The sequence below is a fragment of the Eucalyptus grandis genome, chromosome 1 (assembly GCF_016545825.1).
Source record: "Eucalyptus grandis isolate ANBG69807.140 chromosome 1, ASM1654582v1, whole genome shotgun sequence".
Lineage (NCBI taxonomy): Eukaryota > Viridiplantae > Streptophyta > Magnoliopsida > Myrtales > Myrtaceae > Eucalyptus > Eucalyptus grandis.
In genome coordinates, this window is record NC_052612.1 from 5,219,819 (window position 1) to 5,340,856 (window position 121,038).

Here is a 121,038-nt window from a genome sequence, read left to right on the forward strand (position 1 = left end):
CCCTAGTCCTTCTCATTGTGATCTGCTTATGCAGGTCAAATTCAGCACTTTTTTTGAACATTTTGTATGTGCTACAAGAGAAATGTATTTTTTTTTCTCTTCCGAACTAAAAAGCCTTTGGAAAGGATGCGAAACATGCAAATGCTCATTAGCCGGTCACTATTCCTATACACCAATGAGCTCAAGGAGTCAGTGAGTCAAAGTGATTGAATTCAAGAAGTTAAATTTTGACGTAACTTTGAGAAACCAACGTCACTTTGTGGGCAGATCTAGAGGATATTTTAAAACAAAATCAAATCTGGAGAGACACTTTAAGAAACGATGCCACTTTGGGATGATTGTGTGAATTTTCCCTCCTCTTTTTTTTTTTGGTCGGAAATTCTTCATTGATTACTACTAAGATGGTGGATTACAAGTAGTACTAAAATCTAAACATAAGATAAGATAAAGGTCTTGCGGGGGTTTTGAGACCCAATTACTAGGAAGAGACTCGGCATTATGGGCTTTAGCAATCCAATTTGCGGCTCGGTTCGTTTGACGTGGCTCAAACAGAAGTGGACATTTTCCATCTGGGCCAGCAGCTGTCTACAATCGAGTACATGAGGAAGGGAAGCCCAGGGAACTTCAGTTCAGCTCAAAATGAAATCCATAGCTGAAAGATAGTCACTTGAGATGTACACGGGCAGATCAATTTGTGCAGCAGGGGTTGTACTGCTCAGATCAATTCGAAGCTTCTTCAACCAGACCAACCCCTGTAGAACAACTAGGGTTTTACCTGTGCAAGCTGATTGGGCTCGAATCTTCTGCGCAAAACCTGCAATGCACACCCCGTCAGCTCCTTTGTAGATTCGGCTATCAAGCTCTCCGATCTCCCTCCCTGCCATGAGCAGTCGACGTTTAACTTCAAAGAGCCCGGATTTGGAGGCACCTAGCTATTCTGTTCGAAGGTAATCACATCCTTTCGTGGACACCATTTGTTGTATAGCTGCTGGGAGAGGAAAGCTTTGCTAATTATCTGAGTCTGTTGTGGTTGTCGGCCTTGAAATAGCAGAGAGTTGCGGGCCTTCCATATTAGCCAGAGGAGATGTGCGAAAATCGCCTTTCGATATGTCGAAATCCCAGATTGGAGGTAATCGCTAACCCATTTGTCTGTTCGTGTTATAGACGTTGGGGAGACATCGATGTCAACACTATGATTTGACCATATTGCCTTTGTCCACCTGCACAGCGTGAAGAGGTGTTCGGTTTATTCTGGAAATTGATGGCAAAATGGACATGTAGGCTTAGGTATATTTTTCTCCGGTATAAGTTAGTCTTTGTAGGAAGACCTTCATTGCATAGACTCCACATAAAATGCCTGATTCTGGGGTAAGTCCGTAGATTCCAGATTTCCGTCCATAGACGTTTTGGAGCTTGGTATGAAGAGGATGCCTGGGATTCTGTGGTTGTTGTATTAGCTTCTCGTAGTCTGTGATACCCACTCTTGACTTTGTAATTCCCGAGTTATGCCCTGTCCAAATTAGTCGGTCAGTCCTGGGAAGGATCGAGGGGGTTGCCTGAATTTCCTCTAAAATGTTGTTGTCGAAGAGATCACTGAGGAGTTGAGTGTTCCATGCACACGCATTTGGGTTGATAATGTCTGCCACTAGCTTAGGGTCATTTTGGTTCGCCGGTCCTCCAATCTTGCCTAACATTAGCCAACGATCTTCTCTTAAATTAATAGATTTGACATCCCCTACCTCCCATTTCATATCAGGTTCTAGAACATCTCGGTCTATTAGGATACTTTGCCAACCCCAAGATGGTCTAGCCCCGTCATTGCAATCCATAGGTTACCATGAGGGAAGTAGAGGCCTTTAAAAATTCTGCTCCATAAGGCCTCTGGAGCTTGACTTAATCTCCAAGCTTGTTTCCCCAACGTAGCCTTATTAAATTCTACTAGGTCTTTAAACACCATTCTTCCATGTTCCTTCCTCATCTTTAGGAAATCCCAACTCTTCCAATGGATACATTTTTGTTTTGCATTCTGCTTCCACCAAAAAGCTTAGATTTTTTTCTCATTGCTCTGCATATAGATATAGGGATTTTAAAAATATTCATAGCATATTGGGGTAATGCCTGGACAACCATTTTAATCAGCACCTCTTTATCCGCCTTCGATATTAATGCTCTTTCCATTCCTCCAGCTTTCTGTCGACCTTTGCTATGATCCAAGCAAACATTTGTTTTTTAGTTTTTTTTTTCTTTCAGTATGTACCCTTTGTTCTTCCCCACCGAAGATGGGGGGATGCTTGTCATTTTCACTATATTGTCGTTTCAGCGGTCCACCTCCACCTCCCCCTGATTCCATCTTGCCACCGCACTTCTCTTGATTTGACCCTACATTCTAATGTTCTCTGTCAGATCTTCTTCTGCAAAAATTTCAAGTTGCAAATCTAAGAATAAAGAAACACACAAAATCGTTCCAATTGCCAAGAAATTCACGAGAATGGCAAAAACCCAAAAATGTTAAAATTCAATCTGTGTATCCCCCTCCCCACCCATGTTTGCTTCAAATTGATGATTTTGAGTGATTTCACCAACTTGTATGGACGAAAGACTTTATGGGGCGAGCAATCTCGGCCCTAAAGTGAAAAATTATGTTCATCTTTTTTTTTTCAACATTTGACTCGTAAAATAGTGTAATGATCAAGTACAAAAGGCCTATGTATCTAGAAAAGCACTTGAGGTTGCATAAACGGGGTTATGCTGCAACATGTAACTTCAAGAAGATGCATAATACGATCATCCGAACCCAATTTTTAAGCAAAAAAGATAAAGATGCTTACTTGTTAAATAATCAGTTAAATTTTTTTCTTTTATTATCAACATTATCAACACATCTAATACAACCCTTTAACATTTTCTCAATGCATGCTGATAATGTGGCGCAAGTGATTTCTGTTTTTCTTTGCCATGAGCAATTTTTATTAGGGTTCTTTCCAAGTTAATCAAGTTGGTATCGAGCTTGCATATTCTCTGAAATTAGGAGAGTTGCCTACCGCTTCTAAATACTCTACCCATTAACAATCAAATAAAACGGTCCAAATTGAGCCACATCCCCCCTTTTTAGACGCCACGAAAAATCGAAAAGATAAAAAATTCACAAACATATCCTACCAATCATAATTCCATATGTATGTTTGAATGAACCGAGGAGTGATGGTGAGCACCTGCGAATTGATTGCACCTCAAAGGTCCATCAGTCTTAGGCAACCTTTGATTTGGGTCGTCCGAGACAGATGACTTCAATACAAGTCGAGAGTGGAATTGCTCAACCGCCAATTTCGTCCATCGTGCTAACCAAATCGAGGTGGGGCACATTATGCCGCTCATGCAATGATCACCTCTCCTATCACCATCAAATCAGGGACAAGGCATTGACAATTTCAGGAGATCAATACATGACGCCGAGTTGGGGCTGCAAAACGATTTAAAAGAAAAACAAATGAGAGAGAAGGGGAAGGGGGGTCAGTTCGCTAAGGATGCTGCCCTAAGTAAATGATAAATGTTTATTGAGGCTTCAGTCTTTGAAATCATTCATGCACTATTGAATTGCATGTTGCAAAGTGAATATCATGGGTGCATTCATTTCATGAACTAAAGATTTCACAGCGTGAAAGGCGGTCGTAGCACGTATGTATTGTCAAATAAGTCGTAAGTGTTAAAACTTCAAAACCTAGGCTAGTTACAATAAAAATTTGTAGTGCAAAAGCTAGTTTTGGACAATGAACTAGCTCTCTTTTTCCTTTTTTATTCATTTTTTTTTTTTTATATTCTTCCAGAAGCAAATTAGATTAGAAGGAGCTCGTCCAGGTGAAATGAAATGGCCCTTATTTTTCACTTGGAGGAGAAGAAGATGCCATAGAGTCTGCCGTTAGGACAAAGATGGCTGTTGTCTCGTATAATTTTCAATTCATTCAAGGGTCCATTTTGTGATTATGTGCCTTTGTCTACAGGCTACAGCTATTCTTTTTTTTTTTTTTTGTCGAAAGTACGATTACTATTCATTTACTTAGGCAAGTTTGGAGTAATTACATCAAAAGCGTTGGCACATAGTAAATCAAATAGGATTGTCGAGAGATTAGTTACCCAATTACTAGGAAGGTAATTCTCTCTTTGGGCTTTTGCAAGCCAGTCTGCGGGCCTGTTAGCTTCTCTGCTGCAATGGGCCAAAGAAAGGCCCAGGAAGTCTTTTAGTTTTGCCTTGATCCGATCCACAATTGGCGCCACTTCCCAGCTGAACTCTGTCACAAACAGAACCCCTTGCACGAGCAGCATACAGTTAGAGTGTACTTGTAGGCTTCGATTAGATCTGGTGGAGACTAAGTTTAGGGTTTCCGAGAGAGCGAGTGGCTCCGTACAGGCTACAGCTATTCAGGGTGCTTAAGATGTGCACAGAACAGTTGGATTTTGAAACTATAATTTCCCATGACTTGCAAGAAGACGAGTACAATGAATACCGTCCTTGTTGCATTCGGTAAAACTATCTTTATAAAAATAAGTAGGCAGTTTGTAAATTCGAAGTTGGTCCCGAATTGTACAGCATTGTTTATGAGGAATGTATATTAGTCGCACCAGATTCTTGTGCTTGAGTCTAGTAGAAGCAATTCCTGTCAAGTCTGATTGCCTTGTGGATTCTCGTTCACTCAAAGGGTTGGGTGAAGATTGCCAAAAATAGAAGTAAAGGCATTAAGAAATCAAATCATACAAGACATGGATAAAACATCCAAGCAAGAATATAAGGCAACAGGGCCTACTCGTTATAATATAATCGGTGCTGCACGTCCTCTTTAGGGATTTTGAATCCCTCGGGAGTGGCATGGGTTTTCAAAATCCCCTTTAAATTTGGCTTTATTATGTAATAATCTCTGAACTTGATCATTTTGGCATGACCATCCCCTTGAACTTATAATTTTATCATTGTGCTCGTCACATGCTCGTTTCGCACCTTTGCCAGAGGTGTTTGGGTCCAATAACTATAGTAACCTAAAATCGAAATTAAAAAATCCTCAATTGACTTTAGCTCGTATTTCTCATGCGTAAAGCGCCCAGCTAGGTTTGGTACGATCCACAACACCATATTCTCATTATAGCTCTCCTCCTGCATTATTTCTTTTTTAATGGGTGCAAATAGAATGAGAATGATACGAAGCAAGAGGCTCAGTACAATGAAGCCTTGGATGTTCCGTTTGTTCCATAGATCTGGAATGAAGCTAAATGCCATATTTTTTGCTTAGTTTGAATTTTATCGCTACTCTCTATTATGATTTAGGGGACAACAAAATGCGTAAGAGGAATGGTAGGAAATGCCTAAGATGATTCCTTACTTGTTTATTAGAAGGCATTATTTATTCCAAAACCCAATAGGGCAAAAGAATTGTGAATCAATGGTTGTGCGAATAAACACGAGTAAGATATCTCATGCATTCAATGACAGAAGAAAAGCATCTGATGCACAACAGTGCTTATTGCTTTGTAATAGGTTAATGTTTCATCATCCAATTAATCCTATCTTAATATTATTTGCACATGTTTAAGATACATGTTTAAGATACTTGTTTGTGTTTCATCATCCAATCAAACAAGTATCCCCTGCATTCAGTGGCAAAAGAAAAGTATCTTAAACATGGATGATGCTTATTGCTTTGTGTTAAGTTAATTTTTTTATCATCCAATTGGTCCTATTTCAATGGTGCTTGCACATCCATCTGTAACTACCAGAATTTCGAACTACAAAAAATTTAGTATCCATGATTAGTTTAGTGAAATGTTTGGTAATATCACATCTTGCTTGACACTTGAGATTATCGATTAATAAGGTCCTATCTAACATGTTATGTGAGTTTGCATGTTACAAAGTTAACAGTGTGGACGTATTAAGTTCATAAGCTGAAGTTTTTGCACCATGAAAAAGCGCTCATAGCACTTACATATTATTAATGGGTTGTAACTTCAAACTTTAAACCCTAGACAACATCCATTAAAAAATTTATGGGGCAAAAGATAGTGTGCTACGAGGAATTTTCCTAGTTCTCTTTTTCTTTTTTAGTCAATTATACCTTTTTATGTCCTTCCAGGAGCAAATTAGATGGGGAGGAACTGGTCCACATGAAATGAAATGGGCCCCCATTTTCACTTCCTTTGTCTCCTATGATTTTCAATTCATTCAACTTTGGGGTCATGTACCGTTGTGGACGGGCCACAGCTATTTAAATTTGGGAATACCCAACTTTTGGACCTTGTTTATTGGGGTAATTATACAAATAATCCCTACCTGAATTATTTATATGCTCATTGTGGTATCTGAACTTTGGCTATATATTCAATCCAACTCCTAATTTATTATATCCCTTGATTCAATTTAGTCCCTCAATTATCTATCTAGGACTAAATGGAATATTCATCAAAAGTTCAATAACTACATTAAATAAATTAAAAGTTTATGGACCACATTGTATAGTGGGTTAAAGTTTCGAGACCACATTAAATAAATTAAAAGTTTGGAAACCACATTGCAGATTTGGGCAAAGTTCAGAGACTATTCGTGTCATTTTCTCTTATTTGTTTGATTATCTTGTGAGAAACATGTTTAGGGTGCTTTTGTGTATGGAATAGTCGATTTTCAAAAGATAGTTGCCCGTGTCACTGAAGAAAATAATTGCATTCAACACTATAAATTTTCCTTTTAGGAATCGTTAAGATTATGATAGGCAGTTCAAATTCCGAGTTGGTCCTCGAGATGTAAAGCAATCTTTAGGAGAAATAAATATTAGTAGCACCAGATTCTTGTCCTTGAGTCTAGTAGAAGCAAATTCCAATCAAGTCGATTGGCTTGTGGATTCGAATTCACTCAAAGAGGTGGGCCAACATTGCTTAAAATAAAAATAAAAACATTAAGAAATCAAATCATTCGAGACATCGATGGAACATCCGAGCAAGAACGATGACGCAACTGGGCCTATTTGTCATGATCCAAGCGGTGCTGCACGACCTGTTTAGGGATTTCAAATTTCCCTAAAAGTGGCGTCGTTTGCAAAATTTCGTCCAAATTTGACTTTATTCTTAACTACCCTCCGAGTTTCATCATTTTGACCCAATAACCCCTAAGTTTATTGCGGGTGAAAATAATGGCCGGCCGACCAACCAACATTTGCTCAGCACGTGCTCATTTCTCACTTTTTGGTCCAAGCACCATCGTAATCCCAAAAATGATTGGAAATAAATATTTCTCAATTTGACTTTACCCTGTATTTCTCACATGCAAAAAGTGCCTAATTGGGTTCAATCCAATCCACGACACGGCATTCTCATGGTAGGCCTCCTCTTATATTGGCGGTGATTCATCCATCTCCAATATTTCAATATATGCTTGAGAAACTCAAGTTCTTCTCATTATGGTTTGCATATGCAGGTCAAATTTGGCACCTTTTCTAACATTTTTCACGTGCTTTTGTGTGGCACAAGAGAAATGTAATTTTTTTTTTCTCTTCCGAACTAAAAAGCCTTTGGAAAGGGTGTGAAACATGCAAATGCTCATTGGCCGATCCCCATTCTTGTACACCGATGAGCTCGAGGAGTCGATGAGTCAAAGTGATTAAATTCAAGGGCATTTTGGAACAAAATTAATTTTTCACATAACTTTCAGAAACTGACGCCACTTCATGGGCTTATTTGATTGAACTGATCAATCAGATCTAGAAGATATTTCAAAACAAAATCAAATCCAGGGATGAACTTTAAAAAACGGTGCCGTTTTGAGATAATTTTGGGAAGTTTCCCTCCTCTTGTTTTTTTCTGTATGTACCTTTGTTCTTCTCCCACCAAAAGATGAGGGAGATGCTTGTCATTTTCAATATGCTATCGTTTCATCGGACCACCCCACCTCTCCCTGTTTCCATCCTGCCACCGCACTTACTCTTTGATTTGACCCTACATTCTAATGTCCTCTGTCGGATCTTCTACGGCAAAAATTTCAAAGCTGCCAGTCTAAGGATAAAGAAGCACACAAAAACCGTTTTAATTGCCAAGAAATTCACGGGAATGGCAAAAACCCAAAAAATGTCAAAATTCATGTTTCAAATCGACGATTTTAATTTGCATGGATGAAAGATTTTATGGGGCGAGCAACCCCTTCCCTATAATGAAAATTCAAGTTTATCTCTATTTCTATTTTCGACATTTGGCTCATAAAAGAATGTAATGATTTCACTACAAAAATCTATATATTTTTAGAACCGTTCAAGATTGCCTAAACAAAGTTATGCTGCTAAGTGTAGCTTCAAGAGGATGTAGAATACCAACATTCAAATCCAATTTTTAAGCAAGAAAGATGAACATGCTTGCTTATTAAGTAATCAGCTATATTTTATTTTTTGTCCTTTTATGTGATTATAAGTCCTAGAAAAGTAGTAGTTGTAAACTAAATGTAAGTACAAATAAGTAGGACATTATAAACTGCAAGCAGGGGCCACCTAAGCAGGACAATTATCAACACGTCGAATTCAACCCTTTCACATTTTCGCAATGCATGCTAATAATTTAGTGCAAGTGGTGATTTCTGTTTTTTTTTCCCCATAAGCAATTTTTATTTAAGTTCTTTCCAAGCTTAATCGAGTTGGTATCGAGGTTACAGATCTTCTGGGTTTCCTTACATCTTAAATTTACCACTTCTAAATACTTGGCACATCAAGAATCAAACAAAATGGTCCTAAATGAGCCACATTCCCCTATGTTACGCAAATTTATGAAAAATCAAGAAAAAATATATAAAAATAATCACATACATATCCAACCAATTATCATCCCAAGTATCTCACTCCCTCTAAATGAATCGAGATGTGATAGTGAGCATCAGCGAGTCGATTGCTCATTAAAGGCCAGTCAGTCTTAAGTAACCTACGACCTGAGGTCACCCCAGACTAATAATTTCAATATGGGGCTGCAGCTGCAAGTAAGGCCAAGGCAAAGAGGTACGCCCCGATTAGATGCGGTGAGCGGTCGGAGATGAGAGGACATCACCAATTGGCGGCGGTGGCGGCAACCGAGGTGATGTGCAGAGGAGGAGGAGGAGGAGGTGGAGGAGGAGGAGGTGCTCGGGAGAGAAGGAAAAGAAAAAAAAAAAGAGAGATAAATATGTAAGAGAGAGAGAGAGTGAGTGAGTAAAAAAACTTAACAAAACCCAATAGGTCGACTAATGATATAAAAAAGAGTAGACATATTAACTTGAGAAAATTAAGACTTTAAGGGATATTGTCTCCAACAAAAATGAAAAGAAATCCACACAAGATTCTAGAGAGAGAGAGAGAGAGAGAGAGAGAAAGAAAAAGGATGTGGGGACAGAGACAGAGAAGGGGGGAGTCCAGGGGAGACGAACCTCGGGGTGGGAGAGACAGATGTGTGAATGGTTTTCCAAAACAAGCAACTTTCGTATCAACACCCAAATCCCCCTCCCTCCCCCTCCCCACTTGACTTTCCCGTTCACTGAACCCAACCCCTTCTCTCTCCCCTCTCTCTCTCTCTCTCTCTCTCTCTCTGCTTCTCCTTCTCCCCTGCTTTTTCTATAATTCAATTCCCATTCAATTCACAATAATTACTCTTCCCCCATCGAGCCAATACACTGCACCAAATCTTTATTCGTTCGTTCGTTCGTTCATCCTCATCCGTCCCCTCCCCCTGCCCCTTCCCAGAAATAGCAGGGGAACCCTCCACCGTCCGTTGCCTTTCACCTGCCGCTCCCTCTTTGTCTTTCTTGGCTGAGTTATTGAACGAGCGCACTCGGTCCGCTGCGCCTGCACGTTTCCCGTTTCTGGGTCTTCTTGATTCGGTGGAGTCGAACCGAGAACGAGACGAAAGTTGAAGAAGAATTTGGAACAGAGCGAGGGCGCCCGGAGGCGCTGAGATGCGAAGGAGTCTTCCCTGGCCGAACCCGTCTTCCTTCTGCTCCGCGTTCTTGTCCGGGGTTGAGATCTCCGCATAACCGCTGCCGTCTCATTCAGCATCATAGGTACCCGTCTTGAGCTTGGTTCTCCATCTGTTTGTTTGATGGTGTTGAGGTGTTTTGGGTTATGTGGGCTTGTCTCTTTTTCATAGCCTTTACTTAAAGATTAGATCTTTGGAAGAAAAAAGAAACTTGATATATATATATACAGAGAGAGAGAGAGAGAGAGAGAGAAAGAGAGGTGGGGGAGGGGTTAGATAGATGCTCGGATCCTGTTGTAAGCTCTCTTTGCTTCTCAGTTGGGGATACTGTGTTTTGGGATGGAACGTTATGTGTGGAATTTGGGATGTTGGAGACATTCTTGAATTGACTAGGATAGAATGTGATTGCAAGGGAGGTTTTTTCTCTGCATTGATCTTGTTGCTTCGCCGTCGTATTGCAGCTGGATCATTGGGACTTGCCGTGGCTTTGGATCTGAACTCTAGCGTCTCAGAGTTGTAATTAGCACATGTCAGCCGTGTCTTGCTGTTTAAACAACGTCGGTGAGGATATTGAGATAAGGGAGTTGATCGGATATAAGGGAATTGATCGAGCGTTAGGCACTTTCGTCGCCTGCTCGTCTTCGGTTCATTTGGTTGGCGCTCAGATAAGCATTGGCCCCATCTGCCGTGCCGGGAATTTCGAGCCACTGGAGCATTCGTATTTGTAGATGAATTTCGAACTTGATCGAGCAGATCCAAGGCAGAGGCAAGGAATCATAAATCTGGGTTTCATAATGGATAGGAGAGTGAGAAGAACGGTGGACAGGAACGTAGAATACAGCAGGAAAATGGGGTCGGAACCGGGGCAGTCGGCCGAGGGAAAGTTCCATCGGCAGAAAAGTGCCAAGAGGCTGTTCCCAGCTTCGGGATACTTCAGCCTAGAGTCGCTGTACTTGTTGATATGCCTGACGATGTCGTTGCTGATACTACCGTTGATACTCCCGCCATTGCCGCCTCCGCCGTTCATGTTGCTCTTGCTTCCCATCGTCATTCTGGTCGTCCTGGTGGTACTGGCCTTCATGCCTACCAATGTGAGGGACTTGACGTCTACATACGTGTAAAGAGTGTGTGTTTCATTTTGCGAGTCGATCATACTATTCTTGTAAACCCTGATCTTCCGATGTTCAAGAGGAGCAAAAGAAAGAGGATTTTCGAAATGGTTTGTTCATCGGCGCTTCAATACCTTACTTGAGATGCATTTTAACTTTGAGTTCTCGTACATTGCCGTTGCGTAACATCGGTCAAACTGTGTGCGCGACCGACTATACATGCCATTGTTGTCCTCTGCACATCTGGTAACACTTGTTCCATCAGGAACTTGAAATCAAATCTTTAACTTGGCCAGGACTGTTGTTCAGGCAAAGGGACTGTGACTACAAAAAACAAAAGATTTGGGCTAAAACTTAAGTTGCGGGTGCATTTTTTAACTGAAATTTTCATGATAAAGGGGACCTTTTCACTAGAAGGGAAGTAGTTTTCCTCAATTCTAAACATGTTGTTTGCAGTTCATAAAGAAAATTTTCCATTGATCGATTAGTTTTCCATCATTTATATACCAAAAAAAAAAAAAAATATTAGAAATTGTGGACTTGACTTGGTGCCCCTGAGCATGTTATGGTGGAATTTATCAAGTGACAATTGGCATCACCGATTTGACAATCTAATTGTCCGGTTGAGATTGTCAAGGGCGTAAAATTACTAGTTTTGTGTCATTGGCACTGAGAGAAGTGCCAAATGCCTGGAAGTTTGGTACACTCACCACAAACAATAGCACTAATCGATGTCCTTGAAAGCTACTCAAAATCCCAAAAGGAAGAACGGTAGGCCGCTAAACTATTAAGGGAAACTTCCAGAAAACCCTACAAAAAGTCTTAAATTATTGTGCCACAATTCATTTAATCATAATCCTATCACGTGTGCTAATTTTTTGTTTTTTTGGTCAGAAAAACTAATTTTATATATCATTAGAAGTCCTAGACAAAGCCCAAAGAAGGGGCATCAAAACATAGTAAATCTCGCAGAGGTTGAGGGGGCTGGGCCAATCAAGAAGAAGAAAGAGTGTTCAATCGTTGGGCTTTAGCTAGCCAATTAGCTACTTGATTCACCATTCTTCCACAATGGGCTACGGATTCTTTTGAAATTATCTGGGCTTGGGCTTCTAAGACAAGTATCTCCACCTCCCATGGCACATGACTTTCGTTCGGAAGTGCTTCAACCAAAACAGCATTGCGAGACTCCAATTGCAAGGTCTCCTCTCTTCAAGATTTGCAGTACTGCAAAGCTTCTAATAGAGGGGAGCTTAGGCTTGAATCAGCGAGGAAGTAGGAATTTTTTTAACAAATTCATCAAGTAGAACCCGTGAGGCATTGATCGCTCCTTTCGAACAACCAGCTTCAAAGGACCTGTCGACATTTATCTTGAGGGACTCCTTCTTCGGTGAACACTAATTGGGAGGAAAATCAGCTCAAACTGCTGTCGCGACCTGATCTCGCCGCCCCTCGATCCCTCACCATCACAAGGAAAGAAAATGGGGAAATGTCGAATTTAGGGGTACTTGATCATGAGAGTTTAAACTTTTAGGGTTATATTTGCTATTATTTCTAATCATAGACTTCGCTGATGCAATTAGGGTCACTGGGTTGGGGGGTCTTCGTCGTAATACATGGTCATTTCTGGTCTTCCAAATATACCAGAGGAGGGCTGCAATGTTCTCGAAGGACGGTGAGTTCCCTATCTGTTGTTGGTGATGTTGTAGCCACTCGTCCATTCGTGTGATGTTCTAACTCGAGATCTGCAATTCTATTAGAGGGCCTTCCAAAACCAAGCCAGTCCTGAAGGAGAGCAGTTAATTTCCTCCTCTCGAAGCAAGTTATAAGCTATTTTGACAGAGTATACTACTGTTATTGTGCCCATCCACACTAATCTGTCTTTTTTGAGATGAGTTCTCAAAAGTATAATCAAAATTTCATTGACTAATTGTTCATCAAACAATCTTCTGAGTGTATGCTTGTCCTACCTTCCTTTTTTTTTTTTCTTTTTTTTTGAACATAAACCCTCATCGCATTAAGATGGATAGCACGTACAACCCGCGGCAAGAGCGTCCGCGCAAAGCAAGTTCAAGAGGGCAGGGGGGGATGATGGGCCCAATTACAAGAGAGAGAGTTAAGATTATGGGCCTTACAAGCCCAGTCAGCGACAGAGTTCGCTTGTCTTCGGCAGAACCCTAGAGTTAGATTGGGAAATAGGGTTAGGAGGAAAGCAGCTTCAGCGAAAAGGGGGCGATCCTGCCATGGCGGCTTGGAATGAGAAATCAAGGTTTCGACCATGGAGAGATTGTCAGATTCGACCTCGATCCTTGCTGTCTGAAGGCCTTGATGCAGAAGATGGCGAAGCGATAGAGATAAAGCTTGGATCTCAACCTGAAGAGCAGAGGCTGCCGCAACTCCTACCGAAAACCCATCGGTAAGTCAGCCTTGGTGGTCTCTACAAATACAAGCTATTGTTCCGGTGTTGCTACCTTGATGATAAGAGCCATCGACGTTAGCTTTCAAAATCCCGGGATCTGGAGGACGCCATAGGTGGGATCTATTGGTGACAAAGCTATTCGATGCGGGTTAGAGGGGGAAGAAACCCGATCCGCTGGACGCTTGATCGGTGCTTGGTCTACTACGATGCGGATTAGGAGTTGAGCCGCGGAAGACGAAGGCATTCCGAGCCTTCCCGAGATACGCCACGGGGAGATGATGAGAGTAAGGCCAGCCGAGGTAATCGAGGCTCTGTCTCGATCGTAGAGGCGATCCATGAATCCAGACGATGGATGTGGGTGGGATCAATCGAGACACGAATGCGGGGATGTGTCCAAACTTCCTGAGTCCATGAGCAAAGTAAGAATAAGTGCTCTAAAGACTAGGGGACTGTTTTCACACAAAGAACAGCAAGGACTGTCTAATATGTGTCTTCTGTGCAGATTCTCTCTCGTAGCCAAGGCGTTGTTGCAGATAGACCAAAGGAAGGCGCGGATTTTAGGAGCAGCAGGCATTTTCCATATAGAACGCCATAACCAGGTAGGAATTTGATATGAGGATGATGCGGTTGACCCACCAAGGCGTTGTTGCATATAGAACGCCTACCTTCCTTCTTTAGGGAGTATGAGGTCAGCAACTTTAGTTGGATTGCCGAAGTTAGCTGACCCACCAATAATTCCACATTTAAGCAATTTCTCTTCTTGTACGTTAATTTCCTCTCTAGTGCCCCCGACCACATAACAAATTTCGCAATTATTTCTTTACCCATCAAGATACTTTGTCATTCCCAAGAAGGGCAAGACCCTTTTTTGACTTGCCAGAATGATCCTTCCCACCCTTTTTCGACTTGGCAAGCATGGTTCTATTCATGGCTAGCAAATCTCTAAAACCTATTCCCCCTTTATCTTTTCTAGTTTTGAGTACCTGCCACCTCTTCCAATGAATACCTAATCTTGTTTCACTGTTTTTCCACCAAAATGCAGCTATCCTTCTTTCTATGGATTGGCACATTGGGATCTTGAAGAAAGACATAGCATATTGAGGGAGGGTGTGGACAATAGTTTTAATCAAAATTTCCTTCCTTGCCTCTAATATCACATTCTCTTTCTCCCCCTCTAATTTCATATTGACCCTCGCTAACAATCAAGCAAACATTTCCTTCTTAGACTCTCTCCAATCCGAAGGGATTCCTAAGTGTTTTATGATCTCGTCAATGATAGGAAGCCTGAGTTCATTAGCCATATTCCTGTTCAAAATCAATGGATAGCTTGAACTAAAGAAATGCCAGACTTATTCAAGCTAATGGCTTGCCTTGAGGCAAGGCAATATTGATTTAATACTAACACAAGGTTCTAACATTCTTTTACCTTTTCATCTAAGAAAAATATCAAGTCATCGACCAAAAAAAAGATGAGAAAGGTTGGATAGTACTTGTTTAATTTAACCCCAGTAATAGTCCCGTCATTAATTGCTTTCCTCATCAAGGCCAAGAAAGTATTAGCCACCGGGATGAATAAATATGGGAAGACAATATCACATTGCCGTATTTTTATTGTACAAGAAGTGCTTCATCAATTGAGAGTGCAGAAAAGGAGGAAATTTTTTTGAAGCTACTCTAAAACTTGACATAAAAAAAAAGCATACGATAGAGTGGAATGGGACTTCTTGGAGACTTGCTTAGTAAAAATGGGATTTTGATCATTATGGGTCAAAGAGTTATGAAATGTGTTACTTTAGCATCTGAGTGTTAAATTGAATAGTGAGCCATTGTTCTATCTCCAACCATCAAGAGGCATACATGTGCTAATTCTAAACATTTTGACGATTTGTCAATTTAGTCACAAACCTTATGAAAAGTAGTCAATTTAGTCTTGAATTTTATTTGAATGATTGGCTAGAAGGACTAGGCGCAAACCTTCTGAAAATTAGTCAATTTAGTCCTAAATCTTCTATCTAAATGATTGGCTAGAAGGACTACATTGGTAAATCGTCAAAAGATTTATAATTCAATTGACATGATCGAAAAGTTAAACTAAATCCAGAAATCATCAACAAGTTTAGGATTAAATTGAAGGTTTATAATTGAATTTGCCACTATAAAATAAGGTTGAGACTTTTTGGATAATTTTACTAGAAAATTTCAAATAAAAACTTAAAGTGATGATGTTTCCTCATAAGAGGATATGAAGTGAACTTCATCTCAACCAGGAGCCTGAAGTGACAAGCTCAGGTCTTAAATAAGAGCTCGAAATTGCAAACTTAGTCTCAAATAGGGCCCAAGATTACCACCGACTAGCCAGATCTTAATATGCCCTGGGGCATTTTCGCCCAAAAGCCTTTTTCTTGTGTTTTCTCTCTCTCATTTTTTCCTTTCCTTTTCCTTTTCCTGTTGTTTCCTATCTCCTTTTTCTTTTTCTTAATCTTTTCGCTAAAACCTCGCTGCGCTCGAGGGCATTCCTCTCAATCTTGATGCCCAGCTTCTCCACCACACCGCTCATGCCCTCAATTGATGCTTTGATCGATGTTAAGGCCAAGTATCTTCTTTTTGAATGGTGAATCGAGGGGTTTTAATAACTCATCAATAGCTATTGCTGCTTGTACAAGAACATCCCATTCCTCCTCTCTCTTTTTTTCCAGTTTTATGTCTCTACCTTTCTTTCAATCAATTTTCCCACTGGTTTTTTTTCTAAGGGTGATACATTCCTAGTTCCCGGTTTCCAAAACCAAAACACTAGTCCGGTCTAACTCTAGTCTGATCCAATGAAACCGGTTACTTTTTATTTTCCCACTTTGATGCTTTCTATTATAAATAAATGAAGAAAAAAAGTTAATTATATATATGTATAAAAAAGTATGTGTAGTTGGTTCAGAACTGGACTGTCCAAACACCAATTTTACTTTTAAAAATCGGGAATCCGAGGATTCCCTGTTGGGGGTTTGTTTTGCATGCCCTCACTTTTTTCCGCTGCTTTATATCTTGGCCTAATCTTCTATCGGTGGCCACTCGTTTCTCACCCTATTGCTTAGGTGACATGTTAAATCACGAAGCGATGAAAGCAAGTTGTCTCGTTGTGCTCTCCATCCCACAGTCAAAATTATCCACAGGCAGAGATCGAGGAGGACTCCGTTGACTGAGGCTCAAAGTGACCACCTAGCTGGTAGAATTCCGGCGTCGCGGCGTTGAGGCCAAAGCCGATGATCACCGTAGTCTCGACAACGCGCAGGGTTTCGTTGAGGCAGCCAAGACGAGAAAAGCAAGTAATGAGCACGTCGGAGGCGCTCTTGTGGGGGAAGCCACGGTCGAAGCTGGAGAGGGCGTGGAGGATGACGTCTAGAGCAGAGAGAGAGAGAGGTCTTGGAGGAGAGGATGTGGGTGGAAGAAGAAAGAAAAAGTAAGGGCGTGCATGGAAACACTCCAAAAGTGTTTCCGGTACACTTCTGTACGGAAAGTGTTAAAGAACAAAAAAGAGAAACGCGTTTGGTTGCGTTTACATTGCTTTTTTGTTTTTGTTTTTGACGAAATAGAAAGAAAAAAAAAACAAAAAAGTTGTTTCCCTGAGAAGAAACATACCGGAAGGAACAAAAGAACAAAAATCGCTCTTCTCTCTCTTCTTCTTCTCTTCTTATTTTCTTCTTTTTTTCTTCTTTTTCATTTTGGCCGGTCGCCGGCCTCGGCCATGGCCGGCGGACCGGCGACGACCGGCCGTCGAGGCTCGGCGTCGCCGCGCGGGCGAGCCGAGCCTCGCCTTAGGCAGGGCGAGCTTGGGCTCGCAGGGGGCGCGGCCGCTCGGCCTCGCCCAGCCACGGCCGGGCTCGGCCTCGCCGTGGCGAGGCGGGCTGCCGGCCCCGTCGGCCGGTCGCCGGGAGGCCGGTGACCGGCCGAAGAAAAGAAAAATAAAAAGAAAGGAAAAATAAAAAATAAAAAAAATGTTTAAAAATTAAAAGAAACAAAAAAATAATAAAATTTACCAAACGTGTTTACATTCATTTTTTATTAGGACAAACGTTACCAAACGTGTTCTTTTGTTCAAAAATTGTGTTAGGAGCAATCTTTTTTGTTTGCATTTCCCGGGGAACAAAAAAAAAAAACGAGAAACAAATCCATGCGCACCCTAAATGAAAGAAAAGAAAACATAAATAAATAAAAAATTCAAGAAGAAAGAAAAAAAAAAGTAAAAAAGGCTTTTGGCGTAAATGCCTCTGATCATATTAAGATTTGATTGGTGAGTTTGAGCTTTTATTCAAAATTAAATTTGTCACATCAGACTCTTATTTAAAGTAAAATTCAATATAAGCTCTTTCAAAAAAAAAAATCCCTTAACTTTAGGCCCTTATTTGAAGTTTTTTTTTTTACTTGCAAGTAACCAATCTTGGGTCTTAACATTGCCAAGGTTTCAGACGCACTAACACGCCCGTGATTGGATGGGAGTTAAGTAATCTATAGATTGGACTTATAGGAGTTCGGATTACTGAAAAATGATGTGAGCATATAGGGCCCCGTCCTCGGTTCAATAGTTTTGCATAGACCTTTGCCGAATGTTTAATAAATTCCTCTAACTTATTTTAGCCAATCGAGAACCTAAATCGTCACCTTTTGACTCACACCGGGTCCTCGAAATTAAAGTAGGAGTGACGAATCCCGATGCGAACTGGATTCAAATTGATAACGTGAAATAAAATAAAAAATCCCATTAAAAAAAAGAACCCAAATAAAAATAACCATAAAGGGCGGTCACAAACGCCGTGACGTCGGCAGGGGAATCATCCCTCCCTCGCCGAGTCATGGCGGCGAGTCATACCTCACCACCAATTTTCGCACAAGGTTGGCGGCAACATGCACCCCATTACCGGGGAACAGCGACCCTCCGGACCCCCGGGATAAACCGGACAAAAGCGTGACAACCGCTGCGGCCCGCTGAATGGAAGTGAATGACGTTTGGCTAGAAAAATAAGTCTTCTTTTTCAAGCCGGACGCGTTTGAGCCGACCAAACACAAAAAGATTGAGACGGAAGCATTAACTGGACCGACGTAGCATTACAGCATACAAGTCGCTTTCCACATTTAAGACAATATAAGATCCGTACCTAACCTTCTTTTCCCCCAAGAGAAGCCAACCTGACCCCAAAAAAAAGGGATCTCAGGAAAAGTATGAAGCCGGCCACGAGTATTACAATACGACTATGGAGCTTGCCAACAAAATATGCACATCCAAGGTTGCTCTGTCTTCTTACATATCAAGATCAATACCCATACTCTCCACAAGGCGGCATGAGGATGATGCGGCAGATTTAAGCCGACAGGCGCTACAGCTTTTAGCCAGCAAGGCGACACATCAATGAAAATCTCATCTACCTTCGAAGATTTTTCTCACCTTCAACCCACTTTCATGCAATTATTATCGGCGATTCATAGGAAATATAGAGGGATAGAGAGAAGTAAAAGCATGGAGAAAAAGGATGCCCGCAAGGAAAACTCTTGCTAGGCAACGTTTGGGACGCCGAGCAAAAATCGAGGAAGGTGATGCTCCAAAATAGACAAGAGCTCTCTGCAAGGGCGCACTGGCTCTAAGGCTGCGTTCTCGAGCCTTCTCACAGCCTCAACAAGCTGTCCCCTGAGCCTTTGGGACAGCAAGCAGCCACCTGCGTCAGTGCACTCCCTGTACAATGGCAGATAGGCTATTGCAGCCCTCAGAGGTCCGGGAATATCCATCAAGCATAATGGAGACTCACCGCGCTTCAGTATCCTCATGAAATTCATGTAATGCATTTGGCCCTGCCTCAGCCCATCAAAAAATGCAGCCTCCGACCAGTGCTCTTGAAGAAAAGCCCGCAGTACAGGGTCTATCGACTCATCTTCTGACCTAGCAATGCTGTCAGCGACAGCGTAAGTTGCAACCGGATCACCAAGAAAATCCGATCGCAGAAGAAAAGCTACACCATCCAGAGAACCGCCACTTCGTTCACCGGCGGCTTTAAGAATTTCGACACTGAGAGCGGTGAGGTTGTGTTGAGGAACATGAGGAAGGAGATACGCAGCGACTTCCACTTGGCTGCTAGCTGTTGCAGCAGTTAGGGCAAGGCAAAGCTCCATGTCTCGACAGCCCCTCCTCACAAACCACTGCACAACCTCCAGACAACCCCTCTCAGCTGCCCTCAACAAAGGACCCAGGAAGGCCATTGCATTCCCCTCTTCAACTAGACACTCCATTGTCCGGATCTTGCAATAGTGAGAAGCAAAACCCAAAGCCAAGTCGACATCAACATCCAAGCTGTTCCTCTGAGCAATCTGATAGAACAAACCAAACAATCCATAAATTTATAACGAAAGGAAAAAACTACTCATGCACTATTGTAATGAACAAAGTCACTATTCAACATGAATATTCTAAAAATCCCCATGGCTAGTAGTCAAGAAAGCAGACATAATAAGAGGTCAAGCTCTGAAGCACTTCCAACAAAGCATTAACAAGAGATTTCATATTTTCAGTTACTGGCAACAGCTAGCAACCAACCCTCTACTTCCACATTGTACCTCATCGAAGAACAGTCGAATCATAAAAAGAAATCCAAAGAGACAGTTCATATTTTCAGTTATTTGATTTCCTGTTTACTTCAATTTTCAGCAGAAGGTATGCCACTATCTTATGCATCATTCATTTTACATTGATCTACCATTGGTGGATTCTTCCAAACTTTTATGTTTAATTGAAGGACACTCTTTAAGTTACTTAGACAACATGCTTTGATTCTTGCACTAGGGCATGTAGTTAGCTATCTATATTGTCTTTTCTTATACTTTGGAATCAACTAATTCATCTGAACTAGAATCTAATATTCAAGAACTTGGCAAAAGGAAGGAAAAAGAAATGGTTGCGTGCACAAGCTGACAAATCCATACAATAAATGTAACAAATGCTCATTTGGAGAAAAGATATCAGTAACTGGTTGGCCTTATTTCACATAGGTTTGTCAGCTTCAATCCTCTTTTTAGCCATTGAAGCAAAAGGAACATGTTATGACTATCTGAGTCCACAAAAGTTCAAATGATAAGAATGTCTCCAGGTTTTCTTTGAGTTAAATAAAGGTTCACGCTTTTAACAACACTTATCTTGCTCATCAAAGAAAAGGGAAGAGCTTTCATCTGACTTAGAGCCTGCTCTGCCAGCTTGGGCCTGTTTCGTATTATTTTTGTTCGTGTTGTCAATGTTACTTTGAAACAATGGTCTGTGAATCTCCAGACACTTGGACCAGCAATTTAAAACCAAGAAAATTATCTCAGCCCAAAAAGTCAAACTGAAAGGGACACTGTCATTAAGCCAAAAATTTTATGTGGCAAGCTGGTGTTCCCTGAATAGTCAAGTCACCGTCAACCTTCTAATTGGGATTTTTATGCAAGAAGCCAAACAAATTCTAGTTTGTTGGAGGCATCAGAAGCAGATTTCCAGATTCCACAGCGCACTGAAATACTTTCATATCAAGCAGTACTTAGTGAAGGTAATCAGGACAAGAACCAGGGCACGTTAATATCAGCCACACAAATCATGCCACCGAGATTACATCCATAAGCTTGAGAAGTATGTATCTCGGTTTATATAGAAAATCATCCACCAAGCAATAACTGAAAATCAAACTGAACTAATATACTCCATACAGCACCTTCAACAAAGAAACCCGTACATGAGAAAGATGCATACCTGAACCAAAGGAAATAGAAAACAGAACACAACTGCCATGATGTTCTATGAAAATATTTACACAAAAAGTACAGGCAAAATAAAGCAAAGAATTTTCGGATAATAAACAGGTTAGAAAGATCACCTGTAACAGAATGCGCACGAGTTCTGTACTTCCAAACCGTGAAGCTTCAAGAAAACACTGGTTAACATTGTCAGCACCCCCCTCGACAAGCATGCCCAGCAACCCTTGGATGGCAGTTGCTGCTATACCAGATGCCCAACCAGGATCAAATGTACTAGAGAAAAGAGTAAGAGGAAAGCAAGCTGCGTCAAAAGCCTCCGTGAAGTCCTTCCCTGTAAGATGATTACCAGCAAGATCCAGGAATGTCTTAAATGCAGAAAGCTGGAGTTGAATTTCAACAGCTGAGCTGTGGTTGATCCTATCTCTATTTCCTTGGCACCGGGAATGCAATCCTATACACTTCAATGCCCATTCAGAGAATTTTTGGACCTTCACACCAGCCTCCGCCTTCAAAACCTCATCACCATTACACTCCTGGAGACGCTCGTGCAACCTGACAGAAAGCAATAATGAGATTCTTATAGGGAGGGAAATGTATAAGCTCCATGCACTGATTTTTCCACACAAGTATGGTTGACGCGGCTACATATCATTGCATGCGTTCATTACTTTCTTGGTTAATTGCAAGAAATCCCTCTCAACAAATAGCATGTGTTTTAAGGATTTAGAAAGAGGAACACCAGCTAACTTTTATCGATCTAACACCTTATCTCAATTTTTTGACCTGCAGCTGATCAAATTGACACTAATTCCCGGAGCATGGATCCCCGACAAGACAAGATCTATCAAAAGTCGAAAGCAGTGTACAAATCAGGACGTACATAACATGGGATAGAAATGAGCAAGAACTGCAACAATACTGCCACAGATTGTGCAGGTTAAATAATTAGTACAGCCACAAAAGCAAAACAGATATAGTAAGAACAGATATAGAGATTCATAGCCATCGGTGATCTAAGATCTGCAGATCTATGTCAGCTAAATTGCAGCACGAATAGTTCATGGAACTTTGCCAATCAGACATAATCTATCAGTAGAAAGCTCCAGTTCTTACCTTTGGGCCATCATAGTTACTGTATCTGCCAAACTCATTGTCCGACTTTGGCAAGCCGAGACACAGGAAGCCAGAAACGAAGTCCTAAGAGCCGCTCTCGTGAAGTCATAAGCACCATTAGCAATGATTTTCTTTATTAATCCGGTGATCCCATGCAACTCTTGATGCGTGCTCAAGAACCATATGGAATCCAAAGCAATACATAGAGTATCATTAAGCGTCGGGGATCAGCCAACAGTATCAAACTCTCGGCGAATTCCCAATCGTGCGAGCTCACCGCTCCCTGAAACAGCCTGCACAGCTCGATCCTGTCTTGCCGACTCAATTTCTTGTCCGGCCCATACTTCTCCTTCTTTGAGAGTCCCGAATCCGCCGCGCCGACTCTGGACTTGAGCTTTCTGGAGCTGCAAGGGCAACACGACGATGTCCTCGCATCCTTGCTCACACGGGAACCATCCGTCGAGCAGAGAGAGTTAGGCCCCTCGCTGTCTTCCAGACAGAGATCCCCGCTCCCGTCGACAAAATCTCCATTTCCACTCTCTTCGAGCTTCGGTTCACCCGATTTCCCGAAACGTTCGCGGTCCGTCCGATTCCCGGCCTCCAGGTCATTGCTCCACGCCACAAAGCATTTCTCTCCTTCCATCTCTTCTGAACTACGGAGAACAGAGAGAGAAGCACCCCGATCCCGATCAAGATCACTCAAAAGCTTATTTCTCCCGATTCGAGAAACTCCGTATGCCGAGCCGACTCCGACCTCGAGTCATCAAACGATCGAAGAAAAGCACCTTATATCCTCACCTCGCTCCCTCCTACCGAAAACCGCAGCTACCTTACCTCTCCATAACAGCTCGCCCGGACTGCTCAATCAAGGAAATCAACAGTCTAAGCTCGAATCGGTTCAACACAGCCTGCTGCAACGAGACGGCGGCGGAACACGCAATCCGAGCAACCATCGATTCACTCCGGCACCGGAAAAAGCAGCGAGAAATCGACGAAATCCTCGATCGCCTCCGACGTCACCACATCGGCATCGAACCTCGGCCGCCGCCAAAAGAAAGAAGAGCGCTCCCTCCCTCGACCATCAGCTCGGCGAGCACCCGACGCGTTCCACCATCGGAAGAGAGATCCCGCGACCCGTCCCCGCCGCCGCCGCCGCCGCAGGCGATCGAGAAGGGGCGGACAAATGCTGCGACGAATTCCTCGATCGCGGAGCGGGGGATACGCGGCAAAAACCAGGTGCGGAGAGGAGAGAGAAGCTCTAGAGAGAGAGAGAGAGAGAGGGAGAGGTCTAGAGAGAGAATGGGGGAATCGAATGGATTGGGGAGATGCGGAGGGGAGAGGAGAGGAGAGGAGATGGGGGAGAATCGAACCTCAGGGAGATTTCAGTGATTGGGAAGAGAGAGAGAGAGAGAGAGAGAGAGCAAAAACCCCTCCTCTTTTTTCCTTTTTTTTTTTTTTTAAATTATTTTTTATTTATTTTTCTGGTGGTGCTCTGAGAATTTTGTGGACCGGTAAATGGAGCATGAGAGAGAGAGGGGGAGATCCCTGATATTATTATTATTATTTACTTTTTTTCATTTCATTTTATTCTATTTTATTTTTCATTTATTTATTTGTTTCACGACACTTAGGATGTCACTCGCCACAGTGAATTCTTATGAATTTTAGTATTCACACGGTGTTTAGAATTGGCACTGATAAGACGTCCCGATTCTAAATGCTAACAAATCTTTCGATAGAAACTTCTGGCGGTAGCTCAATAATTTGATGCCTAGTCTGAATGTGTTTTTATTTTAACATGTCGGATTCATGCATCTTGTCTCGTCAATTGAAAAGAAAGTTTCTCATCTCTCGCATTTGAGAATATTCTCGATTTTATGTTTTAAAATTCACAGGAAATGATTTTTTTTTTTTTATGTTCTCGAGAGGAAATACGCGTGCGTGCATGACCCGGGGGTGAGTAATGTAAAATAATTATTTCTTTGAGGAAAATGAACGGCTTGTGTTACTCGATGGAAAAAAAGAAAGAGGAGCGGGTAATTTTCTCGTTGACCAATTACTAAATAGATAAATAAATCGAGGTTTTCTTTTTTTCGCGCGGAGCCTTAAAAGGAGATTCTACCATTTCATCTTTACTATTTTTTCTTATATGGTATGAAGTGCTTGCTCTGGAAATTTGAAAGCCTCTCAGTAAATTCACATAATAAATGAACACCGCATGTGAGATAGTGATAAAAATTTAAGACGATTCAAATAATATCTTCTAATATTATATTTCGATATTACAAAAATCTCCATGAGATGTTGACTACGTTGGTAATTCAAAACACACGTTTAATAGCATCCGGAAAGTTCGTGAACATCACATCATTCTATGAAGAGAAACAATTAGGAAATTGCACAAGTTACATAATTGGTTCTCTTGTAGGATTGCTCATATGGCATCCAGGTGGCGGTCCATGAGGATTTAGCAAAAATAATCTTGCGACAAGAAATCATTTCTAATTATCTAATGTCTCGCGTGCTGAAATCCCTAAATAATATTAAGAGAAGAGCCTGTAATAATATTTTAATATAGATTTCAAAAAGAGAAACGAAATTGAGGTCATATCGAAAGTAATGAAACAAATCAAGGGGTGTAAACAGATTCTCAGGATCACCTCGAGACTTCTCCTTCTATCCCGATGAGTACAGGGTTGGTCTTGCAGTTAGCGTGATCTGTCGAGATTAGTCGAGTGTTCTAAGACGAATGAACCCCGCCACGGAACAATCTTGAAGATTATATGATTGAAGTCGAGAACAATTTTTTTTTAGTTTTTTTTTCAGGAGAGGAGGTGGGGGGGCAAAATTAAAAATTCGACGGGAGAGAAAAGGGAAGGCAAGAAAATAAAGGAGGGAGGTGGGGATGAAAACGAGAGTCACCACGACCACAGAAAGAGGGTCCGTGACGCAAGCAAACGGGTAGGGGAGTGGGTCCCACCGCAATCATTGCGCACGCACCTGTCCAGTCTCCCCTCTCTCTCTTTCTCCCCCCTGCCCCCGACTTTTGCTTATTTGCACTTATGCGCCCCCAAATTCTCCGATATTTGCACAATTTCCCCTCTAAACAATTTTTTTTTTGGACGGACAAAAGAAGGGCATCTTTTTTCTTGTCGCGCTTAATACGAGCTTTTGGCATCGGCTCATAATCGACTAATCCCTCGTCGAGTTTGAACCATCTTCACTCTTAATTTGATTAGATAAATTTGATTAACGAGTGTCTTAAGACACTTTTTAAATAATCAATGTGAGAAAATCTTATAATTTTTGTTCTCGAATTATGCGACGTTAATATTTTGAAAAGTGTATTGTTCTTAATCGAGTGCATTTTTAACGAATATCACCTTAACCGGTGCCTTGAAACATTCATTAATAAGTCCATTTTGTGATATTAGCCAAAGGAAGAGCCTTCTCGATTTTTCTTTTTAAAATTTTGAGCAAATGGTGTCAATTGACAATTAGGCCCTTGTTAAGTGTGCTGATTTCCCCATCTTGGAGGCCCACGTGTTTCGATGCCCAAAGAAAATGCGAGTATAGTGATTCAAGTCCAAATATATGGTAGATTGAGAAATTTAGGTTCTTCTAGAGTTATAATAATTATTATTATAATCGTCTCTTAGATAATGCTTAATAAGATAACATAATTTTCACCTAACGTCACATGACTTAAAATGGCCCAAGCAAGGTGAAGTGCACAAATCCTCTAGCAGCCGAGGGTTAGTGTGACCTCAGTGGCCCTAGGAGAGGTGACGCCAATGGTCACACAATCTCAACAACTCAAATCTTGGAGAACCCATACGTCAGTAAAACCAGTTAGCGCAAACTCAAATCTCGTGAACCCAAATCTAGGCAATTAGCAACCATCGATCCTCAACGATACTTGATCCTTAGTGATAGTTAGTCCTCAACAATCGTCCCCTAACAATAGTCGACTTTGGGCTTGCATTGATTGGAATATGGAGCGATAGATAGTAGATGCATTTGGTCGAGAGAGATTATAAACTATATCAAATGAAAGCAAAATAGGTATCGGAAAATTGTTAGCGAGGGCAAAGTTGGAAGAAAATGATCATTAATCTTTCGAGAACTTTCTGAAAACAGTAAAAGCCAAATTAAAGGTCGAAACAAAACTTGCTCAAAATGGCCTCGGCACCACTCATCCTCTTGAAAAGGTCATTTGCACCCGATATCGGCCCTTGCTCTTCGAATCCTCAGGCAAATTTTGTACCCGAACTTTAGGAAAATTAGAGCATCCTAATTGGGGATTGGCCAATTATTAAGTACAATTATTAGATTTGGAATTACTCTTTTTGGATTTAATCTAAAAATTGTATTTTATTTTAAATCAGGTACAACTTTATAAGTTCCAAAGAGGAATAGAATAGATGAGGTAGTGGTCGGTTGTATTAAATTATTGCATCTCAACCTCTTCCGCAAGTATTTTCTAGGGTACCTACATTTTCCATGTTCTTTTAAATTATCCGTGCAGATTGCCAGATTCGCACTAGGTATAAATAATATTGATACTTCTTTTACTAAAATTAATTTAAGATGAATGAGGTAAAAAATTTTAAATTTCGAGGAGATATAAAAAAGTGTTTTAAGTTATAAAATCCATTGTGCACGGATTGAAAACTAGTGATTATGAACAATAAAGTTTTAGATAGGTGATAATTGATTCACTAAAACTATACTCTCACTTTAGATGGTGGAAATATAAACAATCGTTAATTACTAGAGAAATTACCGGAGATACTAATAGTAGAATTTTAGATTGCGAGCTTTTGGCCATGTTTACACCCATGTACAAGAATTCATAACAAGCTTTAATTACATGTCGTTCAGGGTAAATTCTCACTCGCTTTCAATCATTAATGGACCGAATATGTCTCGATTGTCAATAAAAGCGACCTCACTATATCAAAAACGGCTGGTGTAACTTGGTCCACGACGCATCGAGTTCATCAGAACCTTCTCATCTACATGGCCACACTAAAAATAGAAAAAAAAAAAACAAATTAATTAAATGATATAAATATAAATAAAAGTGAAAAAGGTCGCGGGAAGCAGCCGCAATCCACGAGCTTGTCGTAGGCCCGTCTTCACCGTTAAACGACGAATTTCGAGCGTCGTTTTGCGAAATTTCCCGGGACTTCTTCAACGGCTTTTCAAATATCTGCCGCTCTAGTCTTCGCCTCGCCTCCACCTCCGCCTCCGGACCTCTCCGATCTGCTCTCGGCACACGATCAGCAGCGGCCGCCATGGACGAGGAGTACGACGTCATCGTGCTCGGGACCGGCCTCAAGGAGTGCATCCTCTCCGGCCTCCTCTCTGTCGACGGCCTCAAGGTCCTCTCCTCCCCCCTTCCTCCTCCTCCTTCTGTCGTTTCCTCGCTCGATCAGTTGGTTTGATTCGACTTGATCTCATGTCCTCTGGCTCCGATGTCTGAATCCTGATAAGATTCGCGATACCGAGTAGATATCGCGTGGAATTTAGCTTGCGTCGTTGGATCCGTGGAAGTTGTGTTACGTGCTGACTTCGGTTTTGAGTCGGTGTTGGTATGGATTGGCGAGTCAGTTGATCATGTTCGGATTTGGAGCGGTGGAGATCGGTGCTGAGGAGATCGCGATTGGGACTCGTGAGCATCGTTTTGATGTGATTGATTGCCTCGGACTTTGGCTGCTGGTGTATTTCTCGCGTTCAATTTGTGTTGGGACGGATGAACGAGGCTCTTGAAATAGAGCACCTAGCTTTGCTAACCGGTTTTACTTGAGAATGGTGATACTAATTCCAGCGGAGATAATCCGAGGAACCGGTCTGCAGTTAGATTGAGCTTTGCTGTTGTGGTTTTGAGCTGCTGATGAGTCCTGTCATGTGGTCTTTGATTTCAAATGCAAGGGGCGACTTCACAATAATTGAATCAAGTTAGTCTCGAGTACATTGACTTCATGTGAAGTCATTTTTGAGCATGAGTTAAATTATTTGAATGGCCTAATTGAAGTACTCAATCTCAAGCTTTGAGGACAGTGAAGGCGGAGTAGTAAATTCTCTCGACCGATTGACTTGTCACCATGCCTTCAATGGAGACAGAAGCACTTCTCTTTCATCTTGTTAGATAGATAGGACGCTTGACGGAAAGCTCCTTGAAACTTAGACCGCTGCAGCAGATAGTATGTCAAATCAAGGGAGATCGCCCTTTTCGACGATTGGTTGCTTCCATCAGTCTCATGCCAAAAGTTATAGGTTGCTTAAGTTGCTCTACCAGAAAATAAACCAGACCCTACAGACTTGATAAGAATGTTGTGGCTATACCTATTGGACTTCTTGGTCTCTAAGCTGAGTCTGGTATGTGATCCTGTGATTTCTGTAACATAACGACAATTGCGATAAGAATACCTCCATATGCCGTAGCTCTGCCCTGAGCTATTAGGACAGCAGAATGCTTTGGTCGGTTGGCCACTTTTAAATGATCCACACCCTTCTACCATTCTGGTACTGGCAAGTGGACTAGCAGCCCTCGCTTCCCTCTGCTTTTACAGCTGGCCGAAACACTTTTCGTGGAAAATCACGTTAATGGAAGTGCTGAATGTCATTCAAGGCTAGACTAGAGTTAGCTGTGTTTGCTTCCACATAACATTGATAAGGCTAATTGTTACTTATATGCTATGGGAACTTACTGAAGCAAGTACTGTTCAACGCTATATCCATTCCACGAGTTTATTTATGTACTAACATTTTCTTTTTCAACGTTCATGCTACTTTAGCACTTTCATGTTGCTTGTCATGAAATTATTCCCTATTTTGTCGCTCTCTGTTATTATCTAAGGGCATTTGGATTTTCTCCTTTGAGATTTGTTGCAAAAAATGCGGTGAAATAACTATTCTAGATGTCCCTCCTTATTCTCTTTTTCCCATAACCGAGACTAGAATAACTACCATAGATTGTTGATCTCTGCTCTGTTGCTGACAGAAGAACCTTTTGAACCAGGTTTTGCACATGGATAGGAATGACTATTATGGAGGAGAGTCAACATCACTTAATCTCATTCAGGTCTGCTTTCTTCGTATGTTCCCTGCCATTTGCTGCACTGTGGCCTTATCTTTATTGCTATTGGTGACTTGCAGCTCTGGAAGAAATTTAGGAATAGCGATAAACCTCCTGCGCATTTGGGTTCTAGCAGGGATTATAATGTTGACATGGTCCCAAAGGTGCAATTCTAAACTTTGTTAATTGGCCTACACTTTAAGCTCTGCCAGATTGTTTATCCCTATTTATTCTTTGCTGACTAGTGCCCTTGTGTAGTTTATGATGGCAAATGGTACTCTGGTGCGAGTTCTCATTCATACAGATGTTACCAAGTATCTGTACTTCAAAGCTGTGGATGGCAGCTATGTCTTCAGTAAGGGAAAGGTATGGAGAAGGACCCTATATTAAAACATACATTTGCAGTATTATTGCAATTCTGCCTGGTTTTCCTTTTGTCTTCAACAATATGGTACTGCCAACGACAGGTTCACAAAGTGCCTGCTACTGATATGGAAGCACTTCAAACTCCACTCATGGGCATGTTTCAGAAGCGTCGAGCTCGAAAGTTCTTTATATATGTACAAGATTATGATGAAAATGATCCAAAGACACACGAGGGGATGGATCTGACACTTGTAAGAACGAGGGAACTGATAGCGTATGTATTTAAATGTTTTCATGGGTTGACATGTCAATTCAATTTCTGTATACAACATTAATACTGCACTGCAATTGCAAAGTGTTTTGCCTAGAAGTTCCCATTCTCAGAACTGATCAAATGATAAACTAAATTTGCTAGATATTTACTGTCTTATCCCACTTTATGTGCTGCCTGGAGCAGGAAGTGGGTCCTCCGCATCCCTGTTTTGGATATTCGATTGTAATTGATATTACTTATAAAAAAGAAGAAAATTCTAAAACAAAGTTGGAGTGTCCTTACAGTGCTCTTAGTCAAATATTTCTTTCATTTTCTCTTCTTTTGCATGATTTTTTTCCAGCTATCATAATCGGTAGGATAGTATTAGCTGGTTAAGGTGCAAAACCCTCGGTCATTTTGCTTCCGTTGATTTTTGAACAGAAAATATGGTCTGGATGACAACACCATTGATTTTATTGGCCATGCCATGGCACTCCATAGAGATGATCGATACTTAAATGAGCCTGCCCTGGATACTGTCAGGAGAATGAAGGTGAATGATCGTGTTTCCCAGAACAAACTTTTTTCTTATGCTCGTAAAAAGAAATATTTCCCATATTGTTTGGAGAGCACTGAATTGACATTCCTCTTCTTTCCATCGGCCACTTGATAGCTCTATGCAGAGTCATTTGCTCGTTTTCAAGGAGGATCTCCCTATATTTATCCCTTGTATGGGTTAGGAGAGCTCCCTCAGGTACATTTGGAGTCACAGATGCATGTCCAAGCTGCTGCTGCAGTTTTGATACGCTGGATCAAATCCATTGCTGATGCCTGACCATTTGCTTTGGATTCTGTATGACTTTTTTTCTTTGTAATCCAGGCATTTGCACGGCTTAGTGCAGTATATGGTGGGACTTACATGTTGAACAAACCGGAATGCAAGGTAATTTGGTTCTCGCTTGTATTTTTACTAGTAAATATTTGCTTATTCTCTTCGAATATCATGAAAACGGTGTTTAGTTGCTAAATTTCAAGTTAAATCTGCTACTTATAGGAACAAAATGTTGTTTTATTTCGCTGTTATTGCAGGTCGAGTTCAATGATGAAGGCCAAGTCATTGGTGTCACATCAGAGGGCGAAACTGCCAAATGCAAAAAAGTTGTTTGCGACCCTTCCTACTTGCCTAACAAGGTAATGAATATGATTCTGCCTCATGATCATCACAGTGTATTAGCGAACTTATGTCAGAGTTCAGTTTGTTTGATGTGAGTGGTACTAGCTCGTGTAGTATAACAAGTACATTTGTTTCCGTAAGATGAGACTATTGTTAATTAAACTTTTGTTGAGTTGGTTAAATAGGTGCATATTGGTTCTATCTGTCAGATTCTTTGCATGTGGATCATTGTTGTCGCATCAGTGCATATGGTGGTTGACGTAATAATTTTTGCCACTAAGATATGACTACTTTCTCTGGCTTAAAGGCCCTAAACCTTGCAAAATGTTTTACACCCTATCCTCTCGGTCCTTTTCTTTTAATTTTTTGAAAATGTAGAACCAGTAACAAGCCCCAATAACCATGAAGGCACAAGACATGCACACCTCTTTTCTTTTGCAACGACAATGGATGTCGTACTGAGTGGCAATGTGTGAACTTGCGCAGGTTAGGAAAATTGGGAAGGTTGCGAGGGCAATCTGTATCATGGGCCATCCGATCCCAAATACCAATGATTCTCATTCAGTGCAGGTTATTATCCCACAGAAACAGTTGGGTCGGAAGTCAGATATGTAAGTTCTTGTGTACACTAATTGGAGATTACTAGCTATATTTTCTCATTCTATTTGATGTGAAAGTCCGTTCGAGAAATGAAGGGGGAAAAAGCAAATCTCAATGATTATTGGGAAAAAGGAAATAGCTTCTCACCTATCCATTTAACTGCGATTGTTGTATTTGGGGTGGGAAAGGAGATGAACAAAGGGTAACTAGTAAAATTTCTGGTTGGCCAGCTGGTCGCCTTCTTTTGTTTTTGTCCTTTTTGGTTGTGGCTGTAGTTGTGCAGCTTAACCGTGTTTTGTGCCTTGTTGGCTTCCCTTCTTTTTTCTCTTGGCACCCTTCCACTCATTATGCCTCTGTTCATTATGAGTGTTTGTTTTTGTGCCGTTTTTTATGTAATTATTGGTTTCAGCTTAATATGATCACTTCCACCAAAAAGAAAAACATAAGGGTAACTAGTAAAATTTCTGTCCCATGAGATTAATGATATTTTAATTAACTTTACGTAGACTATCATATTAAGTCAGGATCAGAATCTGCTTGAGCCACCTTTGACTTTTAAATATGATTTGACACTTGCATTTTAGATCTTGAATTGCACAGATGGTTCCCATGTGCCTGCTTAATAGGTTGATCTTGTATTACCGATGGTTAATAAAATATATTTTTATGGCCTTCTGATTATCTAAGCGTTGTTCTTTGTTTATGACTCCTTATTCAACTGTGCCCATGTTTGAGCAGGTATCTTTTCTGCTGTTCATACTCTCACAATGTCGCACCAAAGGGCAAATTCATTGCATTTGTTTCAGCCGAGGCGGAAACTGATCAACCTGAGATAGAACTGAAGCCGGGGGTTGATCTGCTGGGGCCTGTTGATGAGATATTTTATGACACTTATGATAGATATGAACCAGTCAATGAACCTTCTCTTGACAACTGCTTCATATCAACTGTGAGTTTTGTTCCTCTCTCTCTCTCTCTCTCTCTCTCTCTCTCTCTCGGGGTGATGAATATGTGGAGTTCAGGTTCAATTGTATTGATATTATGTTAATCTCTTCTCTTGCTATACCTGCAGAGTTATGATGCCACAACCCACTTCGAGTCGACTGTCATGGATGTGCTTAACATGTATACATTGATCACTGGAAAGGTAAGAAATAAGAATAACTTCTCGGAAATATTCTGCTATCAACTATGAACTTGATGATAAATTCTTTGTTGGCGTGGCGAGCATGAGACAATCTTTGACAGGTTTTCACGTGGGTTGGAAGTTGGAGGACTCTTTGGAAGCTATTAATATTAGAACTGCTCGGGTCTACCCTTCTCGTTAACTATATCTGACTATTATGCACTTTTGTTTGTTTCACTTAGTCTTTAAGTTATGATCTAATGTTTATCTTGACAAGGTTATCATGCGTTTGGACTAGTTACATAAGCCGTGCCATGCCCTTCCGTCTTTTGTGTCCAATTAGTGCAATCTTGATTGGTGTGGTTGGAAGGGTGTCGGCTATTTTCCATGCAGTATGGGTTCTCAACTTTTGGACCTACTTTATTGTCCCGTGAAACCTGCCCAATAATTCCCCCTACTGCACATTTTGTCTTTTGCCTCTGCTAATCAAGTCTATAGTCCCCTTCAATTAATGATCAAAGATGTCCTGAAAATGTAAAATAATGGTATAGCTTATGCATTATATATATATATATATATAGAGAGAGAGAGAGAGAGAGAGAGAGAGAGAGAGAGAGAGAGAAGCTGACAAAATTAAATTCTTCTGGGCAGGTTCTTGACCTCAGTGTGGATTTAAGCGCGGCCAGTGCTGCAGAGGAATGAGAATTGAGAGGTTCGGCGCATGCAGTGCTAATGCCTGGCTTGGAGCTCTCAGACATCGATTTTTATTGTCGATGAATCTCTAGAATGCGTTTCTGGTTATTCTATGTACTATCATCTGTGATAATACATGTAAGAATTTACATGCAAAATGTGCAATGCTTATTTGCGATGCTAGACATTAGTGTCTGCTTGATAGTCTCCTCCGGAGATGAAACGGTCCATGGAGACATTATTGAAATATCACACGGTCAATGTGACTGGATTGATTGCAACCTTTTTCCAATTCAAACGACATGGACTTTCTGTAGACATGGATGACCCAGCTGAAGAAGCCATCTAGCACCAAGCTAATGGGAGCCGAGTGTAGGGGCGTTAATTGATTTGATAAGACTCGTGTGGGACTCGTATGATTAGATAGTCACATGACCCTAGTGCACACGCAGAGAGGCGGCCATTGAAGCTCAGACGAAGCAAAGGCGATATGTAACAATCGTCCTCATGCTCGCTTTCGTCTCTTCAAGAGAGACCCTCTGATCTCTAGCTTTTGCTGACTTCTCCTTTTTCTTGCTCACTGTGAAGCGAGGATTAAGGTTCATCAACTGCGACAGAAGCCGAAGGCGGAACTGCCGAGTCAGCTGAAGGAACTCAATGCCGAGCTCGCACTCCTTCGCGCCGCCAAGGTCACCGGAGGCGCGCCGAACAAGCCCTCCAACATGTAAGTCTATGCCTTCACGTATCCATGTGCCATCGTGTGTCCTACGGCTTTGTTCGAGAATGCGATTGTACTAGTGAAGCGAGAACTAGTTTGAGCCAATTTTGGAGGGCGCTTTCGGTAGCATTGTCTTGGTGGATATTGCCAGTAATGAGTTCCGATGGTCAAAAGGTCATTTGCACCCAATGTCGGCCATCTCACTTCGAATCCTTGGGCGTATTTCTTTTTTCACCTACTTTAGTTCATTTCGAGATTAATGTAGAGAGCAATACACGAATATGCACTCGCACCTTCATATCATATATATTGTATATTCACTAGATTGGGAAGGTTGAGAGCATTTTATAATTGGGTGTTGACAATTAATGATGTACAATTAGTAAATTTGATACAATTAATTTTCTATTTAATCTTAAGACTGTATCTTATCTAATATTTTAATTAAATTCCAATAGGGAACAAGTTTTTTAAGTTCCAAATTGGTTGATTGTGCTAATTACTATTTGCACGTCTCAAGGAGAAAATATTGACTGCACAAGTTATGTCAAGTCGTGTTAGTACAACAAATTAGAAGCCCATCCATTGAGCGGCACATGTCTCTCATGGGTCCACTTGTTAGATATTTCTCCTTTTGCCTCTTCTCTCGTAGACTTGCATCTCCTTTCTCTTATTTTTCTTCTTCGTCATTTCTTCTCCTCCTCCTCCTTCTTCTTCTTTTCTTTTCTTTTCTTTTGCTTTCTTTCTCTTTGGTCTATGGCCGGCCGGTACTCGGCCATGGCCGGCAACTGACCATAGGCCATGGTCTTGCAGCCAGGGCATATTCATGTAGATCCGCACGGGATATAGATACTGTTAATTTTTTGAAGTTAGTCTTTAGAAAAATGAGGCAGAAAATTTTAAGTTCCGAAAGGAAGTTGACCGACATTTTAAGTCATAAAATCTATTATGCACGAGGTTCAAGCTAATGATTAAGGACCGTAAAGATTTACATTTATGACAATTGATGCGCTAATTCCACAATCTCATGTCAAATACAAACAATCATCAATTTCTAGAGAAATTACAGGAGATTTGACCGTAAAATTTAGATGATGAGCTCTAGAACTTGTTTATACACGTGAATAAGAATTTTGTACTCTTTGAGTGCGTTTAGTAATCATTCTGTTCTTGAAAACAATTTTTGTTTAGAAATGATTTTTTCTAATTTTGTTCTCTAAATGAATTTCTGAGCATTTGAAGCGTTTCATAACTATACAAAATTATATTCTTGGAATAGAAATGTGTTGGTACGACCTTAAGATTTTTTTGTAACTCAAAATTTCTTTTAATTTTTAAATAATTTTATTATATTTTTTCCGTTTATTCTTATTCTTATTCTTCTTCTTCCACTTGCCGATCATCGGCCTCAAGGGAGCCTCGTCAACCTAAGCCTCGCCGGGCGATTAATGAGGCTCAATCTCGTCCAAATTTGGTGAGGCACACCCTCATCCAACCACCGCGAGGTCGACCTCGCCACGAGCCTCACCCGGCTAAGGCGAGGCCAAGCCTCGCCTAACCACCACACCGCAAGGTGGTGTCGCTGGCCATGGGGAGGGTGATCTCGCGGGAATGGGCAAGGGTGAGCTTTGCCGGTGGTTGGGCGAGCTCGACCTCCCCAAGATTCGGGTGAGGTTGAGACTCGCTAGATCTTAACGAGGTTTGTGTTCACCTAGCCACCGGCAAGGTTGCCGGTTAGAGGAAGAAGCCGAAAGAAAAAGGAAAAGAAGAAAAAGAAAAGAAAGGAAAAAAAAAGACAATGCTTGATTTTGGAGTCGTTTATGAGAACAAAAACGTAACTTTTTATATTATTATCTCTTGATTGTACACCAAATTTATTCTTGGGAATAAAAAAGTTACCAAACAGAATTCTGTTTTTTTTGTTTTGTTCCAGAGAACAAAATAATGGAATCAGACATTATTTGACATGTTACCAATGAGGTTCTTCCTAACCTCATACAATCTTTAAAGAAAAGTCGTGATTAATTTGAAAAGAAGTCGAGTGATTCTTTAGATGGGTTATTTTATTATTATTATTATTATTATTATTATTGGTAAGGTTCTTTAGATGGGTTATTCATACTAAGGGTGAGCATGAGTCGTGGATAGAACTAGCAACCATACTAGATTGACTCTTAAAATTGGTGCAGTTCTCAATTTCAGAATTCCTCGGTCTAGTTCCAAATATTTTGGAACAATACTATGTGGTTCGATTCGTGATACCTAGGTAGGAATGGAATCAAACTGGATTGGGAATTGTAAAATTGGACTAGAAATCAGATAATCGAACCAAACCAAAATAGGCATAAAACTAGTAGTATATATGGATCTTTTCACCAATTTTTATACCAGTAATATCAAACTTTTAGAATTTGAAACATCATTTCATTACTAATGTTATTCAATATGCTCTCTCCTTACTATAATTACTTTTCAATGCTTTGGTGCATGTGCAAGATATGTACCCATTAGAATCCACCAGCAACATATATGTATACTCATTGTAGAAGAAACCTAGTCTCCTTTGCTCTTTGGAAACCTCAAATTAATTAATCACTACTCTTTTACGTGTGTTTCTAGTTTATTCTTGAATCGACCTCTTTCATTTACTTTACATGGTAACATAATACGACTTCTTTTGTTAGTTTAAATAGATTATTTTACTTATAAATGGTTTTGTTTGTGATGGCAATCTTGCTGATGAAAGCTCTATCTATTTAAAGGGAAACTTTTTTGGTTGCTTGACTAAAAATGTAGCAAAAAATGAAAAATAAAAAGGAATTGATTGGTTTCCAGGTGGACCTTGGAGTTGCAAATTCAATTCCAAAGTTGGTTTCATGGTAGATTCTAAATTCTAAAAATTGATAACTGGCTCTAGAGACTAATGAGAACTTGATAGGATGTCAATGGGATTGTTGAAATTGAATTTCTCAAAATTATCTCTATATTGTTGTTTGGTTCCAAGTGAAATCTAGATCCACTTTAGAATTGCTCACCCCTAATCTATAACAAGCTTATATTGCATGTTGCTTGGGGTAAATTCTCACTTACTCTTGTTCCATAATGAACTGGATGTGTCTTCATTGTCCCCATTTCATCAAAACAGCTTGTGTTGCTAAGTCCATGATGCACCGAGTTCATCAACACTATTGAGAACACCGAGTAGAAATTCAATACATTTCGCCCGGGAAGATTGCTAGAGGTGTCAAAATAGGCTAGGAACCCATTTTCTAACTCATATTTTGTGTTAATGGGTTGCACGTGGGTCATAAATATATAAGGGTCCAATTAAAAAGTGTCCAAAAAGTTTTAAGCTGAATTGTAAAGGTAAAAATGGGTCAGAATGTCTAATTCATTTTCGACATTAAGTGCGTTTGACCCAACCTGCCACACGCCTCCGAGCCACCTCTACCGCTTGCCTCCATAGCGAGCGTGCGGGCGTCCGCGTGTTTGAGCACCTCAAACAGCAGGTCCTCATTGAGGTGGGTGAACTCGGCCGGTGGGGCCGTGCCATCCCCCGCGGGGGGCGGCTCCTCTTCCTCCTGGTCGGGCCAGAGCTTCTTCTTCTTGGCCTCGGCGTCCTCGCCGGCGGCGGGGGGCCGTTTCATCTCGGGCCTCGCTCCCCTGCTAAGACCCAGAAGGGGATTAAAGGTTCGGCGGCCGGCGAAACTCGAGATTGCGGAGGTCAAGAAGGGATGGGAACGGCGGTGGCGGCGGCGGTGATGGTGGCGATGGAGGAGGAGGAGGGGTGGTTAAAGGGGTGAAGAGGAGCACATAATATGACGAGGGGGAAGGGGGCGGGCTTTCGAAGACGACAAGCGAAGAAATGAATGCGCTTCGATTCTTTCTCTTTTGTCCTGGCTTTTCTTCTTTTCTTAATTCATTGTTTTCCCTGCTTTTTTCTTCCTTTTTTCATTTTATTTTTATTTTTATTTTAACTTGTATCATGTGTAACCCATTTATAAATAAAAGAGCTATCCGCATGAAATTGGGCTTACTAAGTCCAAGTCGCAAAATGGTTCATCAGCCCTAAGTTCTTTATAAATATATATTTTATCGATCAAATTCTTTATTGATATTTTAATTTATAGGTTTTTCATATTTTTTATTTAATTTACTATTTTTCCATTAGCATATAGCTTTAAGTGAGTGGAATTTCTCCTCGAATATAAACTTGACCTCACTTAATCATTTGACGGATCAGAGATCGTTAAGAGGAAGTTCAAACCTAAGCTCATTAATATATCTAATTGGATTATATTCACTTAAAAATTTAAATCAATAAGTTACGAACTAATTATGATATTTAACACAATTCACTCACATGTGCATCTTAACAAACACCGTATCATCTACAATGCTAAAAAGCGGAGGGAAAATCAAGTTACTAAATGATAGTAATGGAATTAAAAGTAAAAAGGAGCGGGAAGCAGCTGCCGTCCACAAGTTTGTCATATATCCCTCTCTTCGTAACATCAAGCAACGAATTCTCAGCGTCGTTTTCATTAATATTCCCGCCTTCATTGCAGACGCCACGCCATCACCATATTCGCCCCGCCAACTTCCCCGTTCTTCTTCCGAGTCTTCAAATACCCGCCACTCTCCTCGTACCCTGGTCTAACCTCAAGACCTTCCCGATCTGTTCTAACCACCAATCATCGGCTGCCATGGACGAGAAGTACGATGTCGTCGTGCTCGGGACCGGCCTCAAGGAGTGCATCCTCTCTGGCCTCCTCTCCGTCGATGGCCTCAAGGTCTCTCCTCCTTCATCTCTCCTTCGGTCATTTCCTTGCTCGACCAGTAGGTCGGTTCGGTTCGGTTCGGTTCGGTTCGATCGCATGTCCTCTGATGTCTGAATCCTGACGAGAGTTGCACAACTTTTATTTTTCCAGTGAAATTTAGCTCGTGTAGTTACATTCGTGGATGTTTTGTTTTGGTTAAGGCTGCGGTAAGGATCCATGCACTGACTTCAGTTTCAAGTTGGTGTTCATTTGGATGGAGAGCCGGTCGACACGTTCGAATAAGTGCCTTGGACTTTCGGTTGCTGATGTATTGTCTTACGTTCAATTTGTATCGGGACAGATCGGCGAGACTCCGATTTACATGAGAATAGCAATACTAATTTAAGTGGAGAAAATCTGAAAAACCTGTCTGGAGTTGAATTTGAGCTTTGCTGTAGTAGTTTTAAGCTGCTGATGAGCTCGAGTGAAATTGTGAATTTGTGTCCTGTCATATAGTGATCGGTAGACATCGGACATGGATAACTCCAGTTTTCCTATCTTTGATCTTAAATGCAAGTGGCAACTTCATGATAGTTGAATCGAGTCGGTCTTGAGTATATTGACGACATGCGAAGTCGTTTCCGAGCATAAGTTAAATTATTACTTAGGCTTAAGCTTTGAGGACGGTGAAGGTGGACTCATATATTGTCTCGACCGATCGACTTGTCGCCGTGTCTTATATGGAGAAAGAAGCACTTCTCTTCCATCTTGTTGGATAGAGAGGAGGATTGAGGGAAAGCTCCTTGAAACTTAGACTGCTGCGGCAGGTAGTATGTCAAATCAAGGGAGATTGCCCCTTCAACAATTGGTTGCTTCCGTCAGGTTCATGCCAAAATTCATAGGTTGCGCCCCCTGAAAATTGCTCTTCTTTGTTATTATCTAAGGGCATTTGGGTTTTCTTTTGAGATTTGTTGCAAATTACGCAATGAAATAACTATTCTCGTTGTCTCTCGCTATTCTCTTCTTCCCATAACCAAGACAAAGATAATTACCATAGATTGTGGATCTCTCCTCAGTTGCTGACAGAAGAACCTTTTGAACCAGGTTTTGCACATGGATAGGAATGACTATTATGGAGGAGAGTCAACATCACTTAATCTCATTCAGGTCTGCTTTCTCCGTACATCCCCTGCAATTTGCTGCACTGTTGCATTATCTTTAATGGGTGGTTTGAATAGTTGCTATTGGTGACTTGCAGCTCTGGAAGAAATTTAGGAATAGTGATAAACCTCCTGCACATTTGGGCTCTAGCAGGGACTATAATGTTGACATGGTCCCCAAGGTATAATTCTGAACTTGGTTCATTGACCTACAATTTAGGCTCTTGCAGATTGTTTATATTCTCCTTATCGGTTCTTTGCTGACCAGTGCTTCTGTGTAGTTTATAATGGCAAATGGTGCTCTGGTGCGAGTCCTCATCCATACAGATGTTACCAAGTATATGTACTTCAAAGCAGTGGATGGCAGCTATGTCTTCAATAAGGGAAAGGTATGGAGATAGACCGTATATTGGAACATTTGCAAAATCATTGCAGGTCTGCCTAGTTTTCCTTTCTTCTTCAACAATATGGTACGGCCAATTACAGGTTCACAAAGTGCCTGCTACTGCTATGGAAGCACTTCAAACTCCACTCATGGGCATGTTTGAGAAGTATCGAGCTCGAAAGTTCTTTACATACGTTCATGATTATAATGAAAATGATCCAAGGACGCATGAGGGGATGGATCTGACACGTGTGACAACAAGAAAACTGATAGCGTATGTTTACATGTTTTCCTGGGTTGACATGTCATTTCCATCTCTGTATACAACGTTAATGCTGCACTGCAATTGCAATGTGTTTTGCCTAGAATTTCCCATTCTCACAACTGATCAAATGATAGCTAAGTTTGCTAGATGAGTACGGTCTTATACCACTTTCTGTGCTACTTGTAGCAGGAAGTGGTCCTCTGCATTCCTATTTTGGATATTGTATTGTACATGATATAACTTATCAAAAAGAAGAAAAGTCTAAAAGAAAGTTGGAGAGTCTTTACAGTGCTCTTACTTAAATAACTCTTTCATTTTCTCTTCTTCTGCAAGATTTTGTTCCAGCTATCATAATGAGTAGAATGATAATAGCTGGTGGAACTGTGAGCCCTTGGTCATTTTGCTTCTGTTTTTCGAACAGAAAATATGGTCTTGGTGATGACGCCATTGAATTTATTGGTCATGCCTTGGCGCTCCATAGAGATGATCGATACCTGAATGAGCCTGCCCTGGATACTGTCAAGAGAATGAAGGTGAATGATCCTGTTTCCCAGAGCAAACATCTTTCTTATGCTCGTAAAGAGAAATTTTTCCCATTTTGTTTGGAGATCTTTAAATTGACATTCCTCCTCTCCCTTGGCCACTTGATAGCTCTATGAAGAGTCATTTGCTCGTTTTCAAGGAGGATCTCCCTATATTTACCCCTTGTATGGGTTAGGAGAGCTCCCTCAGGTACATCTAGTGTCATAGATGCATGTCCAAGCCGCTGCTGCAGTTTTGATATACCGGATCAAATTCATTACTGATGCCTGACCGTTCACTTTGGATTATATTTAACTTTTTTCCTTTGTAACCCAGGCATTTGCACGGCTTAGTGCTGTATATGGTGGGATTTACATGCTGAACAAACGGGAATGCAAGGTAATTGGGTCATTTGGTTCTCATTTATATCTGGACTGGTAAATATATATGTATTCTCTGCCAATATCATGAAAATGGTGTTTACTAGTTAAATTTCAAGTTAAATCTGCTACTTATAGGGAAATAAATGTTGTTTTATTTTGCTGTTATTGCAGGTGGAGTTCAACGATGAAGGCCAAGTCATTGGTGTCACATCAGAGGGCAAAACTGCCAAATGCAAAAAAGTTGTTTGCGACCCTTCCTACTTGCCTAACAAGGTAATGAATATGATACTGCATCACAATCATCACAGCGTATAAGCGAACTTATGTCAGAGTTCAGTTTGTTTGATGTAAGTGGTGCTAGCTCAGGCAGTCTAGCAAGTATATTGATTCCGAAAGATCATTAAGGGTGCGTTTGGTTATGTTTCGTTTAAAAATTGTTCTAGGGAATGTAAATAAAAAAGTGTTTTTGTTCCTAGGAACAATTTCTCGAACAAAAAAACGCGTTTGGTAAACTTCTTCCGGAACAAAAATAAATAGAAACACGTTTGGTAAATTTGTATAATTTTTTTATTTCTTTTATTTTTTAAATATTTTTATTTTATTTTTCTATTTTCTTATTTATTTTTCCTTTTTTTTTTTTTTTCTTCTTTGGCCGGTCGCCGGCCTCGGCCATGGCCGGCGGCCTCGGCCATGGCCGGCGACCGGCCGGCGGCCTCGGCCATGGCCGGCGGCCTCGCCCGGCCCACCACGGCGAGGCTCGCCGGCCCCGGCGAGGCCGAGCCGGCCGTGGCCGGGCGAGGCTCGGCCCGCCCGGCCGGGCGAGCTCGAGCTCGCCCGGATCCGGCAAGGCCGAGCTCGCCTGGGCCGCCGAGCTCGCCGGCCCCGGGCGAGCTCGGCCTCGCCCGGCCGGGAGGCCGAGCCGGCCGTGGCCGGGCGAGGCTCGGCCCGCCTCGGGCGGGCGAGCTCGAGCTCGCCCGGCGGCGGCGAGGCTTGGCCTCGCCGGCCACCGCCAGCGACGCCGACTGGCGGTGGCCGGCAAGGCCGAGCCTCGCCGCCGCCGGGCGAGCTCGGCCTCGCCGGCCGTGGCGGCTCGGCCTCGCCGGATCCGGGCGAGCTCGAGCTCGCCCGGCCAAGGCAAGGCCGAGCCTCGCCCGGCCACGGCCAGCTCGGCCTCGCCAGGGGGCCGGCGAGCCTCGCCGTGGCCGGGCGAGGCCGCGGCCCTCGTCACGGTCGCCAGAAGCCATGGCCAAGGCCGGCGACCGACCAAAGAAAAAAAAAAAAAAAAAAGAAGAAAAGAAAAAAAAAAAAAAGAGAAGTATTTCTAGATTTTGTTTTTAAACAAGAAACAACTTTTTGTGTTTCTTGTTTCTTTTCTTTTTTGTTCCCGAGAACAAAAGAACAAAAAAAGAAAACGCACACAAACGCGTTTACTGTTCTGGGAACAGAAATAGGGTGTAAAGCCAAACGCACCCTAAGGTGCGCATGGTTTCATTTCTTTTTTTTTCCCATGAAACGAGAAAAAAAAAAGTGTTTCGTTCGGAACAGTTTCAACAAAAGAACGCGTTTGGTAAGTGTAAAAAAAAACTGTTCTTGGAATAAAAAAGAACAGAAACATGTTTGGTAATCTGCAGTCACTGTTCTTAGAATAGAAAAGAACGTAAACACGTTTGGTAAACGACAAAACAATTTCTGTTTTTTTTTTTTTTAATAAAGTTTAAAATTGATATTAAATTGTCATTCTTATGAAATGCTCATTAATTTTATTTTGTTCATGGTTAGTGAAGACAAACATTTTTAGCATGATCATATGGCATATTTCGTATAAAATTTTGTAATTAAAGTTTGTATCTAGTAAATTCAAGTACAACCACGCCGCACCCCGACTTGGCCTAAATCTCCCCCTTGGTGGTGAAATCGTCCTTCAACGCTCTCGCCACGTGCTTCACCAGCCTGTCCATTCCACATCACCATGAGCAACAAAATAACAATCGAAGGAAACCACATCACCAGCCTATTCATTCAAAATCACCAGCCCCCGTCCACCTCGCTAGAGCGTGCAAGCTAGAAAGCTGACGAGCAGCCGAGCGAAGCCGCCGCTAAAGCGCTGCACGAAAGAACTGAGCCGCAAAGAAGAGCTCGCTCGAGCAGCTCGAGCTGCTGCAGCTAGCTCGCTGCTCGAGCAGCCTCCACTCGCTGAGCCGCAGCTCCAGCATCGCCGCCGAGTACTGAGCCGCAGCTCGAGCCGCCGCAGCTTGCCGGAGTCGAGCCGCCGCCGAGCAGCTCGAGCCGCCGCAGCTCGGCGGAGTCGAGCCGCAGCTCGCCGAGCTACCGCTCCAGCAGCCGCAACCGAGCTCAGCAAAGAGCTCGAGCTCGAGCGAGCGAAGGGGGAGGCAATGACGAGCCGCAGCTCGAGCGAGCGTTGCCCTTCGGCGCGGGAGATCCGGGCGAGCAACGCCGCTCAAGCCTTGAGCGAGCAATGCCGCCAATGCTCGCCCAGATCCGCGGGCAGATCTGGGCCGAGCAACGCCGCTCGAGGGACGGCTCGCCGCGCCGAAGGGGGAGCAAGGCCGACCGGAGAAGGAGCGCCGAAGGGGGAGCGACGCCGACCGGAGGAGGAGGGCCGAACGGAGAGCAACGCGACCGGAAACGTACCGGAGTCGCCGGAGTGAGGAGTCGCCGGAGAGTTAGCCGAGTGGGAGCCGCCGGAGAGATGGAAGACATGCCGGAAACGGAAGAACGAAGCTTCAGCCGAGAGGAGCGACGACGAGCACGCACGAAGAGTTCTTCGCTTTGTTCCGAATTTGTTCTTTTGTTTCTTTCGTTTTTGTTCTTTTGTTCCGTCGAAGAAGTGTTTCTTTTCAAAAGAAACAACTTTTTTTTTATTTCTTTTTTTCTGTTCCTATTTCGTTCCGAAACAAAAAAAAAAAAAAAAAAAGGAACAAAAACGCAACCAAACGCGTTTCTGTTCCTTTTTTGTTCCCGGGCACACTTTCCGTACAAAAATGTGCCGGAAACGTTTCCATGCACGCCCTAAGCGATCTTTCACGAGACTATTGTAGATTAAGAATTTTGTGGAGTTCGTTGAATAGGTGCATATCACTTCTGTCTGTCAGATTCTTTGCATGTAGATCTTGTGTGCGCATGTGCTGCAGACCCTCTTGTTACTGATAAAAAAGATCATTGTTGCTCCATGCATTAGTGCCTATGGTGGCTGACATAAGATTCATTTTGCCACTAAGATATGTCTACTTTCTCTGGCCTAAAGGCCCTAAACCTCGCAAATGTTTTACACCCCACCCTCTCAGTCGTTTTCTTTTACTTTTTAAAGATAGTAAGAACCAGTAACAAGCCCCGATAAACACGAAGGCATGCGGATACCTTTTTTTTTCCCTCTTGCAACAAAAGGGTGGACGTTGTACTCAGTGGTAATATGTAATCTTGTACAGGTTAGGAAAGTTGGGAAGGTTGCCAGGGCAATCTGTATCATGAGCCATCCAATCCCAAATACCAATTATTCTCAGTCAGTGCAGGTTATCATCCCACAGAGACAGTTGGGTCGCAAGTCAGATATGTAAGGCCTCGAGTACACTAATTGGATATTACTAACTATATTTTCTTATTTTTGTTTTATTTGAATGTCTGTTTGAGAAATGAAGGCGGAAAATGCAAATCTAAATGTTTATTGTCCAAGGAGAGATAGCTTCTCACTTTTCCTTTTAACTGCATTTGTTGTATTTGAGGTGGGAAGGGAGATGAATGTGAGCGTAACAAGTTAAGTATCTGTCCCATGAGATCAATGATAACTCTACGTGAACTATCATTTTAAGTCAGGATCAGAATCTGCTTGATACACATTTCACTTCTAAACACTATTTGATACTTGCATTTTAGAACTTGAATTTCACAGATGGTTCCATGCGCCTGCTTAACAGGTTGGCCTTAAATTACCAATGGTTAATGAAATCTGTTTTCACGGCCTTCTGATTATCTAAGCATTATTCCATGGTTTCAACTCTTTGTTCAACTATGCCCCTGTTTGAGCAGGTATCTTTTCTGTTGTTCAAACTCTCACAAAGTCGCACCAAAGGGCAAGTTTATTGCATTTGTTTCGGCGGAGGCTGAAACTGATCGACCTGAGATAGAACTGAAGCCAGGTGTTAATTTGCTGGGGCCCGTTGATGAGATATTTTATGACACTTATGATAGATATGAGCCAGTCAATGAATCTTCTGTTGACAACTGCTTCATATCAAGTGTGAGTTTGTTCTTCTCTCTGTGTGTGATGTATATGTGGAGTTCGGAAGCTTTTAATTGTATTGACATTATGTTAATCTCCTCTTGCTATACCTGCAGAGTTATGATGCCACAACCCACTTCGAGTCAACTGTTAAGGATGTGCTTAACATGTATACGAAGATCACTGGAAAGGTAAGAATTACTTCTTGGAAATGTCCTGCTATCAATTATGATGCGAGCATGAGATAATCTTTGGCAAGTTTTCACGTGGGTTGGAAGCTTTCGAGGACTCTTTGGAAGCCATTAATGTTAGAACTGCTCGGGTCTACCCTTCTTGTTAATTATACCTGATCATTATGCATTTTTGTCTGTTTCCCTCAGCCTTTAAGTTATGATCTAATGTTTTTCTCGACAAGGTTGTCGTGCATTTAGCCTAGTTACATGATAAGCCCTGCCATGCCCTCCCCTTTTTCTTGTGTCCATCGAGTGCAATCTCGACTGGTCTGGTTAGACGGCTGTTGGCTATTTGCTATGCAGTAAAAGTTCTCAACTTTCGGACCTACGTTCTAGCCCCATGAAACCTGCCCAAAAATTCCTCCTGCTGCACATTTATTCGTTTCCCTCTGCTAACCAAGTCTATAGTCCCCTTCAATAAACTATAAAAGATGTCCTGAAAATGTAAAATTACAGCAAAGAAAGCATTATTGACAAGTGTAACATTTTGAATAGGACAGGAAATACCAATTAGAGATAGTACTATGTAATTGTTAGATTCTTTGGCAGAAGTTAATAGGCAAAAGTGTTTGTTAAAAGGCAAAAGTATGACAAACGGCTGATATTGCTTTGAAATGATTGAAGATCATATAGAAGTTATTTTTCAACTCTTAACATTTTCCATAGCAGCAATTCAAGCTTCCTTGCTAAGATATTGAAGGGGAGAGGGGGGGAGGGGGAGATGCTGACAAATTAACATTCTTCTGGGCAGGTTCTCGACCTCAGTGTGGATTTGAGCGCTGCCAGTGCTGCAGAGGAATGAGAAAAAGAGAGGAGGTTCGGCGTATGCATTGCTAGTAGCTACTGCCTGGTTTGGAGCTCTCAGACATCAGTCTTCATTGTCGATGAATCTCTAAAACGTGTATCTGGTTATTCTATATACTGTCAACTGTGATAATACATGTAAGAATTTACATTGTGCAATGCTTATATAAAATGCTAGTCGTCAGTGTCTGCTTGATAGTCTCCTCCAAAGATGAAACGGGTCCATGGCCACATTACTGAAACATTAGGCGATCAATGTGACTGAATGTGACAGACTTGATAGCACCCTTTTTCCAACTCAAACAATATGGACATTGTGTAGACATGGATGACCCAGCTCAAGAAGCCATCTAGGTCTCATTCTCATTATTCCATGCACCGAGCTAATGCGAGCCGAGTGCATGGGTGCTGTTTGATTTGTGCATGCGCAGAGAGGCGGCCATTGAAGCTCGGATGAAGCAGTGGCAATTGGTAACAATCGTCCTCATGCTCGCTTTCGTCGCTTTGAGAGAGACCCTCTGATCTCTAGCTTTCCCTGACTCGTCTTTTTCCCTCTCCAATGTGAAGCAAAGTTTAAGGTTCACGAGCTGCGAAGGGACCTCCAGACCGAGCTTGCCCTCCTTCGCGTCACCCAAGGTCACCGGAGGTGCGCCGAACATGCTCTCCGACATGTAAGTCCAGGTCTGCGTCCCGTATATATGGGCGATCGCGTGTTCTACAGCTTTTGCTCGAGAATGCAATTGCATTAGTGAAATAATAAGTAGTTTGAGCTAATTTGACAGTCTCTTTGGCTCGGCAATGAGTAGATGGTTTTGAGTTCTAAAGAGAAATAGATGAGGTATTAATTGACTGTGTTAATCATCGTATTGCCACCTCCTATGCTAATTTTTGGCTATCTTCCCACTTATCCGAACGTCCAACGATCTTCCACTTTCTTCATGCATCTCCCATTGATATCTTTTCGGTCAATTAAGGCCATTGTACAAATCTGTAATTCCTTTTACTATCAAAATTTCGTCTAATAAATGACATTAATGACATTGTAAATTAGGAATAATATTGATGAATCAGCATAGAGACCGTTTACCGATAACCATTCAATATCCTAATGAAAATTTACTAATATCCGAGCATTGAGATGCGGACTCCTGGAGTGCCATAACTTGGTAGAAAGGGACACTTTAAGTGTTATAACTTTCGAAATGTACATTTAAGTGCCAAAATTGGAGCAAAGTGGATCGCCAAATTGCATACGTGGCATTTTTCTGGCGAAGCGAGTGCAAAATGACGCCATTTTACACGCCGACGTGGCAAAATAATGTAAAAACGACGTCGTTTTGGGTTGACGTGGTAAAAAATAATATAAAAATTAATTAAATTAAATTTAGTTAAATATTTAAAAAATAATAATTTTAATATTTTAAAAGGGGGGGAGAGGGGGGAGAAGGCGGCTAAAGGCGTCACCGGGAAGGGTTGGCAACGGAGGGGGAGGGTTGGCCGGGGGTCGCCGGGCCCGACTAGGGGTTGGCGATCCCGGTGACCGGCGATGAGGGTTGCGGCCCTCACCAGGCGCCCCCGGCGGCAACGGCCCTTGGCCCGGCTAGGCGAGGGCCACCGCCCTCGCCCGATCCGATCGTGGAGGGGGGGAGGGGGAGGAGGAAGAGGGAGGCGGCAGGTGGTGGCGGGGCCGTCGGCCCTGACCCGGGCTCGGTGGCCCGGCCGACCCTCCCCCACCTTTCGGCGACGGCGGGGAGGCGATGGCGATGAGGGCTCGGTCCTCACTTTTGTCTACCGCCTTCCTCCTATGTTTTTTTATTTTATTTAAATAATAATAATAATAATATAAATTATATTATTATTTTTGTTTTAAATTTAATTTAATTTAATTTTATATTATATAAAATTCAAATTATGCCAAAACGACGTCGTTTTGGCTGATTTAAAGCTCTATTTTGGATGACGTCACCCGAAACGACGTCGTTTTTTGGTAAATTAGAGTTGACTTAACTCTCGGCGAGCCACCTAAGTAAGAAATATTAATATTTAATTGCCATGTATGATTTTCGGCTGGCTTCACCAGAAATAGAGCTTAGGTGTCCAACTTTTCTTCAAATGTGGCACATAAGTATACCTTTTGAAAGTTATGGTACTTAAATAACCATTTGTACTTGTAGTGTTGTTATCCCTCCGAGCATTACAGCAGCCGAATCCATTTTGGAATTGGTAATTGCATTGCTTGTGAAGTATGTGTCTGTGTACGTCTTGTAGATCTACCTGGTGTTGATTGCAAATTGTAAATTTTTCAACACTTAATTTTCATTTTTACCAAATAGGCTCGTTAGTCTCTTAATAGGATAACCGAAAGTCGTTTGTTCAGAATTACACAAATTCTTTTATTCTTTTTAATTTATTATTTTCTTTTTCTTACAAATGGATATGTATGAGTGGGTAAAAAAGCATCAGCAATAAAATTCAAATTTTCTGCATGTCTTCTTTAGGTATCTCATTTTTTATTTATAAATCTATTATGCAGGAGATTGAAAACTAGTGATTATGTTATGGATAATAAAGATTTACATTTGTGAAAACTGACATGTGCATTGAAGTGTTCATATGTGTGTGTGTGTATTCGAACATATAAGTGCTTTTTTTTTTTTTTTTTTTTTTTTTTTTTGTGCCGGAGATTGAAATTGGGAGTTGACTCGGGTTTATATCCACCAAGTCATCTTGCATTATCCGGCCCTCCTTCGTGGTTAGTTGGGCTCTTAAGAAGCCCCGAAATCGGGGAAAAGCCCATTGGAAATGGCGAAATCATGAGTTCCTTTTTAGGCCATAAATCAACTATGGCAAACTAAATGAATTGAGCCATAGTTTTAATTTAGGAAAATATCACCAAAATTCAGTACATCCATGTCACATCTAATTCGCAATTTAATTTTTGTGTCACAAAACATCCTGAATTGGTATATCTTTGGCAAATCTATCCTCGTTATTTCGTGGAAATATATGTGGCGAGAAACACGGATGCAACATGAATTCGATGTGGAAATTCCACATAAATAAACGGCATCGTTTTGAGCAAGTTAGATCTGAAAAATAATCAGCTGAGATTGGAAAATCTGCTAATAACCCTAAGAGCTCCTTCACATTTCAAAATATATGATAAAATCCTTAATTTTCTTTAAATTTTCCCTAAAATTGGGAAATCTACTAATTTTGCTCTAAGAGTTTCCTCATGTTTCGAAAATCTGTTAAAATTCTTAATTTTACCTCAATTTCGCCAAGAGATTTTAATAGATTTCTCACGGGCATATTAAATTAAATTGGAGATTTTTTTTTTTTTCAGCTATTAACCCTTTCAATTAAACCTTATTATTACCCAAGTCGTGCACGCTGTACAACTCCCATCAAGAGGTGGTAGAGACTATTTAGTCACGCGTGTTGACTCCCACTAGTGTCGTGGCTAGGATCCAACTTTGTACATCATTATAGTTCAAGCTGAAAAAGTTGTGGAAAGGGAAGCTCGCTTCAAAAATACCATAGAAATAATTACTAAAATGCTTTGAGAAACTTTAGGGTAAATTCGGAAACAATTGAACCGTTAAGATCCCCAAGTAATTTTACCATGTGGTGAGATGAAGAGTGAAGTAAGAAAGGCATGGTACAATTAAGTGTGTAGTTAAGACTACAATTTTATGTTGAACAATCCAAATATATACAATTGTCGATTTAGATGAGTTTCATAACGAGAAATGGCATGATTCTTCCATAAGAATTATTGCCGAAAAGGCTCGGATTATGTTTGGTAAATCTTTATAGGATAACAAAATATCATATAAAGTGATTGATGACATTCTCTAAATAAATTTGGGTTATAGGGTGGGATGAATCTGGCTTGAATATTTTCTTTATTAAATAACTCAATAGTTTTTCTTCAAAAGATGAAGGGATGCATCTGGCTTTGCCGGTCATTGCTCAAGAACCGCCTCCACAACAGACCACCATATAATTGATGTTGCCTCCAATCATCGCCAATTGTCATTGCTAACCGGCCGATCTTGTCCTAATGAATGAGGGTAAAAAGGAGAAGTTATATGTCACATGGTGAATCATCTCTCACCCGATGAAGCCGAATAGGGGTTTAAGGCTTGTAGGTGGAGATGGAAGTGGACTTGGCAAAGGAGACAAATCCAAGGAAATTGAAGAGAATGATGCTGGTGAGGCAGCTTTAGATCTACATATTGCGGAAGATTACATTAAGCAAGTGAAATTTTCGAAAATTTTAATTTTTTAAATTTCTATCTTAAATTACACCAAACATATTATGTAATTTTCCATAATTCGGACAATATTATGAGTTTTTCTAATCTCACTTTATCATATCTTACCCCAATTTGAATCCAAACAGCTTTAACAGTAGAATTTGGACCACAAGTTTTAGGACTTGTTCATGCTATAAACAAGAGTTTGTACTTCTCTCAATTTTCTTTCTTATCGTGTTTTAACAAAACCAAGATTAATTCGAAAAGCAGAAGTGATTCGTTAAATGGGTACTCTTATTATTAATTTTTTTTTTCAAAAGAAGGGAAAATTACTTTGGGGGCGACAACATAAGCTTAAATCACGCATTGCTCAAAGCAAATCCTTCGCTGCCTCGTGGTCCATACTCTATAATGGACCGAATGAATCACCCCAAGAGCGAATAAGCATCTCCGCTTTATTGAAATCAGGTCATATATTCACTCAGTCCCCCAGGCATCGAGTTCACGAAGACCTTTTCACCTACGTCCCAATATTATATTAAAAAAACAAGAAAGAAAGAAAGAAAGAAAGAAGAAGAAGAGAAAATTAAAAAAAAAAAGAAAAATAAATTGCAGAAAAAAAAAAAAAAAAAAAAAAAAGAGAGGAGCAGGAAGCAGCTGAAATCGACAAGCTTTATTATATTGATGCCTCATTGCCTCCCCTACTGCATAATCAAACGGACATAATCAAGCCCAGCATCTCTCTCCCTTCTTTCCTTTTTCTTTATTTATAAATATCCCCGATTCAACCGGTGACAGCACGCAATCATCGTATTCCAACTCCTAACCTTCTCCTGCTCCTGCGGCATCTCCGCTCTTGCTCCCTCCCAGATCTCTCCTCCTCCGCCGCTGCTCGATCCCCGCTCCGCCACCCACCCACCCACCGATCGTCGCCGGCGACGGACCGCCGCCACCATGGATGAGGAGTACGACGTCATCGTGCTCGGGACCGGCCTCAAGGAGTGCATCCTCTCCGGCCTCCTCTCCGTCGACGGCCTCAAGGTCCCTCCTCCTTCTCCCGTCGTTTCCTCGCTCGATCGGTCGGTTGCGATTCGATCCCCTGCCTCCGATGCGCGATTCCTCTCGAGGGTCGCGCGAGATTTCGCCCCGCGTCGTTGGATTTGCGGAAGTTTTTTTTTTTTTTTTTTTGGGGTTGACGATGCGGTGAGGATCTGCGCGCTGACTGCGGGGGGCTTTTTTGAGTCGGTGATCGTTTGGATTGGGGAGTCGGTTGATCATGTTTTCGAATTTAGGAGGCGGTGGAAATCGATGCCGAGGAGATCGCGATTGAGGCTTTTGGGTTGCTTGTGTTCGATTAGTGTTGGGACGGACGAGCGAGGCTCTTGAAACAAGGAAATCTAGCTTTGCTAGCGGGTTTGCGTGAGGATGGCAATGCTAATTTTTGCTTTAGTGGTTTTAAGCTGCCGATGAGCTCGATTGAAATTGTAAAGATTTAATTTTTTTTCATATGGTGATCGGTAGAGATTGGACATGGATGTGTCTAGTTTTCGCTGTGTTTGATCTCAAATTCAGGTGGCAACTTCGTGATGATTGAATCGGGCGAGTCTCGAGTATGTTGATTACATGTAATTATTTGAATGGTCTAAGCTTTGGGGACAGTGGAGGTGGAATGGTACATTGTCTTGTCCGATTGACTTGTCACCATGCCTTTTATGGAGACGGATGCACTTCTCTTTTCATCTTGTTGGATAGAGAGGAGGATTGACAGAAAGTTCCTTGAAACTTAGACCTCTGCACCACATAGTATGTCAAATCAAGGAGATTGTCCCTTCAGCATTTGGCTGTTTCCATGAGCTTCATGCCAAAAATTTTAGGTAGCTCCCTCCGAAAGTTGCTGTAACAGGACATAAGCCAGTCCTTAGACACTTAATAGGCGTTTTGTGGCTATACCTATCAGACTCTTTGGTCTCTAAGTTGAGTCCGATATGTGATCCTGTGAATCCAGTAAGATCTTGAGTCCTGTGGTAAGAATACCTCTGTATGCCATAGCTCTGGCCTGAGCTAATAGGACAGCAGAAAACTTTGGTGGGTTGACCTCAATGGTCGTACACCCTTCTACCATTCTGGTATTGGCAAGTAGACTACATTTGGCAGCTCTCGTCACTCTGCTTTTGCAGCTGGCCGAAAAACTTTTCGTGGAAAATCACATTAATGGAAGTACTGAATGTCATGCTAGACTAGACTAGAGCTAGCTGTGTTTGCTTCCTCATAAAATTATAAGACTAAATGTAACTTATATACAATAGGAACTTACTGAAGCAAGTATTTATTGAACAGTATATCCATTCCACTAGTTTATTTGTGAACAGACACTTTTCTTTTTAAAATTTCGTACTACATTAACCATTTCATGGAGTTTGTCATGTATATTATTCACTCTTCTTTATCTTCTTTGTAATTGTCTAAGGGCATGCGGATTTTCTCTTCTAATAAATGTTGCAAAATATGCAATGAAATAACTATTCTCAGTTTCTCTCCTCATTCTCTTTTTCCCTTATCAAAACAATGGTAATTACCATAGATTGTGCATTCCTGTTCTGTTGCTGATGAAAGAAACTTTTGAACCAGGTTTTGCACATGGATAGGAATGACTATTATGGAGCAGAGTCAACATCACTTAACCTCATTCAGGTCTGCTTTCTTCAAGCGTTCATGGCAATTTTCTGCATTATTGCCTTATCTTTAATTGGTGGTTTCAATGTTTTCTTTTGATGAGAACTGCAGCTCTGGAAGAAATTTAGGAATAGTGATAAACCTCCTCCACATTTGGGTTCTAGCAGGGATTATAATGTTGACATGGTCCCAAAGGTATAATTCTCACACTTTATTAATTGGCCTACAATTTAAGTTGTAGCAGATCATATATATTCTCGTTATTTATTTGTTGCTGACTAGTGCTTCTGTGTAGTTTATGATGGCAAATGGTACTCTTGTGCGAGTCCTCATTCATACAGATGTTACCAAGTATCTGTACTTCAAAGCTGTGGACGGCGGCTACGTCTTCAATAAGGGAAAGGTATGGAGATGGACCCTATATTGGAACACCATTTGCAGGTCTGCCTAATTTTTCCTCTCTCATTCAACGATATAGTAATGCCAATGACAGGTTCACAAAGTGCCTGCTACTGACATGGAAGCACTTAAATCTCCACTCATGGGCATGTTTGAGAAGCGTCGTGCCCGGAAGTTCTTCATATACGTTCAAGATTATGATGAAAATGATCCAAAGACACACGAGGGGATGGATCTGACACGTGTAACAACGAGAGAACTGATAGCGTATGTATTTAAATACTTTCCTAGGTCGCCATGTCATTGTAATCTCTTTAAAAAAATCTATGCTGCACTGCAATTGCAAACTGTTTCGCCTAGAAGTTCCCATTCTGATGACTGATTAAATGATAACTAAATTTTCTAGATGTTTACGGTCTTATACCATTTCATGCACTACTTGTGGCAGGAAGTGTTCTTCTACATTTTCTATTTTGGATATTGGATTGTAAATGATATTACTTATAAAAAAGAAGGAAAGTCTAGAACAAAGTGGAGAGTTCTTACGTCACTCTTACTCATATATTTCTTTCATTTTATCTTCTTCTGCATGAATTTGTTCCAGCTATCATAATGAGTAGAATGATGTTAGCTGGTCGAACAATGGAATCCTTGGTCATTTTGCCTCTGTTGATGTTTGAACAGAAAATATGGTCTGGATGACAACACGATGGATTTTATTGGCCATGCCTTGGCGCTCCATAGAGATGACCGGTTCCTAGATGAGCCTGCCCTGGATACTGTCAAGAGAATGAAGGTGAATGATCCTGTCCCAGAACAAAAATGTTTATCATTTTGTTTAGAGATCTCTGAATTGACGTTCTTCTTCTTTCCATTGGCCCACTTGATAGCTCTATGCAGAGTCACTTGCTCGTTTTCAAGGAGGATCTCCCTATATTTACCCTTTGTATGGGTTGGGAGAGCTCCCTCAGGTACATCTAGCATCACAGATGCATGTCCATTCAGTTGCTCTAGATACAGTGCCTGACCTTTTACTTTAGTTTCTGTTTAACATTTTTCTTTGTAATCCAGGCATTTGCACGGCTTAGTGCTGTATATGGTGGGACTTACATGTTGAACAAACCGGAATGCAAGGTAATCATTTCATTTGGTTCTCATTTATATTTGGGCTAGTAATTATATACTTAGTTTCTGCCAATATCATGGAGTGGTGTTTATTCAAGTTAAATCTGCTACTAATTAAAAAAATGTTGTTTTATGTTGCTGTTATTGCAGGTGGAGTTCAACGAGGAAGGCCAAGTCATTGGTGTCACATCAGAGGGTGAAACTGCTAAATGCAAAAAAGTTGTTTGTGACCCTTCCTACTTGACTAACAAGGTAATATATATGATACTGCATCATGATTATTGCAGGATGTTAGCGATCTTACGTCAGAGTCCAGTTTGCTTGATATAATTGGTATGAGCTTCTAGAGTATAATTTGTGTATTGATTCTGAAGATCAGATAGTAATCTTCCACGAGACTATTGTAGCTTAAATTGGTTTGAAAAATTTTGTGGAGCTTGGTTAAATAGGTGCATATTGGTTCTATCCGTCAGATTCTTTGCATGGAGATCTTGTGTGCTTGCAGCATCCCCTTGATACCAGTAAAAGGATAATTGTGCTGCATTGGTGCTGATGGTTGTTGAATATAAGCTTTATTTTGCCACTAACATATGACTACTTACTTGGCCCTGAAGGCCATGAACCTCGCAAAATGTTTTACACCCCATCCTTTCTAACAAAGTAAGAACCAGTAACAAGTCCTGATGACCACGAAGGCGCATAAATTTCAGATGCGCCTTTTTTCTTTTTAATTTTGCAATGACATTGGACATCATACTCAGAAGGGAATATGTGAACTTTTACAGGTTAGGAAAATTGGGAAGGTCTCCAGAGCAATCTGTATCATGAGCCATCCAATCCCAAACACCAATGATTCTCACTCAGTGCAGGTTATTATCCCACAGAAACAGTTGGGTCGCAAGTCAGATATGTAAGTTATTGTATACACTAATTGGAGATTATTAGCTACAGCTTCTTATTATATTTGATGTCAAAGTTTGTTTGAGAAATGAACAGGGAAAAAGCAAATCTAAATGTTTATTGTCCCAACAAAAAAAGCTTCTCACTATCCATTTAACTGCATTTGTTGTATTTGAGGTGGGAAATCAGATGAATGTAAGTGTAACAAGTTAATTATCTGGTCCCATGAGATCAATGATATTTTATTAAGTTTACGTAATCAATCATTTTGGTCACGATTAGAATCTGCCATATCATTTTCTAAACGGTATTTGATACCTGCGTTTGGATCTTAAATTTCATAGATAGTTTCATGTGCCGCTTGATGGGTGGGCTTTGGATTGCCGATGGTTTAAATTTATTTCATGTCCTGATAATCTAAGTATTGTTCCTTGATTTTGACTTATTGTTTAACTGTGCCTATTTTTGAGCAGGTATCTTTTCTGTTGTTCATACTCTCACAATGTTGCGCCAAAGGGCAAATTCATTGCATTTGTTTCGGCAGAGGCTGAAACTGATCAACCTGAGATAGAACTGAAGCCAGGGGTTGATCTGCTGGGACCTGTTGATGAGATCTTTTATGACTCTTATGATAGATACGAACCAGTCAATGAACCTTCTCTTGACAACTGCTTCATATCAACTGTGAGTTTTGTCCCTCCCTCCCTCCCTCCCCTCTCTCTCTCTCTCTCTCTCTCTCTCTCTCTCTGTGATATATATGTGGAGTTTAGGAGCTTTCAATTATATTGATATCATGTTAATATCTTGCTAAAACTGCAGAGTTATGATGCTACAACCCACTTCGAGTCGACTGTTATGGATGTGCTTAACATGTATACCATGATCACTGGAAAGGTAAGAATTACTTCTCGGAAATGTCTTCTGCTATTTAACTGTGATCTTGATGATGAATTCTTCGTTGGTGTGGTGAGCATGAGATAATCTTTGGCAAGTTGTCTTGTGCATTTGGAAGTGTTTTTGAGGAAGACTTTGGAAGCTATTAATACTAGAATTGCTGGTGTTCTACTCTTCTCGTTAACTATACCTGATGATCATGCATCTGTCCGTTTCCTAAGTCAACTCAGCCTTTAAGTCATTATTTGAATGTTTGACTAGTTAAATGATAGAGCCGTGCCATGCCCTCCTGTTCTTCTCATTTCCAATTAGTGCAATGGAGGTGATTGGATTGGTTAGAAGGGTGTTGGCTATTTACCATGCAGTATCAGTTCTCAACTTTTAGACCTACTTTCTAGCCCCTGCCGACAAATTTCACTTTACTGCACTCTCTCTTTTCTTTCTGCTAATCAAGCCTACAGTCCCCTTCAATTAACGACCAAAGGGGTCCTGAAAATATTAAAAAAATAAAAGCTTATGCATTATTGAGATGTGTAACAGTTTGAATTGGACAGATAATACTAACTAAATTTAAAGTGCCTCGGTTTGTCAAAGTAGTTGTTAAGTTCATTGGCAGAAGTCAGAAGGCGAAAGTATAAAAACTGGATGACGGTGCTTTGAAATGATTAAAGATCATAAAGATGCTATTTTTCCAACTCTCCATAGCAGCAATTCAAGCTTTCTTGATAAGACATTGAAGGGTAAAGAGATAGGGAGATAGAGATGCTGACCAAATTACATTCTTCTGGCAGGCTCTTGACCTCAGCGTGGATCTAAGCGCTGCCAGTGCTGCGGAGGAATGAGTAAAGAGAGGTTCGGCGCATGCATTGCCAGTGCCTGGTTTAGACATCCGCTTTTATTGTCGACGAACCTCTAGAACGTGATTTCTGGTTACTCTATGTACTACCAACCGTGGTCAAGTCGTGTTTGATTTTTCTTTTTTTAACCTGAATTTCTATGCGAAATGTGCAAGGCTTATTTAAAATGCTGGCCTTTAGCGTCGGCTTGACATTCTCCTCCGGAGATGAAACGGTCCGTGGAGACACCACTGAAATATTACGGAACAACACGGACTTTCTGTAAACATGGATAAAGCAGCTGAAGAAGCCATGTAGGTCTCATTCTGATTATTACATGCACCAAGCTATATGCGGTTCGAGTGCATGGGTGCCGTCTGATTTGGTGAGACTTACGTCGGACTCGTTTGGTCTGAAGGTTCACATGAAGCTAGTGCACGTGAGAATTCCAACTCGGGTTAAAAGAACCGGTTCAGTTACCAATCTTTGAGCCTTTTTCTGCTTCAATGTCTTCTGGCCCGATTCTTCCTTGTTGGCCCATGTTCTGTCATCTCTTCCATGCGCCGCCTCCGAACCAACAGCGCCTTACATTACAGCTGCTTCTCTTGAACTCCTCTTTCTTTTCGCTCCTCCAGCAATACATTCATGAACCAAGAAAAGCGAAAAGAATGCGTTTTCGTCAGTCCCATATATTTAGCTCTGACATCGCATCGTGCATGACAGTCGTAGCCTGAACAAATTTTCTATCCAGAGCAAATGCACAGGTAAAGTGCGGGGCTTCAAAGATTGGTCCTGTATGCGAATAAGGATCGAATAGATGCAAATCATGCTCGCGTATAACATGTTCTTGCGATGATATGACTGACCTTCCCCATGGAGCCAGAGCTGAAATTACCTGAACTGGAGTGCGACCGGAAGCATTTGTTTGGCATGTGACCAATACAAAGAATAAGTAGGCCATTCGAAAGAGGATTGGAAGTGCGATGTGAAGCAAGCTCTGTGCCGTTACACGTCCCGGCTGGGTGCCAACAGCGAGCAAAAGCTGCATAAGAGCAAGATTCATTGTTCTTTTCAACCAGATTTCTTTTGGACTCTAATGACGGGAACTGACTTATTCCGGGGAACAGGGTCTCACCTTCTTTGATCTTTTGCAAGGCATCAAGGAGAGGCTTCTGCTGTTTCTCGCAGTTTCTGCGATATTTGACAAACTGCAGAGTCATTTTTTTTACCGTGAACGGGGTCTTTTGCGACAGAGTACAACACCACGTTGGAGATGTCAAGGAACAAGATGCATTTAGCGGGCCGGCCCAATGAAGGAACCTTTCACAAGAAAAGAGATCACTGCTATGATGCAACAAACTACGGCCACCACCCCAGTCCGTCCGAACTCTAACGTCGTCCCATCGACTCCTGGCTCGGCCACTCTCTCTCTCTCTCTCTCCCTCCCTCTCCCTCTCTTGGCTACTCGGTGTGTGCAAACCCCTCGATTCTTAACTGATGATGAAGGTGGATCTTGAGAGAAGATGGAATATATAGAAGTGGCAAGTTGGCATCCCGCGTTACAAAAGATAATCTCATTATTGCCTTAAACTCACAAGCAGATGGGAGTCATTTTTTAATTGACATGGTGAAAGGCAAAAGGAGATGTTCACACTCTGTAGATTCACTGGTCAAACGAATTTGCACTTAAAAGACACTTCCTCATAATTTCTAAAGTTTCATTAGAAACTTAAAATTTGGAAAATTTTTTTCGAAAAATGATTTCTGTGTTGTTGACAAAAATGAATGAATGCAGAATATTTAATCACCAATGGAAATAATTAAGCATAAATGGTTGTTGATAATGAAAACATTTTCTGTTGAATAATTTCTCTAAGAGATATAATCAATCATTTTTCAGAAAATATTTTCCATATTTAGAATTTTCTGTGAAATATGTACTTTAATTATATTGCGTGAATCTAGCAAGAGCCTTCGTTTTCCTCAACTTTTGTATTATTATTAATAAGCTTTCTTTATCTCTTGATGTAAAAGATAATGTATTTTAAGTAATGTGAAGGGAAGTGAAAGATGATGCGGCTCTACCAACTTTCTTATGCCTCATAGATAGGCCAAACCTTAGAAAAATTACCTACGCAAGAGTTTGGTAATCTTAACGAAGTTCTGGTTCTGATTTACTAAACCCTTTCCAGCGACACCAACCAAGCCCTAGCGGGTTCATTTATATACACGACTTCTTCAAGTGTCCGGCGATCGGTTCCAGGAGTATGGCCGGCCGTGAAACCCTAATTAATGACAAGAGTAATTCAAAGTTCGATGACTTGACAGAAGAATCAGCCAAGACTACGGAGGGACCCAAAAGAGAAGCAAAACTTATTCGACTAAACCCATCGCTGCTCTCCTGGTTTTCATGTACTTTCAGGCTTGCTTCCATCTTGTGCTTCAATGTCTGCTTTCTCCTCTGGCTCAATTTCACCAGCTTTTGTCTGCTCATTTGTCACTAGTCCTTTCTCGAACCCCCTTGGGTTGATCCATTTTCAGTTGCCTTCTTCCTTTCATCCCACTTGTCAATGCGGTCCCAAATGTAAGTCACAATCTTCATTTCTTTCTCTTTTTTCGATCTACTGTGCTTCAATAGCATCTTCATAGTTTCATCAAGACACAAACATAAGAAATATTGCACCTTCAGTCCCATATTTGAATTTAATTAAATAGGTGACTAGTACATATGTCAGTAATAGATGTAGTAACTCAACTTATTTACCTGTTTTTTTATAATGGCATATAGTGGCAGTGTTCTATAACTGCACATGATCTGAACAAACACTCTAAACAACACAATTAGACCAGTTAGCGATTATAGGACTTGATTGTCGATCTTATATGACATTCAGGTTGAAGATAGAATTATCATTCTTACCCTATGACAAGTCTCGGGATGACATAGCCAACCTTTCCCATAATGCATGAGTGAAAATCATATTCGAACTGTAAGAAAAGACGCGGGCATTAGTCCCATTTTCTACCCTTTACCCCGTTTCCCAAGGAGGTATGGTATGTTAGGAACCGATTTTCTCCCAACCAATATAAACAGAAGTTTGGGAAATCAATACTCACCAATATAAAGAAGAAAAAAGCAAGTTCGAAAGAGTTTTGGAAGAGTATGATGTGAATCAAGTCGAGGACAAGGTGAGGCTTTTGGAACCAGAAATCTTTATCTGAAAATTGAATAGCGGTAACTTTTGATTTTGAGGCCCCTGCACTTGAACGATACTCCACGATGATCTTGTCAGTCCGCTGTTTTACTATGTGCTCCAGTTTCGTGCCGACAGCCAGTAGAAGCTGCGAAAAGGGAACACAAAAACTTATTGATTCCACCAAGTAAGACTCAACATGATCTTTTATGGATTCCTCTACAAGCAAAATTTGTTCTTTTAGTGCAAGCAAGAGGTTACATGGTTTAATTCCTATGCATGTCTTGAACATAATTTGTCATTAGGACAAGGCCGTGCCAATCCTCCTCCTACTAATTAGTAGCTATCCTTTTATCAATTTTGTCCAAAAGGCAATGAAATTACATTTACTGCACGTTCGGCCATAGTTTGAACATCCCAAGATACGGTAGAGATTGAAAAGTCAATGGACGACTTTACTACTGCAAAATGCAACAACTCAAAAAGGACGACCATTCATCATTACACTTACAGTCAAGGGAAGGAAGGATATCCAAAAGTAGGCATTCCATCCTGCAAGGAAATATCATCCAAGACAATTCATATGATGTCTTTCTTTGAAATAACTTATGGTCTCACTTTAAAGCAAAAAGGAGAGAAATGCTAATGCTAAGCAATCACTAAGGCTGGTTTACAAAATTGTTCTACTACGTGACGTGGCAGATTGTTAGTAGTGTTGAAAGTGACCCATTTATTTAAATGCTACACTTGCTCTAAAAAATTCAATTTTGCAGATCGGTCTTAATACACATTACATTGCCTGAAAAAAAAAGAGAGGTACTTGAACTTCGTGCAACACTTCTGATTTTGGATATCTTGAACTTTAATAGCAGCAACACAATGGAGAATGTAATACATTTCGTGCCCAAATCACTCACCAGCAACATTCAGGAGCAAGAAAAGCACCACGAACAGCCACAGATACCAACTGCATTGATAAGAACAAGAAAGTCAGTATACCGGAAGAATCCGCAGAATATTTTTTGGAGATATTGTTAGTCATGAAACACTGTCAATTGCAGAAGATACTAGCAGTTCTTCATGAAGGTAACATTTTTTCTAGACACAAAGCAGTATCGTTCACCTGATTCCAACGACTTTGTCAAAATCCTTTTGCACACCATGGATTACGTACTTCTGAAAATGATCTTCGGGATTTTCCATATCACGGGCCTGTAAAGATGGTGGAAGAAAGAAGCCAATTAAATTTAAGGAAAAATAGAGAAGCACAGCCAGAATTTCCTACCTTGATGCAATTCAGACGGATCGCAATGTACTCCAACTCAGTCAAGGACGGAAAAAAGTGCTTGCCAATCGTATGCTGCAGAAGAGGAAGAACTCTTCAGAGACAATCTCATCATGTCTTCTAGAAAGCTTCATTCCACGAAAAGGAGCTTCTACGTGTTGCTTTCTACACTGACTAGGGTATTGAAGAAGATGGAACAAGTTTTTTTGTTGTTGGTAAAAGTACGAATTAGATGGAACAAGTTTGAGTGTGCTATATATACTAAACAGGGAAAAAGTGCCAAAAAAGTCATAAACCTTTTAGGTTTGTGTCGATTTAGTCATAAACTTTTTTTTTATGCCGATTTAGTCCTAAACTTTTTTACGTTGTGAGGCCAATTCGGAGAATTTCGGCTAATTTTTGGCTGGATTTTCACCCGACGGACGCCGGTCGGCTGATGTGTACAATTTTTAATAATATTTTAATATTTTTGAATATTTTTATTTATTTTTTCTTTTTATTTTTATTTTTATTCTTTCTTTTTTTCTTTTTCTTTTTTTCTTTTTCTTTTTTCTTCTCATCTTCTTCCTCGGAGAATGGAGCCGGGAGGAGTCGGCGATCGGCCTTGAGGCCGACGGTTGGGTGAGGTCGACCTCGCCATGGGCCACCTCACCCGTGGTCGCAAGGGCGGCCTCGCCACCCGGCGGGCGAGGCTCGCCCTCGCTAGATTTGGGAGGTCAAGCCTCGCCGGGGGTGTGAGGCCACCCTTGTGGCCACCGGTGAGGTGGCCGGCGAGGTTGACCTCGCCGGTCGTCGTCGCCTCGGCGGTCGCCGAGCTCCGTGACCAGCTGGAGGAAGAAGATGAGAAGAAAAAGAAAAAGAAAAAAAAAAAAAAAAAAGAAAGAATAAAAATAAAAATAAAAAGAGAAAAATAAAATAAAAAATAAAAATATTCAAAAATATTAAAAATTGTACACGTACATCAACGCCGATCAGGTCACGTCAGCTAACTGGCGTCTAGTTAGCAAAATCCAGCCAAAATTGGCCGGAAAGGACTGAATTTGCACAACGTAAAAAGGTTTAGGACTAAATCGGCACAAAAAAAAGGTTTAGGACTAAATCGGCACAAAGCCAAAAGGTTTAGGACTTTTTTGGCACTTTTCCCTACTAAACAGCATATGGAAATGAAATCTAGTGACACCCATTAGGTTTGAAGGCTCCAATGAATTGGAGTACATACGACACACAAACAAAATATTTTCTGCATATCAAGTCTCTGCATATATGGAATGGCATGTGTGTTTTCACATATGCGTATATCAGCCCGTCATCTACAAGGTCTTACTTAAAAAACCTAAGTGGTGAAATTTTGGGAAAATGACACTGGAAAAGCCATAATTTTCCAATGACGCTAACTTTGGTGCAAAAATTTTCGTTGGATCACCGTCAAATTGATGAAAAAAAGATCATTAAGGTGTCTCCAATGATAAATTCTGGCAATTTGTCCCCTATGTTTTTTTTTTCATAGGAAATTTTAATATCTATGTAACTTTCTTATAAAAAATGAAGTCCAAAGTGGATGATGACCTGGCTTAAAGCTCTCTCCCCCCTCTCTCATCCAAGAACAGAGATCGCTTGGCTTGAAGCTCTTTCCCCCCTCTCTCTCATCCAAGAACAGAGATCGCTTGGCTTGAAGCTCAAGCTCTCAAAAGGTATACCAAAAATGGTTTCCATACCTCCTACTCCACCTTCTACGGCAAGCGCAACCCATTCCCCTCTTCCCCGACCTCTCTCTCGACATCACCCCCTTCATTTCCTCTTATGTGCATTTGCGGCTCCTCGGCCTTCATTTTTACCTCCACGTCTCCACGTCCCCTTTCGCAAGCTCTGGCACTCCATCAACTCCCTCATCTCCATCTCCTTGCTCAAAATCCCATGGTAAAAATTGGAATTCCGGTGAGACAAAACACACAAATGAAGTAGCAGACCTCTATTGCAAATTTCAGTTACTATTTTGTCTCAAATCCATGATTGTGAGGTTAGGGTTCGAGATGAGGCTGAATTTGTTCTCAAATCATCTATTGTGAGATCAAGGCTTGAAGAAAGGTTGAATTTGGGGCAATCATGTGTTAAATGGCGTCATTTAGGGCTATTATTGTTGACTGGACACAACAATGAGTCACGTCAATTAGAAGAAATGTTAGGACATTGGCATGTTGGATTTTCAGCATCCGAAATTGAGTTGACACTTAAGTGATCATATTTTTAGTTAGAAAAGTGGCACTTAAGTAATTCGACAAAAAAATTTGACACTAAATTGAACGTTGGAAATAATTGCATTTCTAGTATTATTTTCCTGTGGAAATTCTTATAGTGAGCTGATAAGTAGTAATTCCTGACCAATTCCTTAATCTTAATGCAAATGAGCGATGTATATATAGAGGTTCAAGGGACTCCAAAGGAGAGATTTAGAAAGGCTCACCTCCTGCGAAAGCAGACATCTATATAACACTATTTGCACACACTAAAGCAATGTGGGACTAAGTCCCTGCCCCAGAGGCCTCTAACTTTAATTAGCGACTTAATACGATAGTATTGAGGGCTTAATACAAAAAAAAGGAGACCTAATCGAAAGTCATCCTGTCAATACAACATTCGCTTGTTCATTTTGTAACTCATTAGAAGTTAATATTGATTTGTAAAATTGATTAGTGGCCGATGAAAAGAAATGCTTCAAGACAAATTGCTAGCAGTTAGCAGAGCTCTTCTAGCATAAGGAAGACTCGTGGTAGAGAAACAATACTGATAAAAAAGTAAAAAAGAATAGAAAGTTGATTAAGTAGTTTTAAATTTGGTGATGAAGCTGGAGAGAAGGCGTTGACTGTATTTGTTAATTCGTATAGAGCTTCTATTAGGGGAAATCTGAGAAGCGTATTGGGTTTGACCATATGTCACTAATGTAGTAGCATTATTAATAGACTTGTGTATAAAATACTCTAATAAGAAAATTGGTGTAGTCCCGACATATATTTCCTAGTGAAGATCTACCTTACGTAACTAATTTATATAAAACTTCAGGAGTAAATTTTACTAAGTATGTGATATAATTTCAACCATCCATTGTGAGTTCTCTCCAAGTACTGAAAGATCCTAAGTTTGTCTTCTTTTATCAAATAATTATCGTGATTTAGAAGTACCAAAATATTTTACTCCAAGATTACTTGACAATAAAGTGATAAAAGGGAACAGCCAAAGTTCGAAAAAATATCGTATAGTCTAGACACCATGAAGATTATGCTCATTTCAACTGTTGATAATGCGAGTCCATAGAGGGTCCAACATAATTAATGATTTAGATGATTTCGTTTTAATAGTTTATAAACTATGCAATAACTTCTTTAAAAGACACACGAGACTTACCAACCATCCAATTACTGCTGATCTTTTGCCTCGGTAGGAAAAACAACCATCTTTTTTGGCAAGCTCGGTCAGCTTGCGGCAACGATCTGCAGCTCTCCAATAAGATACCTCATATTAGGCAAAAGATTGACCTATAAAATTGGTATACAATTACGAAACAACTTCTTGTAAATGGGTATACAAGATAGGCACATTCAAAGCATTCAATTCTAATTTACCAGGTCACTTGTCAGTTTATTATTATTATTTTTTTGGTCGTAAATTGATGAAATTTTATTCTATCTGAAAACGCAGAACCCATAAACTGGGCTTCCTTACAAAGTAGGTCCAACAACATTTGGGGAGGGGATGAGACCCAGTCCCGCGGCAGAGCATTTCTTCGTTGAGCTTTTGCGGCCCAGTCCGCGATAGAGTTGGCTTCACGTGGGCAATGGGTCATACGCTACTGTGAGAAGTTCGAAGTCAGTTCAAGGCATTGGGAGACAACTGCATGTGCATCCCATGGGATTATATCTCTGCTCTCCACTGCTTTAACCAACGTTAGACTATCTGACTCTATCTCAAGTGGTTGTTTGTTGTCTTCGTGGGAGTAAGAACATTAGGGTTTTTGAGAGAGCCATGTATTCCGCTTGTGAGGCCGAGGAGACAGGGATCGATTTTGCCAAGCCATCCACAAGCGTCCCTTTAGACTTTTGACAAATACAAGCGATTGCACCTTCCATCGAACTTTTAATCTTTAAGGTTCTGAGGCTTGGGGGTTTCCAGATTTGGGAAGAGGTAGGTGAATAAAGGTTTATTTTTTACTTGAGTTCCACCTTCTGTAGGTATTGAGGGATGTTACAGCTCCCTGGAGTGTTTGTGTTGGGTCTGGGAGTTTCTGTCTAAATATGAAGTTGTTGCGAGATTTCCAAATAAACCAGAAGATGGAAGCCACCAATTCCAGAGATTGTGGGTTTCCTAAGGTATTAAGGAGCTGCAGGAGCCATATCTCTATTCTACTTAACCCTTGAGAATATGGCTGAATGTTTAGGGACGGGTGAGCCCAGATTTCTCTCGTCCAAGGGCAAAGAAGAAGGGGGTGCTCTGTAGATTCCATCTGGATTTTGCACAGCGAACATTGTGGACTTGGAACTACTTTTCGCTTATGTAAATTTTCCATAGTGGGTAGACTATTCTGACAAGCATTCCATAGGATTTAGTTTGTGACTTGTCAGTTTAGTTTGTGGATCGGTTTCTGTGCCCTTGCGATTACTCGGGGGAAAAGAGAAGGATTTAGCAAAAAGAATCACGTACCCTCTTCTTTGATGTAACTCCCGTTCTCTATAATGCATTGCTCCCATTTCCACCAATAGTGTAACTATAATCAACAGCACGGTAGGAAAATCTACAGAATCAATCCAAGATATGTATAAGCAAAATAGAAAATTCTTTTGAGTCAACAGTAGTCATATACCCTTGCTTGTCCACATAGAATGATGACCACGCAGACGATCACGTGAAAGGTGGCTAGCACAAATATGAAAATGTGCAGATGGTGAAGTGCCGTGAGAGATAACAACGGCACCTTCCCCTGAGACAATACGCAACAAAGATTATATGCTGTGCACACTCATTGGAGTAATAATTTAAGCATTTTATAGATTCATCATTTGCTAAAACACTCAATTGTTATCTGTTTGCCAATACTAAAATGAGAGAGAGAGAGATGGAGTAATAATTTAAGCATTTTATAGATTCATCATTTGCTAAACACCCAATGGCTATCTGTTTGCCAATACTAAAATGAGAGAGAGAGAGAGAGAGAGAGAGAGAGAGAGAGTAAACTTTACCTCTTGACAGTAATCAGTGGTGTCCGCCAGGAGTCGGCGTCCTCGACATCCATCGGAAGGGATGGGATTAGTCGAGAAGTGGGCAGTGGTGGGGGAAGAAGAGTCAGCAGGCTTGTGGCAGGGAAGCCAGACGTTGGCAAGTGTCTCCGATATGCAAATCTTCCCGATTCTCGTCTGGAACACCGATAGCAGCAAGGATATGAACCCCAACAGCATCAACTCTGCCAAATTTCCAAAAACAAAACCATCACATATAAGTTATGAACACATTTTGGTTTCATATAAATTTGTCCTGGGACAGTTACGGCGGCCAAAAACCGTGCACATCGATTCCATGTGTACGACATAACGTAAAGCATATAAAACCCGTCTCGTTCTCTATCAATTTTAAGTGCGCTCACCTTCTTTGATCTTCTGTAAGGCATCGAAGAGATGCTTTCGCCTGCCCCTGCGGAGACCCCGGCAATCCTTCTTCGGCCTGCTCAAAAGCTGCGCTCAACAAGAGTCGGTCACACAGTCACCATTGATCACGAGATGAGTATCTCAGGCGGTGATGAAATCATAGTAGAAAGAAAGAAATCAAGAGCGGACCTGCCCGGCGCATTGAAGAAACCTGTGAACAAGGAAAGAAATTAGCACTATCACACAACAAACCACGGCCACCACCCACGTCGACGTGAATTCTAACGTCGTCGTCTCTGCTCCTGCGTCCACCATTCTCTCTCTCTCTCTCTCTCTCTCTCTCTCTCCAGTGGTAGTGCCTTGCTTTACGCACCTGCGTGACATATATAGATTAATAATCAGCGTTTTCACATTCGCACATGTTCATATATGTTTCCTATTTTTTTAAAATGAAAGAAATACATATATGAACGCCTCACAACTGTTTTGATCAAGACGGGTAGACCGATAAAATTATGGTAACAAATTGAGCAGTTCAAATTTGGAATTTGTTTAGAAACATTTCTATTTCGAGAAATAATTTTTTTTCAGAAATGGTATTTTTCTATTTCTACTCCCTGAAACAATTTCTGAGTAAAACTCACTCGTGGGTAGCTGCGTTGGTGTTCGTTCAACTCTTGCTTCGATGCGATCGAGAGTTCGAATCCCCACGTTGCTATTGCGATTTAAGTGGGAGGCCCTGGCGGTGGGTTGCTAGGTTAGCTTCCCCTGAAGTATAGTCACCGCCTTGAAACAACATGGCCAGCGCTAGGATTAGGGTTCCAGCGGATCCTCGGTTACAAAATAATAATAATAATAATAATAATAATAATAATAATAATAATAATAATAATAATAATAATAATAATAATAATAATAATAATAATAATAATAATTTTTGAGTAAGAACGCATTTGGTAACTATATAAAATTTTTATTCTTGAAATAGAAAAAGAACATAAATGCATTTGGTGCAATTCACAAATTTTTTTTATAATATAATATTTCTTTTTTTTTTTTTTTTATTTTTTTTTTTTTTTATTGTTCGTCGCCATCCACTGTCCACTTGGCCGCCGCCGGAAAATATTTTGGTGAGCATAGATCTAGTCTATCGATTAACTTCTCTAATTAGAGTATGTCAACTGTTCAGCTCTATCACTAATCATCAACTCAATAGTCACTAAAATCACTTGTGTAAAGTTATTTGAAGGTGTACGCTAGAATTACTCGAGAAAAATTACTAGCTTTCGATTTTTTCAGTCTAAAAAATGACTTGCTATTGACTTTTGGTGGGACATCTAGGGGTTACGATTGAAAGGGATGTTTGCCAGCTAACGACTTTTTGGGCCTTAAAAAATGACTTGCTATTGACTCACGTCATTTTTCAGAATACGCAAGAGCTGATGTCAGCTTTCATCTCAAAGCATGACGCACGCGGGGCACAAGATTGCCAGCCGGATCACGTGAACGCTCAGAGAGAGAAATAAAATGTGAAAGGAGGACTTCATCTCTTCGTGGACTAATCTGAAGTCATAGTTTTTTCTTTCTTTTGTGTGAGGGGTTATTATCCCTTCCTCTTTTTGAGATTCGAATCTCTTCTTTTGGGAGAGTCCGGTTCATGATTAAGTTTGAGGCCCGAGTTGGATCCTTATCAATTTCTTTTTCTATTAGCAAGAGGAAATAAGACTTTTGACTCCATTAGTCCTTAATACATTATTGACACTGTCTTGCATGAGGATGGACAGTAGGAGTCGCTCATAATCCCTTACGAGTCCAGGGGCTTCAATCCATATTTTAGTGATCGATTTAAGGAAAGGGAGCTAGATTGTTCTTATGGTGTTAAAACCAAATGGCTTTAATCCGAGTCTTTCATGTCTGAGCTGGGGAAAATGGTTTTAATGAATATTAAACTACGTATCCTAAGCTATCAACTGCTGCTAAAATCGTTCAATGGGTAGGTCATTAAAGCATCCAATTGAGTCAAAACATATTTGAACTGGTCAAGACAGAAATTGAGAACTGATCCTTTGGGCTCACTAATTATTTGCTTGTCTCCCATAGCTGATTAGTTAATTGCATGTCTTAATTAGCCTTGCATGTGAATGTTTAAATGTATGTTAGGCTCTCGATGCATGTCCTTCAGCGGGGAGCTTAGACGGGTGATTGGAGCTTAATCAGAGGTTAACGATGTTAGCATATCGTTCTGTGAACATAAGTGGATGTTAATTATCATTAACTATTAATCAATGAATACCCTAGTCAGATTAGGAGGTAGTTGGGTTAATCAATTTGCATGGGCAAAATCAACTCCCGAGCCTAATTCTTAATTAGTGATTGATGAACTTGCTAAATTAATTGTTTTGAATGAGTGCATGATGTGAATGTGGAAAGGATTGGCTGATGAAAACCGATGATGATGGTGGTGGCCATGAGTTCCAAGAAGACCGGTGGCCAAGGAGGCGGTCCAAGAGATGTAATAGATTTAGTCTAGTTTAGCTTAGTTGCGTGGGAAACGAGTCAAATTTCTTGCATCTTGTTTGGTTTCTAGCTGACCCATAATGGCTAGTGATGACTCCTAGAAATTCTTAAGGCTTAAAAGAACTTAAAAATGAAATCCAAAGTCACACAAGATATCAGCTTGGGAGAGCTTGAGCCTAACCAATGGGCCATTTGACCCCTCTTTTTGGGCAATACCTCCAAACGCACTCCCCGACAGACTTGATCTAGTTCAAGAGTGTTTCGACAACTGCTCATTTTAGTTATTCTATTAATGTCAAGCTTGGCAATTTTAATTTCGTAATATTTTGTCAAGTATATTGAATTCTCTTATTCAACCCCTTTAGGTGACACTTCTAGTAATAACAGAGTCGATTCAACGGCAAAATCTATGGTGGACCAGTGTCCAGAGTTTTGGTCAATGGAGGATCAACGTTGATTTTGATCCCGTATTAGTGTTTCGAGAAACTTGAAAAGAGAGATTACGAAATCGATCCTTCAAACGTGTTGGAAGATATGCATCAATCTGGAAGATACGCCCGGATTCTCGACCAATTTTGTTTGTACATAAATTAGCTAGGAATCTTAGATTGAGATTAGATTATGATTTCTAAATATTTCTTTGCCTTTATTATTTCATCTCTGTATTATAATTGCAGAAGCATTGTACATCAGAAGATACAATATTGAATACACAAATTTACAAATCTCTCGTCTTCCTCATCTTCTTTCAAAACGTACAACACTCAAACTTCATGGGGGAAATTAACGAAGCCAAGGGGGTGTTCATCGCTGATCTCACTGTCGAGTCCAAAACTTCAAAGACTTCTTTTTTCATTGTCAAAGCTACTGGCTTGTATAATCTCTCTTTGGGGACTGATTGGATCCGTGGAATTCATTGTGTCCCATCTTCTCTTCATCAAATGTTGGCATTTTGGAATGGAGACAAAGTTGAATATGTCAAAACCAATTACGATGCATAAGTAACCTGGGCAGATTCATTAAAAATGAATCGAGATTGTGACAAAAGAGTCACCGACAAATCATGTGTCATGGAACCTCCAAGAGCCGATCCTATAGATTTGTCCTTTTGCCGCTTCAACAATGGGAATGTTGATTGGATCCCTAAAGACGCTAGCAAGTCAAAAGATAGATATTATCTATATAGGACTTTTCTTGAGATATCCCTGCCCTGAATTGAACCAAAGAAATTGGGTGATATATTCAAAATAGGAAAATAAGGTATCTCTTTCATTCCTTTTCCAATAATCAAAATTTTGAGCTCTAATCTCCAATATAATTAAAGAACGCAATCTTTCCTAATTTGAATCCCCTCAAGTGCATCCCACATGCAAATTTTGGCCACTAACGTAGATTGATAGGCTTGGCCAAATTTTGTTTAATTAAGCTCAAAGCTTCCCTGTGCTAGTCCTATCAAAATGCAACTTATGTGGGCTCATTACTATCCAATTAAAATGAATATGCTCTTAATTTGCATTTAGAAATTAATATTAAATTTTTTATGAGCAGGGGTTGATATATGATTTTCTATACAATGAATGATTAAATGAATTGCCAAAATTTATGTGTCAATAACTGCCCCTCTCTGAAGGGAAGCTTGCAGAGATTTCATTCAAAGACAAATGATATCTAAAATTTAGACTATGCAAATGCAATATGATGATTTTTTTTTTTTTTTTGGGAAGACATATCACAATGAGCCTTTCCTTATTTTCAAAGGCCATGTGATGAAAATGCTGATTGCAGAGACAGAGTACGTACTTGGTGATTAGGGAAAGTGCACCTGTGTATGAAAAGATTCTTATAACCCTGCAAGGCTTGAAGAAATTTGATTTGATAGATTGTCCGGTGATTCCTCGCTAGCAAGGCTTAAATATTTGAAAACAATTGACTTAATTTAAGCACTATAACCATATGAGTTCTAAATTAACATGATTAGTGAACTAGAAAAAAGTCTTAATGGCATGTAGACTATGTTAAAGGGTTATACCATGAAAACCATATATTAGTACACCTATGACAAGTTTATTCTAAACTAATTTTTTGACCACCAGAAATCTTAAATTGGTATATTTATGATAAATTTATCCCTTATTAGTTTTCTTTAAATTTTACCGTCAAATTGCTAAATTGGATGATACGTGGTAGTTGATGGGTGTATCAATTTGGGTTTTTACGTTTTGTTTATCACACGTGTACCAATTTGTAATTTTTCATAGTATTAATCCAATTTAACTGGCTGCAACTTCCTGCTTAGGCCATAAGGGTTTCCTTCGCTAGCCACAATAAAAAAAGTAGAAAAAAGAATAAGATATTTAGAAAAATTTTAAAAAAATTACAAAAATCATCTATATAAGTGCTGGTTGTGCCATGTAGGATGGTTACTGTCTATGTTGACAATTTCCGGCCAAAATTAGCCGAAATGACTATGTTGATCAACTGTCAAAAGGTTTAAGACTAAATTAGTATAATTGAAAAGTTTAGTATTGAATTGACATATGTACAATATGTTACTTTTTCTATAATTTCCCCCCGAGATGTTGTAAAATCCTTAGTCATGTATAAACTTACTTGTTAGTTTTATGGAGATGAACCCATTTAAAGTTGGTCCTTGACCTCATTTTCATAAATTTAAATGATTTTTTTTTCTTTTGTGTGTGTGGGAAACTAGCATTTTAAGCCTGTCTTTATGAAGTAAAAGATGGACACCTACCATGCTGAAACATTTAGCAAATATGAAAGTAGGGCACTTTTATTACCTTGGTTGTGTGGGATGAGTTTGATTGCGAATGTAGCTACCTAGTTAGCCATTAAATAAGCCATTCACAAGAGGAAACAAGGCGTTGTTTGGTTATTTTCTTTTTAAGGGGTGAAAATAAAATAAGAAAGATTTGAAGTGAGAGGCTTAGGGTGCATTTGGTTTGGCTTTGCCGACACCTTTGTAGCCTTAGACTCCGCATGGTAGTATTTCTATTTATTTTTTTGTTCTTTTACTCCTCGGAATAGAAAAAAGAATAAAAATCAATTAATTTATCTATTTCCTGGAATAGAAAAGTGGCCGGGGAATAGATCTGGAACATAAACAATAAGTAGAAAAAAATAGTTTCTTGTTCCCAAAAACAATTTTTAGAATTAAGTTATTTGTTTGCTTTACTTCTTCTTTCTCATCGCTTGCTTTTCGCTAGCCATTGCTGTTTGCCAGCGTTGGTTGCCACGGCCGGTGAGTGGTGGTGGAAGAAGAAAAAGGGAAAAAAATGAAAAGAACAAAAAGAAAAAAATATAAAAAATATAAAAATTAAAAATTAAAATAAATTCTACATCACAAAAAAAATTGTGTGTCGTACTAAACGTATTCTGTTCTTTATTTTTATTCCTAGAATAAAAATTTTGCACAGCTTATCAAGCTCGTTGTTTTACTCAAAAACTGTTTCAATGAGTGGAAATAATAAATAACTATTTCCGAAAAGAAATTATTTTCCAAGAATAGAAATGTTAACAAACGTACACTTAAAAGCTCTTGGCTAAATGCAAATACCATTTGACAAAATTTATGGATAACTCGAGAAGATACAATTGAATTTCCAAATGGCTTTAAAAACCTTTATCCTAGGCAACTCTAGAAGTGCTTTGGAATGTTGCATTTTCCGAATGTAAGTCTTGGATTTAATAATTTTTTTTTTATCCACTCTTGCAATATTCATCTTTCCCACGATTTGCATCGAGAAGCTGCACAAAGGTTGGTGATCGCCCTTAGTGAATTGCGTGACCCCAAGTGATGCAGTCTAAGGTCCCATGGTCACCTAGGTTGCTTGAAAGGTTTGAGATTTGTTTAAAAAAAATAACAAAATTGTAGATTTTTCCAAATGACATTTCCATCAAAATTATTTATCAATATGTTTTTAATTTACACTTTACAAAACAGTATTTGTATTTTGGTAAATTCTTTATACTTAAAGTCCTTTACATTTTATCAAAGACTTTCTCCTAAAGTCAAATCAAATACAACCCTAATATAGTGAAGCCTCCAATGTTTCATTTGTTTTACGCTTCCAAAATGGAGCAAGATGTCATGCTTTTGTTTTGTTTGGATTTTTCGTAATGTTGAACTCATCCAATATTATGTACTTCACAAGATAATGACAATGTCATTTCTCTCAATTATGATCTCGATTCAATCAATGACATAATTCCATAATTTTTTTTTTCTTTTAGCCAAAGAAAACGTAAAAAACTAAAAGAACCTTTACCTTTCACGTGGATGATAGAAGCCAAAGCCAAAGTCAAGTCAATATAAGTGGGACGTCGCTAAAAGGCATGTGTGTCTCCCACCAAAGCAAGTGGCGACAGGTTTTCTTACCTTTTTCCACCTTTATATAAAGATTTGTACGAGAATCTGGAAAAGATTCATAGAATCACATTAGAGGAAAAATGTCTCATCAATGATGATGCAACTTTAGCGGGTTGATGCTTTATTATCAAATCGATCCTATCTCAATTCTAATTGCATATGCATATGTAACAATGAAAATTTTGTATCCATGATAAATTTAGTGAAATCGAACAACATTCTTGATATTATTGACATATAAATTATTTTATAACAAGTCATGTGAATGTGCTTATATAGGAAGAGTGGGTTATCCTCCATCTCAAGAAAATAGAATAATCTTATATCAACTTAAGACTGAGAACTTAACAGGCCAAATTTATACTTATGTATGGGCTACGTTCCATTGAGGTAATCACACTAGTTGCCTCTCCTCAAACTTTTGAGATTGAAAGACTAGATGAATAAGATGCTTCAAATTTTATAATCATGAATAGAGTACTCTTTTCAATATATTAAATGATTTTACATCAATCCAAGATAGATTAACTTAGTCGAAGAAGTCAAGAGTTCTACAAAATATCATGTTTCATATCCGGAATTAACAAATCTAGCGAATTGCCTGAATCAGTACAAGTTTGGTTAAAATACAATGGTAACATATTCAGAGTTCAGTGTTTCTCACTTGGAATAACCTTAGGACCGTGCTCACCATTTTATAGGTGGAGTCCTATACAATGCTAGATCTGGCATAATATTACCTCATCTTGACTCCAATTCTATCCCTAACAAAGAGAAAAATTAAATTTTGTTAATGCTCAATTTGTTTTATGGAAAATGAATGATTTGAAGAAGATTTTCCGAAAAATAATCATTCTTATAGCTTTAAATAATTAGTTAATAGATTTTTTTTTCATTAGTGACAACAATTTATGTCTAAATATTTTTGTAGATGATTTTTTCGTTTATTTATTTGTGTAAGCAACATAAGTGATCTCTTTTAGGGAAATATTTTTTAAATCATCCATTTTTCATGGAACAAACAAAGTCATTACTTTTCTTTTAGGTTATCTATGCTCAAAATTTAGAGAATAGAAAAAAAGTATCCATGTGGTTATTTAGGCTTCGGTGGTCAGGAGTGTCATGCATTAACTTTAGTTTCTGTACTTTTTCTACGATGAACTTATTGATAATTATCAATTAGTCGACCATTTCTTGATAAGAATTTCGATAAGTTAATATTTGCAGCTTCTTTTTATACAACTGAAATAATATCATCATATATTAAACGGTCAATGTAAAGAAAATGTTACACAAACGTTTTTCCCATTCTCAATCTAAGGGAAAAATATTCCAAAGACTCAATCAATGCAGACCAAAATTGTCCGAGGCCCATAGCAATCAAAGCACGGGACTCACGTTTTGGTAAAGCATAGATAAAGTTTATCAATTAACTTTTCTAAGTTGGAGGTGTTGACCATTAACTCTATTATTAACCATCAATTCAAGGGTGACTAAAATTGCTTGTGTAAAGTTACTTTTACGCTGAGCTGTCTATTTTTTCGACCTAGAAAATGACTTGCTATTGACTTTTGGTGACATCTAGGAGTTACAGTTGGAAAATGATACCTGCAACCTATCGATTTTTTCGGACTAAAGAATGACTTGCTAAATTGACTTTAGGAATTTCAGTGCCCACGTCATTTTGCAGAATCCTTAAAGCAGGAGCTGATGTCAGCTTTCATCTCAATGCGTGATGCACACAGGGGACAAGATTGTTGGCTGGAACATGTGACGGGAGAGGGCAATTTTTTTTTTTTTTTTTGAAAGGAGGACTTCATATTTTTATCGTAAGTCATAATTTTTTCCTTCTTTTGTGTGAAAGTTCATTATCCCTTCCTCCTTTTGATATTTTAATGCTCCTCTTTTGAGAGTCCGATTCATAATTAAGTTTGAGGCCTAAGTTCGATGCATATCGATTTGTTTTTCTATTAGCATGAGGAGTTCAAGTTTTAACTCGATTAGTCCTTTACAAATTATTGACCCTGTCTTGTATGGGGATTTTGAAACCTCTTTCTGTTATGGACAATAGGAGTTACTCGGTGTTAAAACCAAACAAGTTTGGAGTTCCAGATTTGGAGAGACTTTTCACCGGGGCTGAAGCTCGTTTTGAGATGAAAGAAATAATATTTTTCACGTCAGGATCATCATGATCCGGGTTGCCTAACCAAAGTCCATTCGGATATTGGTGGGGCTGGGCCTTCGTGAAGGATACTTCTGGCAAAAGATTGCTTCAAACATGAAAATATAGTATGAAAAATCGAACATTTCACCACTCACTCAAATCCCTCCTAGATAGACTTGATCTTTTTCACTTTTTCACACGTGGTCGGTCGATCTATTGTTCTTCGGGTCATTATAGTTATTGTCTTCCTCGTTTGTCCCTAATTGGCCCTGTGGCTGTTTGAAGAGAAAACCCACAAAAATGGAAAAAAGAGAGAGTATAATAATGGGATAAGTATTAGGATCTGCTATATTGAATTCAATTTTTTTTTTTTTGGTGTGACACTTGAACACTAAGCCCATCTTCGTGAAGTAAAAGATGGATACCAATGTTGCAACCCCTCTTTATCAGTTGGGGAAAAAGAAATGGGGTTTAGGGATATTACCTAAAAAGGCGGGCCAATGGATTACGACCAAGTGTGGACTTTCCCAGGCTAACATCTCATGCGACACTGAATTTCGATTTAAGTTCGATTTAACCTAGAAGGTTCTATCTAAGATGGGGGGGCACGAACGTGAGAGGGAGGAGAAAGAGGAGGAGAGAAGAATTATAAAATAAAAATGGGGATGTCACATTAATGGTATCTAAGTAAATAGCTTTATCTTTTTAGTTTTAGTGTTATTTACCTTTTTTCCAATCAGTTTGTATTTTTTTTTTCATAAGTTAAGATATATAATTAGGCAATGACATATTTTGCAACATATATAATTACTTCTTAGTGACCTTTAAATATATTGCATGATTCCAATTTATTTTTCTGTGGAATAATTAATCTTTTCTTATCTAATTAATGTAATTTAAAAAGGTTTTTCAAGTAATGTGAGGGGGAGAGAAGGGAATAGATTGTTGTGAAGACGTGGCTCAACAATAACCTTACTGTATTCTAAATAAGATTTTTAATCTAACTAATGTAAAAGATAATGTATTCTATGTAATGTGAAGTGAAGTGCAAGGGAATAGAGCTTTGTGATGATGCGGCTCAACCACAAACGTTCATTCTACTCAACTTTCTGATGCCTTAAAAAACCTATGTACACAATGGTTTGCTAATCTAAACGATATTCTGGTTCTAATCTACTATATAGCTTTTGCGGCGGCACCAACCAAGCTCCAACGGGTTCATACTTATTTACGACTCCATTAAGTGTCCGATGATTGATGACAGGACTATGGCCCCCGTGAAACCCTAATAAATGACGAAAGTAATTTGAAGTTTGATGACTTGACAGAGGAAGATGAAGATGACTCAAGGTCAAGGACCCAAAGACGAGCAAAACTTATACGACTAAACCAATTGCTGCTCTCCTGGTTTTAATGTGCATGCAGGCTTGGTTCCATCTTGTGATTCAATGTCTGCTTCCTTCTCTGGCTCAATTTCACCAGCTTTTGTCTGCTCATTTGCCACTAGCCCCTCTCTTGAACCCCCGTGGGTCGATCCATCATTAGTTGCCATCTTCCTTTCATTCCACTTGTCAATGCGGTCCCAAATGAAAGTCACAATCTTCATTGACTTCTGTTTTTTCGGTCGATTCTTCGGTCTCATCTTTATAGTTTCATCAAGGCACAAACAAAAGAAATATTGCACCTTCAGTCCCATATTTGAACTCGATTAAAGAGAACAAATAGGTGGCTTGTACATATGTCAGTAATAGATGTAGTGACTAAACTTATTTACCTGTTTTTTTATAATGGCATATAGTGGCAGTGTTCTATAGCTGCACATGATCTGGACAAACACTCTAAACAACACGATTAGACCGATTAGCGATTATAGCACTTGATTGTCGATCTTATATGACGTACAGGTTGAAGATATAAGTATCATTCTTACCCTATGACAAGTCTCGGGATGACATAGTCCACCTTTCCTATAATGCATGAGTGAAGATCATATTGGAACTGTAAGAAAAGACGCGGGCATTAGTCCTATTTTCTACCCTTTACTCAGGTACCCAAGGAGGTATGGTATGTTAGGAACCAATTTCCTCACAACCAATATAAACAAAAGTTTGGGAAATCAATGCTCACCAATATAAAGAAGAAAAAAGCAAGTTCGAAAGAGTTTTGGAAGAGTATGATGTGAATCAAGTTGAGGACAAGGCGAGGCTTTTGGAACCAGAAATCTTCATTTGAAAATTCAATATCGGTAACTTTTAATTCCGAGGCCCCAGCACTTGAATGATACGCCGCGATGATCTTGTCAGTCCGCTGTTTTACTATGTGCTCCAGTTTTGTGCCGACAGCCAGCAGAAGCTGCGAAAAGGCAAGACAGGAACATATTTTTTCCACCAAGTAAGACTCAACAAGATCTTGTATGGATTCCTCTACGAGAAAAATTCGTTCTTTGGGTGCAAGCAAGGGGTTACACGGTTTAATTCCTATGTATGTCTTGAACATAATTTGTGATTAGGGCAAGCCCGTGCCAATCCTCCTCTTGCTAATTATTAGCTATCCTTTTATCAACTTTGTCCTTGATCCAAAAGCCAATGAAATTGCATTTACTGCACGTTCGGCCATAGTTTGAACATCCCAAGATATGGTAAAAATTGAATAGTCGATGGAAAATGCAACAACTCAAAAAGGACGACTATACATCACTACACTTACAGTCAATGGAAGGAAAGATATCCAAAAGTAGGCATTCCATCCTGCAAAGAAATAATATCCAAGACAGATTCGTATGATCTCTTTCTTTGAAATAAATTATGGTAACTTTAAAAGCAAAAAGGAGAGAAACGATAATGCTAAGTAATCACTAAGGCTGGTTTACAAAATTGTTCTACTAAGTGATGTGGCAGATTGTTACTAGTGTTGAAAGTGACCCACTTATTTAAATGCTACACTTGCAGTCTGAAAAATTCATTTTTGTAGATCGGTCTTAAGACACATAACATTGCTTGAAAAGAAAGAGAGGTACTTGAACTTCGTGCAACACTTCTGATCTTGGAAACTTGAACTTTAATAGCAGCAACGCATCACAGAATGTAACGTATTTCATGCCCAAATCACTCACCAGCAACATTCAGGAGCAAGAAAAGCACCACGAACAACCACAGATACCAACTACATTGATAAGAACAAGACAATCAGTATACCTGAAGAAATCGCTGAATATTTTTTGGAGATATTCTTTGTAATGAAACACTGTCAATTGCTGAAGAGACTAATAGTTCTTCATGATGATAAACATTTTTCCTATGAATAGACACAAAGCAGTATTTTTCACCTGATTCCAACGACTTTGTCAAAATCCTTTTGCACACCGCGGATAACGTACTTCTCAAAATGGTCTTTGGGCTTTTCCAAATTACGGGCCTGTGGAGAAGCAAGCCCATAATTTCCTGCCTTGACGCAATGCACACGGATAGCAATGTACTCGGACTTAGTCAAGGACGGAAAAAAGTGCTTGCCAATCATATGCTGCAGGAGAGGCAGAACTGTTCAGAGACAATCTCATCATTCTTCTAAAAAGCTTCATTCCACGGAAATGAGTTTTCGGTATTGCTTTCTACACTAACTAGGGCATTGGGGAAGATGGAACACGTTTGAGTGTGCTATATATACTAAACAGAATATGGAAATGAAATCTAGTGACACCCATCAGGTCTGATGGCTCCAATGTATTTGAGCACATTCAACACACAAACAAAATATTTTCCGCATATTGAGTTTCAGAAATTGCATGTGCTTTCATGTATGCGGATAGCAGCCTGTCATCTATGAGGTCTTATTTGCCAAACCTAACTAGTGAAATGTTGGGAAAAAAGATGCTTGAAATGTTATAACTTATAAACGATGCTCATTTTTGTATCAAAACCTTTTGTCAGATCAGTTAAGTGTCAAAGTGGAGAAAATATTATCATTTAGGTGTTTATGGTGACAAATTTCGATAATTCGTCTCCTACATGTTTTTTCTTTTTTAGTTATGAAATTTTAATGGCTATGTGACTTTCCTATAAAAAATGAAAAAATGAAGTCCAAGGTGGATGATAACCTGGCATAAATCTCCCTCTATCTAATCCAAGAACAGAGATCGCTTGGCTTGAAGCTCAAGCCCTCAAGAAGTAAGGATAATAACCCACTGCAAATCGACCCTAATTTTTTTTTTTTTACAGCTTCAACTCCACCTTCTATAGCAAGCGCAACCCATTCCCCTCTCCCCCAACCTCCACCAACTTCATCTCCTCCTATTTGCACTGTGGCTTTCGCGAGCTCTGGCGCTCCATCAACTCCCTCACCTCCCGCCTTACTGCCATGGGCATCCGCAATGGCCATGTCATCCTCCTCATCTCCCCCAACTCCACTCCTTCCTCCAAATTTCACGGTAAAAATTGGAATTCCGGTGAGATTAAATCATACAAATGAAGTAGCAGACATCTATTACAAGTTTCAGTTACTAGTTTTGTCCCAAGTCCATGATTGTGAGGTTAGGATTTGAGATGAGGCTGAATTTTTTTCCGAGTCATCTATTGCGAGATTAGGGTTTGAAGAAAGGTCAAATTTAGGGCAATCATGTGTTCAACTGTTGATAATGTGAGTTCCATAGAGGTCCAAAATAATTAATGGTTGAGATGATATCGTTCTAATGGTTTACAAACTATGCAATAACTTCTCCTTTAAAAGACACACAAGACTTACCAACCAGTCAATTACTGCTGATCTTTTGCCTTGGTTAGAAAAACGACCATCTTTTTCAGCAAGCTGGGTGAGCTTGCGGCGAAGATCTGCAACTCTCCAATAAAAATACCTCATATTAGTCAAAAGATCGATCTATAAAATTGGTATACAATTATGAAACAGCTTCTTGTAAATGGGTATACAAGTGAGGCACATTCGAAGCATTCAATTCTAATTTACCAGGTCACTTGTCAATTTAGTTTGTGAATCAGTTTCTGTGGCCATGAGAGATTACTCGGGGGCAAGGAAAAGGATTTAGCAAGAAAGAATCACGTACCCTCTTCGTTAATATAACGCTCGTTTTCCCTGTTCTCTATAATGCATTGCTCCCACTTCCACCAATAGTGCAACTATAATCAACAGCATGGCAGGCAAATCTACAGAGTTAACTCAAGATATGTATATACAAAATAGAAAATTTTGTGGGTCACCTGGAGTCATATACCCTTGCTTTTCCGCATAGAATAATGACCACGCAGACGATCATGTGAAAGATTGCTAGCACAAATATGAAGATGTGCAGATGGTGAAGTGCTGTAAAAGATAACAACGGCACCTTCCCCTGAAGCAATACGCAACAAAGATTATATGTTTTGCGCACTCATTGGAGTATTAACTTAAGCATGTTGTAGATTCATCATTTGCTTAAACACCCAATGGCTATCTGTTTGCCAATACTAAAATGTTGTGGAGAGAGAGAGAGAGAGAGAGAGTAAACTCACCTTTTGGCTGCAGTAATCAGGGGTGCCGTCCGGGATTGGGTGTCTGTGATATCCATCGGAAGCGATCGGATTAGTCAGGAAGTCAGCAGTGGTGGTGGAAGAAGAGGGAGAAGGCTGGTGGCAGGGAAGCCAGGCGTAGGCAAGTCTCTGCGGTATGCAAATCTTCCCGATTCTCGTCTGGAACACCGATAGCAGCAAGGATATGAACCCCAACAGCATCAACTCTGCCAAATTTCCAAAAACAAAAACGTCAGGTAAAGTTATGAAAACATTTTGATTTCTTATAAATTTGTCCGAGGACAGTTACGACGGCCAAAACCAATGCACATCAATTCCAGTGTGTGACATAACATAAAGCACATAAAGCCCGTCTCGTTCTCTAACAATTTTAAGTGCGCTCACCTTCTTTAATCTTCTGTAAGGCATCGAAGAGATGCTTTCGCCGGTGCCTGCGAAGACCCTGGCAATTCTTCTTCGGCCTGCTCAAAAGCTGCGCTCAACAAGAGTCGGTCACACGATCACCATCACGAGACGAGTATCTCAGCAGGTGATGAAATCAAAGTCGAAGCAAAGAAACCAAGAGCGGACCTGCCCCACACATTTAAGAAATCTGTGAACAAGGATAGAAATCAGCACTATCACACTACAAACGACGGCCACCACCCACGTCGACGTGAACTCTAATGTCAGATTCGCTGCTCCGACCTCCCCCATTCTCTCTCTCTCTCTCTCTCTCTCTCTCTCTAATGTTAGAACCTTGCCTTAATGTCTACACAGTACAGATGCACCTGCATAATATATAGGGAAAAAACCACAAAAAAATCGTCAAAAGTTAATAGCAAGTCACTTTTTAGGCCAAAAAAAATCGACATCTAGTAATTTTTTCTAGTAACTTTAGCATACACCATCAATGTAAAGATAACTTACACAAGTGATTTTAGTCACCTTTGAGTTGATGGTTAGTGATAGAGCTGAATAGTGGATACATTCCAATTGGAAATGTTAATTGATAGATCGATCTATGCTTACCAAACCGTGGGTTGCGCACTTTCGATGGCTAGAGCCTATGATGATTTTGGTCTACATAGTCTTTGTAATTTTTTTTTCTTTCTAATCAAGAGTGGACAAGACCGTTTGTGTAATGTTTTCTTTACACTAACCATTTGTACTCTAATTTATGAATTTATTTTGGTTGTATCAAAGAAAGCTACAAAAATTGACTTATTGAAATTCTTATAAAAAAATGGTCGAGTAATTAATATTTGTCTATAAGTCCACCGTCGAAAAGTTCAGAAACTAAAGTTAATGCAAGACACTCCTGACCATGGAAGCCTAAATAACCACATGGATACTTTTACTATTCTCTAAATTTTGCACCAATTAAGTTTTACAGTGCTATGTCTTAACATCAACTACAAAAAAATAAAAATAAAATTCCCGCTGTCGATATTTTCAGCCTAAAATATGACTTGCTGTTGACTTTTGGTAGGGCATTTAGGAGATACAATTGAAAAAAAGATATTTGCAAGCTATTGATTTTTTCGGCCTAAAAAATTGACTTGCTATTGACTTTTGGAATTTATGTGCCCACGTCATTTTTCAGAATCTTTAAAGCACGAGCCGATGTCACCTTTCATCTCAATGCATGATGAACCCAGGGACCCGGATTGTCAGCTGGAACACGTTAACGTGATAGAAGGAAACAAAAATCTGAAAGGAGTACTTCATCTTTTTATGAACCAATCGGAAGTCATAACTTTTTCTTTCTTTTGTGTGAGAGGTCATTGTACCTTCCTCCTTTTGAGATTATAAAGCTCTTCTTGCGGGATAGTCTGATTCATGATTGAGTTTGAGACCCGAGTTTGATGCTTATCAATTTCTTTTTCTATTAGCACGAGAAGTTCAAACTTTTGACTCGATTAGCCCTTAGTGAATTATTGACACAGTCTTATATGAGGATTCTAAACCTCTTTCTGGTATGGACTAGAGTTGCTCATGTTATCTTACTAGTCCAAGGGCTTCAATCCATATTTTAGTGATCTATTTAAGGAAAGAGAGCCAGATAGTTTTTATAGTGTTAAAATTAAACAAGATCGGAGTTCTAGATTTTGAGACACTTATCATCCAGGCTGAAGCCAGCTTTGAGATGAAAGAAAAGATATTTTCATGTCTGGGCCATCATGATCCGGGTTGCCTAACTAGAAGTCCATTCGGACATTGGTGGTGGGGCGCGGCCTTCGTGAAGGATACTTTTGGCAAAAGACGTGCTTTGAACCTGAAAATATCATAAGGAAAATCAAACATTTGACCACTAGCTCAAAGATAATTGATGCATTTCACTTTTTTTCTCACGGAGTCGAAGTTGTTAAATTAAAACTGGTTGATCGCCTAATGAAGAAAAGCTGGTAAATCACATAAGCAAACGTTGATAAATTCATATATAGGTTGATAATTTAAGACATTTATAAGAAAGACAAATAAAAGTTGGTAAAAAAAATGATAAATTGAAAAAAAAAATCTAATAAACATTGATAAACACAAATGGAAGTTGCTAATAAAGAAAAATCAATTGGTAATTTAATACGAAAAGTTGGTAAGTTGCTGAAATAAAGATTGGTAAATTCATATAAGAGTTGGTAAATGTGAAGCATTAGAAAGGAAGGCAAAATGAAATATGATAAACGATAAGAAAAGTTTAATACTTTACAAACTGTCAAAACGGCCGATTCTTTTGTGCCTCATTCCAACCCAAGAGTAAGCGTCCCTCCCAACTGGAGGACGCACTCCCATAATTCACACCCAAAAGAATTGACCCAAGGAAGAAGAACATGAAATATCCTATATTGCTTGTATCACGGTCTGCAATTCTTTTATAACTTGAACTCTTATAAGTGGAGATTGGGGTTATAAGGTGAAAGTGAGTGGTACAGAAGGGATAAATACAACTAGTTTTTGGGAGTGGCTTCGGACGGTTGGTGTTAGGAGTTTTAGGATATAGTAAATATATATCTATGGAGCTCTAAAAGGTGAAGTTGGCCTTTCGTGTACAAACTGGTCCTGATACCGCTCCCTTGATGAGGTCATGGCGGGTTGAAATCAATTGTTGAGCCTAAAGTGACTTGCTATCTTGCTCGATGGACTAGAGGCTCAAGCTAAGTTGGGCATGGTACAATCTGACACGAGGAAGCTATTTGCTGTATTTTTTTGGAACAATTATATAATGAAGGTTGGTCTGATAGAAAAAGGTAATGTCTTATGGGCCTTTAATGGGAATTTTTTTTTTTTTTGGCAATTATTAGCCACAATCTAGTAATGTCATAATTGTCATTACCTTTTATTGTGTCTCCTTGGATTCATACTTGCTTGCATGTATTTTAAATTTCCACCTAAATGATATTGAGATTTTACTTAGTCTATGCATAATTTCTTTCATAGGACTATGGACTATAAAAAGTTCAACTAAGCATAAACTACTGCTTGTGTAGGACTTCAAACATTTCATGCAGTGGCATCATGAGTTTTATTGTGGACATAGATTTTTCGAGTAAAAATATTGGTCACCTTTGATCTCGAGTTTTGTTGGGGACATGATTTTCACATTTTAAATCTCATGCTAATGTCAAAATGTCTGAAATAGTGAAGTTGTTAAAGTTCATCTTCACATTTTCCTCATATGCTTTCTAATTGATCTACCTTGATGAACCATGTGGAGATGTTTCCATAGGGTTGAGCGAGGAAGCCACCTCTACACATCTAAGGTTGCATCAATATTAACACCAACCCTCTACTTTTGAAGAATCTAATGTCAAAGCCATAATCCTGTTTTATTTATCTAGTAAGAACCACTTCATTTACTCAAGAACATATCAAGATAGAACCAATGAACAATTTTGTTGTCCATAAGTAATTGTCTTAGCTAAACTTAAACTATGAGTATGCATATATGCTACTAAATTGCACCTTTTATTTTGCTAGACTAATTGCAGGATGACTACATTGTTGAAGATAAGCTTGGAAAGCTAGATTGTGGGCATGACTTTCACTATGGCTGTATTGAGAAATGGCTCATGTGGAGGAACTTTTGTCCACTTTGCAAAAGGAAAGCTATAAAATTTTGAAAGAGGCATATGTCAACTTTGAAGTAGTTCATGTGATGGTTAGATTGATTGAGTTTCAACTGATTTTAATATATATTTATTATTATTGAATATCTAATTTCTCTTTGTCTAACTTCAAGGAACTAAATAGAAATCAATGTGGTAGCATGCGCCAATAATAATGACGTAATATTAGCGCTACTAATAATTAACTAAAATAACAAACAAATTGGTATTGGAGAAAACCATAAAACCTAAGTGGTTATACTCCCATGTCTGTTTTGACAATGAGAAGATATAAAATTTGATGATAATTGATGACAATATGATGTTAACTAGAATAAGGGCCAACCAGTTTTTGAGCTACAAACACCATCCATCAAGATATTTTAGATATTGAATGCGATTAAAACCTTTTTATATGTGGTAGGAGATTTAATTTATAGACGTGAAATGAAATTTAGACTATATAGGACTTGATAAAGAAATGGGGATATATGGTCATTAGATTGGGCAAAGATGATATTAGTTATATTGGCAATAGATATTCTCTCTTTCTTGAACACACAAAACTTCTTATTCTTCAAATTTTTTTTTTCTTTGTCCAAATTCTTATGCTCACATTAAAAAATTCAAATTATTTCTTTCGCCGTTTCAAAAGGCCATCTACTTTATGCAGCGCCTTTTTGGGATCCTAAGTGAAGTGGGAAGCAATAGGTATACCCGAATCCGTTGATCCGCAAATACGCACCAAGACGACAACGGTTACATGCCCAATAATATAAAGAAATCACTTCTTCTTCTTTTTTTTTGTCATTATGTGAAATATGAGAAAAAGCTACCTCATAAAGAGATAAAATAAGTCCCTTGTCAACCCTAAGTGGCACTGAAAAACACAAAAGTTACATTCAGCGGTAGAGCATTCAAATAAATAAATAAAAGCTTAATATAACGCGGAAAAGGGCACAAAAAGAGGAAAGTGCTCCAAAACATGCCTGAACAATGGAATTCAAGGTCAAATCAATAGGAGTCACTTCGTTAAGTAAGAACATTATAATAAAAGAAGAACTACATAATGTTTCAGACAAATCTAGGCTAATTTGAATATATCTACAGCTCATTATACTCTCGTTTTTGCAAACACCATTGCAGGATGCCTATGTTTTGATCAAGATTGGCTTCGAACGTTGGATTGCGGCCATTGCTCTTGCTACCGCTGCAATGCGAAATGGCTCAAGGTGAAGAATATTGTCCAATTTGCAAAGTGGCAGCTGCAGCTCTAGCAAAATCAATGAGAGAGATCTCAAACTCCAAAGGAGTGTACATATGACAAATTTTTCAAATTTGTGACAAGATTGATTGACCCCTTTTTTAGCTTGGACAATCTACATTGTAATTGACGACGTTCTTATTCATTGTGAATCAGACACTTTTCAAGTCTATCGTCTTTGACATCCACACATGATCATCTCACTTAGTACAGGTAGTACTGCATTTTGCATGGAGAACTTCCATATTGAACCATTGGGGACCTTTCAAGTTTGGACATCAAACTTCATTAATGACAAAAGCAGGACACCTCCATATGGCTTCCACGTCGCGAGCTCGAACAGTACAGTGGTTGCCGATGATGCCGAGAATGAGAGAGTCACGGGAAAGTTACAAAACTATTCTACTTTGCATTCTCTGATTTTAAGACGCATGCTTCGCATCGCAAATAATCAAAATCTTGCACATCTCAAACAGAAGCTGCAGCGGCTCAAGGCGAAAAAATGTTCGTACTTGGTAATAACATCTTCTGTTTTATTTCATTCTAAACTGTAATTGACTCTCTCTATCCCGTCATTCAAAAAGTGAACCCATCCAATATCTTCTCGAGACCCAATGCAGCGCGCGTTGGTTGTGAATGTCTCTAGACCATTTGATTTTGGTGTGACCGAGTCTGATATGGTTGAATCCTACCGTGCCGAATGGTCTACGTGTATTTGGATTGATGTCCCTGGTCCATCCAATAGTGCCTTAAGAGCTATATCTCTCTCTCGTTCTTATGTCGAAGTCTTTTGTAAATTTATGATCCACTTGCCTACTGTCCTAAATCTCAAATTCTTCCTACAAGTAGTATTTTGATTTTGCAAAGGTCAATCATAATTTCCCACCAAATCGTCACACTATAGCACGTGAGAATGCTGAGAAAAAGAAGAAAATACAATGTTATATAAAAACATACAATGTTAAAGAAAGACATCATTTATTTAAACATAACCTGAAGTAAATTAAGGAATACTTCTATGCTTCCCCTTGCAGACTTAAACAAATAACATGGTTGTTCAATAGGCAGATGATAATTATTGCGAGGAATTATTAGATATATAGATAAATTCTTGGTATATTTAATGGACCACTTGTCTGAAAATTGATTTACAACATGATGCAATGAGTTGATGACTTCTTACTGATTGTTTAATATGATTCACGTCTCTAACTGTCTACTTACGACTTAACTTAGTAAATCAACTTGGTATATCAGTTTTACTATGACTATACGGTTGTTGTTCATAGCTGTGGTTCTAGAATACGTTGATCACTTTTGGGACATGTAATAGAATTTATTGAATTAGAACCCGAGGGTTTGACAAATTGCCTGCAGATACTGACGTGGTGAAATAATTCTTGATATTATTTTTAGAATTTTAGAAGTTTAATCAATCCAGGGTATACAAGAGAAGTCGTTATTGGCAACTCCACTAGGAATTCGAAGACATCAAATCTCTGTTTTTAGTCATTAACTAGTTTTTTTGGTAATAGTGAATACAAGTACTAAAAGTTAACGCCTTTTAAATTAAAGTAGCAGTTGACAAAGTAAACCGTTTGATCTAAATTAACATAACAGTTAATGGTTTCTAACTTAATACCTTTATAATTTTATTTTAATGTTAATTACCTTTTTTCCGGTCAATTTCTATTTTTTTATAAGTTAAGATATATAATTAAGCAATGACATATTTTGCAACATATAGAATTACTTCCTAGTGACCTTTAAATATATTGCATGAATCCAATTCTTTTTCTGTGGAATAATTAATCTTTTCTTATCTAATTAATGTGAAATAAAAAGGTTTTCAAGTAATGTGAAGGGAAGGGAAGGGAACAGATTGTTGTGAAGACGTGGCTCAACAATAAACCTTAATGTATTCTAATTAATAATATTTTTAATCTGATTAATGTAAAAGATAATGTATTCTAAGTAATGTGAAGCGAAGCAAAGGGAATAGAGCTTTGTGATGATGCGGCTCGACCACAAACCTTCATTCTACTCAACTTTCTAATGCCTTAGAAAACCTACGTACACAACGGTTTGGTAATCTAAAAGAAATTCTGGTTCTGATCTACTATAGCTTTTGCGGCAACACCAACCAATCTCCAACGGGTTCATCTTATTCACGATTCCATCAAGTGTCCGGTGATGGATTCCAGGACTATGGCCCCCTGTGAAACCCTAATAAATGACGGGGGTAATTCAAAGTTTAATGACTTGACAGAAGAAGATGAAGATGACTCAAGTCTCATCATTGGCCAAGTACTACGCAAGGACCCAAAGACAAGAAAACTTATACAACTAAACCAATTGCTGTTCTCCTGGTTTTAATGTACGTGCAGGATTGGTTCCATCTTGTAATTCAATGTCTGCTTCCTTCTCTGGCTCAATTTCACCAACCTTTGCCTGCTCATTTGCCACTATTCCCTCACTTGAGCCCCCTCGGGTTGATCCATTATTAGTAGCCATCTTCCTTTCATTCCACTTGTCAATGTTGTCCCAAATGAAAGTCACAATCTTCATTAACTTCTTCTTTTTTGTCGATTCTTTGGTCTCATCTTTATAGTTTCATCAAGGCACAAACAAAAGAAATATTGCACCTTCAGTCCCATCTTTGAACTCAATTAAAGAGAACAAGTAGGTGAATCATGCATATGTCTGTAATAGACGTGGTAACTTAACTTATTTACCTGTGATTTCATAATGGCATATAGGGGCAGTGTTCTATAGCTGCAGATAAGCTGGACACACACTCTAAATGACCCAATCAGACCAGTTAGTGATTATAGGACTTGATTGTCGATCTTATATGACATATAGGTTAAAGATATAAGTATCATTCTTACCCTATGACAAGTCTTGGGATGACGTAGCCAACCTCTCCCATAATACATGAGCTTAAATGATATTGGTACTGTAAGAAAAGACCCGAGCATTAGTCCTATTTCCTACACTTTACCCAGGTACCCAAGGAGGTATCGTATGTTAGGAACCAATTTTCTCACAATTAATGTAAACAGAAGTTTGTGAAATCAATGCTCACCAATACAAAGAAGAAAAAAGCAAGTTGGAAAGAGTTTTGGAAGAGTATGATGTGAATCAGGTCAAGGACAAGATGAGGCTTATGGAACCAGAAATCTTCTTCTGAAAATTCAATGGCGGTAACTGTCGATTCTGAGCCCCCTGTACTTAAATCAGACTTCTTTATGATCTTTTTGGTCCACTGTTTTACTATGTGCTCCAGTTTCGTGCCGACAGCAAGCAGAAGCTGCAAAAAGGCAAGAAAGAATCATATTGTTTCCACCAAGTAAGCCTCGACAAGATCTTGAACGGATTCCTCAACTAGCAAAATGCCATCTTTGAGTGCAAGCAAGTGGGTTACATGGTTTAATTCCTATGTATGCCTCGAATATAATTTGTTATTAGGACAAGCCCATGCTAATCCTCCTCCTCCTACTAATTAGGAGCTATCCTTTTATCAATTTTTGTTCTTGACCGAAAAGCCAATGAAATTGCATTTACTGCATGTTCCGCCATAGTTTGAGCGTCCCAAGATAGCGTAGAGATTATATAGTGGACGACTTTACTTCTGAAAATGCAGCTAAAAAAGGACGACTTTTCTTCACTACACTTACAGTCAATGGAAGGAAAGATATCCAAAAGTAGGCATTCCATCCTGCAAAGAAATATTATCCAAGACAGATTCATATGATGTCTTGCTTTGAAATAATAATATAGTACTCCCTTTAAAGGTGAAAAAAGGAGAGAAATGTTAATGTTACGTAATTGCTAAGGCTGATTTACATAATTGTCTACTAAGTGATGTGGCAGATTGTTTTTAGTATTGAAAGTGACCCACTTATTTAAATGTCCACTTAAAATCTATAAAGTTAAAAAAAAAAAATCAATTTTGTAGATCAGTCTTAATATACATGACATCACTTGAAAAGAAAGAGAGGTACTTGAACTTCATGAAACACCCTACTGATTTTGGAAGTCTCGAACTTTAATAGCAGCAACACAATGCAGAATGTAACACATTTCATGCATAAAATCACTCACCAGCAATATTGAGGAGCAAGAAAAGCACTGCGAGTAACCACAAATACCAACTGCGTTGATAAGAACAAAGAAATCAGTATACCTGAAGAACCTGCTGAATGTGTTTTTTCTAGACGATCTTTGTATTATAACAACGTCAATTGTTGAAGATGCTAATTGTTCTTCATGAAGGTAACTATTGTTTGTCTAAATAGACCCAAAGCAGTATTGTTCACCTGATTCCAACAACTTTGTCGAAATCCTTTTGCACACTGCCAATGATGTACTTCTGAAAATCGTCCTCGGGAGTTTTCAAATCTTGCGCCTGTAAAGATGGTGGAAAAGATGAGCCAATTAATTTTAAGAAGAAATAGAGAACCACGACCAAAATTACATTTCTGAAGGATTTCTTACCTCGATGCAGTTTACACGGATCGTAATGTACTCTAACTTAGTCAAGGAAGAAAAAATGTGCTTGAAAAATATATGCTGCAGAAGAGGAAGAATGGTCAGGATACAATCTCATCATGGTTTCTAAAGATCTTCATTTCAGAGAACGGAGCTTTAAATATTGGTTTCTACACTATCCGGGGTCTTGGGCTCCATACACTATTATCGGGGGAATTGAATGAATAAGCTATATAACATTTTATAATTATTTATTGTTTGATTTTTTATGATCAATAATAAATTGTTATTCTCACAATAGAAAAAAGATTGTCATGCAATCATATCTCTGTCATAATCAATGTTGAGAAAACTCACAGATTTGAGAGACAAAGATGATGTGCATATAAAATAAGTAACGTGGGACTCAAGTGATGTGGGACTAAGTCGCTGCCCAGAGGCCTCTAAATCTAATTAGTGACTTAATACAAAAGAATTTATGACTGCACAAAAAGGAGACCTAACACCAGAAGTCATCCCGTCAATTCTCCATTTGGTCGTTCGTCGTGCAATTCGTTAGGAAGATTGATTTCTAAAATTGATTGGTGGCTAATTAAAAGAATTGCTTCAAGACAAATTGCTAGTACTTAGCAGAATTCGTTTAGCATAAAGAACACTCATGGTGGTGCAACAATAATGAGTGATGGAAAAAAGAAGACTACAAATTTGACCAAGTAGTTAGTAATTGGCAAAGAAGGTTATAATAGGGGAAATCGGGAAAATTATCCAAAAAGTTTTAAATCTATTGCATTTTTACTAATTCAATTATAAACTTTTCAACTTTCTCAATTGAATCTTAAACATTTTTATATTTTGCCAATTAAGTCTATTCAGCCAATTTTGACAAAAAATTGCTGACGTGGACAATGATCATCCTATATGGCACGGATATCATTGATGTGAATAATTTTTAATAATATTTTGAATTTTTCATAAATTCTTTTCCTTCTTTCTTTTCTTCTCTTTTCTTTTTCTTCTTTCTTTTTCCCTTTTCCCTCCACCAACCACCGTTGGGCCTCATCAATGTCCAACAAAGGTCGCTAACTCCTAGGGATGGTCGCCCTCACCTAGAAGGGTGAGGCCAACCCTCACCATCGCTTGATTGGCCCTTCGCTAGATCAGGCCAAGGTTGGTGAAGGGCTGGCCTCGCCAACTTAGGCCCAAGCATCCCTCACCCAAGGCCAACAAGGGCGACCCTCGCTTAAGCCCGATGACCTCCGCTGGCCTTTGACAAGGCTTAGCAATGGCGATAGAGGCAAAAGGGAAAAGGAAAAAGAAAAAAAAAAAAAAAGAAAAAAAAAAAAAAAAAAAAAAAAGAAAAAAAATAAAAAAGGAAAACAAAAAAAAAAAATATTGAAATATTATTAAAAGTTGTCCATATTAGCATTGGCCATGTCCTTTGCCTATGTGACAGCCCAAGCGATGGTGTGTGGGGAGGAGGGATGGCGATGCATTCGTGCCTCGGTCCCCGGACTTGCGTAAAGAAGGGGAAGGGGTCCCTCTCTAGTCCCACATCGCTTATGGGGGAGTTCTGGACTAGTTTATAAAGACTAAGTTTATAAATGCGTTTTAAAGTCTGAGGACTTAGTATCCAAAGTAGACAATATTACACAATGGGGCCCGGGTCTACAAATTTGTGTAACGCATTTTAAAGCCTAAGGGGTGGAGAGTGTGACAGCCCAAGTGACGGTGTGCGGGGAGGAGGGATGGTAGTGCGTTTGCGCCTCGGTCCCCGGACGTGCATAGAGAAGGGGAAGGGGTCCCTCTCTAATCTCACATCGCTTAGGGGGGAGTCCTGGGCTAGTTTTTAAATGCTTGGGTCCCTCTAATCTGTGTAACATGTTTTAAAGTTGTGACCTGCTTTGTCACATAATATGGCCGGTTTCTACATTAGTAATTTCCAGCCAAAATTGAATGGACTCAATTGACAAAATGTGATTTCAATTGGCAAATTTGAAAGTTTATGATTGAATTGGTAAAAGTGTAATAGATTTAGGACTTTTTGGACTTTTTTTAAGGGAAATCTAACAGCTTTTTGTTTACCATATTTTACTACTGGAGTAGTATTATTTGTAGACTTGTGGAGATAAATACTACAAGAAGTAAATTTGAGTGTCCATTTTCTACCTTAGAAAATGTAAATTTTATTGACAGAGGTTAGGTACTTTAAAAGCGTAATCTCCATTAGTTTGCCAGATATAATTCAACCATGATTGTGATTTCATCTGGGTACCCATTGATCCTATGGTTATCTCCTCTTCTCATATAGTGGTTGGGATTGATCCAAAAGTTCAGAAATTTCCTCTTGGATTATTTGATAGTAACGTGACCAAAGGGAAAAGTTAAAGTGTGAAAAATATTATATAATCTAGAGACCACATAAATTAAGTTCATCTCAACCGTTGATCATGTTTGTCTTACTATAGGACCCAAATAATTAATGGTCCATGATTTATTGACCATGCAATAACTTCTCCCTTAGAGACACACAAGACTTACCAACCAGCCAATTACTGGACATCTTTTGCCTCCGTTACTATCTTTTTGGGAAGCTGGGTCAGCAAGCTGCGAAGATCTGCAGCTCTCCAGTATAAACACCTCGTATTAGTGAAAAGATCGATCTATAAAATTGGTATACAATTATGAAACAACTTCCTGTAAAGTGGTACATAAGGGAGGTACATTCACAGCATTCGATGATAGTTTACCACGTTGCTCGTCGATTCAGTTCGTGAAGTAGGTTCTGTATCCTCGGGATTACTCGGGAAAAAGGAAAAGATTCAATAGAAAGAATTGCGTACCCTCTTCTTTGATGTAATGACCGTCCTTTATGATGGATTTGTCCCACTGCCTCCAATGGTGTAACTATAACCAACAGCATGGTAGGAAAATCTTCAGAATTAATCCAAGATATGTATATGCAAAATAGAAAATTTTGTCAATTTTGTGAGTCACCTGGAGTCATACCTTTGCTTCTCCACATAGAATAATGATCACACAGACGATCACGTGAAAGGTTGCTAGCATAAATATGAAGATGTGTAGATGGTGAAGTGCTGTGAGTGATAACAGAGGCACCATCCCCTGAAACATTACGCAACAAAGATCATATATTTTGCACACTCATAGGACTATCAAGTCAAGCATGCGATAGATTCATCTTTTGCTAACGCACTCAATGGCTGTCTGTTTGCCAATATTTAAATGAGAGAGAGAGAGAGAGAGAGAGAGAGAGAGAGAGAGATAAACTCACCTTTCGACCGCAGTAATCTGTGGCGCCGGTGAGGAGTCGGCGTCCTTGATGTCCATGGGAAGCGATGGGATTAGCCGAGTGGGCAGTGGTGGTGGAAGAAGAGTTAGTAGGCTTGTGGCAGGGAAGCCAGACGTTGGCATGTCTCTCCAATATGCAAATCTTCCCGATTCTTGTCTGGGACACCGATAGCAGCAAGGATGTGAACCCCAAAAGCATCAATTCTGCGAAATTTCCAAAAACAAAACCATCACATAAAGTTATAAACACATTTTGATTTCTTCTAAATTTGTCATAGGACAGTTACGGCCGCCAAAACCAATGCACATCGATTCCAAGTGTATGATATGGCATAAAAAGACACGAACCCGTCTCTTTCTCTAACGGTTTTAAGTGCCCTCACCGTCTTTGATCTTCTGTAAGGCATCAAAGAGATGCTTTCGCCTGCCCTTGCCGGTTCTCGGGCCTTTCGTGTACGGCCTGGTTAAAAGCTGCGTTGAACGATACTCAGTCACATGCTTACCACAGATCATGAGATAAATATCTGAGGAGGGGATGAAATCATTGTAGAAAGAAGAAACTAAGAGCGGACCTGCCCGACGCATTGAAGAAACCTGTGAACGAGGAAAGAAATCAGCACCAGCACGCAACAAACCACGGCCACCACCCAGGTCGACGTGAACTCTAACGTCCTCCCCTCCGCTCCCGCCTCCAACATTCTCCCTCTCTCAAGCGGCCTTCTCTCTCTCTCTCTCTCTCTCTCCCCAGTGATTGTCCCTTGCCTAATGCCCACGCAAAACAGACGCATCTGGATGATGGATTGATAACAAAACGTCTGTAAATTTGGTCTTCCAATTGGTCAAATGAACCAGTATTAGGTTAAACTCACCTGGTGAGGTAAACTACTTGTTACTTGATTTAAGATATAAATATCGTAAACCCTAAATGGTGCAAAGTTTAGAAAGCACAATAAAATTTTGATAAAAATTAGGCTATGTATGTTTTGAGAAAAGTTAATGATTTAGAGAACATTTTCCTAAAAATGGCTGATTGTCCAGCTTGAATTAATTAGTCAATGGAAACTGTTTTCATTATTGACAATAATTTATGTTTAAACATCTTCGTGAATGATTAAAATATTTTTCATTTACTCATTTTGGTAAGCGATACAATTAATTGTTTTCAAAAAAATATTTTTCAAGTCATTTATTTTGAAAAAATAAATAGAGCCAGTAGTCTTTTCCCACATAATCATTGCTCAAAATTTCAATAATAGAAAATGTATCCATGTGATTAATTAGGCTTCAATGGTTAACTTTAGGGTCCACTTCTTCTGCAGAAAATTCACATTTTGAAAAATATTTTTCTAAAAATGATTAGTTATATTGCTTGTAAAAATTTGCTAACAAAAAGGTATGCATTATCGACAATAATTAATACCCACATATTTTCGTGAACGATAAAAATATTTTTCATTCTTTCATTGTAAGTGATATAAATGATCGTTTTTAGGAAAATGTTTTCTAAAACATAGATTTTCTACTAAACATATAAACCCTTAGTTTCTGAACTTTTCCTTTGGTGAACTTATAGGTAAATATCAATTAGTTGACCATTTTTTGATAAGAATTTCAATAAGTCAACTTTTGTAGAATTTTTTTTTATACAACCGAAAAAAATATGAAAAACCAGAGTATACACTGTAACTGTAAAGAAAACATTACCCAAATAGCCTTATATACTCTCCTCAATCTAAGGACGAGATATTACAAAGACTCACTCTAGATAGACTAAAATCGGCATAGCCATCGAAAGTGCAGGATCCACGTTTTGGTCTACCTAGACCGAATCTATCTAATAATTTTCTCATTACAAAAAGTATTAGGCTAATTACTCCAAAAAAAAAAAAAATTACTGGCTGTCCATTTTTACGGCCCAAAGAATGACTTGCTATCGACTTATGGAATCTCTCTGCCCACGTAGTTTTTCAGAATGGAAGAGCTGAGGTCAGCTTTCGTCTCAATGCAGGATGCACGCAGGGGACAAGCTTGTAAGCTGGAGCACGAGAACGGTGAGAGAGAAGGGAAAACAAAATCTCAAAGGAGGACTTCATCTCTTTATGAACGAATCGGAAACCATTGCTTTTCCTTTCCCTTGTGTGAGGGGTCATTATCCCTTCCTCCTTTTGAGATTCGAAGGTCTTCTTTTCGGGAGAGTTCGATTTATAATTAGAGTTTGAGCCCCGAGTTCGATGCTTATCAATTTCTTTTTCTATTAGTACGAGGAATCCAGGCTTTTGACGCAACTAGTCCTAAATAAATTATTGAAACTATCTCGTATGAGGATGCTGAAACCTCTTTCTAGCATGGACTGTAGGAGTTGTTCATAGTCCCTTAAGAATCCAGGGTCTTCCATCCGTATTTTAGTAATTGATTTAAGAAGAGAGAGGCAGATAGTTCATAAAACTTCATATGGTGTTAAAAACTAATTGGTTATGTTCTTATGGGTTGGGCTGTCAATGTTGGGCTAACCCAGCCCTTGACCCGTTACACAATTACTTGTGGATAAGGCAGTTAGTTGCGGATAAATAAATAAATAAATAAATAAAATCAACAGCTCTCGGTAGGAAATTTGGCATACTGAACCAGATATCGTTGGGTGAAAGTTCAACAACCAACTCATTTGCATTATTTTCGATGGACTCATTTTCGTTCTGTGTTTGCGTTTTGGCAGCTTCTTTTGCGAGTTGCATTATCATAAACTCCAATTTCACGTAGAAAACGTACAAAAGCTGCACAAAATTAGCGAGAATGCCTAATTAGATACAAAAATATAATCATCCTTTTTGTTTTCATCAAGATTCATTTGAAATATGCAAGACATAATGAGTCAAAGGAGAGTTTTTTCATCACTATTTACAGTAAATGGAATGAAAGATATCCAAAAGTACGCATGCCATCCTACAAGAAATGTACAAGAAATGGATTGCAACAATGAAGTCTTTCTTGTCAAAGGCAAAGAAAGAAAGAGAGACAATGGAGCTTAATCAGGATTTATAGTGATTTTATTCGGTAAGTTGAACTTTGATTGTGGAATAACGTCACTGCTTTTCTGCTAGCACTCAGGCGAAACCAGTTTGACATGCATATTTTGGTTTCGAATAGGGAGACTCGCCGTCGAATCTGTTCATATGACTTCTAATGCGGTAACATTAAGATCAAAAACAATATTGTCAGTGGCACAGATAATGATTTGCTCATCCTTAATGGAAATTTTTCTTGTAAAAGAAAGACAGTTTTTTTTTCCTAAATGATATATCACAAAAAGTATTAGGCTAATTCAAGGCGCAGTAACAATGGATTATTTTTGTACTAGATTGTTTATTGACTAAAGTCTCTGTAGATGGAAAGTTGGTATGATGGATTGCAGATCTGAAAATCCTAAAAATTGCAGCTAGAATAGCACTGGGAAAAATCTAAAAAAGTCTTGAACATATTATAATAATGTCAATTCAACCCTAAACAATTTTTTTTTGGCCAATTGAGTCCTAAATATTTTATTTGTACAAATCCAATTCTTCTAACCAATTTTGGCTAGCCAGCGTAGATGTGGATGCCATTCGTCTTATGTGGCATGTCGGCGTTAATGTTGATAATTTTTAATAATTTTTAATAATTTTTTATTTTTTATTATTATTATCTCCTTTAGATTTTCATAATTGAAAAGTTTTAATTAGACAAAAAAAAAAAAAAAAAAAAAAAAAAAAAAAAGGGAGTTAGAGCGAGGCCACCTTAGGATGAAACCGATTCAATTACTCATGAGCAAACCTAGCCTCGTTTCGTGATTACCTGGCTCAAGCTAACAATACTAAACATGACTAAGTTCAAACTTAGCTAAACTCGAGCTCAAGTTCATGTACCACTTAATTGTGACTAAGCTGAATCCGCAAATTACCTGAGTATCTCCATTTATATTCTAGCTTAAGTAGGAAATTTAATAGTCGATGTGTTCCAGTCAAGGTTTGTCGTCATTGTTCAAGACTCAAACAAAAAACTGTCTTCTTTCTAAACAAAACTCCCCCTTTCTGCCCGGACGAAGCAGTAAAGCTAAAGAGTGTATACATTAAGGAAAGGAAAGTGTTGTAGAAATTTTTTATTATAAACGAGATGTTTTCCTTTATTTCCTTTTCACAATCTTTTTATTTTAATTGCAGGAGTGGAGAAAACCACGTAAGATCTAATGAATCTTCCGCAATCGAGTCATTGATCTTATTCACATTTTTAAGAGATAATCTTAAACTATTTCCTCATAGCTATGATTGTTTCTTTGTCATTAGACTGATGGTTTAATGAGCATGAACGAAGGTATCTACAGTTTTGATTGGCCAATTTCAGACACCGGATCATCGTTTAGTCTCTTACATGGTCCCTGGTGTCAATCTGTCCACACATGTAAATTTCAATTGAAAAGAAAGACAGGTGGGTTTTAATGGTGAAATTGATCGAGCAATGCAATTAATAAAAAACAAATTTGAAGTGTTTTTCTGGTCCACGGTGTCAATCTCCAGTGTCAGCAATTAATAAAAAAAATAAATTGTCTTTTTTCCTCAGTGTCAACATGCCTGACTTATCATTTGATATGAGAGTTCCTTGTTGACTTGTGATTTTGTAGAAGATGAAACGATTTGAAAAGAGAAACATACACTCATGGATAAATCAATTCATGAACTCATTTATTTGGATTGTTGGTGCAGGCTTGGTTGTGCTTCAATGTCTTGTATTGTATTCACTTCACCGGCTTCCGTAATCTCAACACCGGAACTTCCCAAGACCAAACAATTCAATCCCAAACTCTTTCTGGTGGAAGCTTCCGAGTTTTTGGAGAAAAAGCAGGGTCAATTTTTGCAAAATTTTGAAACAATTTGTTTCATCAAAGCGGTGAAACCTCGAGATACTTTCTTCTACGAGTCTGAGACGTTACTCCTGACAGATCCTTCCCTCAAATCCGTCCGAGCCAGTTCAATATTTGTGGACTCCTCCGGTGAGTTCGGCTCCTTTCTAATCATCACCAAAATCGAGTTCAAGATCTCCATTTCTTCCTCTTCATCCAATAGTCCTTCCATATGTTTGTTTGATAGGTACTCCTCCAAATGCATCTTAATCTTCCTTATTTTTTTCCGCTTGTCCGATTGCTTCTTCCTCCAATACATCTTAATTTCATCGAGACAAATATAAAGAATAAGGCATCTTCAATTCCATGATTTGAACTCAGAGAGAAAAAGAAAACTGACAAATCTTGAGTGCATAATAGGTAGTAAGTTCAACTAACCTGTGATTGTATAATCGCGTGCAATGGTAATATTCTGGTGCTGCACAGAGTCTGGATGATCACTCTGAGGGCCAAAAAATACCACAGAAGAAACCAAATTGATGGTTAGGCCTCAACACACAGATTATAGAGCAATGATATAATTGACATGAACAATAAAACATACCCCATTACTATTCGGGGGACAACAAAACCAACCTTTCCCATAATGCACGAGTGAAAACCATACTGGAACTGCATAGAGATGCAATAGTGCGTTAGTTGGCATTTTCCCGATATGCAACAGACATTGCTTAACATTATAAATGATGATGGCGATATGAATTATTTGTGCTCACCATTATAAAGAAGAAGAAAGCAAGCTCCAAAGAGTTCACAAACAGCAGGAAGTGAAGCAAGTCGCCAACCAATTTTGGCCCGGCAAACCAGAAATCGTCTTCTGAAAATTCAAAGGCCAAGTCCCCTTCACTATTTTCGCTACACTCGTCTTTGTCTTGTTTATGCTTTTTGGCAACTTCTTTTGCAAGTTGCATTATCATTCTCTCCAATTTGATGCCAATAATGACCATAAGCTATGCAAAAATAGCGAGCACACCTAATTATATACAAATATAGGCTCATCTTCTTCTTCTTCTCCTTCTTTTTTCCCATCACGATTCACTTGGAATTATAATACATAATGACTCAAAGGAGATTTTATCACTACTTACAGTAAATGGAATGAAAGATATCCAAAAGTGCGCATTCCATCCTGCAAGAAATGCACAACGAAATGGATTGCTACAATGAAGTCTTTCTTGTCAGAGGCAAATAAAAAAAGAGATATACAATCGAGCTTAATCGGGAATAATAGGGATTTTATTCGGTAAGTCGAACTTTGATTACGGAAAAACATCACTGCTTTTCTGCTAACACTCAGACGAAACCAGTTTGACATGCACATTTCTGGTTTCCAGTAGTAAGACTCGCTGTCCAATGTGTTCATTTGACTTATAATACAGTAACATTATGATCAAAAACAATATTTTCAGCCACTAATAATGATTTGCTAATCCTTAATGGAAATTTCCTTGTACTAGAAAAACACTGTTTCACGCACTTCATTTTTTTTTTTTAATTCTTTAATTTAATGATATATCACAAAGCGCATTGGGCTAATTTTAGGCGTCGTAAGAATCAATCATTTTAGTAGCAAAATGTTTATTTAAGTCACCGCTATTCTCAAGAAGACCACATTATCCGCTTTAATGGCACTCAAACATGTTGGGTATTGTTTGTAACTCTCTATTGACAGGAAAGCATGGATCCTCTCCCAGTGAGCATGTGGGGTTCTCCGGGGGGGGTTGTGGAGCTTGGCGGGGTTTGTAGGCGATAGTGCCTTCAAATTGCCAAAGGTTTTTATAGTAATTTGGGCCCTTATTTAATTGTTAGTTTGGACTTAATCCCATGAATAGCTACTGAGTGGCCTAAGGCTTTCTCGACCGCTAGGTTTTCATTTTTCTTGTTTCCGCCTATATTGTCTCTTTTTTTATAATTGAGAGTTGACAAGAGGTGGGAGGTGTTAATTGTAGTAAAATCCTTTACTAGATGTTGCCTAGTTTAAGGATGAATTAGGATAAATCTTGTACCTCGATTTCTCTTTCTCACCTTTACTCTCTATTTCATTGTGTTTGTGTGCCTCATCTTATCATCTGGTATTAAAGCAAGGTTTGAGTTTAGGATTTCTTGGTGAAGAGAGATCTAAAAAATCGAATCTTCGAAAGATGTTAGTTGGTTAATCACAAATTGAAGTAGAGAAGTTTAAAAGAAAGGGCTTCAAGTTATGGAAATTGAAGATAGAGGCCTTACTCGTGAATAGAGATCCATGGCACGTGATAAAAGATAATCAACCTGAGGAGAATCCCAAGCAGAAGTCGAAAGAGTCTATGTTCACTTAATTGAAGGAGTGAATCAGCAGTAATTGGAAAGCGCGTAACATAATTTGGCTATGTCTTGCTACAACGTCCTCATGAGTGTGACCTCTAAGAGGACGGCAAAGGATCTCTAGACAAAGCTAGGAAGCCTTTATTAGAGCAAGTCACTTGTGAATAGGCTATTTCTGTAGAACCAAGTGCACGACCTTTAAGTGGGTGAAGGTGATTTTTTTTTTTTTTTGCACACTTACCCAAATTTAAAACTATTTGTAGGCAACTTGCATCTATCAATGTTAATTTGGATGAGTAAGATAAAGCACGTACCTTACTATGTTCACTTCCGAATTCATGGCAACATATAATTGTTTCAATTGGCACTAGTGTTAGTGAACTATCTTATAAGAGTGTTGAAGTTGCTTTATTGTATGAGTAAAATGGGAGTTTTGATAGTGCAATGAATGAGGCTTTTTTTGTAAGAGGAAGGAATAGTGAACAATCCAAACCTCAGATTTGGTAATAGGATTAAGTCTAAAGGAAGATCTAAAAGCTGAGATTGATAAGAAATAAAGTGTTAAAAATGCAAAAATGCTAGACACTTAAAGAAAGATTGGCAAAAGTTTAGGTTAGAGAAGCAAGATGAGCCACCATCCTCTAGTACAACGAAGGATAATGACAACGGCATAGCATACATGTATCTCATTTGCAACTCATCTTAGAGGGATCGATATGCATGGACAACCTATACTAAAGCATTTTTCTACATGACGCCTCATAGAGATTAGTTCTATTGTAATGAGACACATAAGATAGGTATAATAAGAGTGGGAGATGACATGACACTTGATATTATTGGTCGCGGTTTGGTGAAGCTTAAGATGGAATGTGGGAACAATAAAAACTCTTATGGGTGTGATGCATGTTCTTGGTCATACTAGAAACCTTATTTTTGTGGGAACTATGGTAGATGCTAACATTACTTTCATCAGCGACAAGTATTCATGTAAATCATGGATCTATAGTGATTGCTAGAAGCAAATAGTATGGAAAATTGTGGAAGTTATTAAGAAGCACAGTGATCAGTTGTGAGAGTTACATCTCAAAGCAGATGGAAGAAGATCCTTCAATAATATAGCTCAGGAGATTGCGCCAAATAGATGAGAAAGGACTGGTGACACTTACCTCAAAGAAGATGATGGATAGAATCTCAAACTATTCTATCAATTTTGGATTTTGTTAACATTGTCCATATAGGAAACCAAAATGTGTATCTTTTAAATCGATAGGAGGGAGAGCGAACGGGATTTTAGATTTGACACATATTGACATCTTTGGTTCTACAATTGTAGCATTGACTGGAAAATCAATATATTATGCTTCTTTTACTAGTGATTTTTCTAGATATATGTAGATATACATCCTGCAAAGGGAAGATGATGGAGGAAAAGACATTTGGAGTGCCAAAACTTGGCATGGAGGGATATTTAAGTGCCAAAAGTTTGGAAAGGTATACTTAAGCGCCATAATCGGAGCAAAATGGATCACTTAAGTGCTATATCGGCCAAAATCCAACCAAATTGCTGACGTGGCAATTTTCCGGCAAGATGAGTGCAAAACGGCGTCGTTTTGCATGTTGACATAACGAGAAAATGCAAAAACGACGTCGTTTTGTCCTTGATGTGGTAAATAATTAATATAAAAATTAATTAAATTTAATTTAAAACTAAATTTATTTATATATTCTAAAAAAACTTTAACAAAAAAAAGGGTGGGGCGAGCTGCCGCTTCTCGCCGCCTCAAAGGAAGCCGCGACAAAGGGGAGGGTCGCCAAGGTCGCCGGCCCTTGGGCGACCGGCAACAAGGGCTCAGCCCTCACCTAATCGCTGGCCCCTCGCCGACTGCGGCGAGGGCTGCGACCCTGCCAAGTCGTTGACCCTCGTCCAGCCGAGCCAAGGGCCATTGACCCTCACCAGATCTAAGCGAGGACCGCGACCCTCGCCCTAGATCTGGGTGAGGGCTTGTGAGCCCTCGCCATTGGTCGGCCGACATCGCGTCCCTGGCCAAGGCCTAGCGACCTTAGGTGATGCTCCCCACCATCATTGGCCCTTCTTGGCGACAACGAGGAGGCAACAAGGGCCGCAAGCCCTTGCCGTCGATCGGCTAGGGGCCAACGACCCCGGTGACCCTCCTCCCTCGGTCGCCGGCTCTTCCTAGTGGCGGCGGCAAGAGCTCAACCCTCAACCGCCTCCCTTCGCCCCCCCCCCCCCTTTTCCCTTCCCCTTTTTTTTCAATTTTAAGTTTTTTTTTAATTTTTAGTATATTTTAAATAAATTTAGTTTTAAACTTAATTCAATTAATTTTTATATTAATTATTTACCACATCAAAGACAAAATGACGTTATTTTTGCATTTTCTCGCCATGTCGGTGTGCAAAACGACGCTGTTTTGCACTCACCTTACCGAGAAATTGCCACATCAGCAATTTGGCCGGATTTTGGCCGAGTGGCATTTAAGTGATTCATTTTGCTTCAATTTTGGCACTTAAGTGTACATTTCCAAAGTTTTGGCACTTAAGTATCCATTCGTGTCAAATTTTGACACTTGAGATGTACTTCCGCTAAAGATGATGTGTTTGAAAAGTTTCATGAGTTCAAAACTATAGTAAAAATCAATTTGATAAGAAAATCAAAGTTTTGCAAACTAACAAGGGAGGAGAATTTTGTTAAGTGAATTTTGATCAATTATGTGCGATTAGTGACATTGCAAGGCAAAAGTCAAGACCCTATTCACCTCAACAAAATAGGGGTGGCAGAAGGCTTAACTAGTCTCTCATGAAGAAGGCATGGATTATGTTAAGTGGCGCAGGATTAGTAGTTGAATTTTGAGGAGAAGTTGTGGCTACCATGTGTTATATGAAGAAAGGTCTCCCACATCAGCTTTGAAGAGTCAAACACCATATGAGACATTGTTTTAGAGAAAGCTAGACATATCCCATTTTAGAGTGCTTAGCTATGAAGTGTATGTACACATGTCAAAGGAAAAGACTAAGAAGCTTGAGAGCAAGCTAGAGAAGTGCATCTTCATTGGATACAAGGATGGTGTTGATGGGTATAAGTTGTAGAATTCTAATGCTAAAAATATCATCTATAGCAAGAATGTAGTGTTCAGACAATCAAGCTTCTTAAAAATCACAAATGGTTGAGTTAGATATTGTTTTGAAGAAAGAGGCAAAGGCTACACAAGCTAAATCAAAAATTCAACTTATGAAACTAGTGAGCCTGACAAGGTATACTATAGATTATAAAATTAAGTTTGAAGTTGAAGCACCACTTGAACTAATCTTAAGAAGGTCCACAAAGCTAAAAAGACCACTTGAGAGGTATACTCTATTTAGCAGCAATGAGACTTGTGCTTAGACTATTGCAAGTAGTGATCTAGCTACTTTCAAGGAAACAAGAAGTGCGAAAGATGCTAAATAGTGGGAAAAATCCATGAAATACGAGATAGACTTACTAGATAAAAACATAATGGTGGAGTTTGGTAAAACTACCTATAGACTAAAAGGCAATTGGTTCCAAGTGGGTGTTCAAAAAGAAGATGTCTAAAGATGGAGAGATAGAACAATAAAAAGCTCATTTAGTTGCGAAGGGATACGCGGGGGGGGCATCGATTATGGCGAGGCTTTTTCTCCCGTTATTAAATTAAATTTCATAAGACTAGTATTATCTATAGTGCCTTTATATAATCTAGAGGTAGAGCAACTTGATGTGAAGACACTTTTCCTCCATAGTTATATGAAACAACCAACAAGGTTTGTAGTCATAGGAAAAGAAGATTTTGTTTGCAAACTGAACAAGTCTTTATTTGGCTTGAAGCAGTCTCCAAGAATGTGGCACCAAAAGCTTGACTCGTATGTCCTAAAGTTGGCTTTATTTATTGTGATACTGATCGTGTGTCTATGTGAAGAGTTTAAATGATGGTTTTGTTATCTTTAACTTATATATTGATGATATGTTGCTAGTTGGGAACATTTTGAGAATGATTAGTATTGTGAAAGAACCGTTGATAAAATAGTTTGAGATTAAAGATCTTGGCCCAACAAACTTTATCTTGAGCATGTAGATAAAAAAGAAATGTGAATTGGGAATTTGTGTCTGTGTCAAAAGAAACATATTAGAAGTATGTTAAAAAAGTTCAACATGGTAGATAATAAACCGGTGAAGACCCCCATGTCCACAAGTTCCAATTTATCAATGCTTCAGTATCTCAAGATTGTAGTTTAAGGTAAAGAGATGGCAATAGTCCAATATGCAAGAACAATCAGGAGCTTGATGTATGCTATGGTATGTTCTCGTCCAAATATCACTCAAGCAGTAAGAGTATTGAGCAAATGTATGTCAAATCTAGGGAAAGAGCATTAGATTGGAGGAAAGTGAGTGCTTTGTTATCTGCGCGATATATATAACTTTGAGCTATGTTATGAAAGCATGAAAAGATAAAATAGACAGCAAGCATTAGAACTAAAGAGCTTTGTGGATGCTGATTCGGAATGTGACATTGACAACAAGAGGGCAACCAACGAATACATGATTTCCATTCAGCGAAGCTGTGAGTTAAAATAGCAAAAGGCAAAGTGCAGTTACTTTATCTATTACTGAAGCAAAGTATATGCCCATCACTCATGCTACTAAGGAAGTGATTTGTCTACGTAGATTCTGTAAAGAGCTTGGTTTTGCACAAGGAGTGAAGATTGGGTGTGATAGCCACTATGCTATATTATTGGCTAAGAATCATGGATTTCATGCAAGAACAAAGCACGTTAGCATAAAATACCACTTCAATGAGAGAAAGTGGAACAAAAGGTTATAGTGTTGGAGAAAGTTGATACACTAATGAATAGTGCATATTTTTTTACCAAGATAGTGAGTGCATAAAAGTTTAAATGGTCACTCTTATGAAATATTGTGGGCGCTAACAGATCTTGTAGTCCGTGTTTAATAAGAGAGGAAGAAATTAGTAAAGAAATCAACAAGAAACACTAGAATATCTAACCCATAGGGAGAGTTGATCGCAAAGAAATCCACTATAAATCCGAAAAGTATAGAGTTTACAATCGCTCAACTAATCAAGCATTTCTTAACTCTAGTTACATCTAAAGCAAAACCCATAAGCGTGATCTCACAATTACTTATGGAGAACTCATCATAAAACTTATAGAGAGAAGAACTGTAACACTCGACTTGTTCGCTAAAGTGGGTACTAAGAATTTCGTTTTATATGTTATTATGTGACTTGCCCACTCAAATTAGAAAATTAACTCAAACTACAAATTCACTTCAATGTGAAAAGTATTTCAATAGTTTCTTGCTTGTTTGGACATCACACTACAAGTCCAATTTGGATTTGTAAATACTATTTAGATAATCTTTTTTATGCGCTTAAACACAATACGTAATTTAAGAGTAACAGATCTTGAAACAGTAACAAAGCAGAATAAGTATGCATATATGTGCTTACCGGCTACATTCACGAGCAAATAAATCACGGGGAATAACCACAGGTAGAATCTGCGATAATGATAAAACTGCAAATCAATATGCTTGAAGAAGTGCTAAATATTCTCGGATATTGTAATTTTTATTTCCGTGAAAAAGTCATATTGTATTGTCTTTTCATTAATTTAGTACTGTCAGAGAACAATTGGTTGATCCAATAACATTTCCAGCCAAAAATGAGGCAAATTAATTAACATATATGATAGCGCCTTTAGATTAGGATGAGTAATTTGACATGTTCGAATGAAATTGTTATTTCTTGTGAAGGGAAAAGGAAGACCTTCCTTTCTCTTAGCTTTCCTTTTCTTTCCCACTTATTGCACACCAAGCTACTCAAATAGCTTTATATGAAGAGGTATCGTGTTACCTGATACCCATCATTTTCTCAAAATCCTTTTCCAAAGCCCTCATTATGTAATTCTGAAAATCTTTTACTGGATTCTCGGGATGAAGTGCCTGTGGACCCGACAAATGGCAAGTAAATTAACCATTTCAAGGCAGATTATATTACAACGAAGACCCAAACAAATTTTCAGCATAAGAATGTCCTCTACGTACCTCGATGAAGTTCAAACGAAGAGCAAAGAACTCATGCTCGGTCAAAGAAGTATACGATTTCTGCAGAGTCGACACGAGCTGAAGAGGAAAATGCAAGACAATGTTGGGCCTCTCGTGAAACAATTCTTCCTTCCAGGTGAATCATAAATATCGCATTCCATAATAATTGTAGAAAATATATTACTCATTCCACGTTTCTAAGTACCATTTGTAAGAATAATTATGACCCACAAGATATTATTATTTAATAATTTAATAATATTTAAGTGCTAAAAGCTTATTGGCTACAAGAATGTGCAACTCTTATAAAAAGATGTGATTTTCATGAAGATAAATTTTGCTTTGATGGAATACACCTATTAATAACCTATATAAAAAGTCTGGTCCTCTCTATGCCCAACACAATAAATTGTATTCTATCCTCCATCAGATAAAATACTTTAAGACTAAAGTAGATTAAGAGAGAGAAATCGAATTTCTTCATTTCTCCTATTTCTACAACAATCATTTTTTTTTTCAAAGTTAGTATTATGGATAAAGGTATATCTTCATCTCTCATGTTGTGAATAAATAATAAGGATTGAAGATTATTTAATTTAGAATTTCCACATAAAAAATTATATATATATATATAATTTTTTTGGTAAAAAAATTATATTATTGCTTACACCTTAAATTGATATATTTAATAGTATGATCCAATGCAATTATAATGCGGAACATTTTGAAGATTGCATGATATGGTTAAGGTCGTAAGGATATGCTCGATTTCGCAAGAAACTCCAACCCCTGTTGTTTTGCAGTTGTGGGGAGCTTCAAGAGACTCAATGATTTGAGCCAGGCAAGTGGGTTATTATAATGTTCCAAAATCTCTGTGAGTACTGCAGATATAAACAGAATAGAAATACCTCAATCAAATTAGGAAATTCTTTTGGAGACTGTACGAGAATTTTGAGCAGAGCGAGATCACTTATCTTCTCCTCCCTTTTATTACATTGCCTGAGGAGGATGAATTCGACGACCTTACCTTCTCTCTCTCGCTGTCTACTTCTGATCCCGTTATCATATATCTCCAAACACCTCCATTGGTTTAACTAACATAATGCAGACAAAAATAATGTTACCAAATTGATCCAAGAGAAGCCCTAATTTTTTACTGATTTTTCTAGTTCGGATGAGTTTTTACTTTTCACTCATGACTTTGTAAAAATTGGAATACTCGCTAACAAGAAGTACTCGAGGCACTTGAAAATTTTTGAAATATCAACCAATGTACAAGTGCAATCACATACAAAGATGTTCGTGTATTGGAGGGATTGTCGTAAGAGAGAGTAACAGAAAGATATAATTGAAGTGACACTGATGTCTATAATTGAAGTGACAAGGATGTCGTGGCACACCATAGACAGTACTTTCAGCACACAGAGGACCGCGTGAAAGGTAGCTAGCACAAAGATGAAAACGTCCAGCTGATGGATTGCTTCAACAGACAACAATGCCACCTTCCCCTGTAAAGAGAAAAGGAAAAGGAAGCAATTGTACCAAATATTCGTTTAGTAGCTCTTCGCTGTAGTCTTCAGATCTCTCTTAACACTGGAGAGGTGCAAAGACTTGTATAGATAAATAGTGTAATAAATGATGTGGTCAACTCTTAATCAGTTACAAAACACTATTGAACTAATATAATTTTTTTTTTTTTTTTTTTTTGGTATTGGAGGAACCGACTTGCAGCCGACAACCGCGCCGTAAACCCCCAAGTGACACTTAAGCAGGAGGACCCACCACCCCTGAGTCACACTTAATACACCTAGCGCATTCCCTGGGTTTTGAACCATTCACCTCTTCATTGAGGATCAGCAGAGTCTTATCCAGTGGAGCCACCGCGGCCGGTGGTATTGAACTAATATAATTCCCGTTTGCAGTTTCATATAATTTTGTATACCGATCTTTTAAACTTACCTTTGTATTTTTAAGAAGAAGAAGAAGAAGAAGAAGAAGAAGAAGAAGCTCTGGTAAAGTTACTTTTTACTGCAGTAATCCATAGTATCGAAGCCACAGCGAGGAGGCGGCGTCCTCGTGATGCACTAGAGGCGAAGGAACTAGTATTGAAATTGGCGACGGCAGAAGAAGAGTTGGGCTTCTTGCAAGGAAGCAAGACGTTGTCGAGTCGCTCTGTCGCGACCTAAATTTTCAGGGCAATCCTAAAGTTTAGGTTAATGGATTACTAAATCCGAAAACTTGGCGCGGACCCTCCCAAGTCCTACCAATCGTGACTTGATAGAAATTAACTCATTTAAACAAGTAATTTCAATTCAATTTGGAGCCGCCACTAATCAATTAGGGTTTGATTAGAAACCCAAATAAAGTATGGGAGAATACTTTATTTTTACGAACCAGAGATTCAATAAATCCGGGGACATGATTACGCTAGATTAGTCTAACGCCCTTTCAGTACCTTTTATTTTAACTTCAAAAATATTTAGCAGACAATGTTGATTAATTTTAATCTAAGCTACTAACATGCAAATGGTGGTCATGCAGGTGCACAATCAATAAAATAACATTCAAATAAATAAATAAATAAATACTAATAAAATGCATGTCCTAAACATGATTTCTAAATGATAGGACACCTACTTTTTCTTTTTCTTTTAAAAATATTAATTATGTGCAATCTTAATTTAAATTTGATATGCATGAGTTTTACTTTAATGACATATGAGATGCAATTCATGTGACATAATTTAAATCATTACAATATGTATGCAATCTAATTTACATAACCCTAAATATGCATATGCTATATGATATGAGATGTATGACGTCGTAATTCTATATGCATGTTCCTTTTATGATTTTTTAATGATTTTTTTTATTACACATATGCAACCTACACTAACAATGATGACATGAAATATGATCAATTATAAACTAATTTATTAACTAACCAAGGAAATGATATGACGTGGCAATATGACCTAAAGTATATAACATGAATAAGCATGCAATCTATCCTAAAGCATGAAATGAGTTTATTTTATTTTTGTATTTTTCATGAAATTCAAAATTAAAGAAATGCATTTTAAATTAATTGAATGACCTAATTCTAATGACGAGCAATTTCTAACTAAATGAATTTAGCAATAATTACTAGATGATGAAAATTTCATAAACATAATCCTACATGTCTGATTTATTAAACCTACATGCTTTGATGCAAGATTTTGATTTTTGATTTTTGATTTTTTAGTGTTTTAGTGTTTTTCCAAAATAAGTAATTATCGGACTAAACATTAAATCTAAACAATCAAGATATTCAATAAACAAATGATTAAAATAACCGAAAAAATAACCCGTTGTCTCACAAAGGTCAAATTAACGATTATTTTAAATCTAATTATCACGACAAATAGTTCAAAATAATTAAAAATATAATCCGAAGTCTTACGAGATCAAATTAATAATTACATTGATTTAACAACTAAAATATCATCAAAAAGCCTTAAACTTAATATAATTAAAAATTGATCCGATGTCTCGGGATCAAATTAATAATTACAATAAGTTCGGACAAAATCCTTACGTATAATGCCTACAAAATGCACAAATATTAATATTGACAAACCATATTCTAACTTAAACAATAATAACAAAATTTAAAATGAATAAATAATAAAATAAAGAAAAACAAACTACCTAATTTGCTTTTTTCTTGTTCTTTTGTTTTTGTTTTTTGTTTTTCCTTTGCTTCCAAAAGAAAAGCTCGGCAGCTCGTGCAGCTGGTCACCGAGGAGCCAACGGTCGTTGGTTTGGTAAAGGGAACTTCGGCGAAGGCGGACCGGCAGGAACGGGGGCGGCACCCGGGCAGCAGGGACAACCGGCGGAACAGAGGTGTCGCGGTCGGAGGTTGCGGAGGTGCGGAGCTTCAGGTCGTTGCAGCAGGCATCGAGAGCGAGGTCTCAAGCAGCGACCGTGGCGTTGGGCATTGGGGATGCAGCTTCCGTGCGCGGCGGCACGGCAATGCGACAATGGGCAGCAGGGGTGCAGCTTCAGCAGATGCCGGTGAGGGAAATCAGCTTCGCGACAGGAAAGGAGGCGTCACGGGCTTCGACTGCAAGCGGTATTGGTGAGGTGACTGGTGCGGTTCGGTGGCTTCGCGGCTGCGGGTGGAGGGCGGAGGTGCAAGCGTGGCTTTGCTGATGGCAACCGGCAGGCGCTCGGGCGGAGCAATTTGGATTGCAGCGTCAGGTCGCTGGTCTTCTGCTCCGAACAGTGTCAGCACGGCGTCGGTGACCGGCGAACAGCAGAGTCGTTGCCGGTGCAGAGAGCAGGGCCGGCGGTGCAGAACTTCGGTCGTTGGAGGCAGCAGGCGGAGGCATCGGCACAGGGGTGCGGTGGTGCACCGGTGAGGAGGAACCGTCGATCTGCGGGCAGCAAATGACCGGCGAGTGCAGGGGGAAGAGGATGAACAGTAAATGTCCAATCCCCCCTGCCAATTAAACTTTTTCTTCTGCTTTTCCTTTTTTTTTTCTCTCTCTGCTGATCGGTCACCTCTTTCGCAGACCCCCTCCCTGCTCACACTTCCACTCTCTGCAACACTTTCTGCTCCTTTGCAGTTCACCTTTTCTGCTTTTTGACTTTTATTTTTTTAACTTTTCCGAACGGAGAGAAACCCTAGAACCAAGCTCTATTCCCTCTCTTTCGATTTCCTTTTTTCGGCCGAACGAAGAGAAGACCCCCGAACCACAGAATTTTTTTGCTCTGAATTTTTTTTTCGAATTCATCCCCCCAAAAGGTGAAGAGCAGCCCCCTATTTATAAAGCGAAAACTTGAGTTCGTTTCGCCTGTGGAGATTTTCGCTCAACCTCTCAACAACAAAGTGGCTCTAAAATCACACGGTTGAATTTTTTTAATTCAATTTTTCAAATATATTTTTTTAAAAATTTTCCTCTAATCAAAGATTATTTTCTATTTCTATTTTTTTAATTAGGTGTCAACACGCTCTGATATGCAAATCTTCCCTATACTAGTTTGGAACACCATCAAGAGAAGCGATATGAGACCCAATAGCATCAACTCTGCCATTGTCATCGTAACCCGGAAAAAAAAAAAAATAAAGAAATAAATAAAGAAGAGAGAATTCATGCGCATGCACATTAGTATTGTAAAATAGTGCAAAAAAAAAAAAATAAAAAAAAAACCAAAGAGAGGTCACCATCCTTGATCTTCCGTGAGCCGCCAACGAGCGGCCACCATTCGCTCTTCTTATTTTTCAAATACTGCATTCGACAAGGAAACTTGAGTTAAGAATTGGCGGCATCGCAATTGACATGCCCGAGTTATACTTAGGAGAGGTCCGTACTCTCGGACCTTAGGAAACAAGAGTAACCACCTGGCCGGCGCGACGAAAAGATCTATCAACAACGATAGAAATGAACACTATGCTGAAGCACACTACAGCCACCACCCACGTCGGCGTGTACTCCAACGAATTCTCGTCTACTTCCGTGACGGCCATTCTCTCTCTCTCTCTCTCTCTCTCTCTCTCTCTCGCTTCCCCGTGTATGCGTGTGTTTATTATGCCTCTCCTCCGAATTCTCATCGCGTGCATATATATATGCATCAACGAACATGTTCACACACATGATGTTCACCCACACGTGGACGATTTCCTTGTTGTTCAACTAGACAAAACACAAGCGAACCCACGAGGAACGTGACTTGGTCTGTCGATGCCTTAAAAAAAAACTATAATTCTCAGATAAACATCCGGTGGAGTGAGTTTTACCTTGCTAAACGCCAATAGTCAATATTACTTTAGGAATGTGAGGACCTAATTTAAACTTCATAGTGGAAACTAATGCCTATGCCACCAATTACACGAATTGATATTTAACTGTGATTGTCCGAGGAGGAGAGAATAGAGTAAATGGAAAATGAAAACGTGGCCTGATAAATTGAAGCTACTCAAGTTGAGCAATATCAGGTTTCCAAAAGAAGGGCAAGAAAAAAAATTCGCGCTACACTTCAAGAATGAGCATTATGATGTTTAGCACTATATTGGAATTTGCAGGGGCAATTGAATAATGTTGAGTTTCTATGTCCGTAATTTCCGGTAGCAATTAGCCAAAAGGACTATATTGGAATTTCCTGTAAAAGCATTAAACTACATTGGCAAAATTAAAGTGTTTAGAACTTAATTGACATCCATAAATAAGTTTAGGACTGATTGTGTAATAATCCTATATATGTTCATATTGAAATGATCCCTTGCTTGTTTATCAAAAGAAAGTATTTATTCCAAAAGTCAAAAAAAAAAAAAAAAACAATTGTGAATCAATTTTTCCGCTAACAAACACAATTAAGGTATCTCATACATTGAATGGAAGAAGAAAAGTATCTCATGCATGGATGATGCTTATTGCTTTGTGTCGAGTTAATGTTTTACTATCAAATCGGTGAAGAAAATGTTTTCCAAATCATTTATTTTTCACAAAACAAATCGAGCTTGTAGCTTTTTCCCATATAATCTTTGCTCAAAATATCGATAATAGAAAATGTATCCATGTGGTTAATTAGGTTTCAGTGGTTAGGAGTGTGTTGCATTAGCTTTAGGGTCCGTTTGTTTTGTAGAAAATTCACATTTTGAAAATTATTTTCTTAAAAATGATTAGTTATATTGCTTGGAAAAATTTGCTGACAAAAAATGTATGCATTATTGACAATAATTAATACCTACATCCTTTAGTGGGCAATAAAAATATTTATCGTTCATTCATTATGAGTAATATAAACGATCATTTTTAGGAAAATGTTTTCCAAAACCTGAATTTTCTACAAAATGAATAGAGCCTTAGTTTCTAAACTTTTCCTATGGTGAAATTATAGGTAAATATCAACCAGTTGACCATTTTTTTTATAAGAATTTCAATAAGTCAACTTTTGTAGCTTTTTTTTATACAACCAAAAAAATATGAAAGACTAGAGTATACACTGTCATTGTAAAGAAAACATTATCCAAATATCTTGATATACTCTCCTCAACCTAAGGAACAGATATTACAAAGATTCACTCTATGTAGAACAAAATCGTCATAGCCATCAAAAGTGCAGGTTCCACGTTTTGGTCTACCTAGATCGAATCTATCAAATAATTTTCTCACTAGCCATCAACTCAAGGGTGACTAAAATCGCTTGTGTAAAGTTATCTTCACATTGATAGCGTCTGCTAGAATTACTCCCAGAAAAAATAATTACTAGCTGTCCATTTTTACGGCCTAAGGAATGACTTGCTATCGACTTCTGGAATCTCCGCCTGCGTTGTTTTTCAGAATGCAAGAGCTGATGTGAGCTTTCGTCTCAATGCAATGTGCACGCAGAGGACAAGCTTGTTAGCTGGAACACGAGAACGGTGAGAGAAAGTAAAACAAAATCTCAGAGGAGGACTTCATCTCTTTATGAACGAATCGCATTGCCTTTCCTTTCCCTTGGGGACAAGTACACTAACAAAAGATTCTGGTCAAAATGATTACGTGGCTTTTATATTTTAAAAAAATTGTCATAAATTGGATGGCCTAGGAAAAACAACGCCGGTCTCGCTGGGCCACCGTCGGCCACCATCACTCGACCTTTGTTGCTCGACTAGGTGCCAAAAGTTTCGAGAGAGAGAGAGATGTCGAGATCACTTAAGTGTCAAATCGGAGGAAAGATGATCACTTTGGTGCCACCATATTGTGGTTTACATGGCAAGGTGTCAAAAATTAATAAAAAATTGCCATGTCAAAATGATTACGTGACAAAATTTTATATTTAAAAGATTCGATAGTGTACTTCTTCCTTTCCCTTGTGTGTGGGGTCATTATTCCTTCCTCCTTTTGAGATTCGAAGCTCTTCTTTCGAGAGAGTTTAATTCATAATTAAAGTTTGAGCCCGACTTCGATGCTTATTAATTTCTTTTTCTATTTGTAAGAGGAATTCAAGCTTTTGACTCAACTAGTCCTTAAATTATTGAAAATGTCTCGTATGAAGCTATCAATAAGCTTCACCTTATATGTCTTCTTGCAGATTGTGAACCACTTGTCTATGATGATGAGGCCAAAGAACAAAAACAGAGAAAATTCATGAATGAAGAAATTGAAGCCATCAAGAAGAATCAAACATGGGAGTTAGTTGATTGGATTCAAAAGGGTGTACAAGGCCAAGAAGAATGAGAAAAGAGAAGTGACAAATACATGACTAAATTAGTTGTGAAGGGATACAAGAAAAAAGTCAGAATCGACTATAATGAAGTTTTGCCCTTGTCATCTACATGGAAATGATTAGATTGATCATTTCTATCATTGCTCAAAATGATTGACGAATTTATCAAATGGATGTCAAATTAGCATTTTTAAATGGCATCCTCAATGAAGAGATTTATGTTGAACAATCCAAGGGATTTGTTGGAAAGGTCATGACAACAAAGTGCTAAGGTTGAAGAAAGCTCTAAATGGGCTTAAACAAGCACCGAGAGAATGGAATTCCAAAATTGATACATATCAAGACGAATGGATTCTCTCAATGTCCATACGAGTATGCACTTTATTTCAAACAAGAAAAATGTAATGTTCTACTTGCCTATTTATATGTCGATGACCTTATTTTTCAAGAAACAATTCGGCCATGATTGATGCTTTTAAGGCATCGATGGTGAAAGAATTCGAGATGACCGATAATTAGAGGTGGCAAAATGGGTAATGGACCCATTTTGCACCCATATTTTTTATAAATGGGTCAAATGTGGGTCATGAAATTGTAATGGGCCATGACCTACATTCGACCCATTTTAAGTTCAATTTTATATGGGTTGAAAATGGGTCACACATTCTGACCCATTTTTGGCCCATTTTTAAAACCTAAAAAAACATGAAAATCCTTAGCGACACAACCCTTCGACCTTTGTCCTCCGTTGCTCGCCTCCGAGCTGCCTCCGCCACTTGCCACCGTGGCTCGCCTCCGCCACCCGCCGCCGTGGCTCGCCTCCGCCGCTCCCTCAAAGGTTGCCGATGACTAGCGAGGCTCAACCTCGCCAACACCTGACGCCGGCGAGCTCGAGTCTCGCTAGATCCAGCGAGGCTCGAGCTTTGCGTGTCAGCCGAGGCCTCAGCCTCGCTAGATCGGTGAGATCGAGCCTTGCCCGACGCCGACGAGATCGAGCCCTACCTAACGCCGGCGAGCTCAATCTTGCTTGTGGTCGGCCGTCGGCCGTCGTTGTGGCCAACGACCGGCCAAAGAAGAAGAAAAAAAAGAAAAAGAAAAATTAAAAATGATTATTAAAAATTAAAAATGATATTTAAAAAAATAAAAATTATAAAAATAATTAAAAATAATTAAAAATATATTTTAAAAATTAAGAATTCGATTTTTTTTTAAAAATATTTTAAAAAGAATTATAAAAGATTTCCATTAAATTTGTATTGCATAAAAATATTTTAACAATAAGTAGGTTTTAGCAATATGGGTCGGGTTGGGTATGGATCGGGTAAGGGTCGGGTCGAGTATGGATCATTAGATTTACACTACAAGAATATGGATACAAACGGGTTAAATGGTCAAATATGAGTGGACCCATTTTCAACCCGACCCACCCATTTGCCACCCCTACCGATAATGGTCTCACGAATTATTTCCTTGGCATCAAAGTGAAGAAGCATGTTCATATTTTTATGTCGTCATTATTCGTGTTTCAAGGTGTAATCAATGTTTTGTAAGTTCGTAGGATTTATATCCTTAGAATGCTACCGACTCATTTAATTGGGAGAGTAAAAGTTATGCAACAAGTCTAAATAAGAGTCTTGTGATTGTTCTTGTAAAAGTGAAATAAACAAGAAGTCTATTTATCTCATTCTCTTCTTTGTGTGAGTTGCAACTATTTCACCTTCATTTTCTCCCATTAGCCTCCTTTCTGGTTTCGAATAGGGAGACTCGCTGTCAAATCCGTTCATATGATTTTCTAATGCAGTAACATTAAGATCCAAAACAATATCTTCAGTGTCACTAATAATGATTTGCTCATCCTTAATGGCAATTTTTCTTGTATTAGAAAAAACAGTTTTTTTTTTTTTTAAAGGAAAACATTGTTTCGAGAAATTCAATTTTCCTTTTCCTCAATGCTAATTCTAGGCGTAGTAACAATCAATCATTTTTGTACTAGATTGTTTATTTACCAAAGTGACTGTAGATGGAATGTTGGTATGAAGGATTGCAGATCTGAAAATCCTATAAATTGCAGGTAAAATAGCACGTATCATCAAATTATTTTGGCCGGAGAACTATAGTCAAAAGAAAAAGTTTTCTTCCTTGACTTTTCTCCGATCATATCCTTTAGATTTGTTTTAATATAAAAGTTTATGAGCCAACAAAAATAAAAATAAAAATAAGAAGTAAGAGCAAGTAAGAGCAAGGCTACCTTAGGATGAAACCGATTCAAATTATTCACGAATATCTCTAGCCCGGCTTTGTGATACTCTTGATTAACTCGCTCAATTTCAAGCTTGAGCTCGAGTTAACTGTACTAAACATGATTAAGTTCAAATTCAACTAAAAGTTCATGTACCATTTTATTGTGACTAAGTTGAATGAGTAAATTACTTGAGTATCTTGTCATGACCTCCCTTTAGGCAGCCCTTACGTGCGAGTGTGTGCAGAGGCTAATGGTTAGCTAAGCGTTAAGTTTAGCACGAGCTCTCCCAAACCCACTATTTCACCACTTATTATTTGAGTTTTTAACTTGTAAGTCAATTTCATTTATGAGGCGTTACTAATCGATTTGAGGTAAATTGATTAGGAACTCAAGTAAAATATTGGCAGAAATGTTTTACTCTTGTGCAACTAAAGAAATTAGAATCGATAACTTGATTATTCTAATTAATCAAGTAATGCTTTTTGGTGTCTAATCTTGTTTAAATTCTAAAATTTTATTTTTTTTGGATTTTTCATGTGTTAAAAAAGATACTAAAAAAACATTTTAGGCCTTTCCTTGATAAAGAGATTTTTTTTTCGATTTTTAATTAAAAATATCTAAAAATAACAATATACTAAACTGACCCAGGTTGGCCAGACCCGCACGCCAGCTCGATTCGGGTCTGGTCCGACTGACCCAGGTCTCACGCGAGCCCCCTTTGTTTTAAACATTTCTCCTTCTCTCCCTCTCTTTTTGTCATTTTCTTTATTTTGTCCTCCCCCCGCCCACGGATGGGAACGAAGGTCCACAAACATGTCAAATGATCAACAAGCGCTCAGAACCAAACCAAAATCACAGGAAATCCATACAAGCTTGGTTCGGGCATTTTAGCGAACACATGGAGGGGCGTCGGCTAAAGGGAAGCTTTAGACTTGCTCGGCATTGAATTCGGACCAAAATCAACAACAACGGACCAGCAAAACTTGACTTCAACACGGGGACAATTCGTTTTCGTCCAATACAAATATGAGAGTCAGCAAGCTTCGGCCGTAAGCGAAGGACACAAACGTACGCCTAACTCGAGCATTTCAGCAAAAATTCGCAAACCCCGAGACCACAGAACGTACACAAATAAAGCAGGAAACTCGCACGAACCGGACAACGGCTGCCCGGTCCGGTCTGAGCCCAAAACAGAGCATGGCCGTGAAGAAAA

The 121,038-nt window shown here is 39.2% G+C and overlaps 8 protein-coding genes across 11 annotated transcripts; 4 read left to right on the forward strand and 4 right to left on the reverse strand.

The window, feature by feature from the left end:
- Positions 1-10,688: 10,688 nt before the first annotated feature.
- On the forward strand, positions 10,689-11,081 carry LOC120285863 (protein AUXIN-REGULATED GENE INVOLVED IN ORGAN SIZE-like). The gene has a single exon (XM_039316054.1). The coding sequence runs from the start codon at positions 10,689-10,691 to the stop codon at positions 11,079-11,081; it is 393 nt and encodes a 130-aa protein (XP_039171988.1).
- A 7,464-nt stretch (positions 11,082-18,545) lies between these two features.
- On the reverse strand, positions 18,546-23,709 carry LOC104454410 (ankyrin repeat protein SKIP35). Its single transcript, XM_010069283.3, is given in 4 exon segments — positions 18,546-19,830; positions 21,363-21,795; positions 22,357-22,579; positions 22,582-23,709. Coding segments are annotated over 4 exon segments (1,881 nt in total). The 5' UTR covers positions 23,000-23,709; the 3' UTR covers positions 18,546-19,023.
- Positions 23,710-27,589: 3,880 nt separating this feature from the next.
- Positions 27,590-33,835, forward strand: LOC120291934 (guanosine nucleotide diphosphate dissociation inhibitor 2-like). The gene is made up of 13 exons (XM_039309749.1): positions 27,590-27,743; positions 29,384-29,446; positions 29,521-29,604; positions 29,699-29,806; positions 29,908-30,080; positions 30,501-30,612; positions 30,733-30,813; positions 30,940-31,002; positions 31,149-31,250; positions 31,720-31,844; positions 32,572-32,782; positions 32,906-32,980; positions 33,611-33,835. The coding sequence occupies exons 1-13, from the start codon at positions 27,657-27,659 to the stop codon at positions 33,659-33,661; spliced, it is 1,335 nt and encodes a 444-aa protein (XP_039165683.1). The 5' UTR covers positions 27,590-27,656; the 3' UTR covers positions 33,662-33,835.
- Positions 33,836-39,016: 5,181 nt separating this feature from the next.
- Positions 39,017-47,308, forward strand: LOC108953816 (guanosine nucleotide diphosphate dissociation inhibitor 1-like). The gene is made up of 13 exons (XM_010069100.3): positions 39,017-39,163; positions 40,235-40,297; positions 40,389-40,472; positions 40,572-40,679; positions 40,777-40,949; positions 41,362-41,473; positions 41,592-41,672; positions 41,799-41,861; positions 42,017-42,118; positions 45,292-45,416; positions 45,890-46,100; positions 46,199-46,273; positions 47,067-47,308. The coding sequence occupies exons 1-13, from the start codon at positions 39,077-39,079 to the stop codon at positions 47,115-47,117; spliced, it is 1,335 nt and encodes a 444-aa protein (XP_010067402.2). The 5' UTR covers positions 39,017-39,076; the 3' UTR covers positions 47,118-47,308.
- A 4,841-nt stretch (positions 47,309-52,149) lies between these two features.
- On the forward strand, positions 52,150-58,550 carry LOC104454201 (guanosine nucleotide diphosphate dissociation inhibitor 2). Its single transcript, XM_039309740.1, has 13 exons — positions 52,150-52,422; positions 54,010-54,072; positions 54,166-54,249; positions 54,350-54,457; positions 54,548-54,720; positions 55,138-55,249; positions 55,344-55,424; positions 55,525-55,587; positions 55,729-55,830; positions 56,364-56,488; positions 56,952-57,162; positions 57,298-57,372; positions 58,164-58,550. Exons 1-13 carry the CDS (start codon positions 52,336-52,338, stop codon positions 58,212-58,214), a joined length of 1,335 nt encoding a protein of 444 aa, XP_039165674.1. The 5' UTR covers positions 52,150-52,335; the 3' UTR covers positions 58,215-58,550.
- Positions 58,551-60,272: 1,722 nt separating this feature from the next.
- LOC104452401 (MLO-like protein 1) lies at positions 60,273-83,634 on the reverse strand. Of its 4 annotated transcripts, XM_039316806.1 has the most exons (14): positions 68,507-68,658; positions 68,317-68,404; positions 67,916-68,136; positions 67,540-67,656; positions 67,380-67,443; positions 66,087-66,172; positions 62,688-62,762; positions 62,526-62,614; positions 62,320-62,369; positions 61,914-61,954; positions 61,326-61,550; positions 61,129-61,196; positions 60,973-61,036; positions 60,356-60,849 (listed from the first exon to the last, which is right to left on the reverse strand). In XM_039316806.1, exons 1-14 carry the CDS (start codon positions 68,630-68,632, stop codon positions 60,709-60,711), a joined length of 1,455 nt encoding a protein of 484 aa, XP_039172740.1. In that variant the 5' UTR covers positions 68,633-68,658; the 3' UTR covers positions 60,356-60,708. The 4 variants fall into 4 exon arrangements, with proteins under 4 accessions (XP_039172708.1, XP_039172740.1, XP_039172649.1 ...); XM_039316774.1 differs by lacking the exons at positions 60,973-61,036; positions 61,129-61,196; positions 61,326-61,550; ... (8 more) ...; positions 68,317-68,404; positions 68,507-68,658 and adding exons at positions 79,160-79,223; positions 79,316-79,383; positions 79,513-79,737; ... (7 more) ...; positions 83,286-83,373; positions 83,472-83,634 and having other exon boundaries at positions 60,273-60,849; XM_039316715.1 differs by lacking the exons at positions 60,356-60,849; positions 60,973-61,036; positions 61,129-61,196; ... (9 more) ...; positions 68,317-68,404; positions 68,507-68,658 and adding exons at positions 78,597-79,027; positions 79,160-79,223; positions 79,316-79,383; ... (8 more) ...; positions 83,286-83,373; positions 83,472-83,634.
- A 6,626-nt stretch (positions 83,635-90,260) lies between these two features.
- Positions 90,261-96,783, reverse strand: LOC104452382 (MLO-like protein 15). The gene is made up of 14 exons (XM_039316061.1): positions 96,626-96,783; positions 96,437-96,524; positions 96,037-96,257; positions 95,751-95,867; positions 95,545-95,648; positions 95,283-95,358; positions 92,751-92,825; positions 92,573-92,661; positions 92,358-92,407; positions 91,931-91,971; positions 91,339-91,563; positions 91,142-91,209; positions 90,986-91,049; positions 90,261-90,853 (listed from the first exon to the last, which is right to left on the reverse strand). Exons 1-14 carry the CDS (start codon positions 96,749-96,751, stop codon positions 90,818-90,820), a joined length of 1,380 nt encoding a protein of 459 aa, XP_039171995.1. The 5' UTR covers positions 96,752-96,783; the 3' UTR covers positions 90,261-90,817.
- A 4,210-nt stretch (positions 96,784-100,993) lies between these two features.
- Positions 100,994-101,930, reverse strand: LOC120294944 (MLO-like protein 15). Its single transcript, XM_039316063.1, has 4 exons — positions 101,700-101,930; positions 101,528-101,595; positions 101,362-101,425; positions 100,994-101,242 (listed from the first exon to the last, which is right to left on the reverse strand). Exons 1-4 carry the CDS (start codon positions 101,928-101,930, stop codon positions 100,994-100,996), a joined length of 612 nt encoding a protein of 203 aa, XP_039171997.1.
- Positions 101,931-121,038: the final 19,108 nt, after the last annotated feature.

Bases quoted from the DNA above. Each gene is read 5' to 3' on its own strand.
- LOC120291934 (XM_039309749.1), top strand. From the start codon at position 27,657: ATGGACGAGGAGTACGACGTCATCGTGCTCGGGACCGGCCTCAAGGAG. The intron at 29,447-29,520 runs GTCTGCTTTCTT...GGTGACTTGCAG, and splicing joins CATCACTTAATCTCATTCAG to CTCTGGAAGAAATTTAGGAA. The intron at 30,814-30,939 runs GTACATTTGGAG...TTTGTAATCCAG, and splicing joins GGTTAGGAGAGCTCCCTCAG to GCATTTGCACGGCTTAGTGC.
- LOC104454201 (XM_039309740.1), top strand. From the start codon at position 52,336: ATGGATGAGGAGTACGACGTCATCGTGCTCGGGACCGGCCTCAAGGAG. The intron at 54,250-54,349 runs GTATAATTCTCA...GCTTCTGTGTAG, and splicing joins ATGTTGACATGGTCCCAAAG to TTTATGATGGCAAATGGTAC. The intron at 54,458-54,547 runs GTATGGAGATGG...TGCCAATGACAG, and splicing joins ACGTCTTCAATAAGGGAAAG to GTTCACAAAGTGCCTGCTAC.
- LOC104452382 (XM_039316061.1), bottom strand. From the start codon at position 96,751: ATGTTGGAGGCGGGAGCGGAGGGGAGGACGTTAGAGTTCACGTCGACC. The intron at 95,649-95,750 runs GTATGACTCCAG...TGTTGGTTATAG, and splicing joins TTCTATGTGGAGAAGCAAAG to TTACACCATTGGAGGCAGTG. The intron at 91,210-91,338 runs GTGAGCATTGAT...CTTTTCTTACAG, and splicing joins CTTTTTTCTTCTTTGTATTG to TACCAATATCATTTAAGCTC.
- LOC120294944 (XM_039316063.1), bottom strand. From the start codon at position 101,930: ATGGTCATTATTGGCATCAAATTGGAGAGAATGATAATGCAACTTGCA. The intron at 101,426-101,527 runs GTATGTTTTATT...TTTGGCCCTCAG, and splicing joins GTCCCCCGAATAGTAATGGG to AGTGATCATCCAGACTCTGT. The intron at 101,243-101,361 runs GTTAGTTGAACT...GATGAAATTAAG, and splicing joins ACGCGATTATACAATCACAG to ATGTATTGGAGGAAGAAGCA.
- LOC108953816 (XM_010069100.3), top strand. From the start codon at position 39,077: ATGGACGAGAAGTACGATGTCGTCGTGCTCGGGACCGGCCTCAAGGAG. The intron at 40,473-40,571 runs GTATAATTCTGA...GCTTCTGTGTAG, and splicing joins ATGTTGACATGGTCCCCAAG to TTTATAATGGCAAATGGTGC. The intron at 40,950-41,361 runs GTATGTTTACAT...TTTTTCGAACAG, and splicing joins ACAACAAGAAAACTGATAGC to AAAATATGGTCTTGGTGATG.
- LOC104452401 (XM_039316715.1), bottom strand. From the start codon at position 83,597: ATGGGGGAGGTCGGAGCAGCGAATCTGACATTAGAGTTCACGTCGACG. The intron at 80,133-80,497 runs GTGAGTGATTTG...ATTTCTTTGCAG, and splicing joins CTTGCTCCTGAATGTTGCTG to GATGGAATGCCTACTTTTGG. The intron at 79,738-80,091 runs GTAAGTGTAGTG...GCCTTTTCGCAG, and splicing joins TATCTTTCCTTCCATTGACT to CTTCTGCTGGCTGTCGGCAC.
- LOC120285863 (XM_039316054.1), top strand. From the start codon at position 10,689: ATGAATTTCGAACTTGATCGAGCAGATCCAAGGCAGAGGCAAGGAATC.